We start from the raw sequence: 144,179 nt of genomic DNA, 5'->3' as shown, positions 1-144,179 counted from the left end.
TGGCATGCTCTTCTACACTCCTCATTGAGCCAGGGTTGATTCCCTGGCTTGTTGGTAATGGTAGAGTGAGGAATATGCCTGGCCATGAGGTTACAGATTGTGCTGGAATGCAATTCTGCTGCTGCTGATGGCCCACCGCGCCTCATGGATGCCCAGTTTTGAGCTGCTAGATCTGTTCTGCATCTATCCCATTTAGCACGGTGGTAGTGCCACACAACACGTTGGATGGTGTCCTCAGTGCGAAGACGGGATTTCATCTCCACAAGGACTGTGCGGTGGTCACTCCTACCAATACTTTCATGGACAGACGAATCTGCAACAGGTAGATTGGTGAGGACGAGGTCAAGTCGGTTTTCCCTCGTGTTGGTTCGCTCACCACCTGCCGCAGGCCCAGTCTCGCAGCTATTTCCTTCAGGACTCGGCCAGCTCGGTCAGTAGTGGTGCTACTGAGCCACTCTTGGTGATGGACATTGAAGTCCCCCACCCAGAGTACATTTTGTGCCCTTGCTACACTCAGTGCTTCCTCCAAGTGGTGTTCAACATGGAGGAGGACTGATTCATCAGCTGAGGGAGGAAGGTTGGTGGTAATCAGCAGGAGGTTTCCTTGCCCATGTTTGACCTGATGCCATGAGATTTCATGGGGTCCAGAATCAATGTTGAGGACTCCCAGGGCTACTCCTTCCTGACTGTATATCACTGTACCACCACCTCAGGTGGGTCTGTCCTGCCGGTGGGTCAGGACATACCCAGGGATGGTAATGGAAGAGTCTGGGACGTTGGCTGAAAGGTATGATTCTGTGAGTATGGCTATGTCCAGGCTGTTGCTTGACTAGTCTGTGGGACAGCTTTCCCAATTTTGGCACAAGTCCCCAGATGTTCGTGAGGAGGACTTTGCAGGGTCGACTGGACTTGGCTTGCCGTTGTCGTGTCCGGTGCCTCGTGGTCTATCTGGTTTTATTCTTATTATGACATTTTTTAAGCAAGATTTTACAATTGAGTGGCTTGCTTGGCCATTTCAGACGGCAATTAAGAATCAACCACATTGCTGTGGGTCTGGAGTCACATATAGGCCAGACTGGGTAAGGACGGCAGGTTTCCTTCCCCTAAAGGGCATTAGTGAACCGGATGGGTTTTTACAACAATCCGGTAGTTTCTTGGGCACCATTGCTGATACTAGTATTTTAGTTCCAGATTTTATTTAATTAATTGAATTTAAATTCCCCAGCTGTCATGGCGGGATTTGAACTCATGACTCCGGATTTTTAGTCCAGACCGCTGGATTACTAGTACCAGTAACATAACCACTATGCTACCGTACCCTTCACTCGCATTGACCAGTCGTGTCAAAACATTGAACTTCTTCCTGCACTGCATCCATGTTCTTGGCGCTATGCTCCTGGCATTGACCTCCGTCACTACAGCCTCCCACTGCCTCCTGAGCATGTGCCTGGAGGGCCTCCTGCCCCCCTGCAGATACAGGAAGCCCCTCCATCTGACCACCTCTTCCACCAAGGCCTCTAGAGCATCATGAGAGAACCTTGGTGCACGCTCTCTCGCAGGTTGAGAGAGCTTCACAAAATGTCTTCCAGAGCAATCTACTTCCTGACACCAAGTCCATCAGCCACTGTGCACCTCTCCTTTAAGAGTGCAGGCTGCCTTTAAGTCGCGCTAGCTTTGTCTATTCGAGGTACTTTTGGAGTGGTATGTTCAGAAAGGTCTTGGGGCACAGCTTATTTCCTCCTTCCCCAATCGTACTCATAAATGATCATACATAAAGCGCAAGTTAGCAGATTTGATTTTAAGAACTGTTTTCATTGTGTAGTTCAGCGGTATGTTCATGCATTAAGTGGAGATGTGGACATAGCTCTTGATTCAAACTGCACATCCCTCATTCATAGTGCAATGCAATGTTCAGCAACTGATGGGACAGGTCAGTTTATTCATTGACTAGTTGGTGTTCTTGTGAAAGGCACTATAGTTTTTAGTCATTTACACCGGGAGATATGTCGGGACACCTGCTGATGCGTGCAGGCAACGAACTGCATGGCTGCATCATTTAAATCAGCAGGTAGCACAAATTTTACGTGCTGCCTGCATCGCAATGAACGCGTGCGGGTTAATCGCCACTGCGATCTCAGTGCCCGTTTTCAGGCTTTATCCAATATAACCCCCATCATCTCCTGTTGTTCATTTGGAAACTTAATGAAGGATATTCAACCCCTAACTCCCCAGGAATTTTGAAAACATAAAACAATGATATAAACTGTTATCTTTGTCACAGTCTGTTTGGTCCCGATTTTAGGATGGAGGCAGGATAACAGCGGGGGGGTGAATGGGCACATGGGTAACCCAACTAGTAAAATATGTCCGTTTTGCACGCGATCGCAAGTGAATTGGTGCCATTTAACGGGCTATCAGTTGGAGGAGCTCTATTTAAAGGGCCATTGCTCAAAAGGCTTTTGCTGGAGCAAAAACCCAGAAACCACAATGGAGCAGCAGAGGGGCAAGGCTGCTCCAAGGTTCAGCAATGCCTCACTTCAGGTGCTACTGGAAAAGGTGAGGAGGAGGAGGGAAGTCTACTACCTGGTGGACGAGAGGAAGCGCCTTGTCTCTGCCACCAAGAAGGACTGATTCGTGGTAGCAGATGAGGCCACCAGCAGCAGCAATACCTCCTGCACCAGGGTCCAGGGCAGGAAATGGTTCAATGACCTAACCAGGTCAGCAAAAGTGAGTACACCTACTGATTCTCCTGCATTCCGTGTTCCACATCATTGCCACCACCCCCCCCAACTCATTCTGCACTGCCAGGACTACTCTATCACATCACTCCTCACACCCACTTAAGGCTCATCCTCAATTTACCTACACTTCCTCACCTCCCCATTAGTTACCCCACCACAACCACTCACCCCAATCCTCATCCAATGTGATGGTTCTGTCTGATACTCATCCTCTGATGCACCCCTTTCATGGTCAGCCTCACCCATGGCAATGCATTCATCGGTTGGCCACTTCACCATCACTCACTCACACGTCTGTACTTTCTCCCCTTCTAGGAGAAGAGAGTGCAAAATGCATGGGAGAGGACAAGGACTAGAGGGGGGACACACCAAATAGTGGTCCTCATAGATGCGGAGCAGGAGGCGCTGGAGCTCAGCCATACCCTCGAGTGCCTGTCCGTCGGGGAGGCCGAGACTGGCACCCCACAAACGTCAGGTGACACAACTTTAACATTCAGCACACAATATGAATTGATGTTACCAATGCTTGCCATGTTCAGCACCTCAGTATGCTCATCGCAACATGACACTTCTGTGATCATGCTTAATATTGCCTTCTGTTCCCTTACAGGCCCTTCAACAACTGTAGTGATGGCGGAGGGCGATTCCTCAGAGGACCTGCCAGCCTCTGAGGGTGCACCGAGACACCATAGCGAACCATCTACCAGCGCAGATACTCACACCTCGGTGGGCCCTAGTAGTGAGTTAGTTGGGTTGGCACCTGGTGAGTCACCACACACAAGTGAGCATGAGCAGGCATTGGTGGCAGGGGCAGCTGTGGAGAGTCCGCATTGGTGGGAGCACTCCTCTCCAGGGTCTGCTCAGCTGGACACAGATGCTGAAACCCAGGGGCCATCCTTTAAAAGGAGAATGATCGAGGGACAGCAGCACATTTGTGAGGTACTGAAACAAGTGCCACACGCACTTTTCACCATAGCCCAGAGGATGGAGGAGTCCAACTCCTGCATGAGTGGACTGGTGGCACAGGTATAGGAGGGCATCTCTGAGATACTGTCACAGGGACGTGAGCAAATGTCTGAGATAGTGTCGCAGGTAAGTGCTGGAATGTTTGCGATCGAGAGAAGGCTAGCCTCCATTGAGCTTCAAGCATGGCTCACAAATGAGTCCATTCAGGCCCTAACAACGGTCGTTTGGATTCAGAGTGAACAACATTCTGCTGCCTTAAACAGGCAGACAGATACTTTACAACTGGGCTACCAAGGTCTCACACGTGTCCGCCAAGCTGTTGTCCAGCAGGGTGGTAGGAGTGATGTGTGCTTGGTCCAAGAGAGGGATGATGGCGAAAGGGGACATGGAAGTGGGGACGCTACTCAAAGCACTCCCACCTCTCATCCATTGCCCCCCTCTCAACCAGTACCCGCAATGCTGCCTCCTCTCCGGGTGGCCGAGTCTGCCCCTGCAGAGGTGCAGGTGGAGCAGTCTTTGGATGGGTCCTCGTGGGCTCCAAAACCCAGAGAGCTTAGGCCCAAAGCATCTAAGCAGACAGGGCATGAACATGATGAACCTGCCACTACCTCAGCTGCAGCCACAGGGGATGCACCACATAGAAGCGGTAGGAAGAGGAAGCCTAAGGATTTGTGAGCACAAAGGGTATGCACAAGGGTTTCTGACAGACAGTCATGTTTTTCATTTATATTTGGTTTTGGTTAAAGTCACATTAAATGTTATAATTCTCACCACTACTTCCATGTCTCGCCCATTCTTGACTGGCTTTTGTGATAGGGCCCTTTCATGAGGTTCATCATGAACGGTGACACTTGATGGCACCTGTTGGGTAACTTTACAGTGGGTGTACGTGTAGTTGCAGGACTGTTTTGTGCATGGAGGGGTGGGTGGTGGGGTGCTGGTGTTGGCACTGCTCTTTCCAGGTGGTCTGAGGACTGGACTCTTATCACTTTCTGATGTTAGGAGAACCTTTCACATATCAGTGACTCCCTGACCTAACAAGCCGCTGCTCTGCCCACGGGTTCCTCCTCCTCCTCTTCCTCCATTTGGATGGCAGATGTGGATGGGGCCTCCTCAAGCGGCACCCCTCTCTGTTGTGCCGTGTTGTGCAGGACGCAACACACGACTATAATGTGTCCCACTCTGTCTGGTGTGTATTGAAGTGCTCCCCCAGAATGATCAAGATACCTAATCACATCTTGAGCAGCCCTATAGCATGCTCAATTGTAGACCTGGTGGCAATGTGGCTGTTGTTATATTGACGCTGTTGCTCAGTGATGGGGGTTCCTCAGAGATGTCATGAGCCACATGTGCAGGGGGTATCCTTGTCCACGAGGAGCCAGCCCTTAAGGGTGTTCAGTGCATGGAAGAGGGGCGGGATGTTGGATTCCCTCAGAATGAAGGAATCGTGGCAGCTGCCAGGGAATCTGGCGCACATGTGAAGAAATCTTTTGCGGTGGTGACAAACGAGCTGAGCGTTCATGGAGTGATACCCCTTTCTGTTGATGAACTGTCCTGGCTCGTGTGGAAATGCTCATATTGCTGTATGCTGTACCCGTGGGAAGCCAGCCACAGAGTGGAATCCCACTGCCCTTTCCGTCTGGCTGAGGTCGTCCACAACATTCACCTGAGGAAGGAGGAAGCCTCCGAAAGCTTGTGAAATTTAAAATAAATTTGTTGGACTATAACTTGGTGTTGTAAAATTGTTTACAATTGTCAACCCCAGTCCATCACCGGCATCTCCACATCAATGTGGACAAAATTAAATATTTCAAGTATCTAAATAACTCTCCTAAGTATCATCCCGCTGGCTTTAATTGCTGGTGCAACTTCCGCATTCGGGAGCCGCGCGCACTCAGACACGTCAGTGGGGAACCCAGAAGTCTGTGGGTTGGAGCTGGGTTCCGAACTCACTTGGGATTTCCCCGATTTTCAGTGCCCCCCCCTGACCCCAACTCACCCGCTACTTCATTCTAAAATCGGGGACTTTACGTACGGGTTTGTTGAAAGTCAAAAATTTCCTGCTTAGACCTATGCGTAGCTGGGTTAATAAAACTGGTTTCTTGAAAGTCGCCAGAGTGGATCTGTCCTTTCTGCATAGGCAGAATGTGTTTGTTGTCTTCAGTAGCTATATCCTGTCTGTTACAATCATCCTGATCTACAGGCTGTCTTTATCTTTATCTGCTGAATAACCTCAATGTTTGATTATATTACTCACACAAGCTTATCTGGCCAAATTAGAGCGTGCTTAGGGACTTGAAATGAAAGCTGCTCTCTTCCACTAACAACCATCAATGATGCCAAATAAAATGATTCTTATATTAGTGCTTTTTTATTTTATTAAACACAGGAACTCCCAGCAGTTTATATTAACATAACTCTTCATGTCTGTGTTGTAGATGCGAGAGTGCAACATTGAAATAGAGATATTGGTAAACTGTTAATATTTAAACTGAGGTGTGTTAAGTAGACATTTCTAGTAACTCTTTGTTCAATCAATATTCCAAACTCAGCCAATGAACTTCAGCATATTTATTGTACTTAACAAGCCAAGATAAACTCAAGAAAAATACTGTGCAGAGGGGTTCAGATAATGAATGCTTTATTGTCACCAGTGAAAGTAGGGCAACCCATTGAAATACACCTGGAATGTCGTAACTTTTCTCTTGATTCCACACAGAGTGTTTCTCTTACAACTCGCCCATTCTTAAACTGGTTGAGCCAGCCAGATTATATTGGAAGTGCACATTGAGTTCTCTAACTCACTCTGAATCTTCGACCACCACTGTGCATGCACAGGTATATATGCTGCATCACTCGCATGCCTGTGCATGTGCGGTGATGCTTTGAAATTTGGAAGGCGCTGAAGAACCCAAGTGTGTTGTCCACATATCTTGGCTGCCATGTTATAATTACCTACCGTCCCACTGTTGACCCAAGGAGTCAGACCAAGACTGGTTCGCATTTACAAATAGAAGCATTGACCTACAGCGTGACACAAAATGGATTGTGGGATATTATGTCCGCTCCATATATCACATTGAAGCCAACACAACACGACACGACTATCAGAATACCGCCTTGACTATTTCTCAGTGCAAGAGGCACAAACAAGAGCACTAAAGAATCAATGGCTTTATACTGAGATTTTCATGCTACATTTATGATCTTACAATTTTAAAATCCTAGCGTAACACGTGATAGGATCAGTAACCGATTATGCCACCAGCACTCACTGTTCAAACTATTTAAATTAAAAGAAAGACACTGTTCAAAACGAGAAATCATCACTGGGAATTTCCTTGTGGCTTCTCCCACTGCGCCACTGTAACTTTGGTGAAAGTTCGACAGAAAGCCAGTTTCCGCACGTAAACAAAGCTATGGCTGTAAAGCAGGAGTAGCTCCAAGGAAATTCTGGATGCATGTTAAAATTAGTCAGAATATTATATATTTTAAATCGAGTCAGTTCAGTGTGACAACATACTATATTGATGGTATTTAGTTTTCAATTTCAGTTCTGATCAGTAACTTTTTGCTCACTTAAACACGCGGCCGTTTCTCCCTGCATTACCCTACCTGCTCCTCATCTCAGTAATAATACTTTTTAACTGTTTGATTTTTAAATGAGATCCTTATGGTGAAACTCCTTCATAAGGATGAGACCTAAGGTGAAAAGTCTTGGTTAGGCATCAATGCTAACCGTTATTAATGTGCAAAACGAACAGTAACTTCCGGTGACCACACATACGCATTTAAACGCGGAAATCGGGAAGTTGCTGTTCGAGATGCGATGCTCTTCCAAAAGCTGCGTGAAAACGGCATCTCGCCATCTGACTCACTGTTGTGAAGTTCCTGTACTTACCTCATAGATACGGACCAAATTCACCGCCGAAAGTTAAGTCAAGTCATTTCAAGTCTAAGTACCCTTTTAGTGGCTTGGTAAATCTTAATTACTGGCAAACAACCTCTTTGGCACTGAAAATTAACTTTTACAATTGTGGAGTCTCATTCCTTCAGATTTTAATTATTGTTGGACATTTTAAAAAAATGTAAATACATTTTTTTAAAACTCTTTCTGTCTCTTTTATCTCTGTCACTTAATTCAATCTTTCTAACCCTCTGTTTATTTTGTTTTTCTGTACCCGATTTGACATTGAATTCACTGTTCTGACTTACACTTCCTGGTTCAGACTTTGTGCTGTTATTATCGATTCTTCAATTTGATCGGTTAAGGAGATAGACAGTTGCTTTCCCTGTTCACACAGGTCCTAGATGCCCTGTAGAGGGTGTCACGTTGTTTGGCTGTCCTGTTGACAGTAACTTGCCATGCAGAAGCTCATAGAAAGTCTGTGGGCAGGTACAAGTCTAACGATCATTGCTCACAGCAAAATCCGGCCCACTGTTTTTTTGTGAAACAGTTTTACTGAAAATGCTACACTGCATCATTTTCAACCAGCCAGGGAGTCTCAGGAAGATTGCCAATGCACGCTCACTCAATGGATGAATATATTCAGTAATAATGACAAGCTTTTTGAAATCAGCAAAACCATAAGCCAGATACAATTGAGAGATTGTTTTATATTATTCAGACAATTGGTACAATTTAATATTTTCTCTAGGGTGCTGCACAGAAATTAGATTGCAGTGATAAAGTACAAATTCACAATTGAACAGAGTACTATCTTGCCGCTGAAGGAGTACTTCAGGTGTTGGCCAAACCATTTTGTTTGAGGAGGAAAGAAAGCCATAGACAATTTGTTTTATAATATAATGTTCTGATTTACGCCATTCAGATCAAACCATGTTTCATGCAGAGAGTGCAAGAATGTAAACTGTGTGTTTATATGAATTCCCCAGTAATTATAAACTCTAACTATTTGCGAATATTTGCTTTGCCACAGTAGATTACCACCTCTTGCTTTGTACATAAACAAGAGGAATGACACAAACTTTCATGGTTTCTGGTGCCTGTATAATTACAACATACCATTTTGTGTGGAGTTCTGAATAGTGTGGTGGTGTAGGCAGAATGGGAACAAAGACAGCAGGAGAAAAATAACCTTGAAAAGGATGGTTTAAGAAATTTCAAATAGTGCCGTAGGATCTTTTAGCTCCACCTGAGAGGGCAGGTAGGGTCTTGGTTTAACATTTCATCTGAAAGAGGGCACCTCTGACAGTGCAGCACTCCTTCAGTACTGCACTGAAGTGTAAGCTTATATTATGTGCTCAAGTCTTTGAAGTGGGACTTGAACCCACAGCTATTGGACTTAGAGGGGGGAAGCCCTACAACAGAGCCAAGGTTGACACCTGTTTCAAGGTAGATATCAATGGGGGAGAATTTCTGTGAAGAAGGAGGATGAAATGCCAATTTAAATGCAACTACTTGATTTGATTAAGTTGTAGAATATTTCACCAGAAACTGGTTGTTTACTACAGAACATTCTAGTTTATTGAAGTCCTTAGATCTGTTATTGAAATTCAAAGTGTTCCTGCGCTGAATTCTTGATTTTGACAAAAAAAATTAGGGCTATAATTGGAATACCAGCAATGTTCTCTACAACTAAAGTGAGGAACTAGGACTAAGAGTTTGTTACTAATACAAGTAAATCTTCCACAGGGTTGTTCATAGGCTAAGGAGTGGATGATGTGGAGCAAGCAGGATTGGCAAGGAATATATAGCAGCCACGGTCCAAGACCCATTAGGAAGTAAGAGGTGCAGGAATAGGTGGGACAGTGAGTTGGAAGTAGGATGGGGAGAGAGTGGCAGCCAAGAACTAGCACGGTCAGATTGATGGTCTAGGGAGCAAACGGATGGTGCATAGAGGAAGCAGCAGGCAGAGAATATGCAACTAACCTGTAGTAGTGGCTGTGGGTCAGGAATGTGACAAGAAGAGTTATAAAGATAAGCTATGACTCACCCATTTCTTTTTCTATGTTTGGTGGTGGCTGTGGAGATTTGAGTGACAAGCCGTTATGACAGCGGAACGGAAGCTCAAAAATATTTTCCTAGTGTCAGCCTTGGCTCACTGGTAGCACTTTCGCCTCTGAGTCAGAGGATCGTGGGTTGAAGCTCCACTCCAGAGACTTGAGCACACCATCTAGGTCAACACTTCGGTACAACACTGAGGGAGTGCTGCACTGTCCAAGTGCTATCCTTTAACGAGGCATTAAACTGAGGCCCCATCTGCCCTCTCAAATGGATGTAAAACAATCCCACGTCACTATTTGAAGAGGAGCTGGGAAGTTCTTCTGGTGTCCTGCCCACTATTTATCCCTCAACCAACACCACCAAAAACAGATTATCTGGCCATTTATCTCATTGTTATTTGTGGGACCTTGCTGTGTGCAAATTGGCTGCTGTATTTCCCTATATCACAAATGACTACACTTCAAAAGTACTTCATTGGCCGTGAAGAGCTTTGAGACGTCCTTAAAGTGGTGAAGGCACTATATAAATGCAAGTTATTTCCTGAAAGAAAGAAGGACTAGAAGAGCTTGTAGTATTTTTGTTAGAACTATATCTTATGTAAGTAATGAAGGATATACTTCAATGGGATCATGTGAAATTCCCCTTAAAGGCAATCTGGACTCCTATGCTCATCATAAGATCTTTACTGGGATTCAAACCCATGTCTATAAAAGGCTAAATATTAAATTCCACATTTTATACATTGAAATTGTAATTTTATCTATTTGTAATATCATTAAGGGTACATACCTACAGTTTATAAATCGTAGTGCCTCCTTGACCAATCCAAGGAGCCCATTTCCCACTTCAGAAGACAGTGGAGAATTGCCTGAAACATGTGGTCTTTGCCAGACAGCATTCTGTTCCAAAGTCTATTCTCTGGCATGACTCATTAACATTTTGGATCAATTTATAAAAACACTGCAGTGGGACTGGGAGGCACACATCTTCATACTAAATGTATTTTTATTTACTTCCTTTCCACATGCCAGAACTGTTTGGCTAATATCCCACAGTTGTAGAGTGCAGTTGGGAGTCCCATTCACATGCTCTCAACATGGAAATAAATGCCGTCAACATTATTTACCCTTAATTAGTTACCTTATCATAATAGTTCTATAGTCTCAGCAGCTCAGGAGCCATCATGTTGCACAAAGCATTCAATCTTTTCTATCTCTATCTCCTTATGTTCTAACTTCCATTCCTAACTGTTTTTTTATCCAGCTCTTTTTAAAAAGGTTTTATTGAATACTGCTAGAACATTCCAGATCAATTCCAATATTAAGAGTTTGGCATGTTTTATTTGAACTAAGGCTGAAGAAAATAGCTGCACAATTTATATTCAGCTTTTACTGCAAGTTAACTATAAATTGTTAACAATACAAAAATGTAAATGAATATTTATTTAATCCATTGTTAGACTGCCTGGAAACAAAAGGTGCCATGAATTCTCCATAAAGAGAAACGTCCTGTTATCTTAAGCAAATTCATTTGGACAGTACAGTAGATACTATACAGATATTACAGTCTAATAAGGTTTTATTGCTTAAGCTTTAAAGTCAAACATGATCATACAAGTCGGCTTTTTTGAAAGTCGTCCATGGCAAGAATATTTTCTGTAATCTTCTCACCCAAATGTTTGATATTTGTATTCTGATAACTTTGATTGTTACTTGGCTGTAGCAGTGGGGTTACACAAGAAACCATCTAAAATGATTCATCTGCTTGACTGCTGCTGAAAGCACTAAACAGTGCAGATAAGATTAAATTTACCAAAAACATATGTACCACCATTGTGTAGGTAAAACAGAAAGTGAAAGATGTTAATCTTTTGTATTCCCTTCAACAAACTAACTAATCTCACACAGGTGTTTCTCATGGGTAGTGTGTGATCTGGAGCACAGTTGTGATGTTTAGCAGATAACTAGGCCTCTCCCCTTAAGGCCACTGCTCACATACTCTCTAAAAGGAAGTGGTCAAAATAGGTCCTCAAGTCAGTTACAGGGTAAATGCTACTAGTGAGGGAGGTTTCTAGATTGCCAGGTGCTTGTACGTTTCTCGTTCCAGGTCAATCCACAAACTTCCTTTACCAGCAGAAATGAACCTGAAATTGCTCACAGCATGAAATTACTCTTTCTCTCTTTTGTATTTACTTTTTGTAGGGGGTGGTGGTGTGTGTCAGCTTCACCTCTGACTTCTGAGCGGTTCGAATCGCTCCCACTCCCTGGGTTCTAGACCTTGGACTTATTTGGGGGTTATGACAAAGTGCAGCAGACAATTGGTTTTGGTGCAAGAGACTTCGATCTTTATTCAAGAGAGAAAATACAACACAACAATCTTAACACTCTAATAAAATGGGGAACACTACAGTACACGCGAGGGAAATTACAGTAGAAAGAGACCTCGCCCCTCCCAATCCCACTTTACTAGCTAAGTTGGATTCTAAAGGACCAGAGATAATGCTCACCAAATGAGTCCTTGACAGTAATTCACCCAGAGGAGAGTCAGGAATAGATTGTAGAGTGGAAACTTTGCGGATCTTCGGTTTTCTCCCGAGTTGGTTTTCTTTGGTCGCGGTGGCCCAATATTACCCGGTTGGTTGGTGGCAATATTCGGTTGGTTGTTTCGTAAGGCCCTTGTTGCCGCGAGGTGTCTGATGGTCACTGGGGCTGTTGCTCGGGTCTCTTCTTGTGTGTCGGCCTGCTTCTAGAGCTACTGACCTTCTCTCTGTTGCCCCCTTGCCTTGTTGAACTGTCGCCTCCCGAGCTGTCGAACTCCTGGCTGAACTGAACTGAACAATCCTTTGCACTTGCAGGACTGGCTGACCGGTTCTCTCACGTAGGGTTCGTTGGTTTCACTGGAAGCTGCTCTCCTTCCAGAGACAGGCAGAACAAGAGAAGCAAAACACAAGAGCCAGCAAGAGCCAGAGAGAGAGAGGTTTCGAGTTTCCACTTCTATATCCCTCTCTTACAATGGTCTTCGTCACTTAAAAAAAAACGCACTTCATGTCTGTTTAAACAGTTCTTACAAAGTCCTTAAGAATCTTTGATGGCTTTTGATGGTCCCCCATCATGTTGCAATTGCTTCTCCTGATGGGTCATTGTTTTAATTCCGAATTACTGATCACCTGGTATACAGGTGTTGATCGATTTTGCTTTAAAACAAAGACATGGCCCCACCAAGTCTGGAGCAGTTGCCTCTTTCAATGGCCTACTGCCTTTCGAGTTAGTGCTGAGTGTTGACCACCTGCTGTAGGTTTTGCATTAAAACAGAGACATGTCTGAAGCAGTAATTCTCCAACATTCCACTGTGTGTTGTTGATTCGTCTGGTGACCTCTCACCTATCCTTCCATCTCAGGATTTTAGTCAATGGCCAAAGTTTTCCATACTCAGGGAAAAGGTGAATTCCCAGAATTCTTACATTTGCCCCTACGAGGAAGCGAGTCCCTTAAAGGACGTGGATTCCTCGAAAAGTACTTTTCCCTGGTTGATGCTTCCTGGTGCGGTGTGTGTGTGAGTCGGCCCAATATTTCATCACCCTGAAATGGTTAGAACAGAGTCCAACGTCCTTTTCTTTAGGGTTTTCCTCTGAGTTTTGGGGGATCTGTGAATTTTGAGAATCTTACATTTTTTACATATGAAATGTGAGAGACACAGTCTAAACTTTTACATACTTAGATTGTGCCACATGATTTCTTTGTCTAATATGTAATTATCAAATTATTTTAATTTATATTCAAATATTTGTTTTATAAATAACTAAGTGTACACCAGTAATAAGATCATTGTTTACATAATTATTTTCTTTTATTTATGAACACAGCAAGTAAAAGGTAGTTATCAATGAGAATAGTTTCTACTTGGCAGTGACCGGTGGAATCTTTCAGGGATTTACTTACAAATACTTCCTTTCATAATGTTTATTAATGTCCTTAATTGGGAATGGGAATTAGAATATCCAAGTTTGCTGATTATACTGAAATGGTGATTAAATTAATTTGTATGGTATCACAGGGATTATGGCAACATGGATAGGAAGTTGGTTAAAGGACAGAAATCAGAGAGTTGTGGTTGATGGATGCTTTTCAGAAATCTGGGATGTAAACAATGGTTTCCCCCAGGGTCAATGTGCTTCTCAAGATGTATAAATTATTTGGATTTGAGTATATGAGAACCAATATCAAAATTTGCAGAAAATACAAAAATTGGGAGTGGGGTTAATTGTGAAGAGGTCTATAAGTGACTTCAGAAGATCATGGACAGGTTAGTGTATTAGGCAGACAAATGTTAGATGAAATTTAAAATGGAGAAATGTGAGATAATACATTTTGGGAGGAGAATAAATATAAACTAAATGGTAGAACATTAAAAAGAGTAGAAGAGAATAGAGACTTAGGGGCTCAGATACACAAATCTTTAAAAGTAGGAGGACAGGTTGAGAAGGCTGTTAAAAAAAACATACACAGATCCCAAGTTTTATAAATATGGGTATTGAGTACAAAGGCAAAGAGGTAATGCTAAACCTATCCCAATCGTTCAGTCCAGTTTTGGGCACTTTGTTTTAGGCAGGATGTTAAGGCTATGGAGAGGCACAGAAGAGATTTATGAAGATAATATTAGGGATGAGGGGCTTTAGTTATGAGAACAAACAAAAGAAACTGGGACTCCTTTGACTAGAACAGAGCAGACTAAGAGGTGATCTGATAGAGGGGTTCAAAATTATGAGGGGTTTTGATCAGGTAAATAGGGAAAATTTATTTCCTCTGGGTGGTGAGTCACTAACTAGCAGGCACACAAAAACAACAATTTTCATTTATATAGCGCCTTTAACATAGTAAAATGTCCTAAGGCACTCCACAGGAGCATTATCAAACAAAATTTGACACCGAACCACATAAGGAGATATTAGGACAGGTGACCAAAAACTTAGTCAAAGAGGTAGGTTTTAAGGACCGTCTTGAAGGAGGAAAGATGTAGACCGGCAGAGAGGTTTAGGGAGGGAATTCCAGAGCTTAGGACCTAGGCAGCTGAAGGCATGGCCGCCAAAGGTGAAGTGATGAAAATCAGGGATGCACAAGAGGCCAGAATTGGAGGTGCGCAAAGATCACGGAGGGTTACAGAGATAGAGAGGGGAGGTGCCATGGAGGGATTGGAACATAAGGATGAGAATTTTAAAATTGAGGCGTTGCAAGTCCGGGAGCCAATGTAAGTCAGTGAGCACAGGGTTGCTGGGTGAACGGGACTTGGTGTGAGTTAGCATACGAGCAGCAGAATTTTGGATGAGCTCAAGTTTATGGAAGATGCATGGTGGGAGGCCAGCCAGGAGAGCATTGGAATAGTCGAGTCCAGAGGTAACAAAGGCATGGATGAGGGTTTCAGCGGCAGGTGAGCTGAGGCAGAGGTGGAGATGGGCGATGTTACAGAGGTGGATGTAGGCAGTCTTGGTGAAGATCTTAAATTTATGCTCCATCACTAAAAGAATGAAGGGAGAGTTTAGGAGAATTTTTTTACCCAAACAGTTGTTGGGACATGGGAATGCCCTACCAGTAATAGTGGTGACAATGCAATCCATAATGCTTTTAAAAGGGAAGGGGAATCAATATGTGAAAAAGAACAATTTTAAACTGATATGGGGAAAGTGGAGGCAAATGGGATTAAGTGGATAGTTCTTTCAGAAAGCGTAGGTACAATGGTCCTAATGACCTCTTTTTGTGCTGTAAAATTCTATGGGGGTGCTTTTGACCCTACTCACCCAAGGGAAATGGGGCAGGTAGGCAGTTAAAATTGCCCAGGCTACTTACCCGTCCTGGAGTTGTTGGGAGCTTGATGGTTGCCGATTTTAACTTGCTGTACTGAGCAGGCGGCAAGAACACCCGCCCAAAGCCCATGTCGGGTCCTGATGATCTGCTTACAAGGAGAACATTTTGCACTGGCAGCTCATGGAATCATTTAACTGAGGCTCAACCATGAAAATATCCTGGGCCCCACACTGACTCCATCGGGCAGGTGGAGCACATGCCCCATCCACCGCCAGTCCGATTAATGCTACATAGGAAAACCCCATGCTGTGGCAATGACTGATACAGCCCAGCAAGGTTCCAGGTTCAGTCATTAGTCAGTGCAGAATTGGTTCATCTCAACCAGGGTGACTGTGAGGTTGCTGCAGTTGGTCTCAGTGTCCCCAGGTTACAGAGGAGAAATCTGTCAGATTTCCTGCTCCTGATTACTGTCCAGTGACCTCTGCTTGAAGACAGATGGATGGATGTCAAGTGGAGAGAGGATTGGACTCAGTTGTTTGAATAGGCTCTTAATACTCATTGTTTAGGCTTGTGCCGGAAGAATGACCACTTGGCTGAGGTAGCAGACGGTTGCTACCACACTAACATGAGTCACTGTCTACAGGAGAGGAAGAAAGAAAACTGAAAAAAACAAGGACAGCTGTAGCTGAACAATTAAACCACCCATGCCACTCAGTGATTTATTTGCTGTAAAGTGCTGTGACCTGGTGCATATGTATAAGTGGGTCACCAGCTCATTTCAAATAGTATTGAGCATTTTTAATCATATTTATTGCTTAGAAAGAGCCATTGTTAGAACCTCGTTCAGAACAGAATATGTTAGGGGATCAGATGGAACAGTGGGGTAGTACACTTTCCTCTCACTTCCGAGTCCTGAGTTTGAATCAAGACTGACCAGATGATTTTATTCTCTCTCTGCTGGCTGTAATATGCTCCAGGAATGAGTTTGAGCAGACTTGACCCAATTCCTAGCAGGTGGGGACCATAACAGAAAACTGCTCAAAATAAGTTATCATTCACTTATACACCGTAATGAATGCAGTGGGAAATAGGAAAAAAATATACAGGTGCTGTAGGTAGGGAGAGTTCTCTTTTGAGAATTGGGTTGAGGCACATTGTTGGAAAGGGATAGAAAGAGCTTTACTGTACATCTGACTATCAATATTGGGAAAAGTCTCCTTCTCCTCACTTTGAAGAACATTACAAAAAATCTCAAATCATTTTGAAAAAACGGAAGATTTTAATTTTGTTTGGAACATAGGAATTGATAGACGGAAAAAGACCAAGGTCCATCTAGTTTGCCTTCTACTATCCTGGTAGTCACATGATACAATTGTATCATGTTAATAACAATGGGAAACAACAAATCTGAATAATGTAAATACAGAAACATCTGGTTGTTGAATTGCTCTGAGGTTAGGGATATCAGTTTTTCCCTCCTTTCTGTTCCACTTGTTGAGGAACCACTGCATTCTTCCTCACTCATTCTTCCTTCTTAAAACCCACCACTTTGACCAAGCTTTTGGTCACCCCTCTACTCTTTCCTTCCTTGGCTCAGCGTCCATTTTTATTAAGCCACTGTGGAGCACCAAATTTTTCTATGTTAAGCGTGATATATAAATGCAAGTGGTTGTTCTTCTTCTTCAATCTTCTTGCACCAATAATTTGATGATAATGATTGTTAGACTCACAGTAAACAAGGTTAGATTAATTTTTACAAGAAAATAGAATTATTTGTGATTTATCTTGAATGTATAATTTACTTAACTCTCATCGTTAGGTCCCTCCCCAAAAGCCCATCTTTGACTCCTTCTTCAACCATTGCCCTACCTCCAATTTCCCTTCTCTCTCCAAAATACTTGAATAAGTCATTAACACTCAGCTCCATGCCCACTTTCCCATCACGCCCTGTTCAAATCCCTTCAGTCCAGTTTCCGCCCAGCCCACAGCACCAAAATCACACTGGTCAAAGTCACCTACAACATCTTTTGTGACTGTGACTGTGGTGAATTACCCTCTTCATCTTCCTGGACCCATCTGCAGCATTCAAATCGGTAGGCCAATCCATCCTCCTGTAGTTTTCTCCTCTGTGGTCCATCTTCATGACACCACCCTTGTTTGGTTCCGCTCATGCTTGTCCCAATGCAGCCAGCCCATTTCCTGAAATGCTTCTCCTCTTGCATCTGCACGGTCACGTCAGGAGTGCTCCAAACACCATCTTGGCTCTTTCCTTCTTCTCATCTCATCTACGTGGAATCCCTTGATGATATCACCCATAGACATGGGATCTGCTTCCATATATATGCTGACGACGCTCAGGTACACCTCTCTTCCATCACCTTTAATTCCACAACCAACACTGTGCTGTCCAATTGTTTGTCCGAACCCAAGTGATGGACAGACAACTACTTAACATTGGCATCCTATTTAACTCCTGACAAAAATAAAGCAACCTAATCCCCAATTCCACTGCCCTCTTGGCTGCTTAGGCTAAACCCAATGGTACGAAACCGAGCTGAGCTCCAAACTGTACATACTATCCATCATCAAGACTGTCTATTTTCACTTCTGCAACATCACCAGCCTCCACCCTTATCTCATCCCATACAGCTGAAACACCCCACTCCACGCAGGGGCAACGATAGGTCCGAGCAACCCATACAATTGTATAGGGCCCCAAGCCAATCAGGGGGTCCGGGCGATTCTACTGAAAGGACACCTATGCAATGGTATTAGCTGATCCCTGAACATGCAGCCTCTTTCTCCCTTCACATTTAGATAAGCCTTAAGGGTGAAAAAAGGACTTTTTTATAACTTACGCAAACAATTAGATAATGAGGACATATTGGGGGGAATTTTAACCCCAAGAACGGGTGGGTTGGGGTGGGGGTGGGAAGTTAAAATAATTGATTTTTCCAAAGCAACCGCAACCCTGCTCCAACGTGCCAACTTTCGGGTTTAACAGGGGCGCGTTTGGATGCGTGCGAGTAACCTGGCGAGTCCATAATTACTCCAGGCGGGCGGGTACTTATGGGAGCAATTAACATCATTATGAGACGTTAAGTAGGTGTTTTTAAATTGAATTTAACAGCTCCAGCATGGGTTTCCCAGGGCTCACCTGATTGCCCGATGGGAATAAAAGCTCAGTGATTACAGCTGGTGTCTCAGCTTCCTCTATTAAACGTTTGGCAGAACGTTCTTGTGATCATACAGCTTTCTCAGAACTTTGGAGGCTTTCAAACTGACAAGATTAGGTTGGGGGCGTCATGGACGTATTCGATAGGACATCAGAGGAGGAAGACAATTATCATCCATGGCAGCGACGTCGTGCTGTTTTTGGATCTGCAGGTGCCCAAGAGAGAGGTGCACAACACAGATCTGGAGAACAATAGAGAGAACAGCAGAGAGACTGAGGTCGCAGGAGGTACTACCCACGTGAAAGGGTCTACAGACAGAGGCTGAGCTTCCTTGACCTCTCTGAGGAGCAGTGTCTATGCAGGCTCAGCTTGACACGGCAGGTGGTCGCAGACATCTGCAGCCTCCTTCAAGAAGAGCTGCTCCCTGCTGGACCTGTTGACCACGCATTGCCCTCGCTGTAAAGGTCACCACTGCCCTCAATTTCTTTGCCTTTGGCTCCTTCCAATGCGCCACCGGAGACATCTCCACAGTCTCTCAGTCAGCTGCACATAAACGTATAAGGCAGGTAACGGATGGGTTGTTTGCCAGGGCGTCCACTTATGTGAACTTCCCCCGTGACGACAATAGCCAGAATAAGTGGGCAGACAGTTTCGCCTCTCTGGCTGACTTCCCACAGGAGCAGGGTGCAATTGACTGCACACACGTGGCAATCCGAGGACCACCGCATGAACCAGGAGTTATCAACCACAAGGGATTTCAATCCATCAATGCACAGCTGGTGTGCAACCCCACAAGAAAAGGTTCATGCCGGTGTCCATCAGATTCCCTGGCAGCTGTCATGATGCCTTTATACTGTGGCAGTCCAACATTCCAGACCTCTTCCTGCCAGGAGAAAGACTGACGCGCTGGCTCGTAGGAGACAAGGGATGCCCCCTTCAAACTTGGCTGATGACATCTGTGAGAAATTCTACCAATGAGGAGCAAGAGCGATACAACCAGAGCCACATGACCACCAGGTGTGTCGTCGAGGAAACCATTGGAATGTTGAAGATGCGCTTCAGGTGCCTAGATAGGTCTGACACCTTCAGTACTCGCCAGCGAGGGTGTCCAGAATGATAATGGTGTGCTGCGTCCTGCACAACATTGTGCAGCAGAGAGGATTAGAGGCGTTCGACAACGAAGGTGCTCGTCAATCATCTTCTGATGAGAACATTGAACATGAGAACAGGAGGAGGAGGATGATGAGCAATATGTATATTGGGCACCCATCGCCAGACCAGTTGCACACATTGATGCCGGGGGTGCCCTCATATCTCAAAGGTTCACTTAGTCAGAGTGGGATAAAGAAACATTGAAATACTCCGGCCTGCTCCCACCGCCAACCCCCATCCCACCTTTGCACAAAACAGTCATTTAACAATGCATATACCCATTGCACATCCCCCCAATGGGTCCCGTCATGTATTGACATTCACCATGAAGCAAATGAAAGGGCGAGTTGGCACTTGGGACGCAATAATGGGCAAGACGTGGAAGTGGTGCTAATCAATAAATTTTTTGTGCCGATATAAAAAAAGGATACCTCACAACATAACAGGGCAGAAATTACTCACGTGAATGCCATTCCTCTGTCTCCACCAGCAAATCGAAGGAGCAAGTTCACGCATTTGCACATGCGCACTAAAACCCGGAAATCGTGAACTTGTTGCTATTGGTTCACCAGTGATTTGACAGCTGCGAATTAAAGGGGAAATCGCACAACATAATCATTGAAATCACTGAAAGATCATAAACTTGCCCTGTTGGAACGTAACTACTTACACCACCAAAAGGTACACTGAAAAATACCAGGTCTACATTACTTTTTAAAAACGCAATGACTCTTAATGACTGCCAAACAACTAAAAATTAAATTTTAAAAATGTGGAATCTCACATTATTCCTTATTAAAAAAAAATGTAAAAATTTTTTTAAAAAGCCAAATTTTTTTTTTTACTTTTCACTTCTGTCGCTTTAATTTAATTAAATTACTTCTTGGCTTTTTATAAAATAAAATTAAAATTTTTATTTACAACGTCTTGCAGATTTTAACTTTAAATGAATGAACTTTGCTTGCCTGCTTGTGGGCGTGACTTCTCTTCCTGACAGATTTTGTGGCCTGTCTTCCATTCTCACAGACATTTTCCATGCGAATCAACCCACGCTGTTCAGAGGCTGGGTTGATGTTGTGCATTTTTTGAAAACTTCCAAATCACACAAGTCTACGCTCACGGAGCCCGCAGTAAATAAATTTGTACATTTAATTTGCAGGAGCTGCTGTGAACGTTGCCACGCCACTCTGAGCAAGGTTTGGCTCAACATTTCTTTAAACACCCATGTGCACCTTTGTGAATTACAATTGCATTCCCTTCCGCTTTCTACCGCTTCTACATGCTGCATCTCCTATAGTTTCAGCAGAGGCAGCGGCAGGCTGCTCAGATTCCTGTCCTGACTGCTGAGATGCTTTTGGCCTACGACCTCTGGGTTTGGGAGCCCTCGAGGGCTCCGCCAAAGACTGTTCCACCTGCACCTGTGCAGGGGCAGACTCGGCCATTGGGAGACAAGGCAGCATGTCGGGTACTGGTTGGGGGGTGGGGGGAGGGCAAAGAGTGAGACGTGGGAGTGCTTTGAGTGGAGTTCTCACTTCCAAGTCTCCTTTTGCCATCATCCCTCTCTTGGGCCAGTGCCACATCACTCCCACCACTCTGCTGGAGAGCAGCTTGGTGCAGATCAGTGACACATTATAAGGCCACGGATAAGATATCTGTCATCCTGTTAAAGGTGGTAGGCATCTCCTGCATGGCCGTGGTCATGGCCTGCATAGACTCATTTGAGAGCCATGCTTGAAGCTCCACAGAAGAGGCAGCCACTCTCTCCATAGCAGACATTCTCACAATTACCTGGGACAACATTCCATTTCTGTTGGAGTTGGACTCCTCCATCCTCTCCGCTATTGTGGAGAGCGTGCGTGGCACATTTGCCAATACCTCGCAAAGTTACAGCTGTATCTCAATCATTCTCATTCTCAACAACGGCCCCCAGGGGTCAGCATCAGTGTCCAGCCGAACAGAGCTTGAAGAGGGGGACGCCCTCTGACGCAACTCTCCACAGCTGCCCCTGCCACCAGCGTCTCCTCGTGCTCACTTGTGAGTTGTGAATCACCAGGTGAAAACCCAACTAACTGTCTAACAGGACCCACTGAAGTGTGAGTATTTGCGCTGGTGCATGGCTGTATATCCTGTGACAGTGCACCCTCAGAAGGAATGAGGTCGTCTGAGGAATCATCTTCAGGCACGTCCACACACTGTTGCTCTGTGCGTGAAGCCCTGGATGACAAAAGAAACGGATATAAATTAGTCCTGGCAAAGTAGCAATCACCATTCTCAGGCTTCTCATAGTTCAGTTATTGATGAAATAAGTCAGCTTGTGTGTCAGAGATATTTTTAATTCTGTAACCAGGCATCTGCGAGTTCCCAGTCTCTCCATCTTCGATTGACAGGGATGCAGATGTGTCATTTATCTCCATCGCGTCCTCCTCTGCGTCAGTGAGCTGCACTATTTGGGGAGGCCCACCTCCAGTCCTCTCCCTTGCATTTTGAGCTCTCTTCTCCTATAAGGGCAAAATGTGAATCACATGTGAGTGACTGAAGGTCACGTATCACGTGATGGATGCAGTGCGTTGGGTGAAGGTGACTATCAGGCAGATGCAACACATTGTGTAAGGATTGGGGTGAGTGGCAGCGGTGGATGGATAAATGGGAAGGTGAGGAAGTGCATAGAAAGCGAAGGATGGGTGCTGCTGAAACTTAAGTGGGTGTGAGGAGTGATGTGATGGAGTAGGCTTGGCAAGACAGCATGGGGTGGGGGGGGTATTGTACACCACGGGATGTGGGTGAATCAGCGATTGTACTCACTTTCCCTGACCTGGTTCAGTCATTAGACCGCCTCCTGCACTGTATCCACGATCTGGGCACCATGCTCCTGTTGCTCACCTCCTCAGCCACCTCCTGCCTTCTAGATAACAGAAGCAGGTTTCTTCCTCCCAATGCTGGGATAAATAATGTCCCTCCTGCTCCTCACTGCACCCAGCAGTACTTCAAGGGAAGCATCAATGAATCTGGATGCTGGCCTTGCTCTTTGTGAATCCATGGTTAATTTTCTCCTGGCTCCTCCAAGTTCCATTTTTGCATTGCCCTTTAAATAGTGGACTTCAGATCGTATCAAGCGGGTGCGCGTTACGCCCGCTGCGCAGTTTGGAAATGCGAAACCGGGAAACAAAAATTGAATCGTTCAATCAAGTTGCAATCGCAGAATCCAATCCACTAATTTCACTTCCAGGTTTTGTGTTCAGAAAGCATCCCCCTTCCTGTCCCCTCCCCCAGCTTTCTTCCAGGCTCCAAGTTAATATCGGGGCCATTATTTTACTTACTGAGAGGAGTGAGAGGTGTAAGGAGAGCAGGGGATTTGCAGCTCTCCTATAATAAGAGTTGTAATCCGGGGGACACGCAGCAGCCTGTAGTGGGCTCCATTTTCAGCACTCGACTTCTCACCCTCCTGCAGTCATGGCTGAGGTGAGAGAATGAGAGGATCAAATTCAGTTCTTATGAACTGTAAATACCACTCAACTACTCATATTATACAAGATTTCATTGCAGCAAAAGCACTCAAATGTAACTATAAAAATAATTATCTGCACATTAAATAACCACTGCACCTTTGTCCAATACAAACAATTTTTTTTATACAGAATTGTGAGTTGTCAAATGACTCATACTGAAATGACCTCGATGTTGAGACCTTTATAATCATTTAATGTAATTTACTCTTGTGTTATCTATCACTTAACATTTTTATATTACCGATTGCAAATATAACTTTTCACGATAGTAAATGTGCCGATTTGACACCAGATTAAGTAGGTAGTATTTAGTATCATTGTCCAGTAAAATGTAAGGGCCCCAAACAGAAACCTTTGCATGGGGCACCTGCAAGGCAAATGCCACTCCTGCATCCATACCCTCATCACCCAGGCTCAACTTCTCCAATATTCTCTCCACTGCCCTCCAAGTTCCATCCTATATCAATTATTACTCATCAAAAATTCAGTCATCACATTCTGTACTGCACCTAGTCCTGCTCCTCCATCAATCCTGTCCCCAGCAATCTTCATTGGCTTCTCATCTCCCAAAGCATTGAACAAAAATACTTGTCCTTTTTTTGCAAATCCCTCTGTGGTTCACTTCTTTTGCAGCTTTCTCCTATCCTATGCCCTTCTGACTCTGGCCTCCTTTGCATCCCCCCTTCCTATGTTCCACCTTCATTATCTTGGCTCCATTCTCCGAATGCTCTGCATAAAGCTTGCAACCTGCTACCTTTTTCCCCTCCTTCAAAAGCTTCCTGAAAACCTACCTCTTTGACCATGACCTTGGTCACCTCTCCAACTCTTCTTCCACCACTGCTCAGTATCCATTTTTTTTACCTCTCAAAGTGCTTTGGCATATTTTCCTATGTTATAGTCACTTTATAAATACAAGTTGTTGTTATTCAAACTTTAGTCTCATCATTCCCATTCACCTCACTTATGGAATCATTAGCAAACAGGCTCCAGGCTTTTTCACAATTTCCCATTACAGTGTCACTTAGTAGTGTAGCCAATAGAAAGTATGCCTTACCATTAGGCAAAACCATAAGGCTAGAACATTTTTGGGAAAGGTAAGATAACCAGCACTGGTTACTTTATTGGTTCCAACACTTAATATGAGGTAGGAGTTAAAAGTTTCAATATTAAATCCTGTCGAAGAACTCAACTAAAAGTTCTGTATGGTGGTCCTAGTTCCTGTAAAATGCTGAACTAAGGTATAGTAAAAGAAATTGGGCAGACTATGTGCTGCAATAGGGTATCTTTCATCTGTGGGACCTTGGTTCAGACTGATGAGATGAAAGTCTTCTTCATCTATTGGCTGTACAGATCCTACATGCAAGAATACCCCTAATTGGCACTAAATTGGCAATCTCACTTAGAAAAATCATAGCTGCTGTGGGAAATGGAACAGAATTATACTGGTGCAAAAGAGTTTTCTACTCAGGTTTGGGGCAGAGTAGATGGAGCTTTACTATCCATCCTACAGCTGACCTGGGAATGCTTGAAGCTAACACTGGGTGCACAAAATAGATCTACAGCAGTGACATCCCTCAACACAATGAGTACAAAATTCATACAGTCATAATTTTTACACTCATTTCTTTCAATTAATTACTCTTTATCATTTCTTAAGTTACTTAAATGCTGGGAAATTTTATTTGATTATCCATCGCAGCCTGATTTATATAATAAAACATATTCTTTCAGAAAATAGAATCTCTGCCTCTGGACATTTATGATTCTAAAAGGCAGCACATTTATGAAGTACTCATTTCAGAAGCTGTGTTGAACTTTGGTTAACCCTCTAAAGCATTGGCATTCTTTCATCATACTGAATACTCTTTTGTCAAATCTTAGTTTTTTTTCAAATGATTTTCTACGAAGCTGTAATACTAGCTGATTTTAAATCACAGATCATCACAACAGAGAAAATAACAGGCACCAGATGAGATAGAAAGGCTTTCACTTCTGCACTGCAAAGGTATTTGATAGGAAAAATGGCAGCTGTTAGAGTGCTATGTAACTTGAGTCAAGATATTGGGTACTGCACAGCTCAAAACAAAATTTTAGTGTAAAAGGATAATGGCTTTGTTTATCATTTGAACAATAAATAGAAATAGTGCTGTGATTATAACAAAAGCTCTAACGTAACTGAAGAGATAATATAAAATGACTGAAGAGTGAAAATTATGATCCTCAGCTTAAACCATACCTCCTTGTAACAGAAAGTGAGCTGATTTGGTACCATTCGCAATATGATCTCAGAGTATGAAAAATAATAAAGTAATTGAAATGAAAGGTTCTAACTATTCAGGGGGTAGTTTTCATCTGTTGTTAATTTTGCTGCTGACCTGCCACCGTGCAGAAATTATCGGGGCAATTTTTGATGCAATCATAGCAGTTGCAACACCTGTCCATTTGTTTACACCCACATATTATCTAAGGCCCTAAGTACTCTTCACATGAGACACAGAACATGCACTTGTTCCAAACTAGTATTCTGTATTTGTTGCTCACAGTGCAGTCTCCTCTACATTGGGATGAACAAACGGAGATGGGATGACTGCTTTGCTGAACATCTGTGGTCTGCCTGCAAGTATGATCCTGACCTCTTTCTGGTTTATCATTTCAGCTCTCTCTCTGGGGCCAATTTTCGGTTGATGGAGCGGGTGCGTTGGGGGCGGTGGGGGTGGGGGGGGGCTCCGAAAATCGCTAAAATCCGGAGCGGGTTCGGAGCCCGGCTTCAACCTGCTGACTTCCGGGTTCCCCAGTGATGTGTTCGGATGCGCGCACGCCTCCCAAATGTGGGAGTCCCACCGGCAATTAAAGCTAGCGGGATGATCATTTGCATAGTTTGACAAATAAAGTACTTGAAATACTTGATTGAGTAGACATTTTGACAGGGGTACGATTTTGAAGGATCCTCAGCGTGTTTCCCGTGCTGTGGGAAACACTCCCTGTTGCAACAGATGTGTTTCAGCCAGCAGCCAGTGGGAGATGCAAATGATTATTTGACAGATGGGGAGAAAACATCATTTATTGCAGCAGGGCACTCTGTCACTTCAGACAAAGTTTTGGCTGCAAGACCTTTGTGTTTTCACTCAAAATTCATACTTTCCACCCAAAACTCTGCTGTGCAAACATATTTCACTACTTTGCGGACCCCCTCAAACTCACACCGTCAGGATGGGGGGGGGCACCATGGCTGTATTCACCACTTCATCCGAGGATGAGCAACATCACCAGCATCACCAGGCACGGAGTCCACCTCCACCACATGGAGCTCCACAACACAGTGCTGCACCACGGGCACCTGCACAAGAGCACGGAGGGCAACACAGAGAGAGCGATGTTGCAGGAGGCACTATCCTCGCCAAAGGGTCTACAGACCGAGGCTCAGCTTCCTGAACCTCTCTGAGGAGCAGTCATACGGAGGCTCAGAGTCAGTAGCCAGGTAGTCGCAGACATCTGCAGCCTCCTTCATGCCGAGCTGCTCCCGGCTGGGCCGAGCAGCATCTCCTTACCTGTCATTGTCAAAGTCACCACTGCCCTCAACTTCTTCACCTCCGGATCATTCCAGGGTGCCACCGGGGACATCACTCTCAGTCATCTGCACACAAATGCATAAGGCAGGTCGGCAATGGCTTGTTTCGCAGGGCCTCGCACTACGTTAGCTTCTCCATGGATTACCTCAGCCAGACGGAGAGGACAGTGGGATTCCACACTGTGGCTGGCTTCCCACAGGTGCAGGGTGTAATCGATTGCATCCATACAGCAATACGAGCACCTCCACACGAGCCAGGACTGTTCATCAACAGGAAGGGGTATCACTCCATCAACACTCAGCTCGTTTGTGACCACCGCAAGAGATTCCTCCACGTGTGCGCCAGATATCCAGGCAACTGCCACGAGTCCTTCATTCTCCGGGAGTTCAACATCCCACCCCTTTTCCACGCACCGAACACTCGCAAGGGCTGGCTCCTCGGGGACAAGGGATACCCCCTGCACACGTGGCTCATGACACCTTTGAGGAACCCCACCACCGAGCAACAGCATCGATAGAACGATAGCCACATCGCTACCAGGTCTACAATTGACCACGCTCTCGGGCTGCTCAAGATGCAATTCAGGTGCCTTGATCGTTATGGGGGAGCACTTCAATACACACCAGACAGAGTGTAGTCATCTGTTGTGCCCTGCACAACATGGCAGAGAGGGGTGCCGCTTGAGGAGGCCCCATCCACATCTGCCACCCACATTGAGGAGGAGGAGGAGGAGGAGGAGGCAGAGGAGGAGGAGGAGGAGGCAGAGGAGGAGGAGGAGCAACCCATGGGCAGAATAGCTGGTCACCTGGCTGCTCGTGAGGCCAGGGAGTTACTGATATGTGAACGGTTCTCCTAACATCAGACAGTGTGAAGAGTCTAGGCCTCACCACCAGGACAGAGCAGCGCCCACACCATCCCCCATCCACCCACCCTGCACAAAACAGTCCTGCAACTACAAATACGTCCAATGAAGAGTGACCCAATGGGTGGCATCAAGTGTGGGCGTTCATGGTGAACCTCATGAAAGGGCCTTATTACAGAAGCCAGTCAAGCATGGCCAAGACGTGGCAGTAGTGGTGACAATAATAATATTTAATGTGCGTTTAACAAAAAGCAAATATAAATAAAAAACATGACCAACCGTCATATACTCTTGTGCATCTCCTTTTTGCTTACAAAACCTTCGGCTTTCACTTCCGACTACTCCTACATGGTGCATCCCCTGTGGCTGCATCGGAGGGAGTGGCAGGTTGCTCTTGTTCATGCCCTGACCGATTAGATGCTTTGGACCTACGCCCTTTGGGTTTCAGTGCCCGTGAGGGCCCCTCCAAAGACTGCTCCACCTGCACCTGTGCAGGGACAGGCTTGGTCACCTGGAGAGGAGGCAGCATTGAGGGTACTGGTTGAAAGGGGGACAGCTGGTGAGATGTGGGGGCACTTTGAGTGCCGTCCCCACTTCCATATCCCCTTCAGCCATCATCCCTCCCCTGGGCCAGGCCCACACCACTCCTACTGCTCTGCTGGTCAACAGTTTGGAGGACATGTGTGAAGCCTTGTAAGGCCAGTGCTAGAGCATCTGCCTGCCTGTTTAAGGTGGCAGAATGTTGTTCACCCTGAGTCCGAATGGCCGTTGTCAGGGCCTGAATGGACTCATTTGTGAGCCGTGCTTGAAGCTCCATGGGGGCTAGCCTTCTCTCCATCGCAGACATTCCCGCACTTACCCACGACACTATCTCAGAGATGCCCTCACGTCCCTATGACAGTATCTCAGAGATTCCCTCCCATACCTGTGCCACCATTCCACTTATGCAGTCGTTGGACTCCTCCATCCTTGTGGAGAGTGCGGGTGGCACCTGTTCCAGCACCTCGCAATTGTCCTACTGCCCCTTGATCATTCTCCTTTTAAAGGATGGCCCCCAGGGTTCAACATCTGTGTCCAGCTGAGCAGAGCCTGGAGAGGAGTGCTCCCACCGACGCAGACTCTCCACAGCTGCCCCTGCCACCAGTGTCTGCTCGTGCTCACGTGTATGGTAACTCTCCATATGCGACCCCAACTAACTGAGGACGGGGACCCACCGAGGTGTGTGTATCTGCGCTGGCAGATGGCTCGCTCAGATGTGACGGTGCCCCCTCAGAGGCCGGCCGGTCCTCTGAGGAATCGCCCTCTGCCATCACAGCGGTCGCTGAAGGCAATATTAAGCATGATTACAGATATTGAGGTGCTGAAGATGGCAAGGCTTGTTAACATCATTTCATATTGTGTGTGCTGAATGTTAAAGTTCTGTCACCAGACGTTTGTTGGGTGCCAGTCTCGGCTTCCCCGAGGGTACGGCTCAGTTCCAGTGCCTCCTGCTCCGCGTCTGTGAGGACGACTATTGTTGCGGCCCCCCTCCAGTTTTCGCCCTCTCCCGTGCATTCTGGGCTCTCTTCTCCTATAAGGGGAGAAAGTACAGACATGTGAGTGAATGATGGTGACGTGGCCAATCGATGAATGCATTGGTTTGGGTGCGGCTGACCGTGAAAGAGATGCATCAGAGGGTGAGTATGAGACAGAGCCATGACATTGTATGATGATTGGGTTGAGTGGCAGTGGTGGGGTGATTAATGAGGAGGTGAGGAAGTGGTGAGGAAATGCAGATAAATTGAGGATGAGCTTTCAGTGGGTGTGTGGAGTGATGTGATAGAATAGTGTTGGCAGTGCAGAATGAGTTGGGGGGTGGGGGCGGTGATGTGGAAGATGGAATGTAGGAGAATGAGTTAGTGTACTCACTTTGGCTGACCTAATTAGGTCATTGAAGCGCTTCCTGCACTGGATCCAGGTGTGGGAGATGTTGTTGCTGCTGGTGACCTCCTCTGCCACCTCGAGCCAGGCCTTCTTGGTGGCAGAGGCAGGCCACTTCCTCCCGTCCGCAGGGTAGAAGACATCCCTCCTCCTCACCCCATCCAGTAGCACCTGGAGTGAGGTATCACTAAATCTTGGAGCAGCCTTGCCCCTGTGCTGCTCCACTGTGGTGTGTGGGTTTTTGCTCCAGGAGCAGCCATTGGAGGACTGCCCCTTTAAATAGAGCTCCTCCAGCTGACAGCCTGTGATGCGGGTGTGCAGTCCGCCCGCTGCGCAGCTTTCCGATGGCAAATCCGGAAGCCAGGTTAAGTGGCTCCAATTGACCAGCGATTGCATGGGGAATGGACAGATTTTATTGGGTGGGTTACCCACGCGTCCAATCGCCCCACCGCTGCCATCCCGCCTCCCCGCTAATATCAGGGCCTCTCTCCAAATCTCACGCAAAAACCTTTCTGTCTTTGGCCTCTTACTCGTCTTCAACCAATTCAATGTAAACAGCAGGAACAGTCCTAGACATTCTTTTCTGTACATTGCATTAGCAACTTCATATCTCGGTTATTTTTCCATTTTCCTTCTGATTTTGCTCCTTCACATTCCACTGCATTCCCCTTCATTTTGGAGCTATTTTACTCGCCTTTTCTAAATTTCTTTTCACAGCCTGACCGAGATGACCTTCATACATTATCCAAACATTTTTCACCTCTTTCCAGTTTTTAGAATAAATCTGTTTACAATAATTCTCATTTTTATACTCAACATCTTTACTCTTTGTTCTGTGACAGTCCTATCTTTGCCATTTCATTGCATTTGCTCTTTGCAGACACCGGTGAACCTGGTGAACATTTGCAGCCTTTTGTGTTTCATATTTTATCTTCCTCTATACCTCCAAAACACTGAAAAGGAGAGGAGCTAACTTTTAGTTTAAACAATGGCTCATGATCTATTTTACAAATATCTTCCAAAAAACAAAATCAGTATCGGGGCAAATCATGCATGGTGGTATTTAAGAATTCTGATTTTATGTGGTTGAATGCTTTCTCTCTGCAGTGATAAATAGTTCCAAGGCACCTAATTGTGCTAGCTACTAAACCTAAGTGCAGAGTCATATTCAGATTGCTTTTACAGTACTTAGAAAATTTGTCATGGTTAATTATTTAGCCAACATAAACGGATCCATTGCTTTAGTTTTATTATCCTGATGAAATTAACTGTGGGAATAGAATTTTTGTTTCATTGGTCACTTTGAAGGACATGCAGACACTTGAATCTGATTTGCAACAATGACTGTCATGTTTAAAGTTATAGTAGTAGAGCAGCCAGTGTGATAGCATGAGTAAGTTTATGACACATTATTTCAAGTTTACTGTTTACTCGGGTGTGCTCAGCTTTAGTCATTGTATTTTAGTTTCCATTCAGTCTTTAGCTTTTTTTTCCAATTTTAAAGCTTTTTCCTTTCTGTCACATCACTTATTAAATGTTTCTTTCATTGTTTTTTAAAGAAAGTACTTATTATTTAGTCCCTTCCTTTAGATAACTCGGTGGCACCTTCCATTTCTTGGGTGGGAGGGAGGGCAGGCAGGCTTGATTTTGTCAATGTCACTATCCCAGAACAGACTGGGTGCATTCATCCCATGTTTCCTGAGGAGGAGTACCTCCTTTGCCTGACACCCATCCTGCTGGTCAGTCAAAATCAGGAGCTACTTACATAAGGATATCAGTGAAAGTGACCTGTTCTCCGTTCTCTATTGTACTGCACATCACTAAAGCACCCACAAACTCACTACATTATCAATATCTCCTCTGCAGCCAAAATAAGAAAGTACAATTTCTACTACTACTCTTGGAGGGCAAAGGCAATCCCAAACTCCTCTTTTCCATTATAAACCGACTCCTCCAACCTTCCTTGCCCATCCCTTCCATCCTCATTGCTGACGCCCACAGGGCATTCATGGACTTTGTCATCTCTAAAATTGGGGCTATCTTCTCAGCTATCTCTGTTTCCTCCAGCCTCACCATTTCCCTCTGACATCGCTGTTTGAATCCCTCCACTCTTGTTTCAATCACACCCACAGTACTAAGACAGCCCTAGCCAGGGTCATTGACATCTTGTGTGACTGGAACCACAGCATTCTTATCCCTCTTTGTTCTCCTTGACTTCTCTGCAGCCTTTGAAATGGTTCACCACTTTGTCCACCTTCATGGCACCATCCTCGTGAATCCATTCCTACCTGTACTAATGTAGTGAATACATCTCCTCTAATGGCTCCTACTGCAGTGCTTGCACTGTCACTTCTGGCTCTATCCTTTGCCCCCTCCTATTCTGTATCTATACTGGTAGATTCCCATGATGTTGCTTGTGGCTAGTCTGTGTTGGAGTGTGGTGTGTGATGTCTAGTACGCATCCTGTTACAGTTTAAACATGACAGCAGTTTGTCCATCGCAGTAATACAGCAAATTTACTGAAGCAACGCACAACTGACAACAAGATAAAATACTATACACCTGAAAGATATTGGGCGGCCCGGGTGCCTCTGGGCTGGCATTGAGGTGAGTCTGGGGGTGATGTACCACCATTGTGGAGGGAGGGAGCCTGAGGAGGCAGCAGCACAGATTATTTTTGTGGGCATTCCCGCCCCTCCTGCTCCCACAAAAATAGTTTAAAACCTACGGAATTTCCATCTTAGAAGTGTCCACACCTAACTGTTATGTTTATATGTAACCCTTTTGCTTGTGACACCTGTAACTCTTTAAAAGGATGTTCCATTTTTAATGTAACACTCCGATGCTAAACAGTGGCTTTGTTGGGCCTGCAGTTGTAGGCCCTGGCCACCAGGTTGTTTTTAACTTTCTCCAGTTCCACTCTGTTGGTCATGTAGGTTTTCTGATGTTAGTTAAGAAATTGTACTTTCTTACTCTTATTTTAAAATTGATATACTTTTTTAACTTTGCCCCTTTCCAGGTCATATTCAGCCATGACTGCCTACAGTTCTCCACCTGTACGGGCTGACCATTTCCACCTCTGGTACCCCTCTTATTTTCCAGGTTTCCGGCTTCCCCATTTTGGTCCCCTCAAGCACTCAGCTCCCCCATTTTAGCCTGCTCAGGCTTCTTCTGCTGCTACTTCAGCCCGCTCCAGCCTCACGGTGCCCCTATTTTAGCCCGGTCATCCTTCCTGTGCTGTCATTACAGGTCTCTGGTTCTTTGCCCCCCCTTCCCCCTGCCCCCCCCACCCCACCTTTTGCCCTGTTCAAGCCCCAGAGACATTGGGATGCAGCAAGAGAGGAAGATGTAAGGGAAAGGGCAGAATGGTGGCAGTGAAAGAGGGGGAATAGAGACATGCACAGAGAAGGAACGGGGCACCAAGACAGGTGAACGTGGAGGGCAGTGAGAAAGGGGAATAAGGGAACAGCAAGAGTTGGGGATGGGGGCCAACAAGAGAGGAGGGCAGAGGGAGCAGCAAGAGAGGGGGATTGAGGCATGCACAGAAAATGGAGCATGGGGGGCAATCGTCTGACTTCCTGTGAGTATGAGATCAACTTTTTTTAAAAATGAGCCATACTTCAGATAATAAACTGTTTTCCTTTTAGATTCTTTTACTTTAGAAAATGTCAACATTTAACAGCTTAATTACATTTTTATTGTTAATCATTGCTCTTATCATCTTAAATGACTATTTTTGTTGAAATACTATTTAATTAATAATATTTATTCATGCTTGCCCAAGAAGATTTGGTGGGAGGCCAATTGATCGACTGATATCTGTCCAAACTTCAGACTGCAATGCAGCTTTTTATGAATTAGTGGTGACTAAGGTTTGGCACCATTCATCAAAGGAAGGCCTGTATCATTAGAATCTTCAGATGGAGGACTGCAAAGGATCAGTTTAAGTTATAGAATGAGAATGCAGGAATTTCACAGCAGACAGCATGACATGGAATTATTTTCAAGCTAGCACTGCTAGGCAATAAATTTGGGAGAGCTAAAGGGAAGATCCGGAATGAATGGTGTTCACTGGCAGTTTGCTGTGTGAGCCAGTGGGACAGATGTGCACAGGATGCAGTGATGCAGCTGCCTGGTGTAATGGGTATATGTACAGGTTTAATGTATTTTCTTGCCCTTGATCGAGTCAGATTTTGCAGATTGTTTGGCTGCTGTTGGCCAGACTGAATTCAATGTTCTTGTTTTTTCAAAAAATAAATACATATGCAGATATTTATTGCTGTTAATTACAAACCTGTGAGAGACAATACCAACTAATATTTATTCCCTGTCTGTTAACATCATTACAATGTATATTAGGAAATTATGCTTCTTCTACAGCACCTCCACCACCTAAAAGGACAAAGGCAGCAGGTGCATGGGAACACCATCACCTCCAAGTTCCCCTCCAAGTCAGACACCATCCTGATTTAGACATACATTGCCGTTCCTTCATCGTCAGTGGGTCAAAATACTGGAACTCCCTGCCTAACAGCATTGTGAAACACATGGACTGCAGCGGTTCAAGAAGAAGGCCCACCACCATCTTCTCAAAGGCAACTGGGGGCGGGCAATAAATGTCGGACTTACCAGCCATGCCCACACCCCGAGAAAGAATTTTTAAAAATGAAAGCTTATCAATACCGGGGTGCTACATAAGGAAGATGTAATCTCACCTAGTTTCAATTTATCTATTTGTTTTCACATGTCGTTGGCTTATTTTTTGGATCATTTTTAAGCTGTCAGGTGTATTGAGGTTGTTGGTTAGCTTTTGCTAATTTTGCTAATTTTTATGTTGGCATATATGGAAAATTAAAGCCTAAAACAATATGAAACAATTATTGGAGCAATTTCATTGGCATTGGTTGGTTTTGTGGTACTTGGCAGATCATGAATAGTAACACTGAAAACAAATTGAGGGATTTGATTAGTTATTTTTTACTGACTACTTATTTCTTTTGGACAATTTTTGATTTGTTCCTATTTAGTCAATCAGATGTTTGGTAAGTATCTCAGCAGACAAATTGTTATTTGAGACAATTAGGATTTTTTGCCGTACAGATGTGTGATACTTTGGAAATGTGACAGCCTGTGGTATGGCACTTTGGAGATGTGGTACCTCTCCAGCTATACTTTCAGATACTGCATCTTGAGTTAACTTTTATCGCTCATAGAGATGAGCAGCTTGGATTGCTGGGTAAAATTTCTGAGGGGAAAGATTCAGTAGAAAATCTGTTTTGGCACAATGGACCTGTCAGTCTGTTAAGGATATAAAAAGCTGCTTGGATTTGATGAAGCAAATCTTTTGAAGTCTCCCTTCTCATCTTGTCAGATTCATTCTTACTTCAGATATATTTTCACAACTCTAGTGTGCAAATGACTATTTATTTATCAATGCTGTGCTTGCAAATATGGACATAAACTCCAATGAAAATATCATGAAACAGAATAGAATAATGTTATTTGTGCTGGCGTTTAAAAAGCCTGACAAGAGCATAACTAAAACATCAAAGTGAAAACTTGATTGTAGTTGGTAATACTGACCATCATGTATAATTTAGATAGGCTTTGATCATCCTTTTTAACTTCACCAGGAATTGTTTAGTGAGAATCAGTACTATAGAAACCATAGAAGCAGGAATACAATGATATTGAACTATATATTTAGCTATGGGCTGCTTAATGAGAATTCTCCCAAACATTTCTAAATAAATTTTAATGTTGCACCAATCTTTCTTATCATTTCTCTATCTTCATTTCTTTCCTTCCCTTTACCTTTAACACCAGTTGTGGGCAAGTTACTGGAATCTATTATCAGCGACTAGTGAATGAGCACTTGGACAAGTATGAGCTGATCAAAGAGAGTCAGTGTGGATTCATGAAGGCTGGGTCATATCTAACTAATCTCACTGAATTTTTTGAGCAGGTCACTAACGTGGTGAATAAGGGAATGACTATGGATGTTGTCTATATGGTCTTCCAGAAGGCATTTAGTAATGTTCTACACAAGTGATTATTAGCAAAACTAAAAGTGCATGGAATTGGAGGTAGCCTCATGACATGGGTTGGTAATGGGTTGGGAGGTAGGGGACAGAGATTAGAGATAAAGGAAATGTATTCTGATTGGCAGGATGTGACAAGCTGTGTTCTCAAGGAATTTGTAATGGGTCCCCAGCTTTTCAACACATATATTAATGACTTGGATGAAGGAATAGAGAGTTGTACATCCAAGTTTGCAGATGATACTAAGTTAGGAGGGACAGTAAGTAGTGTAGATGGGAGCAGGAAGTTACAAATGGACATAAATAGATCAAGTATGTGAAAAAAAAATGTGGCAGATGGAGTTCAATGTGGGGAAGTCATCCACTTTGGATCCAAGAAAGACAAATCACAATATTTTCTAAATGGTGAGATACTAAGAGGTGTGGAGGAATAAAGGGATTTGGGTATCCATGTACACAATTCACTAAAAGCTAGTGCACATGTACAAAAAGTAATCAAAAAGGCTAATGGAATATTGGCCTTTATCTAAAGGGGGCTGAAATACACAGGGGAGGAAGTGATGCTTCAGTTGTACAGAGCCTTGGTTAGACCCCATCTGGAGTACTGCATTTAGTTTTGGGCACTGCACCTCAGGAAGGATATATTGGTCTTGGAGGGTGTACATTCACCAGAATCATACAGGGGCTCAACTTGGCTTGTTGCTTAACTTGGCTTGTATTCCCTTGAGTTTAGAAGTTTGAAGGGTAATCTAATTGAGGAGTTCAAAATGATAAAGAGTTTTGATGGGGTAGATACAGAGAAACTATTTCCTCTGGCGGGGGAATCCAGAGCAAGAAGGCATAATCCTAAAACTAGAGCTAGGCCATTCAGGAGTTAAATCAGGAAGCACTTTTTCAAACAAAGAGTAGTGGAAATCTGAAACTCTTTCCCTCAAAGGGCTGTAGTTGCTGGGTCAATTGAAATTTTCAAGGTTGAGATTGCTAGATATGCTTTTTTAAAAATCTTAATTTTCTTATTTTAATAACTTCCTCTCTTTATTGCAGGTTAAAGCCAGAGGTCCACTGATGCATGGGCCTATGGCCAAATAGGGGGCCCCCGTCAGGGGCCCTGTGAACATAGCTCAGCAGTCACTCATCCATAAACTTAAATAGTGCTGCCTGCTGGTTGCATTAATTCCATCGGGAAGTGACTGGAAGTGGAGCGCTGGGGTGGATTTAGTTACCGGACTGTGGTCAGACCGTCGTGCTTGCGTTGTACATGTGGTCCCAGTGGTGGGAAGATGATTGACGAAAAAGTCTGAGGCTGTCAGGAGAGCGGGAACCATGGAAGACGCCAAATACAATCAGGACCATGCTCTTAATGGGAAATACCTGGACAAGCACTGTTACTTTTAGCAGTGATGATGAATGGATCTCAAAATTAAATGATATAGCACAAAATATCACTGGCGGAGAGAAAATAAAAACCGCACCTGCGGCAGCTGCTGTGCTCAAATAACACTGACTGTCCCTCAGAATGATCTCAGTAAAGAATTTAACATGAGCAAGACATTTATATTAATTTTATTGCTTTAAATCTAAGAAACATGCATTTTATTATAGGTTTGTACTTTAATAGATGTGTGTAGCCCCAGTTCTGATGTAAGGTCATCAAACTGAAACGTTGGTCCTGATATTTACGGGGAGGCAGGTAAGGTGCGGGGGAACGGGGAAACGATTTAGCGCACCCAAAACCCAGAAATCCCGGAGATGCGGAGGTCCTGCTGATATTAACGGCAAGTCTCATTATCGTTTTCTTCTTCCATTTCTTACCTGGCAGCCGGCCAGATTGACAGGCTGCCAGCTGCCTGGCGGGAAAACCAGCTGCAGGAGGCTGCAGCTGGGGACCACTGGGGACCGGAGAGATTGGAGCTTTGTGAGGGAGGTGTTCAGAGCCCGGCAATCGGAAAGGAGGGAGGGAGAGATTGGGGCTTGAGTTTGGAGCTTGGTGAGGGGGGGGAGGGGTCGCCAATCGCGGCAGCGAGGAGAGGCCCCGATCGGCAGAAGGGAGGCTGAAAGTTTCCTTGAGGGGTCAGGGGGAGCACTCCTGCTCCTCCTAGCCCACAAGAAGTGCTCTAAAAAGCACTAACCTGCTGGAGCCAGCAGCTCTCACCTCCATTTCGCTGCCGGATTTCCCGAGCCCTGGGAAACCCGTCCGGCAGCTGTTAAATTTAAATCAGGCTCCCAACTGCACCGTGGGAGCCTGATTTAAATATGGTAATGAAGTGTTCTGCCTCTCCAAGATGAGACAGACGCACACCTCACAACCAGCTGCCATAAGAAGGCGGCAGATGCGAATGTGGCGGATTGGGGACACTTTCTCCGATTTTGAATTTTTAACCTCCCCACCCCATTTCTCTCCCGCCCTTCATGGGGAGGTAAATATCGAGGCTGTTAACTCTGTTTCTCTCTCCACAGATGCTGCCTGACCTGCTGAATGTTTTCCGACATTTTCTGTTTTTATTTTACCCAAGAATTCTTAATGTGGTCCTGGTTAAAGTGCGCCAATAATTATTTTGAAAACCAAAGAAAAGTCCCTCAACATTTGGTAGAGCTGGTGCATAGTAGTCCACTGAGGGTTGTAAACCTCAAAATACAATGCTGAATAGTGCCAGACAGAAAATTCATCAGATATTGGAAACGGTTCAAAAATATAGTAATAATAAAAATGATGGCAAATTCCTGGATGTTGGATATTGTTTGTTAGATGTACTTGAATTATCTTTGTGGAGTTTTTACATTGTAAGATATCAAATAGGCATGGATATTATTCAAAATTTCAAACCTAAATTCAACTCTAGAATATAATCATTTTTAGTCTACCAAATTGTATTCCATTTTTCCTTTGTGTGTTCACAAATGCTAGTCTGCGGTCAAAGTCATGCACAACAACCTATACATGTGATTTGGTGACAAACAATTAAAACATGCATTCGAGCTGTATAAAATTGAGTTGTTAATGTAGAAATCTATTCTACAATGTAAACACATTTATAAAGATAAAAGAAAGAACAGGCAACACAAAGACCGTTAAATCCTCAAAGAGAACCTTTGAATCCAAAGATATGTCATTCCTCCCCCATCCCCTGTCATGTCAGGCAAAGCACTGCTAGAAATCAAACTTCAAATCTCAAGTTAGAAGAGACTGGAAGATGTGCAGAAAATATTGCTGTGATATTAAAAGTTGAGCAAAAGATCATTTGGCCAATTCCCAGTGTTCCCTCGAGACCACAAGAAATGACCTTTGCATCAAGGAACAGTTTACATTAACTAAAAGGTTGTCTGTCTAGGTCATGGTGAGGTAGTAATAGTCCTGAATGGAGAGGTGGTTAATGGTAAAGAGCCAGATTCCCATATGATAAATCCTTTCAACGACCAAAAACAAATTCTGATATCTATTATACACAATCCTTATATCTGATATTTTCTCATGCTATTTTGTGGTTGGAAAAACTGGTTGATGGTAAACAGGAGACAGTCTAGACAGTGTCACTACTTACATATTGTTTGTACACTTATTAGGCTACACCCAAGATCTCAAACCATACTTTCTTTGTTTCTGATAGAAGAGTTCATGTGTATAAAACATTATAAACATAGCATCTCAGATGTAAGACAGCAAATCAGTTTACCCACTCAATCTTGGATTTATCTCCTTGGCCAGACCATCAGAATTCTGTAAATATTAATGTGCTTGGCTATTAGCACACCCCATTTAGAATCATATCATAGAATCATAGAAAGTTATGGCACAGAAGGAGGCCATTCGGCCTATGGTGTCCGTGCCGGCTGAAAAAGAGCTATCCAGCTTAATCCCACTTTCTAGCGCTTGGTCCGTAGTCCTGTAGGTTACGGCACTTCAAGTGCACATCCAAATACTTTTTAAATGAGTTGAGGGTTTCTGCCTCTACCACCCTTTCAGGCAGTGAGTTCCAGACCCCCACCACCCTCTGGGTGAAAAAAATTCTCCTCAGCTCCCCTCTAATCCTTCTACCAATTACTTTAAATCTATGACCGCTGGTCACTGACCCCTCTGCTAAGGAAAATAGGTCCCCCCTAACCACTCCATCTAGTCCAGTCATCATTTTATATACCTCAATTATATCTCCCCTCAGCCTCCTCTGTTCCAAAGAAAATAACCCCAACCTATCCAATCTTTCCTCATAGCTAAAATTCTCCAGTCCTGGCAACATTCTTGTAAATCTCCTCTGTACCCTCTTTAGTGCAATCACATCTTTCCTGTAATGTGGTGACCAGAACTGGACGCAGTACTCAAGCTGTGGCCTAACCAATGTTTTATACAGTTCTAGCATAACCTCCCTGCTCTTATATTCTACGCCTTGGCTAATGAAGGAAAGTATCCCATATGCCTTTTTAACCATCTTACCAACCTGTCCTGCTACCTCCAAGGTCCCTTTGTTTCTCTACACCTCTCAGTATCCTCCCATTTATTGTGTTTTCCCTTGCCTTGTTTGCCCTCCCCAGATGCATTACCTCACACTTCTCTGGATTGAATTCCATTTGCCACTTTTCTGCCCATCTAATTATTTTAATAATAATCTTCAATTCTTATGGCTGCTGTGATTTGTTACCAAAAGTAGGTATTAACATCCATGAAGTCCCTTTTTGTATGCTGTCAGAAGAAGGAGGGCCACATATACGTATAGTGGAACCTTCAACATCTGCAGTCCTATTATCTGCCATCCCAATTAACTACCACAATTTTTGCAGGATAATGCTTAATGTGAGATATTGGTCCCGATTTTAGAATGGAAGCGGGATGGCACCGGGGGGGGGGCGAATGGGCGCGTGGGTAACCCGACCAATAAAATATGTCTGTTTCACTTGCGATCGCAATTGAATTGGTGCCACTTAACGTGGCTTCCGGGTTTGCTGTTGGAAAGCTGCACAGTGGGCGGACTGCGCACTCGCATCGCAGGCTGTCAGCTGGAGGAGCTCTATTTAAAGGGTCATTGCTCGAAAGGCTTTTGCTGGAGCAAACACCCAGAAAGCACAATGGAGCAGCACAGGGGCAAGGCTGCTCCAAGGTTCAGTGACGCCTCACTCCAGGTGCTACTGGACGGGGTGAGGAGGAGGAGGGAAGTGTTTTACCCCGAGGACGGGAGGAAGTGGCCTGCCTCTGCCACCATGAAGGCCTGGCTTAAGGTGGCAGAGGAGGTCAACAACAGCAGCAACATCACCCGCACCTGGATCCAGTGCAGGAAGCGCTTCAGTGACCTAACTAGGTCAGCAAAAGTGAGTACACTGACTGATTCTCCTACATTCCGTGCTCCACATCACCACCCCCACCCCCCAACTCATTCTGCACTGCCAACACTACTCCATCACATCACTCCTCGCACCCACTTAAGGGTCATCCTCAACTTACCTGCACTTCCTTAGCACTTCCTCAGCTCCCCATTAATCACCCCACCACTACCACTCACCCCAATCCTGATCCAGTGTGATGGCTCTGTCTCATAGTCACCCTCTGATGCACCTCTTTCATGGTCAGCCTCACCCAAAGCAATGCATTCATCGGTTGGCCACTTCACCATCACTAACTCACACGTCTGTTCTTTTTCCCCTTTTAGGAGAAGAGAGCGCAAAATGCATGTAAGAGGGTGAGGACTGGAGGGGGGGCCACACCAAATAGTGGACCTCACAGACGCGGAGCAGGTTTGTGCTCAAGATCAGCCTCACCCTCGAGTGCCTGTCCGTCGGGGACGCCAAGACTGGCACCCTACAATTGTCTGGTGACACAACTTTAACATTCAACACGCACAATATGAATTGATGTTAACAATGCTTGGCATGTTGAACCCCTCAGTATGCTCATCACAACATGACACATCTGTAATGATGCTTAATATTGTCTTCTGTTCTCTTACAGGCCATTCAGCGGCAGCAGTGACGGCAGAGGGCGATTCCTCAGAGGACCTGCCGGCCTCTTAGGGTGCATTGTTACCTCATAGCAAGCCATCCACCAGCTCAGATACTCACACCTCGGTGGGTCCTAGTAGTCAGCTAGTTGGGTTGGCACCTAGTGAGTCAGCACACACAAGCGAGCACAAGCAGACACTGGTGGCAGGGGCAGTTGTGGAGAGTCTGCGTCAGTGGGAGCACTCCTCTCCAGGCTCTGCTCAGCTGGACGCAGATGATGAACCCCGGGGGCCATCCTTTAAAAGGAGAATGATTGAAGGACAGCAGCACATTTGCGAGGTACTGGAACAGGTGCCATGCCCACTCTCCACAATAGTGCAGAGGATGGAAGAGTCGAACTTCTGCATGAGTGGAATGGAGGCACAGGTATGGGAGGGAATCTTTGAGATAGTGTTGCAGTTAAGTGCAGGAATGTCTACGATGGAGAGAGGGCTAGCCTCCGCAGAGCTTCAAGGATGGCTCACAAATGAGTCCATTCAGGCCCTAAGAACGGTCGTTCAGACTCAGGGTGAACAACATTCTGCCGCCTTAAACAGGCTGACAGATACTTTAGAAGTGACCTTCCAACTCATCACACATGTCCTCCAAACTGTTCTCCAGCAGGGTGGTAGGAGTGCTGTGGGCCTGGCCCAGGGGAGGGATGATGGCGAAAGGGGACGTGGAAGTGGGGATGCCACTCAAAGCGCTCCCACGTCTCACCCGTTGCCCCCCCTCTCAACCAATATCCACAATGCTGCCTTCTCTCCAGGTAGCCGTGTCCGCCCCTGCACAGATACAGGTCAAGCAGTCTTTGGAGGGGCCTCACGGATCTCCAAAACCCAGAGGACGTAGGCCGAAAGCATCTAAGCAGTCAGGGCATGAACATGAGCAATATGCCACTACCTCTGCTGCAGCCACCGGAGATGCACGACGTGGATGTAGTCGGAAGAGAAAGGCTAAGGATTTGTGAGCACGAAGGGTATGCACAAGGGTGTCTGACATACTGTCATGTTTTTCATTTACATTTGTTTTTTGTTAAGGTCACAATAAATGTTACCATTCTCACCACTACTGCCTCGTCTTACCCATTCTTGACTGGCTTTTGTGATAGGGCCCTTTCATGAGCTTCACCATGAATGCCAACGCTTGATGCCACCTATCGGGTCACTTTAGAGTGGGTGTATGTGTAGTTGCAGGACTGTTTTGTGCAGGGAGGGGTGGGTGGGCTGGTGTGGGTGCTGCTCTTTCCAGGTGGTCTGAGAACTGGATTCTTCACACTTTCTGATGTTAGGAGATCCGTTCAGATATCAGTGACTCCCTGGCCTCATGAGCAGCCAGGTGAGCCACTGCTCTGCCCATGGGTTCCTCCTCCTCCACCTCCTCCTCCTCCGCCTCTTCCTCCTCATCAATATGGATGGCAGATGTGAATGGGACCTCCTCAAGCGGCAGCCCTCTCTGTTGTGCCACACATGACTATAATGCGTCCCACTCTGTCTGGTGCATATTGAAGAGCTCCCCCAGAACGATCAAGGCACTTAAATTGCATCTTGAGCAGCCCTATAGCATGCTCAATTATAGACCTGGTGGCGATGTGGCTGTCGTTATATTGACCCTGTTGCTAGAAGGTGGGGTTCCTCAGAGGTGTCATGAGCCACATGTGCAGGGGGTATACCTTGTCTCCTAGGAGCCAGCCCTTAAGGGTATTCGGTGCATGGAAGAGGGGCGGGATGTTGGATTCCCTTAGAGTGAAGGAATCGTGGCAGCTGCCAGGGAATCTGGCGTACACGTGAAGGAATCCTTAGCAGTGGTCGCAAATGAGCTGAGTGTTGATGGACTGATACCCCTTTCTGTTGATGAACAGTCCTGGCTCTTGTTGAGGTGCTCGTATTGCTATATGGGCGCAATCGATTACACCCTGTACCCGTGGGAAGCCAGCCACAGGGTGGAAACCCACTGCCCTCTCCGTCTGGCTGAGGTCGTCCATGGAGAAGTTGACGTAGTGCAAGGCCCTGCGAAACAAGCCGTTGGTGACCTGCCTTATGCACTTGTGTGCAGACAACTGAGAGACCCCGGTGATGTCCCCGGTGGCACCCTGGAATGATCTGGAGGTAAAGAAGTTGAGGGTAGTGGTGACTTTGACACCGACAGGTAAGGAGATGCTGCTCGGCCTAGCCAGGAGCAGCTTGGCATGAAGGAGGCTGCAGATGTCTGCGACTACCTGGCTACTGACTCTGAGCCTCCGTATGCACTGCTCCTCAGAGAGGTCCAGGAAGCTGTGGCGAGGGTAGTGCCTCCTGCGACATATCTCTCTCTGTTGTTGCCCTCTGTGCTCTTGTGCAGGTGCCTGGGGTGCAGCAATGTGCTGTGGAGCTGCAAGTGGCGGTAGTGCACGCTGTGCCTGGTGAGGATGGGGATGTTGCTGGTCCTCGGATGGAGGGGTGAATGCAGCCATTGCGCCCCCCATCCTGACGGTGTGAGTTTGAGGGGGTCCGAAAAGTTGTTAAATATGTGTGAACAGAAGAATTGTGAGTGGAAAGTAAGAAATTTCAGTGAAAACACAAAGATCTCCCAGCCAAGAGTTTGTGTGAAAGAACAGAATGCCCTGCTGCAATAAGTGACCTTTTCTCCACATCTGTCAAACAAGCATTTCAATGTCCAACTGGCTGCTGGCTGAAACACGTCTGGTAGAACATGGAGTGTTCCCACAGTATGGGAAACACACTGAGGATGTTTAAAAATCGGATCCCTGCCTCAATGTGCACAAAATTAAGTACTTCAAGTATTTAAATAAGTCTCTTAACTATCATCCCGCTGGCTTTAATTGCCGGTGGGACTTCCACATTCGGGAGGTGTGCGTGCACCCAAACGCGTCAATGAGGAACCCGGAAGTCGGCGGGTTGGAGCCGGATTCCGAAGCCGCTCAGGATTTCCCCGATTTTCGGAGCCCCCTGCCCCCAACGCACCCGTACTTGGATTCGAAAATCGAGCCATTGCTTCAGTGCACAGTTATGACAAATATGAACTGATCAGAGAAAGCCAGCAAGAAAGATGGATCAGAGTATTTTCTAAATGGTGAGAAGCTAGTAGTCATAGAGGAGCAAGGAGATTTAGGGGTTTATGTACAGAAATCACTAAAAAACAGTGAACAGGTACAAAAAAAAATTTAAAAAGCTAATAGAATGTTATACTTCATCTCAAGGGGGCTGGAATACAATTGGGTGGAAGTTATGCTACGTTTGTATAAAGCTCTGGTTAGACCCCATCTGGAGTACATCCAGTTCTGGGCGCCGCACCTCAGGAAGGATGGATATATTGCCTTGTCACAGTGCAGCGCAGATTCACCAGAACTGTACTGGGGCTAAAAGGGTTAAATTATCAAGATAGGTTGCATAGACTAGGCTTGTATTCTCTTGAGTATAGAAGATTAAGGGGTGATTTAATTAAAGTGTTTAAGATGATTAAAGGAGTTGATATGATAGATAGAGAGAAACTATTTCCTCTGGTGGGGTATTCTAGAACAAGGGGGCATAACCTTAAATTTAGAGCTAGACCATTCAGGGGTGATGTCAGGAAGCACCTCTTTGCACAAAGGGTAGTGGAAATCTGGAAATCTCTCCCCCAAAAAGTTGTTGAGGGTTATATCAATTGAAAATTTCAAATCCTAGATTGATAGATTTTTGTTAAGTAAGGCTATTAAGGGATATGGAACCAAGGCAGGTAAATGGAGTTAAGATACAGATCAGCCATTATCTAATTGAATTGCGGGACAAGCCCGATGGGCTAAATGGCCTACTCGTGTTCCTATTTTCCTATGTATTGGCATTTAAAAAAATAATTTTCAAGCCCTTTATCCATTTATAATAACGCCTTGCTGCTCCCTCCCCAGAGGTTAGTCATCAGCAAGCAGACTCCTCTTGATTCAGTTCCCATGGCAATTTCTGTGGTAAAACAGGAGCAGGGCACTCCCTTTGGATAGCTCAGCTGAATTACCAGTTACAACAGATACTTGTAGGATTAGGACTAGTTACTACAGCTGTGATTGACAGCAGTTCAGGGTTGGGTGAGGCAAACAACAATGTAATGGTGGAAGAGAGCATAAATCAGATGGTGTGATGCTTTAATCTTTCCTTCTAAAGCAGTCTTGACTGATATAGTAAGAACCATGATTCAATCTTTCAGGGTCAAGTGTTTGTCACATACTGAGGCTAATGTGGGTCTCACCCTAAAATTCCAGTACCATGAGTGATTTTATAAATTTCACTGATTTGATATATAAAAATAATGGACATCTTTTAAGGCATTGCACCAAATTTCTGCCAGTTTAAAAGAAAAATAATTGAGTTAATCTGGCTTAAAATACAGTTGCCAGTAGGAATTTGACACTCACACCAAAAGTTCACCTAATGGAAAATTTCCCCTAAGAATGTAAGAATGAGAAAAATCCATTCATTTCCTTCCATTTTCAATTTCTGTTTCAGGGTCTGACATATGATCAGTTTTCAGACTGTTCCAGTAATAAACCCAGGTTCTACCATGCCATGAATCAATAGAATTACTTATTGAATACTTCAGGCGGGTCAATGGCAGAAGCCAATTCCAAAGTCAATAACTATAGCATGAAAAAGTCATTCTTCAAGCTAAATTTTGCACATGAATTCTTCAGCTTATGTCATGCCCTCTGGTTCTCTAACACTTGTGTTGCACAGAATACATTCTGTTCTACATCCAGATTAATGACTTTGTTACAGTGGCACATGGGAATTTTACACAAGCACTTTGACCAGTATGTTAAAAATAGCACTGAGCAGACTTTTAACTTCAAAGTCCCACAATCCTGTTCTTTCGTGGTCATTATTAAATCTAGACCATAAAGCTGTACAACTGCATCAATTCTACAGATTGAAATAATGATTTATTTTAGAACACACTTATTGAAGGTGCAAATACTGTAATAAAATAATAAAAGTTGATCACATTATATTTGAGGTTAATTAATTGTGCCTGTCCCAGCAAGAAAACCTAACTTTATAATAGGTTAGAAATTAGTTATATAGGCAGCTACTCCGAAATCTTATTTTTAAAGAGAAGTGCTTATTCTGATAAAGTAAGGACATTTCTGCATTTTATGTTTTATGATTTTAGGTACATAGGCTAAGTTTCATTTAAAAAATGGCTTCAGTTTTATAAAAATGGCTTCAGCCCGCTGCATCTCTAAGAGAATCTCATTATTTCTGTAGCAGTGATGACTAATAATTGGCCGGATCTGTAATATATTCTTTGAGAAATGTCTGTCCTGGAGGGATTTTTCTTTGTTTACCAATGTCTTTACTCAGGAGTTGATAAAGTCACAAAAAAATGTTGGTGGCCAGAGTAGCTTGATTGAATGTCAACATGTGCACCTTGGTGGACTGGAGGGTGGGAATCCAATTCTCTATCAATGCTAATATTCGAAAAATCCATTACAAATGTGAAACTCCGTCTGAGGGAATTATAGGGTAAATTCAGTGATCTTCAGCTCCCAGCACTGCAGCTTCTGCTTATTTATAGTGTGTATTACCATCACAACAATTTGTATAAGTGATCCAGAGTTTAAGGTAATTTACATGCACAACATCATGAATAATCCAGTGTTCTACCCCATAGTGATATTCGCACTTTGCATACAGGATTACTTGGGGAGGGAATCAGGACTTAGTGTTGCTCCACATATTTTCTGTGCATCTACTGAGGCACAGGTGTTGGGTGCTGCTCACCTCATTCCTGGTCCAAGACCAGACCCTATGCCCAAACACAGATATGCTGCCACTTTCCATCAAGTATATTAATAAATCACTGCTTCTACCCTCCCCCACGTGCATCATCTTCTCACTAAAGAGAAAGGGGACCGCAATTCCTTGGCCGTTCTTTTAGATTCTGACTGTAACTCTGGTGGAAGTTTAGCAAAATCACTTGGAAAAAGGTCAGGGCCCAGTTACTTCAGGTCCCAACCTCAGTTGGGAAATCCCACTAGACATAAATCACAGCCTAATTTGCTCAATTTTAGTGTTGGCTGGATGTGCAAATTTGGCAGGTGGAATAGAAATTCATCTCATCCACATGTCACTTGGCAAAGGCCTACGAAAGTCCATTTTATCCAAACGTCCTGTGGCTTATCAAACCAGGTAAAGAATATATTCTGAAAAAGGTATTTTAACCCTTGTGAACTGATTCTATGTTTTAGTATTGTACGCCCAGTATTTTGCTGTATCTCACTGCTGCTATGTATTATTCAAGCTGTAAATAAATCTAATAGTTTTAGCCTTCACACATTAGTCTAACGAAATGGCACTTTCCACTTTTCAGAAGAATCAGGATGTCACAGGTGTCCCAGGTGATCTCCAGTGCTTGATACCGCAATTAGGAGTATTGTTAAACCTGGGCATGGTATCTCACATGTCACATAAAACAGCACAAGTTTTGGTTCATAGGCGACGTGGTCTTGCTTGTAGCAATCGTCTTTTCACCATGAATACAAGACAGAATTGTTAGGAAAGAACCCAAACAGCAACACTAATTTGTCCTGAAGTCACTGTTCCTGTATCCTAGCCTATGCATAAAAGTTCATTTTTTTCTTTGCGCAGTGCTACTCAAAATAAGCATTTTTATTCTAATTAAATATATATCCTAATGAGTTTGCGTTATGGTTTTATTGAATGAGGCTGTTGGACAAAATCTTATCCAATTTTGACAGTCAGTACCACAATCCCTTGTGAGATTTTATTAGAATTCTGTGCTATTGTGGGAGGACAATACATGCATGGAACAGTATTTTAATATGATTAGTACTTCCAGAACCTTGAAAGATTAGCACTTGCAGCAATATACAGCATTGTTTACAGTTCAGTTAATTACTGTATCAATTCTTTGATGAGAAACTTGAAGCTCTCTCAGCGAGACACCCCGGAGCCAATTTCTTTCTTCATCAGTGGTAGAGAAGGAGATGCACGTGACTGTTCATTGATAAGTATGGCAGCCTCCTCCTCTTTCAATCAATGTTCCAAGCCTCACTGTTCTCTCCTTTTCTGGGATTATGACTCACGGCTCTGACAGCCCCAACAGCATTTGTAACATCAGGAAAGTGGATAATACTTTAAATTGGTCGGCAGGGTCCCTGGATAATACCTTCTATTTAAATCCATCTGCCTGTACTTGGGTAGACAAGTTGTTTTAAAGGAATATATATGCTTATCCGCATTCATTCAAAAAAATCTATAAACCATGTGCTGTTTCTAATTTCTTTGTAGCTGCTCACCCCACCCATATAATCTTTTAGATCTCGCAGTACTTTCTTTTCCTCACTTTTGTAGGCTCAGCCTTGCCAAATGCTTTCATTTAATTTCCTGATCAGACTCATTCGCAAAAGTACAAATCGGTAACACGATCTGTTCTACTCCTTTTTCTCCTTTCTTTTTCTAAGCTTTTCATAAAACTTCGTAATTGCCAATGATATCACAATGAAACTTGACATTTCACATCGTATTACTTGTAATAATACTGTAGTAATTGTGCTATTTTATTATGTCGATAAATTCAACTAGAAATCTGGAAATGGACAATCAACAGCATCTGAAAGAGAAAGATGGATTAAAGCTTCAGATGAGACACTCCAAAGTGCTGATAAAAGCTTCCACCCAAAATGTTAACCTACCTTTCTTTTTCAGATGCTGACACATCTACTGTGCATTTTCAGCATTTTGTTTTTATTTCAGATTTTCAGAAAGAGTCAGCTCTTTACACTTAATCTACAATGAGAAGAAAAGCTGAACATGAAGTAACTAAGCAGCTCTAAACAATTTGTATGGTCACTCTGCATTCAGATTGCACAAGTTCAAAAAAATGTATTAACACTCTGCAAAAGCCTTTCTACATTAAATCAGACAGAAACTTAATACAAAAGATCAAGAAATGAGCTTGAAAATCCTTGGACGCACTCCACTGGCATAAATGTGGCAGAGCAGGCACTGTTGACCTCCACCCAAGTATCCAGGGTCAGGGCAGGGTCACCTCATTAGCATCTTTCTGGCAGATGCCCCCATGAAGATGAAGCTCTGCCTTCACATGAACTGTGTGGTGGCCACTTCTAACAATGCTGTTGTGAACAGACATATGCGACATATGGGTTCATGAGGATGAGGTCAAGTAGTTTACTCCCTAGTCTTAGTTCGCTCATCACCTGATGGAGGCCCAGTCTGCCTATTGTGTCTTTCATGACTTGGCCAACCCGATCAATGGTGGTACTATTGAGTCACTCTTGCTTGCAGACATTCAAGTTCCCCATCTAGAGTACACTTTGTGCTCTTGCTTTACTTCAGTGCTTCCTCCAAGTTGTATTCAACACGATTTGTCAGTTGAGGGGAGGGGTAGGTGGTTTCCTTGGCCTTGTTTAAAAAGAGACTGCGGGGCAACAATTTGTTCATGTACCTCACTTTTCTTTGGCTTCCAAAGACCAAGCGATGAAAGAGGTTGTTGTGTCCCAAATGATTTTTCAGAAAATAAATTGGTGATACTTTATGGGCAGCCAGCAGCCCTTCAATGGTTGATGGTGGTTGACATTCTGGCATCTGACAATCTGAGCCCGACCTGGTAGCACTCCCAGTTGATCAAGCACCAGGGATTCCACACAATTCTTTAAATGAGCTTGCCTTGCATTATTTATGTGAGGTCAGCCCACAGGGGCATGGGCACATGCACGCCTGAAGTGCAGTGATTCTGGCAACACTGCAACAGGAGCACAATTGGATGACAAATCACTAAACATGCCGCAAGAGGATCTATGTGTCACATGTTACCCTGAGATATATTGGAAATGAAGAATGAAAGGAACAAAACTACAAATGCTGAAAATGTTAAATAAAAGCAAAACATTTTGGAAATACTTAGTCGGCCCATTCACATCTCAAGACAAATCATTGGTTATCTTTCCAGGTAAAGGCCCTTCATCAGTTCTAAAAAAGGCCTCTACCCATAATAGTAACCTATCTTTTCAGAAACTGGCAGACCTACTGTGTACTTCCAGCATTTTCTGCTTTTATTTCCAATCCAATTAGGTAATGTCCATCATATTGGGATTTCTGATCAGCTCAGGAATGTATTCATAACATTTGTAAATTTGTTACTATATTTCACTGCAAGCAACAGAAAAGAGACAAAGCATGCAAGTGTTTTTGTCTTTTCATGTCACTTTACAAACCTTCTCATTCTGCAGTTCTGATATCAGCTCCGAACAGGTATTATATATGCCTTTTCCTTTAAGATTCAAGCCGTAGCAATTTAAGGAGAATCCCCTTTCAATTATTTCTTAAAAAGCCCTTAAAAAACAACGTACCACTAATGCAATATACCTGTTTACTCCCATGAGCAATTTTAGAAACATGGGCAAAAGTTAGAGTCTGCTCCATTATTGCAAACACACAAAATTGCTACACCTTGATATATAGTTAATGCATATGCTAGCTTTAATGTACAGAGGAAATTAAACCTTATCTGTTCTTGTGAGTTAAAGAAAAAGATAAGGAAAAGTTTCTCTCAGGGTAAATGCCAGCACTAATATAAATTTTATCTAATGCTCAGCGAAGGCTCAAAAAATTAATACGTAGCCACAACTGGCAATAGGAGATCCATGTGCTGTCTAAGGGATTCCCTCCAGCTCATGCTACCACAACATAGCTGCTCCACGTAGGCTCACTGAAGTGGATTATTGCAGGAAAGAAAGAACATGCCTTTATATAGTGCCTTTTTCAGTCTCATGACATCTCAAAGTGCTTCACAGCAATGAAGTACTTTTTAGGTATCGTGTAGAACTCTGCAGGTAACATTGGAGTAAAGATTTGATAACCAAACCAGCAGAAACTAAACATCATTGAAGACCAAGGAAATACACATCAGTGGCGCACTTATTGTGGAATTACCTAAGCATTTAATACAAGCATCAAATGAAAAATAACAGTGAAAAGCTATGTCTTATGTGAGTAAAATAAATGTCCCAGAAGGACAGTGTTCTTGCTTTTCCCCACTCAAAAATGATGTTGCGGTGTGACCAGTTTGTTTTACTAATAAGCAGCTATGGGTATTACAAATAAGTGCAAGTTGTTGCACATTAATAAATGCCATAGCATAACAACCACACAGCAAAGAATGCTTTTAATCCTGTACATTAGGCAGAAAAGATCATTCAAAGCTGTGTGTGGTTTTGCGATCGATTCTTTCGAGCTGCTCTATAACTCTCACAAATGACAAAGGCTATCAGGCAGCAATCGGCATGAACCTATTCTTTGTTGTGGGGTTTTTTTTTATGACAGGAATTTTCTAAACTACAAATGAACTTCTCAGGTGTTCAATTCCAGCAAAGGTTTCTTATTACAGAGGGGAGTGAAATATAACTATATGTTAGAGCATGCAAAAGATTTGTAAGGAATGTAATAATTATGTACAAATCACTACAAATATAGCCAGGTTATTCTGCAGAAGACAAACACTGACAGTCAGTTTGGTTGCAGTACCAATTAGAATTTGGATTTGTATCAAAATAGAAAATTAGAGCTGCCAAATTTAAATTGCCTTTAATTCTGGTGTTATAACATTGTTGATTTTATACATGAACTCTGAAAGAATTCCCTGCTAAGCTATGTGTCCACAATAGTTTCATAATTAAAAAGGGGAAGAGTAGTCTACTGAATTGCTACATAACTGTAAATGTTATAAAAGAAGATATCATACTTATGTCTTTTTTATCCTTCCTTGTAGAAAAGAAAGAACTTGCATTTATACAGCAGTTTTCATGAACTCGGGACGTCCCAAAGCTCTTTACAGTCAATGAAGTACTTTTGAAGTGTAGTTACTGTTGCAATGTAGGAAACGCAAAGGCCAATTAGCACATAGAAAGATCTCACAAAAAACAATGAGATAAATGACCAGATAATCAGTTTTTTCTTTACTGATATTGCTTGAGGGATAAACATTGGACATGACATCGGGGAGAACTCTGGTTACAGACCCTCCTGCCAGTGGAAGCAGTTTCTCCTTATTTACTCTATCAAAACCCTTCATAATTTTGATGTGGAGATGCCGGTGATGGACTGGGGTTGACAATTGTAAACAATTTTACAACACCAAGTTATAGTCCAACAATTTTTATTTGAAATCTACAAGCTTTCGGAGGCTTCCTCCTTCCTCAGGTAAATGTCATAATTTTGAACACCTCTATCTTATTTCCCCTTAACCTTCTCTGCTCTAAGGAGAACAATCCCAGCTTCTCTGCATGGACTTCAGTTATGTATACACAGCGAGTTGTTGTGATCTGGAATACGCTGCCTGAAAGGGTAGTGGAAGCCGATTCAATAGTAATTTTCGAAAGCGAATTGGATATATACTTGAAAAGGAAAAATTTGCAGGGCTGTGGGTAAAGAGCAGAGGAGTGGGACTAATTGGATAGCTTTTTTAAAGAGGCACAATGGGCTCAATGTCTGTATGATTCTATGATTCTAAAGTGGAGGAAGGACATGTAGAAAGTACAAAAGCATCTTAAATTGGTTAATGAGCTCTTGATAGCTCAATGAGTTTACTCAATGAGTAGCTCAGGCCAGAAAGACCTTACTTTTGAGCCCCAGCCTGTGCTAAATATCAGATCTCAGATAGGATGATAGAAGGGGTGTTACATTTGGGGGTAAATTTTAACCCCCAAGAACGGGTGGGTTGGGGGCAGGTGGGTAGTGAAAATACTCTGTTTTCTGAGCGGGCCTGCATCCCGGCTCCATCGCACCTTCTTCTGGGTTTGACCCAGACACGTTTGGATGCCTGCGCGCTTCTGACACCTGGAAGTCCTGCCGGCACTTGAAGCTGACGGACCATTATTTAAAGGGCCAATTGAGGTATTTAAAGTACTTAATGCTGTTAACGTTTTATATATTGACTTACACAAACCATTTTAACTTCTCCTGAACATGTCTCCCTTGGCCTCTGAAACACGCTTGGAAATGGAAGTGAGTTGCAGCCAACCATCATCTGGACTTTAAACCAATTATTGGCACATGAATAAAAGGTGAGTTTTTGCAGCAGGGCAATCAGTTCTCTCTGACAAACCTTTGGCTGGGAGTTCTTTGTGTTTAGACTGAGATTTCTTGGTTCACACTCAGAATTCTTGTGTTCAGACATATTTACCTACATTTTGGGCCCCCTCAAACTAACAACATCAGGATGGGGGGGGGGGTGCGCAATGGATTTATTCAACAGTATATCTGAGGAGGAGGCACATCACCATCTGCGGCAGGCACAGCATGCAGTTCTAGGAGTTGTAGCTCCACAAGACTGAGGTGCATCACAAGGACCTGCAGGAGAGCAGAGAGGGGACCAACCGAGGGGCCAAGGTCGCAAGAGGCACTACCCACATGAGAGGGTGTACAGGCAGAGGCCGAGCTTCCTGCATCTCTCTGAGGAGCAGTGTCTATGCAGGCTCAGATTGAGTTGCCAGGTGGTTGCAGACATCTGCATGCTCCTTCATATAGAGCTGCTCCCGGCTGGGCCTAGTGGCCACGCGTTGCCCGTTGCCGTTAAAGTCACCACTGCCCTCAATTTCTGCGCCTCCGGATCCTTCCAGTGACATCACCAGGATCTCTCAGTTGTCTGCACATAAGTGTATACGACAGTTGATGTATGGCTTGTTTTCCAGGGCATCCGACTACGTCAACTTCCCCTGCAACGATATCAGCCTATCAGCCAGACAGAGAGGGCAGTGGGTTTCCACTCCCTGGCTGGCTTCCCATGGGTACAGGATGCAATTGATTGCACACATGTAGCAATCTGAGGATCTGCACATGAACCAGGACTGTTAATCAATCGAAAGGGATATCACTCCATCAATGCGCAGCTGGATTCCGACCACTGGAGGAGGTTTCTGCAGGTGTGTGCCAAATTCCCTGGCAGCTACCATGATTCCTTCATTTGTTTTTATTATTTATTCATGGGGTGTGGGCGTCGCTGGCAAGGCCAGCATTTATTGCCCATCCCTAACTGCCCTTGAGAAGGTGGTGGTGAGCCGCCTTCTTGAACCGCTGCAGTCCGTGTGGTGAAGGTTCTCCCACAGTGCTATTAGGTAGGGAGTTCCAGGATTTTGACCCAGTGACGATGAAGGAACGGCGACATATTTCCAAGTCGGGATGGTGTGTGACTTGGAGGGGAAGGTGCAGGTGGTGGTATTCCTATGCGCCTACTGCTCTTGTCCTTCTAGGTGGTAGAGGTCGCGGGTTTGGGAGGTGCTGTCGAAGAAGCCTTGGCGAGTTGTTGCAGTGTATCTTGTAGATAGTACACACTGCAGCCATGGTGTTGCCGGTGGCGAATGGAATGAATGTTTAAGAAGGTGGATGGGGTGTCAATCAATTTTGCGTGAGTCCAACATACAAGCCCTCTTCCACATACAAGACAGACTTGAGGGCTGGCTCCTTGGAGACAAGGGATACCTCCTGCAGACATGGCTCATGACACCTGTGAGAAACCCCACCAACGAGGCACAGCAGCAGTACAACAACAGTCACATCACCACCAGGTCTGTCATTGAACAAGCCATAGGAATACTGAAGATGTGCTTCCGGTGCCTGGATCTATCTGGGGGAGCCCTTCAGTTCTCACTGGTGAGGGTGTGCAGAATAATAGTCATGTGTTGCGTCCTGCACAACATCGCTCAGCAGAAAGGTTTACAGGTGGAGGAGCTCGAAAGTGCTCATGAAGCATCCTCATCTGCCTGCAACATTGAAAAAGATGAAGAGGAGGAGGAGGATGAAGAGAGGGAGGAGGAAGAGGATGGGTAACCCATCACCAGAGCACGTGGCTGCTGGTGATGCCGGGGATTCATTCAGATCGAACAGGTCCTCATAATGAGATCTGCAAATGAGATAGTGAACTACTCAGGCTGCCTGGAACAACCACCACCACCACAATCAACACCAGCCCCCTCCGCTCCCCCCCGCCCCCGCTTGCACAAAACAGTCCTTCACCCACACATACACCCATTGTACATACACCCAATGGGTGGCATCAAGTCTCGCCGTTCATGATGAAGCACATGAAAGGGCACTTTTACAAAAGGGACTCAAGAATGGACAAGATGTGGTAGTGGTGGTAACAATTATAATATTTAACAAAAAACATATAAATGAAAAACATGACATTCCGTCAGACACCCTTGTGCTCACCCTCAGTGATTACAAAACCTTGGCTTTCCTCTTTCTACTACTTCTACATGGTGCATCCCCTGTGGCTACAGCAGAGGTAGTGGCAGGTTGCTCAGATTCATGCCCTGACTGCTTAGATACTTTCAGCCTATGACCTCTGGGTTTTGGAGACCGTGAGGGCCCCGCCAATGACTGCTCCACCTGCACCTATGCAGGGGCAGGCTGGGACATAATTTGATGACATTATATCTTTGACTAAATGTCAAGACTCAGACATAAATAATGACCACTTGAGTAAGATACCAGAGGGTGCCTGAAACCCGTGGAACCATATCCCAGCAAGGAGTCAAGATCAGGATGAAAATTGGTAAGAAAGAAAGATAATGAACTTTCCATAGTAGTGCATCCTTTGTTTGGTCCATAAGTTGAACAATTGGATCCAACAATTGTATTCACTGTACAAGCTGGAGTAAGATGATGTGGGGTGCGCACCTGGAGTAGAATAACGACAATTAAAAAGGGGAAAAACAAAAAGCATTAACTTTATGTTATCTTTGTTCATTCTGTCACATGACATAACATGACCAGTGTTTTGTGAACAACACACTCATCTTTGTGTATCTGATTTTTACATGCCCTGTGGCATCAGCAGGTCTTGTCAGGATCCTTTTCGAAGGCCCCATCTAATTCTTGCACCATTAACTTACTATAAGACGAGCTTTCATTTTCTTTTTCTTTTGAATGTTGCTAAAGCAAATCCTAATTCCTAAAAGTGTCTTACTCAAATAACACTGATGTTGAATGGTTACTGTCAAAACAAATTAAGTACAACTCACCTGGAATTTCTGCAGAGGGTGAATTCTTTTTCATTCAGCTACAAAAACAGCATTGACGTATATTAAAAAAAAATCTACATCCTTTATCTTAAAACTTAGCCTCCATAAATAAAGATGATTTTTAAATGAAATATGTGTTTTACATTGACTTGTAGACTTTTGTTTTCTAATTAACAATAACTGTAAGCCACAGGTACAAGGCCCTCTTACTTTAACTGTTGACATGACCAAAATCTACCGCTTTTGCAGAATTGGTGTGCATCTTTGGCATAACAGGAATTCCACCCACCATACAGATGCACCCCTGAACCCGGCTGATCTTCCAAGCTCGAGGTAATTTAAATTACATAGAATGTGCAGCAAAGAAACAGGCCGTTCAGCCCAACAGGCCTATGCCAGTGTATATCCTCACACAAGCCTCCTTCCACCCTACTCATCTCACCCTATCAGCCTATCCTTCTAAATATTTTTGATGGGCTCCCCAGCATCAACCAAAGAGTCTGCCAGTAGTGGGGAAGAGATTAAATGCCATTTGTGGTTTATCTGCCTAGTTGCTGTCTCTTCCTGAATGTTACCTCTTTCCTTTCAACATCATGCCATCCCACAGTCCAACTGGCAAGTGAGCTGTAATTTAAAACAAGAATATATGCCTTTCAGGGGATCTATCTGAATTAATTTTATGTTTCTTGATTTAATCCTTGAATGGCCTGGAACGTTAAAACATTGGGGTAATTTTAGCCTGAAGCAGGGAAGGTGGGGGAGGGAGCCGGAAGTATGGGTTTCCCGGACGTCCTTACGATTTTGACGTAAGGACGTCTTTTATTTATTTTTTTAACGGTTTCCCGCCCGATAGGGTGGCCTGATTGACAGGCTGGTCCCAGTCAGACAGGAGAAGAGCAAGAGGGCATCTTCAGGTAAGTGTTCAGGTAAGTCTTAGATTGGATGGATGGGGGGGGGCAGTCATTGGGGGGAGAAATCGGAGGTCAGTCATCGGGGGGGGAATCAGGAGGAGGGGGGTTGGGATCGGGGGTCACCGTGGGTTCGCGAGCATTTGGGGGGGAGGGCGTCGTGATCGTTGGGGAGGGGGGTTGGAGATTGTGGGGGTGGTCGCTGCAGGTAGGCTTGTTGGGCCTAGGGGAAGCACTCCTGCTTCCTCTGGGCCCACGAGCTGTGATAGAAAGACATTTACCTGCAGTTTTGGGCCTTCTCGCCTCCTCTCACGTGGCATGAAGGAGAAGGCCCGGGAATCCCGGCCCCCAAAGCTAAAATCTCAAAACCTGAAAAAAAAATGGAGGCCCGTAGCGTCCTTGAAAGGTTTTAGTGACCTACCTGCCTCCTGGGAACAGGTCAGTTGCCCACCCCTCGTCCCGTCCCCGTGAAAACCGGAAATGGGTGGGTTGGAGGCGGGTTTGAAATTGTAGCAATTTTTAATGCCCCTCCCGCCCCCAACCCACCCGTTCTTCCAAGCTGAAATGGCACCGTTTTGCATTTTGAAGTGGTTGTTACATTCAAGTTAAACATTTAAAGAATCTACAAAGTAGATTTGCAGAAAGATGAATGGTGTTGAAATATTTTTGGATTGTTTGGAATTTCTACCTATGTAAGCTATTACAAATGGGTTCTTTCTCTCGGACAGTTTATTGGAGAAACTGTCTTCAATATATTTATATTTTAAATCTAAATTTTTAAAAATTCCAATGTAGGCACCCTTGGAATGGTTTGCAATATTGATGCTGCAATTCATGCAGATATACCTAGTTTATACTACATTATAATGTGAAGTGGCTTGGGACGTTTTACCACATTAAAGGTGTTATATAAATGTGAGTTGTTGTTGTACATTAGGGTTGAACCAGTTGGATGTGAGGTTGCACAGGAAGGTAAATAAGAAAACTGCTCATTGATAAATTTATGTACAGCTGTTTTGCACAGTCACTTTAAAGTGAGAAACATTTTGAATAAATGCTTTATTGTTCCGAAAGATTATAATACTGACTGAAATATATTTGTAATAAAATCTACATAAGCTGAGTGAAAGGATCCAATTGTAACTTCGGTGTCCCCATCAGAGTATTTCTTAATTCCTCACACAGCATTCTCATATAAGACCTAAAAGTGCAGCTCAATGGGATTTTACAACAACATCTCACTTTCACTGTTGCCAGTTTACAATAATGAGAAGCAAGAACATTGGTTACTAATGCAAGGCCCATATATCAGTAACATGAAGACAAGGTTTGACTATTTAGATAACAGGTTTCCTATGTGCAGAACGGGTCTTATATCATCGTACAACTGTGTGGCTTTAATCAATGGGGCAGAAATCGTTACGGAAATAACGGAGAGCTCAACAGCATTGTTAATGGCAAAATGGAGGAGCAAGTTCTGGGATTCGCACATGCACAGTGAAATGTGGAAATCCAGAACTTGCTCCTCGTGGTTCGCCAGTGATATAACAGCTTCGAATTAAAGGGACATCTCTCAGAGACATCATTGAAAAAATGCAACCTTGCTTCTCTGCCCAGCTGGAAAGTAACTGATTACTCCACTAAACAGGTATGCTTAAAAATACCTGGTCTAAACTAAGTTTTAACAGAGCAGTAAGTCTTAATGACTGCCAAACAACTAAAAGTTAACTTTTAAAAATTTGGAGCCTCATTACTCTGTATTTTAATAGTTTCTGATCATTCTGATCACTTTTCCTTTCTATCTTTTTTATTTAATTCAATTATTTCTTACCTTCTCTTTTTTCGCTGTCTTTAGCTGTTTTTACATTGATTTTAATGTTGTACCTTTCACTTCCTGATTTAACATACCAAGCCTGCAGAGGCAGTGGACGCAGCTTGTCAAAAATGCTGCGGTCTGATTGGCCGAGGGGAGGGTGCGATCCTCTTGCTTCTCCCAGGGTCCTAGCTTCACTTGAACTGACATCCGGCTCATCTCCGCTTCCCATTCGAGGAGGTGGCCGACGAAAAGGTAAGTTAGTGGGACAGTATAAATCAATGGAGCAGCGAGGAGTGTTGGTTCGCTACTCCGAGCAATTTCTGCCCCAATGTATTCTTACATTAGTTAAACATTTCTCAGTTGAACTCACAGTGAATGGGATATTGTTCATACTTTCAGCAATGACATCAGCCTAGCAGATGACGGTGCCCACCTTACTTCAGTTTTGAACTTTGCTCACCATTGAGTTATGAAACAGTACAATTATGTACACCTTTATGAATAATAAGTTTGTTACTGAAGGCACCCAATGACGGATGCCATGAATTATCTTCTGAGTTTGGGTGCTCCAATTCCATAGCAGGAAATAAATCAGCCTCCAGCAAAACAAAAGCTCTCCTTTCCACTGTAACAGTTTTGGTCATTAATGTAGTCTGATGAAATCAAAGGGATAAGTACTTTCAGCTACAAATCACACATGATAAATATGTGGTTGCTAGAGTTTATTTGCTGGATGCACTGCGATAACGAGCAGAACACACCTCTAATCATACTTGTGGTGATTATAGTGTTGCAAGAAAATATGATTGCATTAAAGACAATTGCCCCGATTTTAACTCGGGGCAAAAGTCATGTGGGTGGGGGCCAAAGCAGGCAGCAAACCGTTCCGACCTCAGCTGCGAGAGGCCCGGGAGGTTTTAACTCCTAGGCCTCATCTGTATAGGCCCAGTCAGGTTCCCGCCCAAAACCAGTGGGAAGTAGCAGCTGTCCAGCTGGTGGGAGTGGAATGTTGGGTGGTAGGAGGCCTCTGTCATTGACCGAAGGAATGGTCCCCGACACAGAGGTAATTTGCTGGGAGAAGTGCGGGAGTGCATTGCATTCCAGTTCCTCCTGGCCCACGAGGAAAGTCAAAAACGTTTAAAAAACTAACCCTTTTTGGGTCTCTTTTGGCTCCGCCTCCTCTAACTACTTAGGTTGGCCTGAGGGAAAAGCTTCTGCATATTCAAAGAAGGACCCTGATGGTTTCCGGTGCGTGTCCCTCCCGTCTGCTCAGAAGATCAGACTAATCTCTGCATCTGCCATACGACAGCCACCTGCTTTCAGGGTGGTGAAAGGACCTACACAGAGCAGGTGGGGTTGTGCCAGCCATCTTGATGTTGTAAACACCCAATTCCAATGTCATGTATCATGCTTACTCATCATCATCTCCTTAATCCAGGTCCTCATGTGAGAGGCTTTAGCAAAGAGGTATGATTGCTGTGAGATTGACTCCCCCTCCAGATTACTCAATGACATGACAGTATAGGCCGGAGCCATCCCTCACTGCAGCCCCTCTCCTTTTTTTGCCACAAATCCACCTCAAACCATTGTGCTTTATCTTGACACGAGCTAGAGGAAGCCCTTCGGTTTCATGCCTATGAGTTCTGAACTGTGAAGGAGAATTGTTTCCATGTCTTATGTGCCACAAGCTTGTGTTGGGATTTTGTTGTCATTGAAGAAAGATGCGAAAGGCCAAAATGAACTTTGCTCCTTCTCAGCGTGATCCCAGAGTACTGTGTCCTGCCTGAAGATGGCATCAATCTGGGCCCATAGCTACTGATACGAATCAAAAATTAGAACAGTTGCATGTTTTATTTTCCAATCAATACCTCTGGGTCCCCTCTTGAACCATATAAACAGCACTTAGGGGAACCTAACACCATATCCCACTGGTTAGCCCATTGTTCAAAATGGTGAGTAGAGCACAGTAGATCCTTAGGTAAGTCCTCCAACAATACAATATCATCTGCAAAAAGAGGTGTTGTAATTTCAGGCTCACTAGGATCTCTCTTCTTGTCGATAGAGATGAATCTGAAATACTAGGGGTATGCATATCTAAAATAGAAACCTACTCGCCAGCATCAAGACAAGTCAGTGATTTCTGGCAGTATTTTCCAAGTATTGCCATTTCCTTCACTCTCATCTAGAGTAACTTGTAGGATTTCACTATGAGTCCCATCCACACCAGCTGCCCTACCATTAATTAGATGCTGTAGTGCAAGGTCACTTCCTCCCATCAAACTGGTCCTTTAAAGCCTTCAATGTATGTAGCATACCCCATTAGCTAATCCAACCTCCATGCAAATGAATACTACAACAGCCTGTTGGGTCAGATGGCAGCTCACTGTAATGGCCTGAAGTTTCCACTAGGGGCACAATCAGGAGAATGTGCTCAAAATGCGCTGGAAATTGCACCGGTTTTGCCCAAGTTTCCGCAAAAACTCATTTGCATGAGCCCGAGTGTTAAATGCTTCATGTATCAGCATGATCAAGCAGCGTTATCGATCGTAATCGATTATTGACTGGATCATGGCCACTGGGGCCTCAAGATTACTGAATTAAACTAATTTAAACTGAAAATTTCTACAAATTTATACAAATAATTGCTGCAGCTGAAGAAACAGACCAATCAGTGGTTTCAACTGACTGCTGGTCACTGGTCTTATGTACCAAGAGCAGATCATTGACTGAATTTGAACTAATTTAAACTGGATTTAAAGCAATTTAATGCTAAATGCTAATGCTAAAGGGATCAAGGGATATGGGGAAAAAGCAGGAACAGGGTACTGGGTTAGATGATCAGCCATGATCATTTTGAATGGCGGAGCAGGTCCGAAGGGCTGAATGGCCTACTCTTGCTCCTATTTTCTATGATTCTATGATTCTATGAAAGTAATTGTAGCATCAATATGAGAAACAGACCTGAGTGAGGCTTCAATTGACTGCTGGTCACTGCAGCTGTAGGTTATTAAAGATGGATTAATGTGACCTGAATGTCAGCGTGCCCGAAATTCTGGGCGCAATGTGATGAACCCCACCGTGGGTGCAATCGGCAGAAACTCGCCATTCTGACCTGGAGGCGTGGCCAGTTTTGTGAGTGGGGACTGCTTCCAACGAATTGACTTTTGAACCAGTGTGAAAGATCGCGGAATCTCGAAGCGTAAATGATTATGGCCGTAACTCACTTATGTTTAATTCCGCTATCTTTTGTGCTATTTCAGTCGATTCCACCCAGATTACGCTGATATCTGGGCAGAAACCAAGCCGAAACTCCAGACCAGTATTCTCTTCAGGCCCCAACAAACCCCTCAAGGCTCTATTGGAGAGCCCCTACAAACAGGTGTGGTCATTTGGGGAAATAATGTTGTAGGTGTCTTTAGATCTGTTTGCATGTCTGTAGGACAGCAATTGTACTACTAAAATTAGCCACTCTACTTTATAGTGTAGTGTAGAAATTTGATATATTTTAGAAATTGCTGATGCATTGAACTGTTGAAGGCTGAAAACGTATATGTTTCAAAGGCTGTATTCATGTTATTAACTGCAGATTAGGCATGTTAACAAAAACAAAGTTTATTTCACTGTTAGGGAATTACTTCCTTTTAGAGACACAGACTGAGAGGTAAATAGCATTACATCATTGTTCTTTGACCTCTGGTATATGGTTTACTCAACACATGGGAATGACCATGCTATACTAATACATGTAGAGCCATCATAACTCAATGAAGAGGAGGGAAAACAAATCACGGAATACTGCTGCATATGCTACAAAGCCACTTTACATTGCATTAAAGTGGAGCATTTTTCTGCATAGTTACTGAATGGATACATATGCAAAATGTACATGGGGAACATAATTGCGCTTTCACAATTGGCATCAGGCAGAGTGAGATGCTGCTATAAGATCCCACTTCAGTGCACTTTTAGGTCCTGTGCAAGAATGTATCAATTTTGTGAGTGATCCATGCAGGATGGAAAGAAAAAAATGTTGATCTTCCAGTGAAATGACTGATCCCATGACTTCATGGAGAGAGAGGATGCAAGTCTCTTGAGAACGACTGCTGGGTACTGATGAAAAACTGCCAAAATGGGACAGTTGGAACAAAAGGAGTAGGGCAGATCTATCAGATTACTGCTTTTCATTATGAGGTTGAAAAGATTGATGAGCTGTGTAAGAGAATTATCTATAGAAGCTTACATGGCATCTGCTCCTGACTGCTCTGGTGCAGAGGGATTTCCTTGTGTTCTGTAATACTTTACATAGTACAGTCAAGAGTATGCAGCAAAAATAGAAAAATGTTCCTCAGCATTTTAAAATGAATATCTGATTTGATAAGGTCATACATTATTGTATGTTGCCCATTTTATATAACAATTTTATCTATAAATCTGACTATAATTTCCTTGTCAACAGTTTACTTAAAAATTAAAAGGAACTATCACCAATCACTTGTATGAGAAGTTTTCTACGATTTTCATTCGAGCAATTTGTTTAAGAATTATCACACACTGACAAATTGGGAGCCTATAAATCACTCATACAAATCACCATTATTCATCAGCAAGTTTATACACCTTACTGAAAATTGCAGCTACGAGGAGAGATTGGATAGGCTGGGGTTGTTTTCCTTGGAGCAGAGGAGGCTGAGCGGTAACTTGATTGAGGTGTACAAAATTATGAGGGGCCCAGATAGAGTAGACAGGAAGTACCTGTTTCCCCTCGCGGAGAGTTCAAGAACTAGAGGACATAGATTGAAGCTGATTGGCGGAAGGATTAGAGGGGCCATGAGGAAAAACTTTCTTACCCAGAGGGTGTTGGATGTATGGAATTCGCTGCCCAAATTGGTGGTAGAGGCAGGGACCCTCAACTCTTTTAAAAAGTACCTGGACCTGCACCTAAAGTGCTGTAAGCTGCAAGGCTACGGACTGGGTGCTGGAAGATGGGATTAGAATGGGCACCTGGTTGTTCTTCGAGCCGGCATGGACACAATTGGCCAAATGGCCCCCTTCTGTGCTGTATCTTTTCTATGGTTCTATGGTTCTACTGTTTTGAGTTCCTGCAATTTAATGAGCAAATTCCACAAAACTGTAATCAATTTTTCTAAAAATTAAGTAATAGTAGAGATAAAAAGTGTGATGTGATGCATTTTGGAAGAATGAGGAGAGGCAATATAAATTAAATGGTACAATTTTAAAGTGGATGCATGAACAGAGAGACCTGGGGTTCACATACACAAATCTTTGAAGGTGGCAGGACAAGTTGTTGAGGCTGTTAATAAAAGTGTACAAGATACATGGCCTTATAAATAGAAGGATAGATACAAAAGCAAGGAAGTAATGCTTTACAAATCACAGGTTTGGCCTCAGCTGGAGTTTCCAATTCTGGGCACCACACTTTAAGAAGGATGTCAAGGTCTTGGAGAGGGTGCAGAGGGAATTTACTAGAATAGTACCAGGAATGGGGAACTTCAGTTATGTGAAGAGTCTAGAGAAGCTGGGATTGTTCTCCTTAGAGCAGAGGAGGTTAAGGGGATATTTAATAGAGGTGTTCAAAAGGAGAAACTGTTTCCACTGGCAGGAGGGTCGATATCCAGATGGCACAGATTTAAGGTAATTGGCAAAAGAACTAGAGGGGAGATGAGGAGAATTTTTTTATGCGGTGAGTTGTTATGATCAGGAATGCACTTCCTGAAAAGGCAGTGGAAACAGATTCAATAGTAACTTTCAAAAGGGAACTGAATATATACTTGAAAAGGAAAAATTTGCAGGGCTATGGGGAAAGAGCAGGGGAATTAAACTAATTGCATAGCTCTTTCAAAGAGCTGGCATAGGCACAATGAGCCAAAAGGCCCCTTTCTGTGCTGTATGATTCTATGAAATAGAAAAACTGGGATTGTTGGAAATCTAAAATAAAAAGAGAATCATAAAATTTCCAGCACAAGAGGTGGCCAGTCAGCCCATGGTGCTGGTGCTAACTCTTTTTACTGGATCTGTCTATTCTAATCCCATTTCCCTGTTCTTTCCCTGTATTTTTCTCTTCAAATATTTATCCATTTCCATTCCAAATGATGTTTTAACCCCTGCCTCAATAGCCTCTTGTGGGAATGGATTCCACGTTCTAATAATCCTCTGTGTATCTCATTGTTATTTATTTAGGAAGACTCACCCACTGGAACTCATACCACATGTCGCAAAGGAACTGTATCATCATTGCGTAGCCTTTGATAACACACCACCTGCAACCTTATTTCCAGAGTAGAGCAACAGCAATAGCTGCCCCAGGGAGAGCCTTCTACTCAGGCAAGACCTTACCATTAACCTCTGAGAATCACTCTATGACAATCATCCGCTGACGACCTCTTACTTCATTTTCCACCCCAAGAGCCTCACACAATCCTCATTCCAGCGACTGACCAGACTTGGTAGAGAGAGGAAGCCGAACCAAAAAAAAATCAGCAATGCTCCTGTAATTAGTGTTAAGAATGAAGTTTTCCTCTCCAGCTTGTGGCCCTGTGCCACAAAAGAATATAACTAAAGGGATGGGAAGGAGGGTTAGACTTTACACATTAGCATGCTAACTTAGAAGAGTAAAAAATGTACTTGCGTTCATATGCACACCCCAGCAGAGCAATTAGAAACCCAACCCGACACTCAAAATATCTGGGAAAAGAAAGGTCAGACAAACCCTCTGATACATGCCAGGAGACCCAGGCTAAGCACCCAGCCCCCAGCGCATTGATAGCTCTGCAGGGGGTGGTCACACTAACTTGTACATAGTTAGCTAAGTTAACCCTCAACATAGTATCCCTGAACAGCAGGCTGCCTAACCATGCAATGAAAAGGAAAAAATTCTGACATGACCAGAAGTGGCCTTCCTCCGAGGAAAATTCAGCTCTCTTCAAAAAAAACCCTGGATAAACCAGGAAATTATATGCCAGCTAGTCTTACTTCAGTTGCCTTACTGCATTCCATACTCTAGTATGGAGACTACTGGGGTCTCCATACAAGTCTCCATACAGATGAAATCACTAGGAACTTGGAGAAACATGAGCAAATCAGGGCCAATCAGCATTGCTTTCTTAAAGGTAGGTCATGGTTGACTAACCTTACAGAACTCTCTGAAGAAAGTGACTAGATAGAGGAAATGAAGTGGTTGTGTTTTATGTGGAACAAATGGGAAGGGGTGTGCCAGCATTAAGTGGGAGGTCCAGTTAAAAAAAACAGGGGGGGAGGGGGGGAAGAGGAGAAGAAGCAGTACCAATTTGAACTGTCTTTTAGAGGGAGATTAGTGCCAGGTTGAATTGGGAGAGGAAGAGTGCAGAGTGCCACAATGGACTACGAGGGTTGGGGGGCAAGACCGTGTCTCAGTGAAACAGTGGGGAGTTGTATGCTTTTTCTTACAAAACCCATAAGGAGGCACTGGGTTGCCCCAGTGTCATCAAACAAAAAACCTAACAAAAGTAACCCCTTTTTAGAGAGGCACAACTTATAGAAAATGAAATGATAAAAAACAAAGGAAACTTATCAAATTGAATAATATTGCCAACCGTGTTCAATATGCCCTCGAGTCCCTGTGGTGCCCACAGTCACGGAAGGCCTCAAGTATTCCGGAGGATGGGGAGTTGTATGTGGTTGACTATTGAGGTAACTTTTAGAGAAGGGATGGTCTGGTTGGTCAATTGAAAAACCAGTCTCAGATTTTGAATCATAAAAAAAGGGAACAAACAATGGTGAAATATAAAAGTGCTTAAAATTAACCAGAATGCATCATTTTTCAATGCAGAAATTCACTATTTTCCAGGAGCATATCCCCAGAACCACCCCCCACCCCCCAAAACAAGTGCACCAATTTTGTGCCTTCAATATTTCAATCCCCCCCACTCCCTTTTCAAGCTTTCAGGTTTTCCCTCCAAGTCAAGGAACATCGGATACACTTATATCTTAAGTTACAAAATCGGTAACTAGTTGCTTTCACATCATAGGCTTAAAGTCAGAGCCATTCTTGAGTTTTATGTGGGCTGTGTTAGCTTTTCCTCGTTTTCAAGATTGGCATGTATGATGCACAGTGTAGAACTATTGACCCAATGTGCAAAACGGACAGCAAAACCACCATGATCCAACTTAAAACAAAGAATTTTTTAGCTATTATGTCCTCCTTTCCATTTCAGGAGGTACAGGCCAAATAAGGGGGAGGTGGGAGGGCGGGAGATTCTTAGCAGACCTCCCAGTACAAAAACTTTCAAGCACTCAATGTTCCAGTCTCAGCCAGTGAGATCTAAAATCTATCCAGGACTTACACTCCTGCAAAGCCACTGAGCTGGTCAAAATACTACAAAGCTCTACTCCCCTAACTGATTCAGCTCTTCTGCCACACACCAGTAGATTCCTTCCTTGCTCCCTTCAATTATCCATAATTGTTATCCCATTAAAAAAGGCACGACCCAAATGCTTGTGCAGCCTATCATTACATATCCCTTCTCAACTGCAATTATAAATCATTGGCCAAAAATGCTGGCCTCTAGATTGGACCAAATCTCTCAAGCTGGTCGACTCAGATCAAACCTGGATCTTTTGAGGCAACTTTTTGGGTGAACATATTGGGCCTGATTTTAGCACCCGCTACCGGGTGCATTCTCGGCGGGGGGGCCCCGAAAATCCCGAAATCCAGGTGCGGAACCGGATCGCGCCTCGATCCCGCCCACTTCCGGGTTCCCCGATGACGCACCGGCAGCTGCAAAGGTCCATTTGACAGGTCGGGGGTGGGGGGAGACCCTCAGCCATTGCAGGAGGCCGCTCTGTCACTTGGGACAAAGTTTGGCCTCCACCACCCTCCTCCTGACGGTCAAAGTCACCAACCTGCACACTTACCCCGGGGTCCAGAGACATGTACCTACCTTGCGCACCCCCTCAGATGGACATCTTGCGGATGGGGGCCGCCATAGCTGCAGTCATGACCTCCTCGGAGGGCGAACAGCATCACCAGCCTCACCAGCCTCGCCATCCACGCCGTCCACCTCTGACACGTGGAGCTCCACAACAGAGTGCTGTGACACATCCACCTGTACAGCAGGAGGGAGGGCTACCGCAGAGAGAGATGCGTCGCAGAGGGCACTACCCTCGCCACACGTTCCACAGACCGAGGCTCAGCCTCCTGGACCTCTCTGAGCAGCAGTGCACATGGAGGCTCAGAGTCACTCGACATGTAGCCGTGGACATCTGCAGCCTCTTTCATGCCGAGCTGCTCCTGGCTGGCCCGTGCACCATCTTCCTACCTGTCGCTGTCAAAGTCACCACTGCCCTCCCGAACTTCTGCTCCACAGCCTTCCAGGCTGCAACCGGGGACATACCCGATGTCTCTCAGTCGTCTGCGCAGAAGAGCCCTGCAAATACACCTACACCCACTCTGCAGTGACACACTGGGTGGCATCAGTGGTGGGTCCTCATAGGGATACCCAGGAGCGGGCATTATTGTACAAACCGGACAGGATTCGCGAAGACATGGCAGTAGTGGTGCCAATATAATGTGTGATGTGAGTTGTTCTGAAATTCAATAGAAGTAACAACCATGACAAACCCTCAAACACCCTTGTGCATCCCCTTCATGCTCACGACACGTTTGCCTTAAGCTGCCTACTGCACATATGTAATGCATGCCCTGTGGCTGCAGCACAGGTGGTGGCAGGTTGAGTGAGGCTGGCCGTGAGAGAGATGCATGAGAGGGTGAGTATGGGATAGAGCCATGAGATTGTATGAGGATTGGGTTGAGTGGTAGTGGCGGGATGAGTACTGGCGAGGTGAGTAGGTGCAGGTAAGATGAGGATGGGGTTTGAGTGGGTATGAGGGGTGATGTGATAGAGTTGTGTTGGCAGTGCCGAAGGAGATGTAGGGTGGGGGCAGTGATGTGGCAGACGGAGTGTAGGGGAACGACTACGTGTACTCACTTTGGATGACCCACTGAGGTCATTGGACCGCCTCCTGCACTGTGTGCAGGTTGGCGATATGTTGGTGGTGCAGGTGACCCCCTCTGCCACCTCGAGCCAGGCCTTCCTGGTGGCAGAGGCGGGCCGCTTCCTCCCGCCCGCCGGGTGGAAGATCTCTGTCCTCGCACTCCTCCTCACCCCATGTATTGATACCTGGGGTGAGGCATCATTAGACTGGGAGCAGCCTTCCCCCTGGGCTGCTCCATGCAGTCATCTTTACTATTGGTTGCAGCATCTGTCAGTGGAGGACTGCCCCTTTAAATAGAGCGCCTCCAGCTGACAGATCGTACTGCGCATGCGCAGCCCGCCCGACGCGCAGATCAACAGCGGGGAACCCGGAGGAGCAGGTAAGTGAATCCAATTAGTGGGTTGCCTGCTACGATCGCGCGGGAAACCCACTAATTTCACCGGGCGCGTGACCACCCGCCGAGAACCCGCAGCCCTGGTAAAATCGGGCCCATTTCCTTTGTTAGTTACCAAATGGATGAAAATCCTCTCGTCTCACTCTTCCTTTTTAGCAAACTCTACTGGTTACACATCACCCGGATTCACCCGATACTAAAGGATACGTAGGGATTTTCTTTGTGCCCTTGTGGATCATGGTATCATTTACTGCAATCATGAAAATAAATCCAGGCAGAATGGTGCACAGAATATCCCTCTAAGTAGATGACATTTTGCTTTATGTCACCATTTTCACCACCACCCCTCCTAGCATTTACCAAATCCATCAAAAGATCTGAATGGCTTTTGTGCTAAAAGTTCAACTGTTCCAAAATGAAGGACATGACCATTGCCCAGTGCATTCCAAAATAAATAATACATGAACTTATCTCTTTGCATTAGACCAAAACAAGCTTTAAATGCTTAGGCATAATGGCACTAAATCCCGACATCAAAAGCCCTCACTTCCCCTTCCTCAATTCTTCAACAGATGAAATAGCCCACTCATTTTATAAAGCCCACCACCATAAAGAGGAATGTGCTCCCCGACTTCCTCTAGATGTTGCCCATTCACATCAGTTGAGATTTTGATAAACCTATGACAAACAGGGAGATGTCTTTTTGTGCTAGGATAAATCTAAGGTCTAGCTTCAACCAAGTGTCTCTGGGAGTTCTGTAAAAGGATCCCACTCTTCCATGGTAGAGTTGGTATGTAGTAACCAAAATATACAACTCACTACATGCAGCTTGACCTGATTATCGTATTCAGTTGGAAACATCTGTCTTAAAATTGAGTTTTTGTTGTTTTAATGGCTTTGTTGAGAAACTAAAGTCAAAAGTTGCTTGGGAATTGGAACAATTTATTTGAAATGTTTATATGGATCCACAAAAAAAAAGTGTAATAGATTATTCTAATCTCTCAATCTGAGCCATTAGGGGAAATATATGGTGGAAGCAACAATGTCTACGATATTAACGCTTCACTACATATCTAAAGTTTGTTTACTGAAAAGAAAGAGCAAGGGCATGAAAAATGGTCCATGGTATAAATCACAGATCTATTGGCTAAGAATTAGTTCTGAGGGTGAATTGGAATTTGTTTTCCCAGTGTTCTGCATTATATCATGAAGGTCTTCAAAAAGAGACAAATCCAAAAGTTCTATTGCTTCATTTAAAAGTTCTGTTGCTCATCAGATTATGAGAAACAAATTGTACAAGAGGCATATGAACTCCTTGTTGAATGGTTCTGTTTTTGTTTTAAGTATCTTGCTGTGTCTTAATTCTATGTAATTATCCAGTAAATAAATCTGGCCAAGTAATGTTAACCCACATGTATTGGTCTGATGTGTTATTTTCCACCTTTTGGAAGAGACAGTAGAATGTGATGACCATCTAACATATTGTCCAGTGATTGATACACCATGATTAGAGATCACTTAGTAAGCCTGGGAATCAATGTCTAGAACAAGGCTTCCCTACTACTTCTAACTAGGCATGTAACAAGCTGCACCCTCCCAGCCCCTCTATACACGTATCTCTTCACAAAATACCAGAGATCATTGGGGAACTGGAAACACTCCATGGCGTTGCTAACAATAGCAGTTTGGAGGGAGGCCTGCTTCAAGCTGAAAGTGAAATTGTTCAGTCAGCCCTCTCCCCGTTATGGTACAAGGGTAGCCTCCACTTGCTATATGTATGTTCAGAGCCTCTCACAAGCAAGGCATTACAACAAAAATAACTTGCATTTATATAGCACCTTTAATGTAGCAAAACATCCCAAGGCACTACCAAGATGGGCAAGTTGCTCCTCAGAGACCAGATCCTATCCTTCCAGCAATTGATGTACATATTCCATATCATATAACACAATTTATTTCACTACCTAGATCAGATATTACTTCCAGATACTAGCCATGCTGTTAATTGGAAAAAATCCAATTAACTGCCTCCATTGGAGCTATCCTTAAAAATGTGAAGCTCCTCTAAAGACATCTCCTCCCTCAATTCTTCATAAAATACAGAAAGCCTATGCAATTAATGGGAGTAAATCCTGGGCCACGTTAACAGGGAAAGTCTACAGAGAGACACTGTAGCAAACATGAATGACCTGCACCTGTAGCAGAATTGAGGGGGGTAATTCAAAATCCTGCAATCTAAGTACTTAACCCCACACAAGCTCCCAAATATTTGAATTTCAGAGCTCGTTAAATGGATTCTACCACATTTGTAAAGTATGGACAATGATTAGTGTGCCAGTGTTCTTTTATTGCTTGATGTATATAGAAATAGCACAGATAATAAATAGAAAGCATTAATGAAAGCTCAGGACAAAGTTTAACATTCACGTAAATAGTCACCAAGTCACAAACACCCTGTTTAACCAAATCTTTTGATACGTAGACTTTTTGCTAGTCATAAATGGTTCTATACACAAATTAACGACTAGTTCTATCATACAAAAATAATTATATTTGTTTTAATCTTTGTTAACCTTAGAAAATATGTTGAATGCAGATCTTAACCAGCAGAGACGTTAAGCTGTGATTACAACTCAACTTTAAAGACTTCTATTCAATCAACATTTGAAAATGGCACTAATTCAAAGACAGCAAGTGGCACACACAATTGTTTACTTTATATAGCTATTTGTTTACAAATCCATAACAGCTTCAAAACGTTCTGAGATTTAAAAAATTACAAATCAAGAATGCAGTATGCTTATGAAAGTTTTTAGGAACAGTGCGGACAGTTGAAAAATAAATCACACCAACAAATGCTGGATCATGTCTAAATTCAGATTTTACACAATGCATTTATACAGAAAGGTGCAAGACTTTTTACTTGGACTACACAGGTCACATTCAATAAATTACTCCATTTCATTTGTGGAGCTTTCAAAGTCTCAATACAAACATTTCAGATAGTGGCTATGATGTTAGATTGAGAAATTATGATATAGTTGCAGTAAGCAAACAGAGGTATATCTGAAAAAGATCAATTTTATTTGGTTAAGTTAGATCACCAACATAACTGAAGGTCAAGAAAAACAAAAACATTTGTCTGTGCAAAAAAAGGGTGGGTGAGGGGGGGGGGAACAATGAACTTTATTTAATCTTATACAAACTCAGAGGTCCAGCTCCCTAAAGGAATAGATCAGGTGGTTCAATGATTGGTTACAGTACGAAGGCATAGTAACTACAGGAAAGAGGCTGAAAGCCCAAGGACCAAAAATATATTTAACTCATGAAACAGCATGCAACTACTGCTGCCGTCCCACTTCGATCAATAAAACTATTTAGCTAGGACATAATTTTACCAAATAATCCTTCAATTGCCGTAAAACTGAAGGAATGATTAAACTTAGTAAATCTGCTTTTTAAAAAAATTGGAATGTATTTTTTTCAATGTTCTCCATAGTTCAACTCAAAAATAAAAATAGTGTAGCCAAGCACAAAGGGAATCTCTAATGTAAACCTATATTAATAGGTACACATCAACTTTCATACAATTTTAAATCACAATAGTACAAAGTATCCAACTCTCCTTTTATCCCTTCCATTTGGTTAATATTTTTACAATATAGAAATTTATAGATGTAGGCAGTTTGTGGCTTTACGATATTGTATTGTGCTTTCCCATCTGGGTTTTTTGGTTTTAAAGAAGAGCCTAACTATTTTACCCCACCATTTCAGAAGGCAGTTATCCTCTAGAATATAAAAATTGAAGTGAAAATTTAACCAGGTCTCCTCACCCATGAAGCCAAATGGCAGATATCCCATTACACAAACAAGTTACCTCTGCCTGTCTCAGAACTGTCAAAAATACAATTATCATGGAGATAGAGGTTAGACTGGCATTTTTCTGACTCACTCTCTAACCCAGGCAAGAAAAAGAAAAAAAAACTTGTTCACTTTGCAGATACAGATCTTTTTAAAACACATTTACGCGTAGAACTCCTCTTGTTTTTGTGGTTTTTGGTAGCCTCCATTTGGCTGCTTAGATTCATCCAATGTATAGCTTCCTTCATCCTTCTTCTTCATTCGATACACCAGCACCACGACTAGCAGAACAGCAAGCACGAGACCCACAAATCCTCCAGCAACAGTAGCTAAAACATAGAACAAAATCAAATGTCTTAAAGAACATTAATAATCATATCCTAGTGGTTTCTGTAAGGATGAAAAATGTTCCAAATTTTAATCTCCTCAGAACATGTAAAGTCACATTTTTTTCCCCCAAAAAAGAAACACAATGAGACTAAGTTTCAACCATAATACATATATTTCAGTGCATGCAAAGTATCTATCAGATCTATCAGTCGTAATCCCCAGTGTTTGCTGTTCTACTGGTTCTCAGAATTTGGTTTTTGAGGAAGAAAGCAGAAAAGCAATGATCACACAAACAATTTATCGTTTGGAGCTAGGATTAGAGAGTTTGGAAGGGTTTGCAAACAGGACTGTTGCTCTCAGTGTAATTGGACAGCCCATTTGGAATAGCAAAGAAAGATAAAAAGGAGCATATGTCAAATCATTTTTCCCCCTTAAATATTTCCATATTTACATCTCTTTTAGGGTCTCAATTTTCTACGAAGGACAAGAGGCATCAGTTTTGTTTCCTAGGAATTACACAAGGGCTTTCTCAGATTCTCTCCCTACTTGATCTTCCAGCCTGCACCTCTCCCTATTTGACCTACCACTTAAAAGGGCCACCTAAACCATTAGCATTTGAGGCTGTAAAATATAGTGCACTGGTTGAACGTTTTTGCAGATATTTATGACCCATGAACCTAGGGGAGTAATTTTCTTCTCTGTCATATCTGAAACGTTTATGCAAACAGTTCTCACAAATTATGCACAGACTGGTGGAAATGAAAATGGGGAAATTTTGAAGTGTGACATCAGTTGTCGCATTTTACTCATTTATTTACCTATTCATTTGTCAATTCAAGTGAATTAGAATTCTGTTCAATTGTCCTGTTGTGATAATCACACAAAACATCATACAATTTGTCATTTATATGTACAATAGCAGAACAGCAAATATTCAATTGATGAGGGAAAGCAAGATGTAGATTAAATCTAAACAGCTTTCTTATTCAGTTGAATCCGTATTCAACTGTAAAATTAAGCCTACAAGACCTTCCAATGACCTTGTCATGGGCCAGTTCATATCTTGCAAAAGCTAAAACCAGCACTAAATTCTAGAGGAAAATTCCAAATTATGCTTTTTACTAGACCTTTCATTTTGCCAAAATGCTACTTCAATTGCAATTAATTAAATCAAGTTGCCTTAATATATATTGATGCCAGTTGTTCAAATCTAAAATAATGATACATACCAGAACTTCAGTATTACCACTCCTTTCCAGATGGACTGGATAATGACTTATTTACTTTAATCTTTATAAGAAACTCTTTAGTGCAAATCATTGATAAATTAATATTTGTATTATTTAGAAATGTTAGGCATGCTAAGTGTCGTTCAGGTGTATTTTTAAAGCAAGAGATTTAAAAAAAACACACAAATGCCAGAAATACACAGTAGTCATGTCAGCATCTGTAAGGAGAATAGGTTAATGTTTGGAGTGTAGACCCTTCAACAGAACTGTCCTGATCAAGGGTTTACACCTGAAAATGCAAAACCATCTTTTCTCTCTACATATGTTAATGGTTCTGATGTGTATTTGCAGCAGTTTCTGCATTTGTGCAGCATAAAATGAAAAATAGTGGCTGTACAAAACGTAGTATGCATACCTGCCAATAATTCACGTCTTTCCAGAAAACTCCCAGATGAACTGAAGTCATGAGAGTAGCTATCCTTTGGTGGTTGAACTGAACCTCTTGAATCTGCAATGTGATTTTGAATCTGAACAGTTCTGCTTTCTAATACATCACTGAAGAAAAGATCATCTATATTGGCTGCAGTGTCCGTTTGCATCACACCTATAGTCACCATCTCGGTATCCTAAATGAACCAGTCAACATTACTTAGGAACCTGGTTATGATCAAAGTTTTGTTCAACTCAAGTCATTGTACACAGTGCAAAAATACTTCAACATAAATGTCCCACAATGGCCTTTTAGTATTTACAAACATTTATTCATATTTACTCAAAAAATGTTTATCTTAGGAAGGCTGGCTTCTTGATCTGAGCTGCCATTTTTGAAGCTGGACAGTGCCATGTTTCAGTGTATGAGCTTGGAGTCCCAACACTCCTGCATCATTAAAAAAAAGTATCCCTTTTGCCCAAATATTAAAGCTAATATATTTAAAATGAGTGTTTGTAGACCAAAATTGGATTTCACTCTACAACTCTCAACTTAAAAAGATGACACTGTGGATAAATGTACTGCCCATTGTGACACTGAGCTATGCAGACCTGGAAGATGTCAGGAATGATACCTGGCCTGATCTCAGTGGGTAGGGGAGGAAAGAGGTGGGGGAAAAAAAAAACAGGATTTATGCTCTTGATTGACACCCGCTTGAGAATACATTTGTGGCCAGGATCAGTCATAGTGCTGATACCCTGAACTACCTGCTAAGACTTGCTATCTAGGCTCACACATGAAGATTGATCGAGGAATGATCGAGGAATGATCAAGATGAAAGAGGTCTGCTAGCACTCGATTCAGCATCTTGTGGGGAGAGGGGAAATTGTAAAGTAAAATCATTTCACATTTTACCTTTCAAGTCAAAAAGTTGTTAGGACCCTTTACCTAGAAGTTTCATCCTTCTGATACAACTATGTTTGATTCATCAATGACTCTAAAAGTACACTGTGAAGATTAGCAGATGTACATTAATGTTTTCATGTTAAAAATTCAATCATTGTCTGCTATTTTAAAGGAATTTAAGACAAATCGATTAAAGCCTCTGAGAGGCCAAGGTTTAATTTTTAACATTATTGGCCTTGAAATTCCATTGTGTGAAGATTAACATGTGAATGTTCATGTTAATTTTTTTTATCTGCTACTTTAACAAAGTTAAGCCTGAACATTATGCTTGATTTGAGCAAACATCTCCACAGTAAAAATGTTATACTTCAATTTTTTTTTAAACTCACCTGTTCAGTTGGATCAACTTTTTGAACCACCATGGCTGTCATTTCACTTGCTGCAGCCACCCTTGGTACAGCTAAGGATGCATTATTGATAACAGCAACTGCATGATCAGGGATTGTGGTACGCACATTACGGCTAGCATCGATGACTTGAGTAACTGCAACAGCTGAAGAATTACGTTTGGGTCCAACGGCACGGGCCAGAAAATTATCAGTCTTGGTTTCAGAATCAAGGACAACACCAATGTCTTTTGAAACGCTAGTGGAAGACATGGAGCTGGTCACTATGGTTTCAACAGTGGTATTTACAACTGCCAAATTAGGTTGCACTGATACTGCATTCACATCTGTTTCTGCGATCACTTCACTTGCAATCTCAGTCATGGTTACTTGGCTTGATGAATACAGATTACTTGAAGCTGTTGAAGGAAGCGTACTATACACTGTTGTATGCTCTGTATTGGAATAGCTATTCTTCAGCCAAAAGCCGTCTAAAGCAAATAAAAAACAAATACAGTTAGACTAATATCTACTTGCGATGCAACATTCTAAAACTGATTAGTGCAATATTAGATTACAGTCTTCATTATTCTTTGAAAGCACTTCAGCTTCTACAGATAAGATATTGCCATCATCCTATAGGGGAAAACCAACTGGGACAATGAGAACTTGGTGCCCTGACCAAGTCAGGAAATCTTGCCAACTATGATGTAGATAAACTTTTGTTCTACCAGCAGCGCAAATTCCAAGAATCAGCCCTTTACAGTAACCCTATCACATAGTGACTGTAGAAGTTGTCATGGCTGAGTAGAATGAACACTAACTTTCTATGATGGATTCTGCCACCACAAGACTCCACCATAGTCAGAACCTGAGTTGCAGCCAGATCAATTTGGGTGGATCATTCATGAACAAACTTCAGCCAGGGTGCCTGGTAAGAAGTCCTATGCTTCCAGGTGTTTAGACTCCTCTTTGGGTTTAGTACTTGTATTTTTATCTGCACCTAGAACGATATCTAGTGAGACTTTGCGAACAGGAACCTTTCAGATGCCTAGAGCACTAATCAGCATCTATTTGGCATAAATGTTATGCAAGTATGTGATTTTTTTTTACATATAATCTTGGTTATAATCCACAGAAGATGACAATAGAAACTCTACACACATCTGACAACATATATCCATTAGACCAATGATGGTATCCTTGCTCCAGGGTGTACCTGTCAAGTAGAAAAATCAAAGCTTAGGCCTAGGCCTGAAAAAAACATGCAGGCTAAGCTTCACCTCTGGTACTGAATGTTGTTCCTCAGTTGGGCATAAAAACTCCTTCTCTATACATTTTAATTGAGAGAGGGTGGAAGGGGGAGAGAAGGGAGAGAAAGAGGGACATGTTCTGTCATAGAAAGTATTAGTTAAGGTCACAGAATGAAAAATTGCCACAACAAGCTAGAAAATCTTTTTTGTAAATCATTTGTTTTCTGCTTTTTCCCTTTCCTGCCCCTTAGAGAAAGTCTCAATACAACCCAGTTTTCTTGGCTTACACAATATGCTGGTGACCCACTCATAATACACCAACAATGTAATGCAGCCAGTCAGACAGCACTCAATTTTCCCTCCTTCCTTGCGGCAGCATCTACGCCCCAACAGCACAGAAACTTTTGTTTTAGGGGGAGGGGGGAAAGAAATGTGAGGGGGCTATAAATGTGAGCTTTTAACATATTACGCCACCTTTGACTGTGGTTGAATTTTATTTGCATCTGAATTTAGAATTTAAATTCAAATATCTAGAATCAATATTGGACACTAAAGAAAGATCAGACACTCACCACCAGAACCGGAACCAGAATAAAAGTCATCGTCTTCAGAATCTATGCCAGACCCATCCAGTTCATCGGAAATCAAGCCAGGTGCCTTTGATGGAGTAATGGCCTATTTCAAACAAGAGAAAATTAGTATTCTGGCTAGAAAAGGAATGTAATGTTTCATTTCTCGTTTGAACACTAGTTTTACAGTTTGCCTCATGTTACTGAATACACTCAGGCTTGGATTTTGGGCTACCATCTCAGAGTAAAGTAGATGAAGAATGCAACAAAGGAGCATTTGGCCAAACAATCTGGTTTTGCATCATTTTTCACACTATTAAAGCATTATACATCAATGGGAAAACAAGTTTTATGAATTTTTGAACTACAAAAAAAATCACAAAGATTGGTTTGCTACAGAAAATACCAATATCCTCTCCATTCTCGTGAGATAAGGGACTTGAAATGATTAAATCCCCTTTGAGGTTTTGCATGAGAACAATCCTAAATGAAGTACAATAGGCTAATCTGTTCCACAGTACTTACCACAGTTCAGCTGCAGACATTAAATAAACCATTTCAGACGATGTACTGCTAATTAAAATCATACTGACTGGGCATGCAATATATGTGGTTTCACTTCAAAACTAGATTCTTCCTGTTTACTGAATGATTTTCCCTTCCGCCTCCGAAATTCACAAGCAGTTACATTGGCCGATCACTCTCAGCCCTGCAGTATTCCTTTGCGCTAATCTGAATCAAATTGCTTTGTTAAAAGAATATTGACAGCCTTGATACTGTACTGGAACTAAAAGACTATGACTTATGGCCATTGTTCCCTATGTGGAGAATTCCCAAAGCTTTCTTGGGGGTGTTAGGGGGAGAAAAGAAGGGGGAGGCTGGAAGAAAGTGAGCCAAAGAGACAATGAAAGGCATTCCCATAAAGGACATACGAAAACTCTCATTATAACAGCACATTGACACAATGCACAAGATACTTTTCTGTTACAGCATGTAGCAGAAATCAAAAACATTTTAATTACATAGAATGTACAGCACAGAAACAGGCCATTCGGCCCAACAGGTCCACGCCGATGCTAATGTTCCACACGAGCCTTTTTTATTTTAATATTACTTCAGTATTCCTCTATATAGAAAAGTGTTTTGTAAGACACTATCTTATGAAATAACAGAAGGTACTGGATATACAGACTATCACGACAGTCAATATTTGAAAAAGGTTAATATAGGCAAGGCACTTATTCAGACATGAAGTCGTTACGGAGGACAGCCCATGTATATGACAAGAGGTCAAGGCAGAACTATTGCTGGAAAAAGGTATGCAAATTTACTTTCACATAAAGACAACAAGTGATTTAATAGGTTTTAAATAGATTTAAAATGCGTGGGGTGGCGGGGGTTGGGGGGGGGGGGTGGTGCAGAGAGATGGGAATGGACACATTTTGAAACCGTTTAGAGTAATTAGAAAGTGCCTTGGGAGCAGCAGCCAAAAGGCAATAGAAGAGTTAACAAGAGTATTAAGTAGAAGTAAAATTCCCTCCGGAAGACAAGGGGGGGGGGGGGGGGAGGTGGGAGTCAAGAGAGAAAAGATGACATTTGGTGCAAGGATAATATTATGGATAGAAAAAGATGATCTGGTAGATGTGGTAGCTAGTGAGGTGGAAGCCAAGAGCCAGAGAGATCCTGATCTCAGAGGAAGGAGGTTGACTCAGCTTTTTGACATGTCCTGTCTTGGGTACTTCCATGCATGGGGTGGCGGGGAAAAGAAATGAGTCTTTTGTTGAGGAATTGATTTTACCCCTCAATGAGGTAGAGATCATCATACCTTTCTACACCTGTGCACTGGGGCAGCTGGGATACTTCTTGATGCATTGTTGAAGTGCTGTAATTTTTGCTATTGGCTGCAACTAGTAACCTGATCATATCCTGCAGGATTCCCACTTAATGGCGGCTGTATATAGTGACACCACTATTCCCAGCCAGAATGGAGATGATTGGGTAATTCCCCTGTCAATCATGCTTGGAGACCGCACTGCTGTAACTAACTGGGATTGATATTATGCACATAATTTATATGTAACTATCCTCCACTCACTGCAGGTTTGCTGCAAGTCCTGCCATAAGTCCCGTCCCGCCTCCAACTCATTGGCTGTCACAGTGCAATTCACTGGCTGACACAATGGTGCCAATAGACACTCTGTCACTGGCTGCATATAGTTCAATAAACACTCTGTCACTTAATAGCAGGGATAGGGAATTGACTGTCCTCTTCTCACCTAGACCATATCCAAAACTGTGTCAGGATATCATGCAGCAAAACTGCAAATTCACTTTTTGCACTCTTATTTAAAATTAAGTACATTTCTTGGGTGTCTTACAGAGGATAAGAATATAAGAAATAGGAGCAGGAGTAGGCAATACGGCCCCTCGAACCTGCTCTGCCATTCAATCAGATCATGGCTGATCTTCGACCTCAACTCCACTTTCCCGCCCGATCCCCATATCCATTGATTCCCCTAGAGTCCAAAAATCTATCTTACTCAGCCTTGAATATGCTCAATGGCTCAGCATCCACAACTCTCTGGAGGATGATACCATTATATTTAAAAAAAGGATTGAATTTGGGCAATTCATCATTGTGCAATGAAATGTTTTATGAAGGTACTCACTGAAAAATGTTGAAATCCTCAAACTGCATTACTCCTGCCCAATCTTTCTGTTAAATTAAATGCCAAGCATCTGTGGTGCACCATTGTCTAGAGGTACCGCAATCATCCCAGCACAGCCCAGGGAGTGAACCGGGCAGCTTTCTAGTCTGCAAAGCCCCGTTCTATAACAGATTGTACATATCTCCATTAAGTCAATCCATGAGCAGCAGATATAATTCCTGAAACACCAACTAATTTACTTTCATCTGAAGTCATGAAAACAGCAGATGTGAAGATACAGAGCAGAACAGATTTTTTTTTAAACCAAGTGATCAAATGTTTGGATTTTATCATTGCTAAGTATTAACCAAAATGGCTTTAAAAGCATTGTTATCTCGTAAATGCAAATCAAGTTACACACACGTTAACATGGACTTTGAAGCATTTTAATATCACCTCATGGCCACATCTGTGTTTTGCACTGCACTTGCCAATGAATGCACAGAACAGGTGTTGCACCCAACATACAGTTATTGAGAGAAACAGTCTTTTCCACTTATGGACATCAGGTAAACTGTAGAATTGTAAAGCACCATTAGTAACTTGGGAGCACCAAAAGTTAAGGACTTCTTGCGTATAGATATTGAATTTGGAAGACAAAACATTACAGATCAACACCAGGCAAGGTTTAGTCAGTGGCAATGCTGAACTTAAAGTGCCTAAATGCTTTGAAACTGATTTTGTGTTTTGGTGCAGGAGTTAAAACTACCAATGAGTGCAGTAGAAAAAAAACCACCTCAGTTTTTTTTTATTCATTCATGGGATGTGGGCATCGCTGGCAAGGCCAGCATTTATTGCCCATCCCTAATTGCCCTTGAGAAGGTGGTGATGAGCCGCCTTCTTGAACCGCTGCAGTCCGTGTGGTGAAGGTTCTCCCACTGTGTTGTTAGGAAGGGAGTTCCAGGATTTTGACCCTGCGACGATGAAGGAACGGCGATATATTTCCAAGTCGGGATGGTGTCTGACTTGGAGGGGAACGTGCAGATGGTGTTGTTCCCATGTGCCTGCTGCTCTTGTCCTTCTAGGTAGTAGAGGTCGCGGGTTTGGGAGGTGCTGTCGAGGAAGCCTTGGCGAGTTGCTGCAGTGCATCCTGTGGATGGTACACACTGCAGCCACAGTGCACCGGTGGTGAAGGGAGTGCCAATCAAGCAGACTGCTTTGTCCTGGATGGTATCGAGCTTCTTGAGTGTTGTTGGAGCTGCACTCATCCAGGCAAGTGGAGAGTATTCCATCACACTCCTGACTTGTGCCTTGTAGATGGTGGAAAGGCTTTGGGGAGTCAGGAGGTGAGTCACTCGCCACAGTAATACCCAACCTCTGACCTGCTTTTGTAGCCACAGTATTTATATGGCTGGTCCAGTTAAGTTTCTGGTCAATGGTGACCCCGAAGATGTTGATGGTGGGGGATTCGGCAATGGTAATGCTGTTGAATGTCAAGGGGAGGTGGTTAGACTCTCTCTTGTTGGAGATGGTCATTGCCTGGCACTTGTCTGGTACAAATGTTACTTGTCACTTATCAGCCCAAGCCTGGATGTTGTCCAGATCTTGCTACATGTGGGCACGGACTGCTTCATTATCTGAGGGGTTGCGAATGGAACTGAACACTGTGCAATCATCAGCAAACATCCCCATTTCTGACCTTATGATGGAGGGAAGGTCATTGATGAAGCAGCTGAAGAAGATTGGGCCTAGGTCTGCCCTGAGGAACTCCTGCAGCAATGTCCTGGTGCTGAGATGATTGGCCTCCAACAACCACTACCATCTTCCTTTGTGCTAGGTATGACTCCAGTCACTGGAGAGTTTTCTCCCCGATTCCCATTGACTTCAATTTTACTGGGGCTCCTTGGTGCCACACTCGGTCAAATGCTGCCTTGATGTCAAGGGCAGTCACTCTCACCTCACCTCTAGAATTCAGCTCTTTTTGCCCATGTTTGGACCAAGGCTGTAATGAGGTCTGGAGCCGAGTGGTCCTGGCGGAACCCAAACTGGGCAGATTATTGGTGAGTAAGCGCCGCTTGAAAAGGTGACGACACCTTCCATCACTTTGCTGATGAGGTGGTAATTGGCCGGATTGGTCCTGCTTTTTGTAGACAGGACTTACCTGGGCAATTTTCCATATTGTCGGGTAGATGCCAGTGTTGTAGCTGTACTGGAACAGCTTGGCTAGAGGCGCGGCTAGTTCTGGAGCACAAGTCTTCAGCACTACAGCCGGGATGTTGTCAGGGCCCATAGCCTTTGCTGTATCCAGCGCACTCAGCTGCTTCTTGTGGAGTGAATGGAATTGGCTGAAGACTGGCTTCTGTGATGGTGGGGATATCGGCTGAAAGGTATGATTCTGTGAATATGGCTATGTCAGGCTGTTGCTTGACTAGTCTGTGGGACAGCTCTCCCACTTTTGGCACAAATCCCCAGATACTAGTGAAGAGGACTTTGCAGTGTCGACTGGGCTTGGTTTGCCGTTGTTGTGTCCAGTGCCTAGTGGTTTGGCTGGTTTTATTCTTATTATGACTTTTTACAACTAAAGTGGCTTGCCAGGCCATTTCAGAGGGCAATTAAGAATCAACCACATTGCTGTGGGTCTGGAGTCACATATAGGCCAGACCAGGTAAGGATAGCAGGTTTCCTTACAACAATCCGGTAGTTTTATGGCCACCATTACTAATGCAAGCTTTTTTTAATTCCTGATTTTATTTAATTAATTGAATTTAAATTCCCCAGCTACCATGGTAGGATTTGAACTCATAACTCCAGATTACTAGTCCAGTAACATAACCACTATGCTACCATACCCGTGTTTCTAAATGCATTCAGGTTATTAAAACACAAGCTCAGTAAACTCAGCAAGTCAGAACTCTGACAAAAGGTCATTGACCTGAAACGTTAACTTTGTTTCTTTCTCCACAGATGCTGCCTAACTTGCTGAGTATTTCCAGCATTTTCTCTTTTTATTTCAGATTTCCAGCATCAGCAGTATTTTGCTTCTGAGCTCAGTGAACTACCCATCTCAGATTATAGAAGGAAAGAACTTGCATTTATATAGCACTGTTCATGATCTCAGGACATCCCAAAGTGTTTCACAGCCAATGAAATACTTTTGAAGTGTAGTCACTGTTGCAATGTAGGAAACCAGCAGCCAATTTGAGCACAGCAAGATCCCACAAACAGCAATGAATTAAATGACCAGATGATCTTTTTTTTAGTGGTGTTGTTTCTTCAGAGACTCAACATAGACCCCCAGAATTCAAAATTGTGAAACAAAAAGCAGTCTTGAAATCTGAAATTGTATGGCCCTAGTAAGAACGCAATCCTCTACAAATAAGAGACTGTTTGGGTTAATGTATTTTATACAATATAACAATAAATAAACTTTGTACTCCAAACATTCTATCCTTCTGCAAACACTAACAATACATTTGAATGGTAAATTAATTGTGCCAAGCAAGGAGTGGCAATGGACTTCAGACTAAAGATTAAATCATACCTTGATCGAGGTTAGGAAAAATGGAGTTGGGGAGGCAGGAAATACATTTGAAAAAGGTGAAGTGAAGTAAGTAGAAGGTCGAGCTTGAAAGTTAGTAAAATGAGGTACTCCATTCAGAAATACATACCCCATTTTCGACCTCTCCCTTTTGAAGGAAAGATTTTACTCCTGTAAAATCATTTCACCTCTCAATTTAAAATCCAAAAGAGTGGTTCCACAATCCCATGCTTCCAACAGGTAACTACGTTCGTAGGACGTAAAAGTTCAGAAAATTAAGGCCACAATGTTGTAGCACTATCTCAAAGTCACAATCCCTGCGACTGTGAAATCTCTACTGGGAGCGCGGAATCATCCCTTTAAATCCCAGAATGAGCTCCACTGTAAAACTAATGTTTTGGCCTCGGGGGTGAACTGACATAGAAATTTGACATTCTCAAAAGGTAAGACTCAACACCTTTAATTGAATGTCAAAATATGCACACTAATTGGCTATAGGATTTGCTAATCTAATGGTGACTGATGGATTTGGAAACCAAAATGTTGGTTTGGCTCTTAACAAGATACACAGTGCCAAAGTTCAAAAACCCACTTGTTGATCCTGAAACAATTCCAAATTATTCATTTCAATATTGCAAGGCAAGGAATTTATTTTCTTACAAAGTAATTCCTAGCACAGAACTTTGGTAAACTTAAGTTAATACAATCCCTTCAATCCCTTTTCTTTAAAAAGAAAGCAAACTTAATGTATTCTATCTGTAGAAACAATCTGTCTAACCATCTCCCCTTGATATTCAACGGCATTACCATCGCCGAATCCCCCACCATCAACAGCCTGGGGGTCACCACTGACCAGAAACTTAACTGGATCAGCCACATAAATACAGTGGCTACAAGAGCAGGTCAGAGGCTGGGTATTCTGCGGTGAGTGACACACCTCCTGACTCTGCAAAGCCTTTCCACCATCTACAAGGCACAAGTCAGGAGTGTGATGGAATACTCTCCACTTGCCTGGATGAATGCAGCTCTAACAACATTCAAGAAGCTCGACACCATCCAGGACAAAGCAGCCCAATTGACTGGCACCCCATCCACCACCCTAAACATTCACTCTCTTCATCACCAGCGCACCGTGGCTGCAGTGTGTACCACCTACAGGATGCACTGCAGCAATTCACCAAGGCTTCTTCGACAGCACCTCCCAAACCCGCAACCTTTACCACCTAGAAGGACAAGGGCAGCAGGCACATAGGAACAACACCACCTGCACGTTCCCCTCCAAGTCAGACACCATCCCGACTTGGAAATATATCGCCATTCCTTCATCGTTGCTGGGTCAAAATCCTGGAACTCCCTACCCAACAGCACTGTGGGAGAACTTTCACCACACGGACTGCAGCAGTTCAAGAAGGCGGCTCACCACTACCTTCTCAAGGGCAATTAGGGATGAGCAATAAATGTTGGCCCTGCCAGTGACGCCCACATCCCATGAACGAATAAAAAAAAAGGACACTCAGTATGAACTTGGGATACAAAACCTCTCACTTCAAAAAAATCTTGCCTAGTTGGCGGTGAGTACAAAATGTAAGCAAGCAGAATCTGGGTGGTTCATACTTGGGTTCTGGACTTGAATGAACAATGTTCTAGCAGTAGTCATTGATCTAATATACATACAGTTGTCAATTTATTCGAGGACTAATTTGTTTCACTTTGAAGTATTTCTGGAAATGTTGCAACCCTTATTCCTGACAATGTATATCACCTGCAAACTTTGACAGCTGACACTACTCATGCATATCATCATGGTAGGGATTCACTTGCGTGATATTAGGAAGAAGGTTAAGAGCATTTAACATCAGACCAAGTTAATTGCATTTCTAACAAGGAAGACCAAAAAAGGATCAAGTGAAATTGGTAAGGAGGTGGCACAATGCAATCTCAAATAGAATCTTGTGCTCTAAAACCAAAGTACAGCAATAGAGAATGCAGGAAAATACCATAAAATGTATTTGTACAGGCATCATGTTGAAGTATTCTTTTAACATAATTTTTAAAAAATCCTTCCGGAGCCTTCATTACAACAATACTAAAATTATTCATAATTTATTTGTACAAGATGTGAAAAGCAATTCAAATGTTAAAATTAGACTGTAACTACAGCAAGGCAGCAACAACATCCTTTCTACATAAACTCCAAATCAGTCCAAAGCTCGCATCTGATCTCATACAAAAACCACTCATCCCGATCCTTACCATCCCTCAGTGCATTAACTACAAAATCCTTGTCCTCATCTTCGAAACCTTCACATTCTCACCCTCCTTACCCTTGCAATCTCCTCCAGCTCTACATCCATGCTCACACTCTTGGCTGTTCCAGGGCTGGCCTATTGCACAGTTCCCCTTTCCCCTGCTCTACATTGGTGGCAGAATTTTCAGCTACCTTGCCACACAAAAACTCCCATCCTAAGATCATTTATGTCATCTTTCCACTTTCAAAATCCTCCAACTTTAACAATGTCACCTCCCCAGATCCATTGCCTACTCCTGCATAGGTACAATCCCAAACTGTGAAGCATCTTGGGCCATTTTGCTACATTAAAAATGTAATGGATGTGCTTGCTGTTGTAGGCCCAAACATTTTCAGTGGCCCATGGGAAAGGAGAGAGAAAAAGAATAAAAGATGGAGGACGAGCAATTGCTCACTTATTTTTGATATTCAGTACTTATTGGGTTATTGTTCTGTCCAGTTATCAACTTTTTTGTCTCATTCTGGAACCAGCCTGTGATTACGGATAAAAACAAAAGCCGCTGAGAAAGTTTAATTCAGAATTACACATGCCACGAACTTTATGTCTTGCTACCTTCCATTAAAAAGACAATTTATTTCAAAGGTGATTTCCAGTCAAATGGATATATACACAAGGAGTCGCAGCACAAAATCCCATACCATCAGATTTTTTTCTTCACTTCACCAGAAATCACAGTCAACAGACATGCACCCAAAAATGGACAGTATCTCAAGTATAGCTTTATTATTAGAGGCAGGAATCAATCTCGAAATACTCAGGTTAAGCTCTACAAAGCTCTACAACATTTCTCATTGGAACGTCTTTCAACTGCCTTTAGGTAGATACAGATAGGATAAATATTTTATTTCTGCACACTGATGCTATCCCCATTTGGCAGCCAGCTTTCAATAGCCCAAGTGCATGCATGGTTGGGATACAAACTAAATATCCTTCCCCTGGTCATGCCCCCTTCCCCCCCCACCCCCCTCACCATCCCAAGAACAAAACTGTGTTCAACTATACCGTATTTCCAGTGGAGATCATAGGTCAGCCAAGTTGATTACTCCTGGGACCATTTGGTTCCAAGGAAACAGAGAGGGTGACGAAGTGCCCATATTTTAAATTGGCAAACAAAATGTTGGGCAGCAAATAGAGCAAAGTTAGTTTACTTTTGAGGAATAGTGGTTTTCAAACTGGAATTCAAGAGTTCATCCGATTTCTGTTACTAAAACATTTTTCACAAGATAGCACGGTTTTCCTTCTGGTATCTTTCTCAGCAGTTAGGACAGGGGATCCTGATGAGTGCATTGATATTTGCAGGATGTCTTTGTACAGTAAAACCTTTAAAAGGGCTAACACAAGTGTTTTGTACCACTTCCTAAACATTTATGCTGAGATTATACTACACTACCAATCTGAAACAGGAATTCAGGACCAACGGTCCTACTCAATGTACCAGCCAATGCTGAGGCAGTCAAGCCAGAGCAGAGCAGTGACTTATGTGGTTATAACAAATAGCAACCTTAAAATACTGGACAGGTAAGTGGAATTTCAAAAGATATTTTTGTTAGCAATTAAATTTACATTGCAGGAAATGCAAGATGGAATCTACAAAGAGCTAAACAAAGACTATTACAAAGGAAAAAGGTTGGAATTACCCCCACCTTTTGGATACCATTTCTCATCAACCTACCCAAAGCTGCTTCAATTCTGCTAATGCGGAGTTCAATATTAAAAACAAATGCTCTGGACGCATGGGAAATGTTGGTTAAAATTTAAACAAAAGCAGTAATACGACTTCACCTTCACAGATTAGTCACAGTTATTTGCAGGTCAACATGCTTGCTGAACCACAATTTATGTGAAAGAAATACTGCAGAAAAGGGGTTCCGCAACACCATGACAAAATTACTGAGTAGCCCAATAAGTACTGAGCTCAGATTAAAGCAGAAGTAAATCAAGCTATAAAAGATAAAAAGAAAATCATAACCGCCTTAAATATAAATTCTGGCTCTAAAATAGAAAATATACAATGGGTTAGTCAGTGCCCGAGAGATGGGCAGGTAATTTCCCGTAGACAAATCAGAACTGATGAAATGTTGTACCCACAACATCAACATGTCTCTTTCATGCACTGACTGACCAACTGAGTATTATAAGCACTTTGCTTTTATTTCATGGGTAATCAAATTATTCCATCATAGAAACCTTGGCGGTGTTCAGGAATCTAAAAGATACTGAATACCTTCACCTGCAAGTACAAGAGCAAGAGTAGGCAACATTTTAATTTGTCTAAAGTTAATGTTATAAAAGTTTTGAATGAAAAAAATATAAAATCTAGACTGACATGCTTATGAACCAAATTCACAGTTTAGCAAAATCCCAGAATCGTAAGCCAATATAGAATTGCTAACTGCAATATCTGACTAGCTATCCAGGAATCATTATTAAAGAATGCCGTATTAAATCCCAATTCAAATCCTGGTAAACATGTGTTAAGCGAGGATTTAGAACCATCACCTATTCCCTCCCCAACTCTGCCCCCTCCCACCCCACCACACAAAAAAGTACAATATTCCAAACTCTCTTGACAATTCAGTTGTCCATAGAGACCAGAAGGCTTCAGGTTTGATTCACAGGCTGTGCTGAGTTAGCTGATCTTAACCAGGACATCAGTGAGGATACTACAATTAGCCTCAGTATCCTTGGGTTAGGAAGGGGATGAAAAAGAGTCAGCTAGTGTTTCCACCTGTGATTGTTGTCCAGTGACCCCTGCTGGAAAGTGCACAGTGGCCATTAAAGTGAGGGCAGGATCAGGCTTGGCTGTGAGGCGGCCCGACCCCCAACCCCCAACACCCCCCCCCCCACCCCACTCCCAGTTAATTTACCGCAAGTGGATAAAAGAGAAATGGTCACTTCAGTGAGGTACAGGACTGGACAGTGACCAACACTTGCAAAACTCTAGGAGAGGTTGAAAAGGAGGAAAAAATTTGGCTGGAAAATCACATGATCCAATCCAAAACAAATTTATATCTTGGTCCCCAATTTTTACTGCACCATTGCTGAACCCAGAGTTCCGGTTTAAGAGATTATATTCAACTGGTCACATTAGAAAAGAACCTTGTGTTTGGTATGTAAAGAAACATGAACTGGAAACTTGTCTTTCCAGTAAACAATATAGGTTCAAGGTGACATTAGTGAGGTAAAAATGTTCAATGTTTTATAGTACATTTGATTGATTTAAAGTGTTTTGCAAGGTATTTAAATGTAACTGCAGCTCCTTTAAGGCTGCAGCATTACCAAAACTAAAGCAATGAATAATAAAATTGTAACATGCCCAGTTACCATCCAAGTCATTAGAATACTTGCTTTAAAAATGTCAGGTTGACCAACTATATTCAGATTTAGTTCCATTAAAAAGTTGCCAACTCTACTGCTCATACACCATAATATGTATGTTTAACCCAATGAATTTCAACCTAATGCTCCTTCAATTTTATTGGTCATGTATTAAAATGTGGAAGGAAACTTCCTCGGAAACAACTTAACGTCATTCTGTACATTGAACTTCAGGTTCATAAAATCATAGAAAATTTACGGCACACAAGGCTATTTGGCCCATCGTGCCAGCCAAAAATGAGCCACCCAGCCTAATCCCACTTTCAAGTACTTGGTCCGTAGCCTTGTACGTTACGGCACTTCAAGTGCATAGCCAGGTATTTTTAAAATGAGTTGAGGGTTTCTGCTTCTACCACCCTTTCAGGTAGTGAGTTCCAGACCCCCACCACCCTCTGGGTGAAAACATTTTTCCTCAGCTCCCCTCTAATCCTTCTACCAATTGCTTTAAATATCAGGATTGGCCAACCCGACGCTAGAAATTTTCAAGTGCAGAATTCAGGCCACGGATGAGGCTCCCACAAAAGGCAGGCGGGGGCCTAATTACCATACCAAAGTTGCAGCCCGATGTCATCATTGGTGCCGCGACTTAAATTTAACAGAAGATGAGGGAAGCCTTAGCTTCGGGATTCCCGGCAGCTGAACCTAGGTGGGAGCTGCTGGCTCCCGAAGGTAAGCAGCTCTTTTAACATTCCTTATGGGCCAGGAGGAGCAGGAGTGCTCCCTCCAGGCCCCTGAAAGAAGCACTTCGGCCTACCATAGCCACGATCTCCAGCTTCCCTCCCTCAGCCCTCCCAATCGGCGGCCTCCCCCGCCCCCGTGATCATGCATCTCCCCGTCCCCGCTCCCACCAGCCCACCTGTTGGTAGGCCTCGCCCACTCCACCATCCCTCCCAATCGCAGGCCTCCCCCATTCTCCCCCAGCCCTCCCGATTGTAGGCCTCGCCCACTTCCCCAGCCCTCCCGATCGTGGCCCCCCCCCCCCCCCCCCCCCAGCCCTCCCGCTCGCTGGCCAGACTGTCAACTAGGCCGGCTCCTGGGTGGGAGGCTGACCTACAAGATGCAAATGAGGCTCTGCCATTACGATCAGCAGAGCCTCCATGTCCCCGGCCTTGTCGGGTTCTTCGGCCGATTTCGGCCTCACCTGCGCCCTCCCCACCTCCACGCAAATATCTGGGCCTGTATGTCTAGGTGTGGGCAATTCAGACCAGCCATGTCTTAGCAAGATTCAAGGAAGGTTAATACAGCATCAATACTCTGACTGCAAGGTCAGTATCATTGAAGGAGAGTACACCACCAAAAAATCCTCTCTCTCCACAACGGTTGTGGCTGACGTGTGAAAATGATGACACAAGAAATGATCACACATTGGTATTGGTATTTGTAGTGTCAACTAGTAACCCATTTATATTCATACATATTGAATACTATCCTGTTCAACCCTGAGCTGAGTTAAGTTGTGAACAGACGGATGCAGCCTGAGACGGTGGCTGAGGAAGGGGAATGGAGTCAGTGGAAGGGGCCAAAGTCAGCTACTTCGATTGTCTCAATGTTTATCTGGAGGAAGTTAAGACTCATCCAATAGTGGATGTCAGACAAACAGCCTGATGGTACAGAAATGCTGTAGGGGTTGAGAGACAGAGTTCAGGGCCATCAGTGTAGATATGGAAGCTGACTCCTGAAGATGTTGTAGCCAAGCGACAGCATGTAGGGGTGAGACAGATACATCCTCGAGTGACTTCAGAGGTAAGAGGTGATTCAAGGCTGGTTTAAGGTTGTCCTGTATGGCATGAGGTTTCAAACAGGCCTTAACAATGTCTTCTTAATGGTTTTATTATCATGTCGTTTCTTGTATTTTACGGGGTATAATGACAAAAGTACAACTGTTACAACATGATTACTTCAATCATTTACGCTAAATAAAATAATTTGCAACATTCAGCTGTTAGAATCATTCATATACACCAAATAGCCTTTGTTAGCATGGTTACTTCATTAGTAAGCCAGCTCCACTTTAGTCACATCGATGAAATCTCCTCGACAAGACAATCTGAATGAACTTTAATACTACAATTTTATACCAGTGTAGGTGTAAATTCAGTTGTAGACTTATGACAGATCATGAAATCCAATATCAGTATATCTAAACTGTCACCAGTGAGAGCTCCATAAATAAGTGGTACCAGAGATGAGAGACTTCAGTTATGTGGAGAGGCGAGAAAAACTGGGATTGTTCCCCTTAGAGCAGAGAAGGATAACAGATAGGAAGTAACTGTTTCCACCGGTAGGAGGGTCAGTAGCCAGAGGAAACAGATTTAAGATAATTGGCATAAAAAGCTGGGGGTGGGGGGGGGAGATGAGGAGAATAATTTTTTTTAACACAGTGTTGTTATGATCTGGAATGCATCGTCTGAAAGGGTGGTGGAAGCCTATTCAATAGTAACTTTCAAAAGGGTATTGGATATATACTTAAAAAAAGAAATATTTCCAGGGCTATGGGGAAAGAGCAAGGGAGTGGGACTAATTGGATCGCTCTTTCAAAGAGTCGGCACAAGCACGATGGGTCGAATGGCCTCCTTCTGTGCTGTATGAAGTGATCTGATATGGAGTAGCCAGCAGAGCAAAGAAGCTGATTGATATCACATCATGACATACGTTTAAACTGATGCACTAAAACCAATTCACTTACAAGTGCTAGTCCTATTCTGACCTCTGAAATTGGTTAAATTAGTTAATAAATAGATCCCCCCATGGCCTCACCTCTCCCTATCTCTAACCTCCTCCACCACTACAAAACCTCATCCGCATACTCTCCATTCCTCTTAAGATTCCTTGTGCATCTCTCCCTGCCCCCTTTCACTCAACCCTTGGCACATGTGGAATCAGCCACCCAAGTCCCACTCTTGAATTTCTTCCCTAAACCCTTTCCCTCTTCCCCTCCAAGACCCTCCTTAAAAGCCACTGGGAAAGCAGCTGGGGAGAGATCGGTGTCTTCTGAGCTTGTATGGGGGAGGTCAGGGGGGAGATCAGAGTCTTCAGGATTGGTATGGGGAAGGTTGGGGAGAGATCGGAGTCTCCGAGGCTTGTATTGTGGGGGGGCGATCGCAGGGTGGGGGACGGGGGAAGTTGAACATCGTGGGGGGAGGGGTTGGCCGATCGTGGGGTGTTTAAAATGTAAGCTTGGTGAGCCTCGGGGAAGAATTCCTGCTCCTCCTGGCCCACAAGCAGTGCAATAAAGGCACTTACCTCATGGATCTGGCCCTTCTCGCCTCCATTTCACTGGTGAGATTCATAAGCCTCGGGAAACTTGTGCTGGAGGCGTTAAATTCGAAGGTCTCTTAAAATCAATTTAAAAGACCTAATTAACGTCGCATAATGACATTAATTGCTCCGATAACTACCAGCTCACCTGCACTAATTAGGGACCTGCCTCTGGCGAGTAGGTTACACGCAGGCATTCAAACGCGCCTCTGTTAAACCCGGAGGTGGGCGCGGTGAAGCGTGGTTGTGCTGGAAAATCCATTGATTTTAACTTCCCACCCACCCCCAACCCACCCATTCTTGGGGGTTAAAATTCCCCCCCGTGTGTCAAAATGTAAATTTCTAAAAAAAAAATTCAGTAATTGCAAAGAAACTGACATCTACTAAAGCTTGCAATGAAACATAAAAACAAAGGTCTTCATAAATGCATCTATTTCTGTTCACTAATTCGGGAGCTTGAATAAGCTATTTTTAAAAGATATACTGGAAATCCTAATTGGTAGAAGTATAGGAACCTTAACTAATTCTCTGTATGAATGGAAATGTGTTGTATTAATATACAACTAAAATTAGCTGAAATTATGAATCTCTCCATCCCCCTGGCAATAAATATGCAAAGCAGTGACAGCTTTATTACAGAACACAGTGCTTTAACTGCATCATCTCACTTTTGGGACCTGGGTTCAAATCAATTTCATATCCAGTTCCTCATGGGCGTAAGCTCAGAGAATAAAACTTCCATCCCATTGGTAAAAATCTTTACTTCACAGCACTTGGTTATCAGGTTATAGTCCAAGCCAAAGACAATTATAAGCATAGCAGATCTCCTAGGCCTTGGCTCAGAGTAAGTCAGATGGCAGGTTTTATAACTTATATTTTTATCCTTCTTTTTAAACCCTTTATCCTAGATTATTTTGGGTCTCATATCTTAGATCACTTTCATGCACGAGTTCTAACTTTACCTTATGAATGTCTGTCCCTACCTTGAGATCAAGGTAAACTTTTGGTACCAAAGTTGCGTAAATGAACAGCAACCCCCTTTCAAAATTGCTTTCAGGTACTGCATTAATCTATGCCTCCTTAAGATGCCACTCAGACTTTAAAATGAGATCTACTGTGATATTCTACTGCTTTCAAAGTTAAAAATATGATACGAATGTTACACAAACAAACAACATACATATGCACAGTTGGAAAAGCCTTGTTCTCTGAATAAAATGACAAGAGTAACTAAATTGCAGATTTCAATATAGATTCTCAAAAATTGTGGAAATACAAAAGTACATAACTACCCAGTTGCATGCTGCTCATTCTGCAAGCCTAGTGTAATGGTTGACAGGATTGAGGATGCATTATTCATATCGTAATTGCAATATTTTACTTTTAATCTTCAGTTTTTAATGGATGTAACAAATGCTAGTTTGATAATTAGCTGTTCTAACTTGTATACTTAACAGATAAGCTTAAGAAGTTCAAAAACCGTAATGATGGTTCCTTGAGGTTATCACTCCCAGCACTGATTTGACTTTGTTTATTAAAAAGAAATTGCAGAGTTGGATATTCAGAAAACAGATTAGATTTGCAATACCCCAGATAGGTGTGCTCACTACCAACGTAGCTGAATATATTGATGTGGCTCCACCAGGGTGGAAAGCAACTTATGGGGTGTGAAGGAAGACAGACGTACAATAGTCATGTGATAATTCAGTCCTTTTACAACTTTTTCCAAACTCAAGTATAGTGGCTTAAACCATATTTCAGAATTTTAACCAGAAATTAAAATATGCTGCTCCTACTGAAAATAATTTAATGCAGCCTTCATTGTCGTTTTTGCTTTCTACCCTATATAGAATTGGGCTTGGAAGGAGAGAAATGCGTTACTTCCATCTTATTTTTCAATGTAATGTTCAGGAAATGTATTCATCCATTCCATGTGGAATCTCGGTTTCTTGCCATAAAGTAAGAGTTACCAATTAGTGGTCCAAAACTCCTTCTCTTTGTTTAATTTCATAGAATCACAGAATGGTTACAGCACAGAAATAGGCCATTCGGGCCATCGAGCCCATGCCGGTTCTTTGTAAGAGCAATCCAGTTAATCCAATTTCTAAGCAGGGTAACCACTTTCCAGGTTATGATATTGCAATCCATCCACTAAAAAACTACCCATATCCAAAACGTTATTCGCAGTAAAGCTAATGCCATAGAATCACATTCCTATAGTTCAACAGGAATGGAAGTCTTGAGGAATTTCCTTCCTCTTCAGAGAAAAGTTTTTTCTTCTCTCCTTTAATCATTGGGTCGGGGGGTTGGGAAAGAGAGAAACAGAAGGTGTCCTCTGTTCATCATGTGTAACAAAATCGTAAACCCATTTAAGAATAGGGTGGACAATTCTCCTCCCCCTTTTCCTCCAGCCCCCAAACAGTGATTCTATGACACTTCAAATGCTTAACACCAGCTTTTAAGTACATTGAAACAATGCTTTCCAGTTTAAGATTTTTCCTTAGAAATTCAGTATTGAGGCACCACAGGTACTCAGGTAGCACAACTCAATATCTCATCATTTTACAGACATTTTCAAAAGTCAGATAAATAACATTACTGCTGTTGCCTAAAATTTTAAAGTTCCCTCCTTGATCATTCAGGTTGGTTAGATACATATTATCAATAAACCCATCAAACTTTATGTTGAAAACCAGACCAAGAAATTCTAAAATCTTCCACCACATACACGCAAAGTGTTCCATGTGGTTTCAGAAATGGTCCCATTAAAGTTATATTTTAGCACTACAACAACTTGCAATTATGTAGTGCCTTTAACGTACTAAAATGTCCCAAGGTGCTTCACAGAACCGATATCACTAATTCAGCAATTGCCAAGTTAAGGCATTACAATCATACTGGGATTACAGGCAACATGTTAAAAGTAGGACAAACTACACTAACTGGTTAGTGTGGAGGACAGTGATTACGTTGTTATTCAATATTAAAAAGATATTCAGTGAGCTCCCATGTCAAACCAATGGCAAAAGAAGACTGTAGACCTTAGAGTACAAACATTGCTGCCTTTAGTCAAATGACCTCAGATGTAGCTTTCTCTTCCTCTAGGTAAAGGTGAGGCTGTATAATAAATAGTGGACTTATTCCCACAAGATAAAGAATTATTTTGCCCCACACTCTGCTTAGATATGACAAAATATTGGTAATTTTATTACAAAGGTCACCAAAATGTATATTTTGGATCCTTGCAGTGCTAACAGCAGCTTTGAAGCCAAATGCTTTATTAAAATTGTAAGCAGAGCCAAGGAGAAAGATAGTTGGCGTAACATCCGTATAACAAACAACTCCATTAGGAATCCAACACCCCCGCCCCCCACCCCCAACACACATATTCATCTGTTCAGGACTGCAATCAGTTTGATACTGATTAAAATAAACAGATACTGTCAGACAAGAAAAAAAAGTCTCAAAATCAAATTTAAATTTTACTGATAGTTTACAGAGGTGAGGGTTTTAAAGAAACACAAACATTTGCACTGCAAGTCTTTAAAACCTGCAAAAGTCTGAAAAAAAGTATTGTTGCTTTAATGTACCAAGTTACACAGTATACTCGAACATCAAACTTTAGCTCCTGGGAAGGACCAGGCTCATCAGAGGTTGACAACTCTGGCAACCCTCCCGGATTGCCCTGGAATCTCCAGGAATTAACGATCAATCTCCAGGACACTGCTGCGAGCTACTCAGGAGAAAAATCATAGGGGCATCGAAAAAATTGTGTGAACTTTTCATTTTCACTTATTAGTTATAAAAATATTGGGGAAGCATAAAAAAGACTGTTCAACGGGACGGGACAGTTGGAGGCGGGAGGTCATGTGATGAAACCTCCAGGAATACATCCAACCAGAGTTGGCAACCCTATAGTAATCTCCTATATAGATTCATACTGCCAAACGAACAGACAGCTCATGACTGATGGACCTTCATACAGTTGCATAATCTTCAGCTGTGAATGAAATATAAATGCCCATAATAAGCAGAACTAAGGCACCATGTTGACAGCATGACAGGAAGTGTTCAGCCTTACTGAGAGACAAGTGTATATCAGTTCTGTAATGGGTGCACATCTCTCATATCAATTTCATTTTGTTCTCACGATACTAGAATTTCATTAACACTACTAGTCCAAATTCCAGTGGCATGCAACTATTGGATCAGAACTATCCACCTACACTACTGCAGAGACAAATGTGATGATTTGGTTATGTGGTAACACTGTCAGCTGGTACACTGGTAATACAAAGAGCTGAAAGAGTACTTCAGATTCCAATACATAGCGATTACTTGTATAAATACCACTTTTTATGCCTACTAGTGCAAGTCTGACTTCACTGAGACTTGGAGTGGCCTAGACTTTGATCCCTCGGGTATTCATTCCTTGAATCCTCACCTTCCCCTTTCCTGGAGGATGTGCCTGGCAACATAAAATTTACTCACTACTTTGTGGGCAGGCAATGCAAAACATTGAAATGAGGGAAACACAGCCTATGCCATATTTCTCGCCACTCATCTGGAAACATCAACCTTCTAATGGCCCACTCCCCTACACTTACTATCACTATAGTTATGTTGGCAAATATCAGTGCCTCAGCATTTGAAGAGAGTGTTAGCAGAAAAATCAGAGACAGGCTCAGAACCTTTTCATGTGCTTGTCCTTCAGGTGTCATTTCCTTTTCTAAGAACTCCATTATCAACAGTTTGAGAGTGAGAATGAATAGTCAGCAACATTGTTGACAGAATACAGTGCGTGACCAAGAATTCAGAAATCTGTGATCCACAGAAGACACCATACTCACCATGGTATCAAAACATTTCTTTAAAGCAAATATATAAGTATAACTGTTCATATTTTCATCCAAATGTCTGCATAATTTGCCACAACTAAAAATAAATGTTCGCAATTGAAAAATACAAGTGCTTAGTGTAATGTTAATTTTTCACCCTTCCACATTATTCAGGATAGGGGTTTCACAAGAACATTTCAAATAAATTCACAGAATTGTTTTCTTTACTGCATAAAACCTGAACACATTTATTCATACAACTAAAGACTGGGCATACTTAGCACTTACAGCACTTCTAAAAGCATTTCCAAATGCAAAAAAAAGTCAAAGCTTGCAGTACTTGGCACTCTCCCAAAAATCTTAGCTTGCTCTAGATTCTTAAGTTTTACTTGAAAGGGGCTTTTGCTTTCATTTAAGCACAAGTCACACTTGGGAACAATTTAAAACAATCCTATTGCAGAAACTGCACTAGTTCCACATCTCCAACTAATTCTTCAAAGCAATATTGTGTAAATGACCTTTCAACATACAGGCAAATCACACATCCTTGAGTACAAGTCAGCCATGTCAAGTACCTGCAGATTCTTCGAGACCTGCAAATTTTATGGCTCATTTACAAAAGGAAGCAGACTTGTGTAACTTATTCTACAATATAACAGCACTCACATAAGTTGCATTGAGAAGTAGCTGAAAGTGTAAAGAGAAGTCTGTACACGTCAGGGATCAAAATATGGTTTAAAACACATCCCCTCATTACCATCATAGTTTCTTTTCATCCAGGAGGACAGGATGGTATATGGATCACGCAATTCCACACAATCACCATTAAACCAATGGCACTCAATGGTTAGTTTTTGTTTGGAAAGATGATAAACATTGCAAAGGTTGTGTGGAGCAGGACTGGTCATGTTAGCATTCTTCTTTCTCAGCAGTCTGCTTGAAAGCTAGGGAAACTTGCTCAAAAGGATCAAATGTTGGAATCAAACATAAGCCCTTTCGGGACGAAAACAAGAAACTATAAAGTATAAAGGCCAGGGTTTTGACCTGGAGCCGAGAAGTGGATGGGAGAGGGTTTGAATCGCAGACTGGAAACCCAGAAGTACAGGTTTCCTGGACATCCTTACGATTTTGCCGTAAGGACGACTTTTATTTTTTTTTCGGTTTGCCGTCCAACTGGGATCGGTGGTCATTGCGGTGGTCCATGATTGTTGGGGGAGGGTCCACAATTGTTGTGGTGGGGGAATCAGAGATTGGGGTAGGGTCGCTGCAGGTAGGCTTGTTGGGCCTGGGGGAAGCACTCCTGCTCCTCCGGTACCACAAGCTGTGCCAGAAAGACACTTACCTGAAGTTTCGGGCCTTCTCACCTCCTCTTGCGTGATGTGAAGGAGAAGGCCTGGGAATCCCAGCCCCCAGGGGTTGCAATGGCAAAACCTTTCAAAATGGAGGCCCGCAGCCTCCTTGAAAGGTTTTAGTGAGCAACCTGCCTCCTGAGAGCTGGTTGGTTGCCTGCCCCGGTGAAGACCGGAAATGGGCAGGTTGGAGGCGGGTCTGAAATTGTTGCAATTTTCAATGCCCATCCCCCCTCGTCCCCAACCCACCCATTTTTCACAGTTAAAATTCTGCCCAATGTGTGAGTAAAAAAGCAAGCTTGCTGTTCAAATTAACCGTTAGTTTACAAATTACTTATTTTATACATCTGAACAATGGAAAAGCTTCAATCAAATGAATTTAAAGTAAGTTGAACATAATCATAAGGCATTTTCAATAGAATTGTTCCATTTAATATCTAAATCGATACTTTCATGGCTTTGCCCATCCCAATTTCTAACCTCCCCTGTCCCCTAAATGCTCAGTTCGTCTGCCTCAGGCCTCTTTTGTATTTCCATTTTGCCCTACCATTGGGGTCTCTGCCTTCAGCCATTAGGTTCCAATCTCTGGAATTCCCTTCCCTAATCTCTCCGCCTCTCCACTTTAAAACCCACCTTTTGTCTCCTTATCTCTCTTTGGCTCAGTATCTATTTTTGCTCACACCTCTGTGCAAAGCCCTGGGACATCTCACTATTTTATTGGCACAATATAATTGCAGGCAGTTGTTGCTGAACATCACATCCTAATTAAAATATTAGTTTACTCCTCTTAATTCAAAGTATAATTTGAATTACCTAGAATTTACAGCACAGAAACAAGCCATTCGGATCAACCATTCCATACCGGTATTTATGCTCCACATGAGCCGCCTCCCACTCTGTTTAATTCATCTAACCCTATCTACATATCCTTCTATTCCTTTCTCCCTCATGTACTTATCTAGCTTCCCATTAATTATCAAATTATCAAACAGCAAGTCAGAGGCTAGACCTGTTTCTGGCTGGGATGGAGATCACCTCGTACAAAAGGTAAGTACTGCATAGTATTATCAGAGCGTGATCTCCTGGACTAGTTTCGATTGCCTACGACAGGTGGAGAGGAATTGTCCAGTTTATTTTCCCCCATATTTCCTGGATTTTTATCTTTTTTGTTGCCTCTCTCAGGAGATCACATGGTTTTGGGTAGGGTGGGAGTGTATCTACTGTGATGCACAAAGTATCTCAATTGTGTGGGACAAGCTAGATGGATAGATGGACCAGAGGATCTTTTGCTGTCCGTCATTCTTTGTATATTCGTATTCTGCGCCGAATGGCTCACCTCCCAACTCCCCAAAGCTTCTCTACCACCTACAAGGCAGAAATCAGGACAGTGTTGGAATACTCTCACATGCCTGGATGGATGCAGCTCCAACAATACTCAAGAAGCTCGACACTATCCAGAACAAATCAATCTGTTTGATCGGCACCCCGTCCACTGGCTTAAACATCTACTCCCTCCACCATCGCTGTATAGTGGCCGCAGTGTGTACTATCTACAGGATGCACTGCAGCACCTCACCAAGGCATATTCGGCAGCACTTCCCAAACCCTACCACCTGGAAGGACAAGGACAGCATGGGAACACCAGTCACACACCATCCTGACTTGGACATATATCGCTGTTCCTTCATTGTTGCTTGGTCAAACTCCTGGAACTCCCTACCTAACAGCATTGTGAGAGTATCTTCACATCATGGATTGCAGCAGTTCAAGAAGTAGGTCCACCACCACCTTCTCAAGGGCAACTGGGGATATACATATTTGTACATATATAAACTAATCGTCATTACTTGATCATTTTAAATCAAAAATAGTTCTCTCCATTGTTGCATCACATCATAGTCGGTGGGCTGGGGTTCCAATTAGGATTTGTGATTAATTAAAAACACACACACACACACACACACATACAAACAATACATGGAAGCTCATGTCACTGACTGTTGTAAAAACATTATATTTTTAAGAGAGACAAACCAGAACTTCAGCGAGCACCATTATGCTAGCCCAATTATTGAGCAGACATCAAGGCCATGAAGTTTCCAGAGGTACATTAGGATGATTTATGAATATACCAAGCCCAGTAGCTTCATGGTCATATAACCTGGTTACTTCTCATGTTGCAAAGATTCAAAAAACAATCACACTTCATATATGCATGATCACAGTTTACCACAGAAATTCAGGGCATGCTGCTGCAAGAGGGTCAGGCCCTACAAACGGTTACTTGATGCTCTTGCTAATGCACCATGATTGTACCCTAAATGCACCTGCCCTTGGATCAAAAATACACCTACATTCACAAGCCAGGGCCTGTTACAATATCCTCTGTTGTTCAGGTTGCTTGGTAACATTAGTAATATGGAAATCTTACTGCTGACTAACATTCTGATACTCAAGTGATTGGGATGGGTGGGTTATTGTTACAGCACTTTCTAGCCTACAAAGACTCATTTCTGTTTCACAATAACACTTTAGCTGTCACCACCCAGTAGTTAGAAAACCCATGTTCTGACTTGCAAAAGCTTAAATACTCTTGTGTCACTTCCTTCCCTCATACCTTCACCATAGGGAGCGGTATTCTTAACTCTATAAAAGGTCAGCATCTTTAAAACCAGAGTGCTACCTTTTTTTCCCCTGAGCTACCATTAAAAGGGGAGGGGTGTTAAAATAATTCATTACACAGAGGGTGGTTGGAATGGTTTATGGCAAAGAATTGTACATTGTGGAAGCAGGGTCCAAAAATTATTTTAAAAGGGAACTGGATAGTTGCTTGAAAAAGAGGTACATTAACAGACAGGGGGAGCAAGAAGGAGAGTGGAATTAGATTAGGGGGCCCATGTGGAGAAAACCACTTGCACAGACTTGATGGGCTAAACGGCTCGTTTCTGTGCAGTGACAGTCCATGATTCTATTAAAATAACCTTCTCCATTACAAAATACAACCAAAAAAATTACATCAAAAGTGTTACTTTGCCAAGGTGCTGACATTTTAAAGGATTAGTGTCCTTGGATGAAAATTAATTTCCATAAATATACATCGCCCCTTAAAGCCATAACTTTCCATGACATTTGTCTGCACAGCATTCCAATACCAAAGAACAAAATATAAAATCTATGCAGTGATGAAACAAATTCTCCTTTAATTTAAATTGAGGCAAAAATGGACTTATATATTAGAATGTCACGATTCCACTTATTTTTTCTGGATGAACCAAGAAGTTGTTTGAAACGAGATATCATTTCTAGAAGGGCAATTCACTGCTGTGTGTAGTTTTAATATTTCTCAAGTACTAAGATTCACTCCTGGAATAACAGTGGAGATAATGTATGATACAGAACCTACATATAATAAACTCTTGACATTTTCATTGTGCGGTTCACTTACTTTCCTTTTTGGTCAACTGGGTGACACGTGGAAACACATTAGCTAGACTCTCTGTGAACATGCTGAAAAGAAACCTACATTGCGGCCTAGAATTTCCTAAAACCGCAAAACCAGCAAGTCGCGCCAAAATTTCATGAGAATCACATTAGTATAAACTGAAACATAAAAAATGGCATAAATCAGCGTTACACAATTGATGCCTGAAGAAAGTGCCAAGTTTATGCCATATTCTTTCTTCAAGCCCCTCCTTATGCATGAAAATTAAAGTCTGAAGCCATCAAACCATCACAAATGCACATTATGCAGAGAAATGTAATAGTAGAAGTTTTTCAATTTTTAATGCAAATTATTCTGATGCCATAAAAATACATTCAAAATACAGAAAATATATTTTAGGTCTCTGAGGAGAAATAAAAATGTTTTTAAAAAGCACCGTAAAACACCAGAAATATGACTATGGATCCTTCAGCTCCTTCAGAACTGGCATAAATTCAGGAAATTCTCATGAGCTGCACTTTTGTAAGGAGCAGGGGGTGGGGGCAAAGCTATGTTAACTGAGCGGCAAGAGGTTTTGGTGGCGGTTCCACAGAATTGGAGTAAAACATCAAGAAAATTTGGGCATAGCGTAATAACGGCATAAGTGACTTGCACCCGAATTTCCCCAACCTCTGCACCAGAAAGTGGCATTACGCCATCTTTTGGGAGCTAATTTACAGGAAATTCCAGGCACCACGACATGCAGAGTTTCTGTTGGCCCAATATCGAGTGCAGATCCTCTTCTCACTGACATAACTCAGTTTCCCCAAGTCCACAGAGCTCAAGTGCCGATCGGCAGAGCAGACTTGAATATCCCCAAGAAGGCACAAGGGTACTGCTGGATGTTAGCCAGTTAAAACTGCAGAGCTTGTTAGAGCAGATCATGTTGAACCATCCTGCTTATTGAGCCTTTGGCTTGGAACCAAGAGGATGCAACCCAGATCCCAGTGACAGCCCTACCTCTCTAGGTTCCACCTGACTGGAAGACCAATGATCAACAATATCTTGGAACACTGTAAACCTGCATGACTTGGTTGCTAACTTCCATCATCATCAGGCAGGTCATCTTGGAGTCACTTCAACCCAAACAGGTGCCAGCTGACTGCCATGGAGGATAATCATTTGTTGTTTGCTAAACTGACAAGTGTAGGTGTGAACTCCTGTGTGGGCAGCAGGTACTAGAGCTCATTAAGTGGCACAGGTGAGCAGCACAACTTACCATAAAATGGGAGTACACGGTCACCATCCAAATCACTAAGTAACCAAATGGATTAGCTGAAATTCCTACTAATTACAAGAAATTTAAGAATAGTAGGACGAATCTCCTAGATTAATGAAATTGGTTGCGTCCTGTCAGAGCACTTCATCGACACACTCACTGTTAAAAACAAAAGAGGTGTCATTTTCAACTTCGGAAGAATGAATAACTGGTAATAGTGGAATGGCCACCTGCCCAATTAGCTACCACCAGTTTTCCGCTCTCAAAGTTGAAATATTCACCTTACCTCAGCTGGAGGAAACTGGCCCATCTCAGGATCACATTCTTTAGTCCCTAAAGAATATACTCCATTTCCAGTAAGGCTCAAAATCAAATCATTGGCTGTAGTCTGTTTTCTTTCAAAACATCAATTCAGTTCAGCTGAACTGACTTTAGTCTAACTTGTTGCTTTCCCATTTCAAGAAACCGCATGATACTCAGCTGACACCATCACATTTTGGGTAGAGCAAGATTTCTTTAAAAGAGTTCCATAGTCTGCTCTTTGGAGATTAAAGTTTGGAGATTAAAGTTTCCAAAAATCACTACAGGAGTAGTGTAGTGGTACAGTAATACGATCAAACTCCCATTGATAGGCTGAAGACTGAGGACATTTGCCTGAGGAAGGAGGAAGTCTCCGAAAGCTTGTGAATTTAAAATAAAATTGCTGGACTATAACTTGGTGTTGTAAAATTGTTTACAATTGTCAACCCCAGTCCATCACCGGCATCTCCACATCATGACTATCCATAAGTTGTTACACTTCATGCTGGCTAAGGGGATACATCAGAGTTAAGGTCAAGAACTGCACTGGCAGCTCATGTGACAATGACAGCCTTGGTTCTTCACATACCTATGGGGTGTACAGCATACACATTAAAAAATGATTGTGATTTTGGAATGCAAGGGTAACCAAAGATGGAACAGAGCAGAAAGCTGTATTAAGTATGCATTTACTATTGATTTTCAAATATGAAAATCTTGTCTTTCTAGATGCTGCTGTGCCAGCCACCATTTCAAGGGCCTCTCCAAGCCTCTGCCAACGGACTCAAGCCAATCTCCATGCTTATTCATCATCTGTCCTCTGAATTTCCTTTTTGTGAAGAGTTGACTGGCCTAATAATCAATAATGGAACATTTTCTCTCTATATACACATTGACATTTGTTTGAAAATTTGCTTTTTGCAGCAACTTGTCCCTGGAGATTGGAGGAGTGCTAACAAGCAGTGTAGACAGATTTCCATAAGTTACTTCAATTAAGTCATTATCTGCCCTGCCAGAAATGACCTCTTTCGAGTCATTTAATCACCCAGGGAAAGATTCAGCTCTCATTGCTGAGCCACCAGTTATGGAACCTGGACATAAGACATTAATAGCCAACAGTGCAGAATAAGTGAAAGTATCAATTCGTAACTATGCCATTTTAAATCATCTTTTCTGCAAGTTTCCTCCATAACTAGACTGAAATATTTTTCGTAAATGTTGAAAAAGTGTATGACACATATACAATACTGGCGACGAGGGGAAAAACTTTTTACGCAGTGAATATTTATGATCTGGAATACACTGTCTGAAACCGTGGAGGATGCAGATTCAATCATGGCTTTCAAAAAGGAATTGGATAAATATTTGAAAGGAAAAAATTTGCAGGGCTACGGGGAAAGAGCAGGGGAATGGGACTAACTGGATTGCTCTTACAAAGAGCAAGCACAGGCTCAATGGACCAAATGGCCTCCTTCTGTGCTGTAATGATTCTATGATTCTACAAGTATATATCACACAGCACAGGAGGGAATAAATAGCTGAATTCTGAATCTGAAAAGATTCTATTTACTCTGTGTTCAGGGAAGCCTGGAGATATGGCTTCCAACATACTATTTTTGGTTTGTATTTGGTTTAATTATAAGTAAAAAATAGCTATAAAAATAAAAAGCTTGAGGAATGACAGATTTTTAGAAATGTTAAAGACCAGTATAATGTACATGTAATATTATGGTTCAGATTTTTGTGCATTTGAGCACTTTGGTATTTTTTTAAATTTTTTTTATTCGTTCACGGGATGTGGGCGTCGCTGGCAAGGCCGGCATTTATTGCCCATCCCTAATTGCCCTTGAGAAGGTGGTGGTGAGCCGCCTTCTTGAACCGCTGCAGTCCGTGTGGTGACGGTTCTCCCACAGTGCTGTTAGGAAGGGAGTTCCAGGATTTTGACCCAGCGACAATGAAGGAACGGCGATATATTTCCAAGTCGGGATGGTGTGTGACTTGGAGGGGAACGTGCAGGTGGTGTTGTTCCCATGCGCCTGCTGCCCTTGTCCTTCTAGGTGGTAGAGGTCGTGGGTTTGGGAGGTGCTGTCAAAGAAGCCTTGGCGAGTTGCTGCAGTGCATCCTGTGGATGGTGCACACTGCAGCCACAGTGCGCCGGTGGTGAAGGGAGTGAATGTTTAGGGTGGTGGATGGGGTGCCAATCAAGCGGGCTGCTTTATCTTGGATGGTGTCGAGCTTCTTGAGTGTTGTTGGAGCTGCACTCATCCAGGCAAGTGGAGAGTATTCCATCACACTCCTGACTTGTGCCTTGTAGATGGTGGAAAGGCTTTGGGGAGTCAGGAGGTGAGTCACTCGCCGCAGAATACCCAGCCTCTGACCTGCTCTCGTAGCCACAGTATTTATATGGCTGGTCCAGTTAAGTTTCTGGTCAATGGTGACCCCCAGGATGTTGATGGTGGGGGATTCGGCGATGGTAATGCCGTTGAATGTCAAGGGGAGGTGGTTAGACTCTCTCTTGTTGGAGATGGTCATTGCCTGGCACTTATCTGGCGCGAATGTTACTTGCCACTTATCAGCCCAAGCCTGGATGTTGTCCAGGTCTTGCTGCATGCGGGCTCGGACTGCTTCATTATCTGAGGGGTTGGGAATGGAACTGAACACTGTGCAGTCATCAGCGAACATCCCCATTTCTGACCTTATGATGGAGGGAAGGTCATTGATGAAGCAGCTGAAGATGGTTGGGCCTAGGACACTGCCCTGAGGAACTCCTGCAGCAATGCCCTGGGGCTGAGATGCTTGGCCTCCAACAACCACTACCATCTTCCTTTGTGCTAGGTATGACTCCAGCCACTGGAGAGTTTTCCCCCTGATTCCCATTGACTTCAATTTTACTAGGGCTCCTTGGTGCCACACTCGGTCAAATGCTGCCTTGATGTCAAGGGCAGTCACTCTCACCTCACCTCTGGAATTCAGCTCTTTTGTCCATGTTTGGACCTAGGCTGTAATGAGGTCTGGAGCCGAGTGGTCCTGGCGGAACCCAAACTGAGCATCGGTGAGCAGGTTATTGGTGAGTAAGTGCCGCTTGATAGCACTGTCGGCGACACCTTCCACACTTTGCTGATGATTGAGAGTAGACTGATGGGACGGTAATTGGCCGGATTGGATTTGTCCTGCTTTTTGTGGACAGGACATACCTGGGCAATTTTCCACATTGTTGGGTAGATGCCAGTGTTGTAGCTGTACTGGAACAGCTTGGCTAGAGGCGCGGCTAGTTCTGGAGCACAAGTCTTCAGCACTACAGCTGGGATGTTGTCGGGGCCCATAGCCTTTGCTGTATCCAGTGCACTCAGCCGTTTCTTGATATCACGTGGAGTGAATCGAATTGGCCGAAGACTGACTTCCGTGATGGTGGGGATATCGGGAGGAGGCTGAGATGGATTATCCACTCGGCACTTCTGGCTGAAGATGGTTGCAAACGCTTCAGCCTTGTCTTTTGCACTCACATGCTGGACTCCGCCATCATTGAGAATGGGGATGTTTGCAGAGCCTCCTCCTCCTGTTAGTTGTTTAATTGTCCACCACCATTCACGACTGGATGTGGCAGGACTGCAGAGCTTTGATCTGATCCGTTGGTTGTGGAATCGCTTAGCTCTGTCTATAGCATGTTGCTTCCGCTGTTTAGCATGCATGTAGTCCTGAGTTGCAGCTTCACCAGGTTGGCACCTCATTTTTCGGTACGCCTGGTGCTGCTCCTGGCATGCTCTTCTACACTCCTCATTGAACCAGGGTTGATCCCCTGGCTTGTTGGTAATGGTAGAGTGAGGAATATGCCAGGCCATGAGGTTACAGATTGTGCTGGAATACAATTCTGCTGCTGCTGATGGCCCACAGCGCCTCATGGATGCCCAGTTTTGAGCTGCTAGATCTGTTCTGAATCTATCCCATTTAGCACGGTGGTAGTGCCACACAACACGTTGGATGGTGTCCTCAGTGCGAAGACGGGATTTCATCTCCAATACTGTCATGGACAGATGCATTTGCGACAGGTAGATTAGTGAAGACGAGGTCAAGTAAGTTTTTCCCTCCGTGTTGGTTCGCTCACCACCTGCCGCAGGCCCAGTCTCGCAGCTATGTCCTTCAGGACTCGGCCAGCTCGGTCAGTAGTGGTGCTACCGAGCCACTCTTGGTGATGGACATTGAAGTCCCCCACCCAGAGTACATTTTGTGCCCTTGCTCCCCTCAGTGCTTCTTCCAAGTGGTGTTCAACATGGAGGAGGACTGATTCATCAGCTGAGGGAGGACGGTAGGTGGTAATCAGCAGGAGGTTTCCTTGCCCATGTTTGACCTGATGCCATGAGATTTCATGGGGTCCAGAGTCAATGTTGAGGACTCCCAGGGCCACTCCCTCCTGACTGTATATCACTGTACCGCCACCTCTGGTGGGTCTGTCCTGCCGGTGGGACAGGACATACCCAGGGATGGTGATGGAAGAGTCTGGGACGTTGGCTGAAAGATATGATTCTGTGAGTATGGCTATGTCAGGCTGTTGCTTGACTAGTCTGTGGGACAGCTCTCCCAATTTTGGCACAAGTCCCCAGATGTTAGTAAGGAGGACCTTGCAGGGTCGACTGGGCTTGGTGTTTTGCCGTTGTCGTGTCCGGTGCCTTGTGGTCCGATGCCGGGTGGTCCGTCCGGTTTTATTCTTATTATGACTTTTCGTAGCGAGATTTTACAACTGAGTGGCTTGCTGGGCCATTTCAGAGGGCAATTAAGAATCAACCACATTGCTGTGGGTCTGGAGTCACATTTTGGCCAGACCGGGTAAGGGCGGCAGGCTTCCTTCCCTAAAGGACATTAGTGAACCAGATGGGTTTTTACGACAATCCGGTAGTTTCATGGCCATCATTACTGATACTAGTATTTTAATTCCAGATTTTTTAAAATTTAATTAATTGAATTTAATTAATTAATTGAATTTAAATTCACCAGCTGCCGTGGCGGGATTTGAACTCATGACTCTGGATTTTAGTCCAGGCCTCTGGATTACTAGCCCAGTAACATAACCACTATGCTACCGTACCCGTATAATATGGTTAAAGTATTTAAAGGTTCATGATTCAAATGTGCACCAATGAGCATGCATTTTAGATAAATATGAACATTATACACCATAAATACTTTATTGAAGCTTTTATTTGCTGCTGTTGGGGTAAAAGGAGAAAGCCCAATAGTCATGAATAAGTTGGCTGATAACAGCTCTGGTTCTAATGAGCTCCAGCCATCTCGGTCTCGGAAATGAAATGCAAGATCAGGGTTTCACTTCAGGCCTATAGAACTGCTGATGCAGCACATTAATATAAATCATGTCATGCAACAGGTGAAGGCATTTGAGGTGACAATGCATCTGCTCTGTGAATCTGTGGTACAAATCACAATGCAATAGCACTTACGACAAGCACACCAAACACACATTATACAAATTGTGGTCCTCAGAAGACTTCTGAATATAAGAAAAGTTTAATTAAATTTTTTTAAACTATTAATATTAAAATCTGACTGAAGGATGATGGTTGTCTCACTTACTGGGACTGTTTTTACATTTTAAGTTTAAATACCTGCCGACACACACACACACACACACACACACACACACAGCCTGCCCCATTTAAATTCTAAACTGACATGCTTAGGTCACTTAAGATCAAGCCTTATGGTTCAAATGACTGGTGACTCCTTAGTATGATTGAAAAACATTTTTTTAAATCAGTTCCATTTTTTTTGCTTTTTCTGGATAGAAACTTATAGACTGAACTATCAAAGGACAGCCACCATAAACAACTGAACTGCAATATTTCCAGAATTGCATGACCTATACTGATCTGTAATGCCCAAAAATGCAAAGATTCAAAATATTCATTTTACCCTGCTGAATGACCATACAGGCAACAGAAATATTGGAATTGGTTGCTTTTAAGAGTTAACTTGTATTCTCTAAACTGCTTTTCTATGCAGCCACTGTAGTTATTCTGAAGACTTCAATTATTTGTTGTTCAATTATCAGTTGCCAGACATGTTACATAAGAACATAAGAACATAATAAACAGAGGACACCCTTGAATTACAGTCGTCCAACACCATTTAGGTACATTGAACTGTTACTTTTGAGAGTTATAAATTGCCAACTAAAACTAGCTTACATGCCTATGTACCACAATTTCAGTAATGGGTGGAAATGTATTATGGAGAATAATATAAACAATCTGGACAAACACTTCTGGAACTCCTCCTTCCTAACCCTCTCATCCCCACACTCTCCAAACACAAGTTGCCACAATTTATCCTCTTTCATGTAAAGCAGGGGGGCTGGGCTACAGACTGCTCCTTGCCTGTCCAAAAACACCAGCGTCCTTAAGGAGAGAAGGAACGTTGACTAGAGAGGGATCTGTTCCCAATAATTTTTTTTTGGTGTTTGGGCAGGGGGATGGGGGAGAAGAAAAAGACTATTTTGTAAAATCAATGTCATCACTTGTACATTCAGAAGTTTTGAATATAGGTTTAGCTAGTATTGTGTCACCATACCCCTGTACACAGTAAGCACTTCTATTCCTCCTCAAAGATAATTTAACCACCTACAGCTCAGCGCTGTATCTTTTTGGAACAAAGGAATATGAATTCTAATTTTAAGCACTATTAGCTTTAGTATTAAAGGTTGTTTTGTTTTTTTGCAGTGGAGTGGAGATTAATTTAGAAACTTGTGGTTTGTGTATTTACACTGCTATTTCATGCTCTTTGGTCTGACTGGTAGAAATCCATGGATAAGAAGAGTGATTAATGGCTTAATTGCCCAAACAGTGCATTGCTGACTTTAAAGAGAACATGGTTCGGGTACAGTCTAGGCACATTCCCACGAGGCAGAAAGCTAGGGCAACTAAAGACAGAGCTCCATAGATGACAAAAGAGATAGTGAGTAAGATGAAACAGAAAAAAGGGGCGTATATCAGATGTCAGGTTGATAACACAAGTGAGAACCAGGCAGAATATAGAAAGTTCAGAGGGGAAGTGAAAAAGGAAATAGGGGGGGCAAAGAGAGAATATGAGAATAGACAGGCGGCCAACATAAAAGGGAATCCAAAAGTCTTCTACAGGCATGAAAACAGTAAACGGGTAGTAAGAGGAGGGGTGGGGCCTCTAGGGACCATAAAGGAGATCTACTCATGGAGGCAGAGGGGATGGCCGAGGTGCTAAATGAGTACTTTGCATGTGTCTTTACCAGGAAGAAGGTGTTGCCAGAGTCTCAGTAAAGGAAGATATAGTTGAAATACTGGATGGGCTAAAAATTGATAAAGAAGAGGTACTTGAAAGGCTGGCTGTACTTAAAGTAGATAAGTCACTCGGTCTGGATGGGATGCATCCTAGCTTGCTGAGGGAAGTAAGGGTGGAAATTGTGGAGGTACTGGCCAAAATCTTCCAATCAACCTTAGATATTGGGGTGGTGCCAGACGACTGGAGAATTGCAAATGTTACACCCTTGTTCAAAAAAGGATGTAAGGATAAACCCAGCAACTATAAACCAGTCAGTTTAACCTCAGTGGTGGGGAAATTTTTAGAAACGATAATCCAGGACAGAATTAACAGTCACTTGGATGAGTGTGGATTGATTAGGGAAAGCCAGCACGGATTTGTTAAAGGCACATCATCTTTAACTAACCTGATAGAGTTTATTGATGAGGTATCAGAGAGGGTAGATGAGGGCAATGCAGTTGATGTGGTGTATATGAACTTTCAAAAGGCATTTGATAAAGTGCTGCATGGTAGGCTTATCATCAAGATTGCAACCCATGGAAAAAAGGGGGCAGTAGCAACATGGATACAGAATTGGCTAAAGGACAGGAAACAGAGAGTAGTGGTGAACGGTTCTTTTTCATACTGGAGGAAGGTGTACAGTGGTGTTCCCCAGGGATCAGTGCTGGGACCACTGCTTTTCTTGATATATATTAATGACTTGAACTTGGGTATACAGGGCACAAAATTTGTAGATGACACAAAACTTGGAAGGATAGTGAACAATGAGGAGGGTAGTGATAGACTTCAAGAGGATATAGACAGGCTGTTGGCATGGGGGGACACGTCGCAGATGAAATTTAACGCAGAAAAATGCGAATTGATACATTTCGATAGGAAGAATGAGGAGAGGCAATATAAACCATAGGGCACAATTCTAAAAGGGGTACAGGAACAGAGACACCTGGGGGTATATGTACACAAATCATTGAAGGTGGCAGGGCAGATTGAGAAAGCAGTTAAAAAAGCATACAGGATCCTGGGCTTTATAAACAGAGGCATAGAGTACAAGTATGGAAGTCATGATGAACCTTTATAAACCACTGGTTCGGCCACAACTGGAGTATTGTGTCCAGTTCTGGGCACTGCACTGTAGGAAAAATGTGAAGGCCTTAGAGAGAGAGCAGAAGAGATTTACTAGAATGATTCCAAGAATGAGGGGCTTTAGTTACGTGGATAGACTGGAGAAGCTGGGGTTGTTCTCCTTGGAGCAGAGACGGTTGCGAGGAGATTTGATAGAAGTATTCAAAACTGTTTCCATTGGTGGAAGGGTCAAGAACTAGAGGACATGGATTTAAGGTGATTGGCAAAAGAACCAAAGGTGACATGAGGAAAAACTTTTTTACACAGTAAGTGGTTAGGATCTGGAATGCACTGCCTGAGGGGGTGGTGGAGGCAGATTGAATCATGGCTTTCAAAAGTGAACTGGATAAGTAGCTGAAAGGAAAAATATTCAGGGCGAGGGGGATAGGGTGGGGGAGTGGGATTAGCTGGATTGCTCTTGCATAGAGCTGGCACGGACTCGATGGGTCGAATGGCCTCCTTCCATGCTGTAACCTTTCTATGATTCTACGATTCGAATGTGAAACCTTCAGTATCTTTAGAAGTGCTAATAATGTCAAGAAAAAAAATGTAAGGGGCAAACTGCTAAATAGATGCTGGAACAGGGATCTTGCATCTACACTCATGAGGATGAAATAGGGGAGGGGGTGGACTGAACCAGGGTTGATGCATCTAGTTTAGAACAAAAAGCAGCTCTAGGCTTAGCTGTTGGGATCATAGAACAAGTCTTAGAATCATAGAATCATAGAAAGGTTACTGCACGGAAGGAGGCCAGTCAGTGCATCGAGTCCGCGCCAGCTCTATGCAAGAGCAATCCAGTTAGTCCCACTCTCCCCGCCTTTTCCTCATAGCCCTGCAATTTTTTTCCATTCAAGTACTTATCCAGTTCCCTTTTGAGGGCCATGATTGAATCTGCCTCCACCACCCCCTCAGGCAGTGCTTTCCAGATCCTAACCGCTCGCAGTGTAGAAAAGTTTTTCCTCATGTCACCTTTGGTTCTTTTGCCAATCACCTTAAACCTATGTCCTCTGGTTCTTGACCCTTCCTTACTTCCTTTTTGTGCACTCAGCAACCACCAAATCAGTTTTAGGAGACATGTGTCCAGTTATTTGCATCCAGATGTAGCCCATTGTGCCACTTGAGGGAGAAGAACATTCTGATGAATTAGCCAATAACCTTGTAACATTGGGCATTGACACAAACAAGCCAATGGCCCTCTGTGCTGTATGTTCGGAGAGTATTTGCTCTACAAGAGTATCTATTACTAGTATCTCAATTGTTTTTGTTAATCAGAACATTGTATCCTTCGGAATCATTAGTTAGAGGCAGACATCCAAACAAGGAAAATTGGTTAAAAGCAACAATCCCCATTCAAGATCTTTCTGATATAGAGGGAAAGAGAAACGGTGGGAGGGGGAAAGAGAACAGGAGAGGAGGAGGGAAAGAGTCCTTTACAAAATGCCCACTCTCACACTGCTTCCAACTAGTTTTGATGCTGAAAGAAGAGATGCCTCAAAGTGTACTTTTTATAATATTAAGGGACAATTTAGTACAATATGCTTCCCTTTGACAGTACAAAAATACACATCATGAATGAATTGCCTTATTTGGGACTGAAGGTCCCATGTTTGACTCCTGGTTTGTGCAGAGTTAGTTAATTATGAGCCAGGACCTCATTTTGGGATATTATTGGCCTCAGTTTCCTGGGTTTGGAAGGAGAAAAAAGAAAAAGAAAAAAAAAGAGGGCCAGGGCTCGCACTCCTGATCACGATAAAGCGAGGGCTCGCGCTCCTGATCACGATAAAGCGAGGGCTCGCGCTCCTGATCACGATAAAGCGAGGGCTCGCGCTCCTGATCACGATAAAGCGAGGGCTCGCGCTCCTGATCACGATAAAGCGAGGGCTCGCGCTCCTGATCACGATAAAGCGAGGGCTCGCGCTCCTGATCACGATAAAGCGAGGGCTCGCGCTCCTGATCACGATAAAGCGAGGGCTCGCGCTCCTGATCACGATAAAGCGAGGGCTCGTGCTCCTGATCACGATAAAGTAATCCCCACTGAAAAATGCATGTGCATGTATACATTTGGAGAGATCATGTTTGTGCTGAGTTGTGATGCCCTCCATTTTTGAATAGCTTGCCAACACTAACCAAGATTTACACCTGAGAAATGAGTACCAGGGAGCAGTGTTGGTAGAATTATACCGCAGAGTCAGAAAACAAAAAGGGGAGAAAATTGAAAAAAGGACACGATGCATTTGGCGGAACAAAAGAAAAATATTTCTAACTTCTGTGAGTATAGGTTGGTCCTAAATAGTTTCTTATAATGATTAATATAAAGTTAAGAAGGACTGCTGTATGGATTACTATATACGTGCAGGTGTAAAATTTATCCTTCAACAGGAAGTGGTTGCTGATTCAAACCTAGTACCTGAATCTAAGTCATGCACTGTAAATAATGGTTAGGAAAGACATCCTTTGATCCAGTTTTAATGAAATGTTACAAGGAACTGAAGGCCTAATATTTTTCCCCTGCATTATGTACTGGTGTAAATCACCCTCAGTTTTAAGAGTTGGCTAGCACAAAATAAGATAAAGTTTTAGAAAAAACCTTCAAAAGTTGCTAATTGTAAAGAAAAATACAATGGCTCACCTGTGAAGTAGCTTTGGATTATACTGAACATTGGTTTTACATTAGTTAAAACAACCAGGGCACTCGATGTTTAAATGGCAGTATTTTTGAATATGATTTCTTGTTTTCCCCCCTCCCCATTATAATTTTATCCCTTTCCCATCTATAGCCAAGAGGATAGGCTGGAACCAATGCCCCTTCTGGCCATCTCTCGGGAGGCACCAGAAACCAGCCACAACTCTCCCCTCTGATTCCCCCCACCCATATTGTAATACCAAAGCTTGGTGAAACATGGTTCAGATCAGGAACTGACTAAAGCAATACATAAACCTGCATTTGTCTGTGCTCTGCGATATCTATGCTGCCCCTATAAGGTTTCTTTAAAAAAAAACACTACATTTATTGGAGCAATTAAGTTTGTAAAATTGCTCCCAATTGTACTGTAGTCTCACTATAGCACTCTCCTGAATTGGTAATGATAAGCAATTAAGATAATCTTAGAGGCATGAGTGAGATGATGCCGCTTTTAGTTCAGTTGGTTTTATTACTCAGTATCCATGAAAAACTAAATACACTAAATGTAAAAGAAGTTTCTAAAAATAAAATCCACGTTAGACATAAAACCATAAAACTTCCATAACTGCACATGTACCAAGGTGCTATACAAGGAGCTCAGTAAGCAGACCAGTGTGATGAGATAATATAACTGAAAAAGAGGCATTACATTAAACACCTGTGCACTTCCATGCAAATAAAGAGCAAAGACCCAGCAGCAGCTCATTAGACAGACTCCACCAAGTTGGAATGGATAGAAACTAATGGGAGTTGAATTCTCCACTTGCCTGGATGAGTGCAGCTCCAACAACACTCAAGAAGCTCGACACCATCCAGGACAAAGCAGCCCGCTTGATTGGCACTCCTTCCACCACCCTAAACATTCACTCCCTTCACCACGGCGCACCGTGGCTGCAGTGTGTACCATCTACAGGATGCACTGCAGCAACTCGCCAAGGCTTCTTTGACAGCTCCTCCCAAACCCGCGACCTCTACCACCTAGAAGGACAAGGGCAGCAGGCACATGGGAACAACACCACCTGCACGTTCCCCTCCAAGTCACACACCATCCCGACTTGGAAATATATCGCCGTTCCTTCACCGTCGCTGGGTCAAAATCCTGGAACTCCCTTCCTAACAGCACTGTGGGAGAACCTTCACCACACGGACTGCAGCAATTCAAGAAGGCAGCTCACCACCACCTTCTCAAGGGCAGTTAGGGATGGGCAAAAATGCTGGCCTTGCCAGCGACGCCCACATCCCATGAATGAATAAAAAAAATTGGATAACCCCTGAAAACGGGCACTGGGATTACGAAATGTAATGAATCCGCGCCCGTTTGTTGCGATGCAGACAACACGTAACATTCGTGACACATAACAAGTAACATAGTTTTAAATGATTGCTGCGTGCAGCCAGTGCTACCTGCACTGTTGATTGGCTGCTCGCATCAGCAGGGGCCCTGATATCGCGGGTTGCTTCTGCTTCTTAAAGGCAGCCTGCACCTCTTAAAGGGGAGGTGCATGGTGGCTGCAAGAAGTGGTGGGAGGTGTTTCAAAACTGAATCTGATACTTTGAGGAATGGCTGAACATGCGAGAGAGCGTGCACCAAGGTTTTCTGATAATGCACTGGAGGCCTAGGTGCAAGAGGTGGTGAGAAGGAGGGCATCCTGTATCCGCAGGGGGGGGCAAGAGGCCCTCCAGACATATGCTCAAGAGGCAGTAGCGGAGGAGATAATTGCCAGGAGTATAGCGCCAAGAACATGGTTGCAGTGCAGGAAGAAGTTCAGTGATTTAACACGAGTTGTCAAGGTGAGTGAGTTCAACTTTCAAGTGGCATATCCTATCAACTACCCACTAGCCTCATCCACTGCTCAATGCAACACACCCCCATCACCCACCTACCAACAATCTCTTTCAATTAGTGCTCAGCCGTTCAAATCATGTGCTTTATCTCACTCTCACACATTACCACTGTTGCAAGCCACACACCCACAACTCACACTTTACACACAGTGATAGCTATTCAACCATGACAGCCACATCACCGAAACAACTTGCAGGACACACACCAACAAACTTCTCTCTTTCCTGCAGAAGAAGGTGGCGCATAACAGGAGGCAGCAAGAAAGAACTGGAGGAGGACAAGCGCACCTAAACGTCCTAACCCCCATGGAGGAGACAGTGCTGGCGATCATGGAAAGGGCCATCGCTGAAGACTTGGCCACTGGCAGTGCTGGAGGGATCGATGATGAGGGTCTCTGCATACCTAATCCTCCTTCTTCTTCCCACTTCTCCCTCATCCCACAATCTTTTCTGACTCACGTGCTGCAGATGGTGTAAGCACGCACTTCTTACCTTCTCCTCCCCCCTCACCATGTTCCTTTGTCATGTCAGATACCCAAGAAGTAGAACCTGCCCAGTCAGAGGAAGAAGACACTGATGATGAAGAGTCACCGTTACTCGATCTTACACTCGCAGCCACCAGCTCAGACACTGATACTGCGCGTACTTTAGAGGCTAGGATAGAAGAGGGATCTGCACGTGGTGAGACACCGAGCACAAGTGCGCAGGAGCCAGGGCGGGGAGAAAGGATACCGCAGGTGCCAACTTGCCGGTGGGTGAGGTCACACACCAGTTCTGCTGCAGAGAATTCAGATGATGACTTCGATGGGCCAGGCTACGGAAAAGGGCTGATGTGCCTACACAACCAAATGCTTGGTGCACTGGAAAGCCTGCCAGAAAGCCTGCGCACAATGACAAGGAGCTTGGATGAGTCCAGCTCCATCTTGGCACAGGGCTTTGCGCAGAGCTTGGAGCCCATCATTTCTCACATGGAACGGATGGTCACCTCCATCAGCAAACCTGTGGAACCCACCATGATGCAACGTCTAATGAACGATATCACAACTTCCATTGCAGCACAAACATCTACCATCAAAGGTCTGACTGGTGCATTGGGAGCACAGACGGCTGCTGTCGTGGCTCTGGGTACACTGTTGAAAGGGGCTTCCAGGGCATCACAGCAGTCCAGCAGATCACCAGGAATGCTTAGACGCCGCCCCGGGAGAGTGGCAGTGGCACCCCGAAAAACGAACCTGCTGTCCTCTCTCAGGATGACAGAATTCCTGCTCCCATCCCAGCCTCTCCACCAATGCCCTTGCCATTGCCTGTCAATCAGCCAGCCAGACTGCTGCAGCCCAGGCCGAGATGGTGCAGTCTGAAGCCGGGCCCTCTTGGCCCAGAGCTGCTCGAGGTCATCCTCCAAGGCCATCTTTTTTTAAATTCGTTCATGGGATGTGGGCATCGCTGGTGAGGCCGGCATTTATTGCCCATCCCTAATTGCCCTTGAGAAGGTGGTGGTGAGCCGCCTTCTTAAACCACTGCAGTCCGTGTGGTGATGGTTCTCCAACAGTGCTGTTAGGAAGGGAGTTCCAGGATTTTGACCCAGCGGCGATGAAGGAACGGCAGCGATATATTTCCAAGTCGGGATGGTGTGTGACTTGGAGGGGAACGTGCAGGTGGTGTTGTTCCCTCTCCTCAATTGAAGGTCAGCAGTCTTCCACCACCCGTTCTCCAGCCACTGGGGATGCACCTCGTCAGAGCACTAGGAACGGTAAAGGCACAAGAATGACAGGCGCTGAGGGAATGTACAAGGGTGAATAGTCTCATTTTGTTTGTATAATATCATGTATTAATTTATAAATGCGCATTTGAATTTGCATTTGGTGGTGGTTTTTATTTCTGCGGTGAGCTGAGTGAGAAAGCAATATGTAATCATAAGGAGGATGATTTGATGGTCATGTGAGAGTGGAAAGGTAAGGAGTGTGGGACTGTTGTTGAATGGGGAGGTGTCATTGAAGTTACTGGTATCGCTCATTAATAATCTGATCATGCTGAGCCCTGGCTAACAGGGCCTGTCTACCTTGTTGCCTCCCTGCCTCTTCCTCCAGTTCCTGCTGCATTTCCTCCTCCTCCTCCACTTCCTCCTCCTCCTCTGCCTTTTCCTCCTCCTCCTCCTCCTCTTCCTGATGCACTTCCTCCTCCTCCGCTTCCTCCTCCTCCTCCGCCTCTTCCTCTTGCCTGATGGGCGGTGGCAAGGGTTGTTCCCTCATAATAGCAAGGTTGTGCAGCATGCAACAACAAATTTTGATGCCCGGTCAGCTGAGTACTGCAGGGGTCCTCCAGAGTGGTCCAGGCAGTGAAAGCGTTGTTTGAGGACGCCTATGCTGCACAGTATAATGTTCCTTATGGAAGCATAGCTCTTGTTGTAGGCCTGCTGTGCATGTGTGCGTGGGTTCTTGACCTGAGTCATGAGCCATTTCATGTGGCGATAACCCTTGTCGCCCAGTAGCCAGCCTTTGACTTGCCGAGCTGGTTGAAATACTGGTGGAAGAGAGGGCTGCTGCAGAATGAAGGAATCACGACTGCTGCCAGGTTAGCGGACATTCACCTGAATGATGCGCTGCATGTGATCACATACCAGCTGCACATAGAGGGAGTGGAATCCCTTTCTGTTCATGAATATGGCTGAGTTCAGATGTGGAGCTTGCAGTCAATAGCACCGTGCACCATGGGGAAGCCTGCAATGCAAGCAAACTCTCGAGCTCGCTCCTCCTGCTTGTCTCCGGCAAGAGGGAATGAGATTGAATCTGTTTCTCATTGCATTGAGAGCCTCAGTGACCTCCCTCATACTGCAGTGCACTGCAAACTGCGAGATGTTGCATATATCGCCAGCAGCAGCCTGAAAGGAGCCAGAGCCGTAAAAATTAAGAGCCACGGTCACTTTGACAGCCACAGGCAATGCTGTCCTTGCTCTGCTTTGAGGTTGCAGTTGTGGCTACAGCAGTGACAAATTTCAGTCACGACCCCTTTAGTGAACCACAGACATTTGATGCACTGGTCGTCGCTGAAGTTGAGGTAAGAGAATTGGTCCCTGAAGACTCTCCTTGGACATGGCCTCCTGCTGAGTGCCCTGCTCCTCCTCCTCCCCCCCCCCCCCCACTTTTCTAACTGCTTGTCCTGCTCTGTGTGGCCTCTCTTCATTCTCCCAGTCATGTTTAATTACCAGAGGAAGCCTTACCTGGCCATCCATGTCTGGAAGCAACTTTTTTTAGCACTTATTTTAAATGCCACTAAAAGTACTGCAAGACCAGCCAGTCCTCTCTATAGAATATTGAAACTTTACCCAAGTAAAGGAAACTTCCAAAAACACATACAATTACACCAGCAGCCAGAAGAAATAATCCAGCAACTAACCTGTAAGTACTTCATGATCCCTTTAAATAGCGTTGGTAGGGGGTCCTTCATGCCGTTTAAGTCCTGTTCAGCTGTGCGAGGTTAAGGCAGGGTGTTGGCTGGAGCGGGGAGTTCCAAAATTTCACCGGCTGCTTCAAATCAGCAATGCGCACTGATTCGCGTCATCATCTTCCTACTCTGCATGCTGCCGGCGGTCGTTAGGTGCGCGTACATAAACCCCTTTACCAAGATGGCGTCCTGTATACATCTCAGATGCCATTTTCGGGACTTAGGTGTCCACATAGCACCTACAAAACGTGCGCCCAATATCCTTTTTTTGTCCAAAAGATCAGTGAATACAAGGGAAATGCTGCGTTTCCTCTCTGGCTCAATTATACACATACTTAAGACACTAATCCAGATATCTATCAATAAAAATCTGCACTTCAAGATTAGTATTTGGACCAGTTGCTTGTTGCACACATTAGCCCAAAACCAATTGCTCAAAGTCTACTCGATTCCTGGAAAAAATGAATAAAGTTGATTTAAAAGTTGGTGTATGAAAATTAAACTGAATACTGCCCAAATATTTAAGATTGTTGAATGGGTTTTAAATACAAACAGCCCTTTGAAACAAAACTGATAAAGATCCAACCTAGCCATTAAGCTCAAAGTTGCCACATAGTCTATGGTAATTTATGGTTCCTGCTCTACTAGGAATCTCATCTGGTCAAGTTTGAATAATTTAGATTAGAATTTCACGTTAATGATATGCTGGAATTTTGCTTGATTTTTTTTGGAAGAGTGGCATAGTGAGGAAGTAGTTCTACTGAATTTCAGTGGAACTACCTCCTCCCTAATTCTGCAATTATTCACTTCCCTCAAATAAATTGGATAGACTCCACAATAACTGTGGATTATACTCAGGCTGTGGAAGGAACAAGATTACTTAAATAGGCTTTACTCTTATGCTTTGATAGGAATATGACTGATAACATTACTCAAACTTAGCAGGTTTTGTGCAACATGCTCAAGAATTTGCTAAAAGATGTTTTGTTGTTCTATCTTGCTGAAGATTCCAATGGACTGGTCAGGTGGGCAGAAAAGTGGCAAATGGAATTCAATCCAGAGAAGTGTGAGGTAATGCATTTGGGGAGGACAAATAAGGCAAGGGAAAACACAATAAATCGGAGGATACTGAGAAGTGTAGAGGAACAAAGGGACCTTGGAGTGCATGTCCACAGATCCCTGAAGGTGGCAGGACAGGTAGATAAGATGGTTAAAAAGGCATACGGGATACTTTCCTTTATTAGCCGAGGCATAGAATATAAGAGCAGAGAGGTTATGCTAGAACTGTATAAAACACTAGTTAGGTCACAGCTTGAGTACTGCGTACAGTTCTGGTCACCATATTACAGGAAAGATGTGATTGCACTACAAATGGTACAGAGGAGATTTATGAGGATGTTGCCAGGACTGGAGAATTTTTGCTATGGGGAACGATTGGATAGGCTGGGGTTATTTTCTTTGGAACACAGGAGGCTGAGGGGAGATTTAAAAGAGGTATATAAAATAATGAGAGGCCTAGATAGAGTGGATAGAAAGGACCTATTTCCCCTAGCAGAGAGATCAATAACCAGGGGGTATAGATTTAAAGTAATTGGTAGAAGAATTAGAGGGGAGCTGAGGTGAATTTTTTTCACCCAGAGGGTGGTAGGGGTCTGGAACTCACTGCCTGAAAGGGTGGTAGAGGCAGAAACCCTCATCACATTTAAAAAGTACTTGGATATGCACTTGAAATGCCGGCACCTACAAGGCTACGACCAAGAGCTGGAAAGTGGGATTAGGCATGATAGCTCTTTTTTGGTCGGCACAGACACGATGGGCCAAATGGCCTCCTTCTGTGCCATAAATTTCTATGATTCTATGATCTGGAACTGCATTGTTAAACAATCTCACATTCTTTCTACATGAAGAGCCATCATCCAGGATGTGCAATTTAGCATGTAATGACGAACTTGAGGGAAGGGGAAATTAAAGAGAAGCAAGGTTTCTTAGGGCAATTGAGTTAAATCTAGGGTGATATACTGCTCAATGGAAAATTAAGATGGAGCAACCCAGTGTAGCAGACTCAGTGATCAAATCCCTGACACAGCCAAGTCTACAGAACTCCAGGACAGTTGATTGTTGACCAGCTAGCCTGGCTCATTGATAAGATCTGGAAGGAGTAGACCTGACCCAGACAGTTCAGGATCAGGATCTTCCCACAGTGTTCTAGATAATCTTACAAATTAATGTCATAACCAGTAGAATAGTCCTGAACAAGTAGTGGGAAGCTGGCAAACTGCAAGTTTTCTTTAACTGGGTAAATTCCAGCAGTACCCCTGCACATACTTGGGGGTTCCCAAGCCTTGGCACTTGCCAACTTGCACTTAAACTCATGGGGCTCATCCCAAAATGGAGAGGCTGCACATTCCATATTGAGGCAAACAGAAAATCTGCTTGTGTGAACTTCTCAGTAGCATGATTTGGAGGCCCTTAGGCATAGCTATTGTCAAAAATCTGATTAACCAAAAGGAAAACTTGTGTTACTGAGTGAATTATTTTTTGTAACCTTAACAAAAAGTAGCAAGCACCCAATATTAGAATCAAGTATGGGGAAATTGGGAAGAGCCGAGAATCTGAAGCACTGAATGTTAAGCCAAATTGTCCTCCTTTCAAGCGAGGTTCTGTGCCAGGGTGTTAACTTGGAAAATTTATTTTGTGGTATCTTTAAGACACTTCATCCTTAAATAGTTTTTATTAACAGTTGTAGAAAACTATGAAAAAACATGGAACACATGTATGGAGGCCAGGGGGAAAGAGAGGGATTCAGTGCTGCATGGAGAACCATGGTAAATACCTCTACACCTTCCAGTTCATGGCTATTATATCCCTTTTCTAAAACTTGTATTAAAACAGACAATTGTGTACACAAAACAGGGGTGACCATACCAAACATTGCTGACGCATTCAAATGGAGCTTGCTGAAAATTAATGTTTCTTAGACAAGCTTAGATTAACCTCAATTTGGTCTCCCTTTGATCCTATTTACTTTCTCGGTTCATCATTCTGGTATTTTGTTCTAATCGGGACTTGTATGTTGCACGTAGCAATGAAATAAATACTTATTTGATCAGAGACGAGTTTTAACACTACATTAGCCACCACACCCTTAAAAAGAATTGAAGTATGAAAGGGTAGAAGTCGCCTCCAGCAATCATAAAAGCAAGAAACAGTTTGAAACATTAGCAGATGTTAATAAATATTCAGTTACCTTAAATTGTTTCACTTTTCAACGATGCTGAATAAATTAGCAGATTCAGCGATTTTAAACCTTCATCTAAGGTCTTTTTTTCCACCAGGAGAGGGTTTATACAAACTGATTTTTACATTGTGAACATGATTTGATGTAACAGCTTACTATAACTACTAATCTACAATGCATTTAGTTTTCTAATTCACAAGCCTTCTTTGATAGGAGCCAAATTTCATTGAAAATAATAAGCAGCAGGAAGTACTGAGGCCAAAACTATGTGACAAAGGTGTCTCTTCCCTACCGCCCCCCCAAACCACCATTCCCTCAACACACACATCTGGCTTCAAAAATATTGCATGTTAGCCCTGATCAAAAGGCTTGCCACCTAGTGGTAGGTTTACAAATTTGTCTTTTTCTCACAGGTACTCAAAGATGAGACCATATAAGGGTCTCTTTTGAGATTATTCCTTCACTTCTAATTGAACTCTAGAAAATGTCAAACCAATTCAAAGCTGCTACACATGCCAATTCTCCATCACGTCAGTGACATCAAGCTTTATAAACTGGTTTTAATTATGTGGCTGAAAGGTGATCAGGCAATAACAAAGGTCAATTGGCTAATAACAATCAACTATAAGGAAGGGTAACTCCACAATAGCAAAATATTGCAAGAGTGGTAATGGCATCCTAAAAGCAAAGGATGAAAAGAAGCAACAAAATAACAAACATTGACCAGAGCACGGTGTAAACTTATGGACTGAGAAGCAGCGGTTATTAGGTACTGAATTTCTTACAGCTTTAGACTTTAAAAGGGATAAAATGCCCCATATTGACACATTTCATTTCATATACATACAGCTTTTTGGTTCACATCCCCCCGTTTATGAAGCACCGGGTGTTGTATGCCAAGGTCGCTTTTATACTACAAATCAACAGTTGGTGCAACACATTTTCCGGAGCTGAGTCCAGACCTAGGTGGAATTTACACTATAACGTTAGTGATGGTTTTGCTTTGCATTGATACTACCATTGTAAGTGCACCTTGAATCACTCATTATTTGCAAAGTTATTTCTTTAAAAAAGTTAACCATTTCTGACATGTTTGGGGAACTAAATCATATTGTATCTTTGGATAGCAAAGTCAAAATTTACTTGGAAAAAAGCAATTTTAATATATTCTCAATACTACTGATGCTATATTTGGGACTGGACAGATGGAATGCAGTGACTTTTACCAGCCTGTATTTTCTTATGTCCCTAAGTAGAATTCAATTCTTCAAACCAGATAGTCTCATTTTCTTCCACCCAAGCTGCAAGGTACAATATTGTTGCTGCAATATGTGCTGTCCAACAGGTTCCAGGCGAGTATGAACAAGCAGGCGCAGGTTCGTTCAACCCACCCACAATTTAAACAAAATGGTCACCAAGATATGGCACATCTAAATTAGAAACAGAAAATTCTCTACATTCGGTAACTGATGTCAGGTTTAAGAACACTCTGCAGCCAGACAAAAGGTAAAACGCCATCTGTCCCTTCTAGCAACAGTCCTTAACACTAACCACAGAACAGCATCCCCTACTGCATCATTTACCTTTCCCTCATGCCTCATGCAGTATTTCAGATATTGTCAATTTAGTACCAACTCACAGTAAGCTATGGCTAGCTCGTACAGCCTATCAACTGGTTTGAGACTGCTCAGTCTGCGTCATGATCCTTACACATAGCAGCAAATAAGAAAATAAAGAGATTTTGATGGATAAGTCAGAGGTAGGAGGACAATGTTTTAAACCACTGGACCTTCCAATCCTCTAATATAAAAACATTTTAGTTTATATGATAGTTACTGCCCAAATCATATCCAACAATGCCATTTTAAAAGAGGCATAGCTCCTTTAATAGAATAGTTGGAAATAATAATCTGAGGATAAAATATTTGGCAGATCCTTAAGACAAAGTAAAACATTCTGTAGATTAAGACATGTCTGAACTTTGTATATTTTTGAGAGGTTAGGACATGTACGCTCTCATTACACTTACATGGTTTCACAAAACAATACTTTTGCTTCTTCTAGAACTTGCAGTACTCCTGTGCATGTGCAGACAAGGATGGGCAGTGTGTGCTACAAACACATAGCTATAGACAGTGGCGGAGCCAGAGGGGAGCAGGCGACCCCCCCTCCCCCCATCACCAATCATTTTGAAGCCAGCCAATGCGGCTTTAGAGGACCACCTCTATTTTGCTCCCAGGAACCTCTCTGTCACCCGTCTATGGCCCCAGGGTTTGGCCTGCAAGTCTGTGCAGTCCCTGGCTCAGCCTTCGGACCAGCTATGTTAGCATTCCCCAGTTCCCAGCTTGGTCCCTTTCCTGTCAAGTCAACAAATCACGAGTTCGACCCCCACCCCCAAGCCTGCCTCCTCCCCAGTCAGCCGAACTGAGCTCCGCCACTGCCTATACGTGCACATCAATATCCACAATACTGAAGAAAATCAGGACTAATGTGCATAGCCCACATCACACCCTGCACACGCAGTATCTACTCATCAGTGCATGTCTATTGGCCCACAGGCTAGACTCATGTTGGTATGTAGCTGGTGTGGTTATAATGATGGTTTGGACTTTCTTGGGTGCTGTATCAGCTGTAACTGTTACACTGGAGCTAGCATTACTCTAGTGCTAAGCCACTGAATTGTGTGGGTCTTTGTGGAGGCAGAGAAACTGAAACCATGCAATTGACTTGTGAAGTTATCATATTTGCACCACCGCAACACAACTCAGTGTGAAACTCACAGAGCAATGCAAGCATTAATTAAACTGATGCTTCCCCCCACCCAACTTGAATAATATTTATTCCACCAAAGAACATGAATGCCTTGAGGTTGCTGTTCTGACTACTTTGAGAATTATTTACCTAAAACACTCAAACTATCCAGTCTGGATATACTTAAGAGATCTTCAGCAGTTTTTAGCAGTCTTACTGTTGTACATCAAAAAAGCCATTTAAGACACTTGGGATAGAGGTAGGCAGAAATAGGTAGAGATGTGGAATAATTTTGTCTATTATTTCAAGGATCATCAAGGTCATGAAAGGAAACCACCCTTGAATTTACAAGGAGATACACACACAAATCGTCATTGCACTTGATGCCCTCAAGCGTGACAACTGTTTTAAGTACCATGATTTGACAACCTAGAGTAGGAAAAAGGGGGAAATTCATCATCAAAATTTGGAAATCAAAAAATACTTTAATAATGTTACTTGGACTAAGAGATCCCTAACCTATTTAAGGATTGCAAGTAGTGTCAATTTCCATTATTATTTGGGCTCACTGACCCAAATTTTGGTTTTCTTATTAAATTTGGTTTAGGAAATGATGATCTGGCCAAAGCTGAGTACACTCAATAATAGTTTATAGTATAATTTAATATAGTGTATATTTCTGTAATACAACCTCTCCCTCATTTCAAATGGAGACGTCCGATGCTATTGGAACATTCTGGAGTTTTAAAATGTTAATAAATTAAAATAATACTTGATACTTTGACTTATCCTACTTATGTGACTTTCCTTTATAAATTCTCTTTATGGCAACTGGTCAACTGACGTTACCGGAGGGTCCCATTCAAAATAATAATTGGGTCACATTCATTAATCCAGGTGAGATATCCAATTGTACCTCACCCAGGTTACATGGTTTAATATAGAGTCTACGGTCACGCACGATGATGTGTAACAGTTGGCGTTACTCAGTGCATATCGCAGCAATAAAACAAAATTAGAAGTATCAAAGCAAAGTGTATTCTTCTTCACTTATAGACTGAACATTATGAGTTGCACAATATCGTAACAAAAGGAGGCCGAATCTAGGAATAAGAAAGTTACAACACAGCATTTTAACAACCGCAATTCCTGTCCGACTTTAATTCCAATGTGTGTGTCTGGTGTGTGTCTCTCTGTCTGTGTGTGTCTCTTTCTCTGTCTGTGTCTATCTGTGTGTGTGTGTCTGTGTGTCCCTCTCTGTATATGTGTGTGTCTCTCTCTGTAGCTCTGCATGTGTCTGTGAAGTAAACTTCTAATGTACTTTTCAGACCCGTATCGCAATATCCAGGTAACTACTGACCACAAAACCCAGGCAGCGGGTCAGCCCGACAGGTTCAGGAAATATCCTTTCGGCGAATTAGAACCGCACCGAACCCAGCACCAAACCCAATCCTTTTAATTTCGGATCTTCTGCAAGGAAACTTCATACTAAAGGCCACGAAACGAGATTTTTTTTAATTGAATTTTATTTCTCTCGTTTACACTCGATCCAGTGACAAAATTACTCAAGTGGAGACCCGACTTTCTTATCCCATTAGAGTTTAACCACGTCCGATTAAAGAGCACATTTTATACAATCATCTCGACAAAAGACAACACTTACCAACAAGACGAAAGGAAATCCCATGGCCAAAAGAAACTTAAGACTGAAATCTGATGTCTTCATTTTTTTCCTCCTTTTTTGTTCCCCCGGCAAAAAACCCGTTTCAACAATTTGTGAAACTGCCTCCACGGAGCCGAACTCCCGGCTAATGTAGTCCCCGGCTCCCAGCGTCACCGCCAAAATCTCAGCCACCCGCCCACACCACTTCTTAAAGCGGTAGGAACTATCCCGGTGAAAAGTGCATTAGTCATCTGGGTAGGAAATGAAATTTGTTCACTTTTTATTTTTGTTTTAAAAGTTCAACTGTATTTAAAAAATGTTTAAAGGAGAATAACCAATCACAGGAACTGGAGTGTATACTGGATATTAGCAACCACGTATTATTTAAGTTTATATGTTTCCTTTGTTTTTTCATGGTTCAGAACTTTATTAGTTGTGTCCCTCTAACAAGGGGGCACTTTTGTTTGGTTTTTGTTTGATGACTCTGGAGCAACCCAATGACTCCTTATTGGTTTATTTAGAAAAGGCATTCGCTTAACTCTGTTAATGCCTAGACAGAAATGATAGGGTGCAACAAGTAACTTTATCCGAAGCCAAGTTCAATGGCAATTTATCACTGTTGCTCAAAGGATGAAAGATATGGATTATAGCAGCATCTTATGTCCTATAGCTGTAGATACATGAGCCATATCACTAAACTGTTCTGCCATGCTACAGAGGAGACCCATCGGGGAGCAATAGTTCACTAAAGTGACTGCTTTGTAGCTACCATAAGAACAAGGATATGGCATTAGAGCAAATAGCTCTGGGGTGGAGGTAGCACCAGCACAGACACAATGGGTCAAATGGTCTCTTTTTGTGCTAAAGTTTTTATTTTATCTAACATATGTTAAAAATGTGCTGTATGGGGTGAGCCCTAAAGGTAGCACTTCTGCATGGTAAACAACAGCACCCAGAAGGATGGTTTTGCTAGCAGTTGGTCCCGACGACTCAAACAGCTCTCATTAGTGGCTGCAAGTGTCACACCCCGGGAACTTGTCTCGGTTCACATGCTAAACCTAGTGAGAGTAGCCAAGGAATAACAGTCGAAAATCTGGCGAATTCCAGACCTCTGAAGCCAAATCAGCTCCATCGCGTTACTGAGCTGACGAACGGGAATTTAACAGTAGTAGCAGTCTCAGGATTCGAGAAGCCCTGCACCAGTAGGCGGCACTGTCAATATAATGCTAGGTGACAAATACACTGTCACTGTCACTGTCAATATAATGTTACATGACAAATACACTGTCACTGTCACTGTCAATATAATGTTACATGACAAATACACTGTCACTGTCACTGTCAATATAATGTTACATGACAAATACACTGTCACTGACACTGTCAATATAATGTTACATGATAAATACACTGTCACTGACACTGTCAATATAATGTTACATGACAAATACACTGTCACTGACACTGTCAATATAATGTTATGTGACAAATACACGTCACTGACACTGTCAATATAATGTTACATGATAAATACACTGTCACTGACACTGTCAATATAATGTTATGTGACAAATACACGTCACTGACACTGTCAATAAAATGTTACATGACAAATATACTGTCACTGACACTGTCAATATAATGTTACATGACAAATACACGTCACTGACACTGTCAATATAATGTTATGTGACAAATACACGTCACTGACACTGTCAATATAATGTTACATGACAAATACACTGTCACTGACACTGTCAATATAATGTGACATGACAAATACACGTCACTGACACTGTAAATATAATGTTACATGACAAATAAACTGTCACTGACACTGTCAATATAATGTTACATGACAAATACACGTCACTGATACTGTCAATATAATGTTACATGACAAATACACGTCACTGACACTGTCAATATAATGTTACATGACAAATACACGTCACTGACACTGTCAATATAATGTTACATGACAAATACACATCACTGACACTGTCAATATAATGTTACATGACAAATACACTGTCACTGACACTGTCAATATAATGTTACATGACAAATATACTGTCACTGACACTGTCAATATAATGTTACATGACAAATACACGTCACTGACACTGTCAATATAATGTTACATGACAAATACACATCACTGACACTGTCAATATAATGCTACGTGACAAATACACGTCACTGATACTGTCAATATAATGTTACATGACAAATACACATCACTGACACTGTCAATGTAATGTTACGTGACAAATACACGTCACTGACACTGTCAATGTAATGTTACATGACAAATACACATCACTGACACTGTCAATATAATGTTACATTGCAAATACACGTCACTGACACTGTCAATATAATGTTACATGACAAATACACATCACTGACACTGTCAATATAATGTTACATGACAAATACACTGTCACTGACACTGTCAATATAATGTTACATTGCAAATACACGTCACTGACACTGTCAATATAATGTTACATGACAAATACACTGTCACTGACACTGTCAATATAATGTTACATGACAAATACACATCACTGACACTGTCAATGTAATGTTATGTGACAAATAAACATCACTGACACTGTCAATGTAATGTTACATGAAAAATACACTGTCACTGACACTGTCAATATAATGTTACATGACAAATACACATCACTGACACTGTCAATATAATGTTACATGACAAATACACTGTCACTGACACTGTCAATATAATGTTACATTGCAAATACACGTCACTGACACTGTCAGTATAATGTTACATGACAAATACACATCACTGACACTGTCAATATAATGTTACATGGCAAATACACGTCACTGACACTGTCAATATAATGTTACATGACAAATACACATCACTGACACTGTCAATGTAATGTTACATGACAAATACACTGTCACTGACACTGTCAATATAATGTTACATTGCAAATACACGTCACTGACACTGTCAATATAAAGTTATGTGACAAATACACTGTCACTGACACTGTCAATATAATGTTATGTGACAAATACACATCACTGACACTGTCAATGTAATGTTACATGACAAATACACTGTCACTGACACTGTCAATATAATGTTACATGACAAATACACTGTCACTGACACTGTCAATATAATGTTACATTGCAAATACACGTCACTGACACTGTCAGTATAATGTTACATGACAAATACACATCACTGACACTGTCAATATAATGTTACATGGCAAATACACGTCACTGACACTGTCAATATAATGTTACATGACAAATACACATCACTGACACTGTCAATATAATGTTACATGACAAATACACTGTCACTGACACTGTCAATATAATGTTACATTGCAAATACACGTCACTGACACTGTCAATATAATGTTATGTGACAAATACACTGTCACTGACACTGTCAATATAATGTTATGTGACAAATACACTGTCACTGACACTGTCAATATAATGTTATGTGACAAATACACATCACTGACACTGTCAATGTAATGTTACATGACAAATACACTGTCACTGACACTGTCAATATAATGTTACATGACAAATACACTGTCACTGACACTGTCAATATAATGTAACATGACAAATACACATCACTGACACTGTCAATATAATGTTACATGAAAAATACACGTCACTGACACTGTCAATATAATGTTACATGACAAATACACATCACTGACACTGTCAATATAATGCTACATGACAAATACACGTCACTGACACTGTCAATATAATGCTATGTGACAAATACATGTCACTGACACTGTCAATATAATGTTAGATGACAAATATACTGTCACTGACACTGTCAATATAATGTTACATGACAAATACACGTCACTGATACTGTCAATATAATGTTACATGACAAATACACGTCACTGACACTGTCAATATAATGTTACATGACAAATACACGTCACTGACACTGTCAATATAATGTTACATGACAAATACACGTCACTGACACTGTCAATATAATGTTACATGACAAATATACTGTCACTGACACTGTCAATATAATGTTACATGACAAATATACTGTCACTGACACTGTCAATATAATGTTACATGACAAATACACGTCACTGATACTGTCAATATAATGTTACATGACAAATACACGTCACTGACACTGTCAATATAATGTTACATGACAAATACACGTCACTGACACTGTCAATATAATGTTACATGACAAATACACGTCACTGACACTGTCAATATAATGTTACATGACAAATACACTGTCACTGACACTGTCAATATAATGTTACATGACAAATACACGTCACTGACACTGTCAATATAATGTTACATGACAAATACACATCACTGACACTGTCAATATAATGCTACGTGACAAATACACGTCACTGATACTGTCAATATAATGTTACATGACAAATACACATCACTGACACTGTCAATGTAATGTTACGTGACAAATACACGTCACTGACACTGTCAATGTAATGTTACATGACAAATACACATCACTGACACTGTCAATATAATGTTACATTGCAAATACACGTCACTGACACTGTCAATATAATGTTACATGACAAATACACATCACTGACACTGTCAATATAATGTTACATGACAAATACACTGTCACTGACACTGTCAATATAATGTTACATGACAAATACACATCACTGACACTGTCAATATAATGTTACATGACAAATACACATCACTGACACTGTCAATATAATGTTACATGACAAATACACTGTCACTGACACTGTCAATATAATGTTACATGACAAATACACATCACTGACACTGTCAATATAATGTTATGTGACAAATACACATCACTGACACTGTCAATGTAATGTTACATGACAAATACACTGTCACTGACACTGTCAATATAATGTTACATGACAAATACACATCACTGACACTGTCAATATAATGTTACATGACAAATACACATCACTGACACTGTCAATATAATGTTACATGACAAATACACTGTCACTGACACTGTCAATATAATGTTACATTGCAAATACACGTCACTGACACTGTCAGTATAATGTTACATGACAAATACACATCACTGACACTGTCAATATAATGTTACATGGCAAATACACGTCACTGACACTGTCAATATAATGTTACATGACAAATACACATCACTGACACTGTCAATATAATGTTACATGACAAATACACTGTCACTGACACTGTCAATATAATGTTACATTGCAAATACACGTCACTGACACTGTCAATATAATGTTATGTGACAAATACACTGTCACTGACACTGTCAATATAATGTTACATGACAAATACACTGTCACTGACACTGTCAATATAATGTTATGTGACAAATACACGTCACTGACACTGTCAATATAATGTTACATGACAAATACACTGTCACTGACACTGTCAATATAATGTTATGTGACAAATACACGTCACTGACACTGTCAATATAATGTTACATGACAAATATACTGTCACTGACACTGTCAATATAATGTTACATGACAAATACACGTCACTGACACTGTCAATATAATGTTATGTGACAAATACACGTCACTGACACTGTCAATATAATGTTACATGACAAATACACTGTCACTGACACTGTCAATATAATGTGACATGACAAATACACGTCACTGACACTGTAAATATAGTGTTACATGACAAATAAACTGTCACTGACACTGTCAATATAATGTTACATGACAAATACACGTCACTGATACTGTCAATATAATGTTACATGACAAATACACGTCACTGACACTGTCAATATAATGTTACATGACAAATACACGTCACTGACACTGTCAATATAATGTTACATGACAAATACACATCACTGACACTGTCAATATAATGTTACATGACAAATACACTGTCACTGACACTGTCAATATAATGTTACATGACAAATATACTGTCACTGACACTGTCAATATAATGTTACATGACAAATACACGTCACTGACACTGTCAATGTAATGTTACATGACAAATACACATCACTGACACTGTCAATATAATGTTACATTGCAAATACACGTCACTGACACTGTCAATATAATGTTACATGACAAATACACATCACTGACACTGTCAATATAATGTTACATGACAAATACACTGTCACTGACACTGTCAATATAATGTTACATTGCAAATACACGTCACTGACACTGTCAATATAATGTTACATGACAAATACACTGTCACTGACACTGTCAATATAATGTTACATGACAAATACACATCACTGACACTGTCAATGTAATGTTATGTGACAAATAAACATCACTGACACTGTCAATGTAATGTTACATGAAAAATACACTGTCACTGACACTGTCAATATAATGTTACATGACAAATACACATCACTGACACTGTCAATATAATGTTACATGACAAATACACTGTCACTGACACTGTCAATATAATGTTACATTGCAAATACACGTCACTGACACTGTCAGTATAATGTTACATGACAAATACACATCACTGACACTGTCAATATAATGTTACATGGCAAATACACGTCACTGACACTGTCAATATAATGTTACATGACAAATACACATCACTGACACTGTCAATATAATGTTACATGACAAATACACTGTCACTGACACTGTCAATATAATGTTACATTGCAAATACACGTCACTGACACTGTCAATATAAAGTTATGTGACAAATACACTGTCACTGACACTGTCAATATAATGTTATGTGACAAATACACATCACTGACACTGTCAATGTAATGTTACATGACAAATACACTGTCACTGACACTGTCAATATAATGTTACATGACAAATACACTGTCACTGACACTGTCAATATAATGTTACATTGCAAATACACGTCACTGACACTGTCAGTATAATGTTACATGACAAATACACATCACTGACACTGTCAATATAATGTTACATGGCAAATACACGTCACTGACACTGTCAATATAATGTTACATGACAAATACACTGTCACTGACACTGTCAATATAATGTTACATTGCAAATACACGTCACTGACACTGTCAATATAATGTTATGTGACAAATACACTGTCACTGACACTGTCAATATAATGTTATGTGACAAATACACATCACTGACACTGTCAATGTAATGTTACATGACAAATACACTGTCACTGACACTGTCAATATAATGTTACATGACAAATACACTGTCACTGACACTGTCAATATAATGTAACATGACAAATACACATCACTGACACTGTCAATATAATGTTACATGAAAAATACACGTCACTGACACTGTCAATATAATGTTACATGACAAATACACATCACTGACACTGTCAATATAATGCTACATGACAAATACACGTCACTGACACTGTCAATATAATGCTACGTGACAAATACATGTCACTGACACTGTCAATATAATGTTAGATGACAAATATACTGTCACTGACACTGTCAATATAATGTTACATGACAAATACACGTCACTGATACTGTCAATATAATGTTACATGACAAATACACGTCACTGACACTGTCAATATAATGTTACATGACAAATACACGTCACTGACACTGTCAATATAATGTTACATGACAAATACACGTCACTGACACTGTCAATATAATGTTACATGACAAATATACTGTCACTGACACTGTCAATATAATGTTACATGACAAATATACTGTCACTGACACTGTCAATATAATGTTACATGACAAATACACGTCACTGATACTGTCAATATAATGTTACATGACAAATACACGTCACTGACACTGTCAATATAATGTTACATGACAAATACACGTCACTGACACTGTCAATATAATGTTACATGACAAATACACGTCACTGACACTGTCAATATAATGTTACATGACAAATACACTGTCACTGACACTGTCAATATAATGTTACATGACAAATATACTGTCACTGACACTGTCAATATAATGTTACATGACAAATACACGTCACTGACACTGTCAATATAATGTTACATGACAAATACACATCACTGACACTGTCAATATAATGCTACGTGACAAATACACGTCACTGATACTGTCAATATAATGTTACATGACAAATACACATCACTGACACTGTCAATGTAATGTTACGTGACAAATACACGTCACTGACACTGTCAATGTAATGTTACATGACAAATACACATCACTGACACTGTCAATATAATGTTACATTGCAAATACACGTCACTGACACTGTCAATATAATGTTACATGACAAATACACATCACTGACACTGTCAATATAATGTTACATGACAAATACACTGTCACTGACACTGTCAATATAATGTTACATGACAAATACACATCACTGACACTGTCAATATAATGTTACATGACAAATACACATCACTGACACTGTCAATATAATGTTACATGACAAATACACTGTCACTGACACTGTCAATATAATGTTACATGACAAATACACATCACTGACACTGTCAATATAATGTTATGTGACAAATACACATCACTGACACTGTCAATGTAATGTTACATGACAAATACACTGTCACTGACACTGTCAATATAATGTTACATGACAAATACACATCACTGACACTGTCAATATAATGTTACATGACAAATACACATCACTGACACTGTCAATATAATGTTACATGACAAATACACTGTCACTGACACTGTCAATATAATGTTACATTGCAAATACACGTCACTGACACTGTCAGTATAATGTTACATGACAAATACACATCACTGACACTGTCAATATAATGTTACATGGCAAATACACGTCACTGACACTGTCAATATAATGTTACATGACAAATACACATCACTGACACTGTCAATATAATGTTACATGACAAATACACTGTCACTGACACTGTCAATATAATGTTACATTGCAAATACACGTCACTGACACTGTCAATATAATGTTATGTGACAAATACACTGTCACTGACACTGTCAATATAATGTTATGTGTCAAATACACATCACTGACACTGTCAATGTAATGTTACATGACAAATACACATCACTGACACAGTCAATATAATGTTACATGACAAATACACATCACTGACACTGTCAATATAATGTTACATGACAAATACACATCACTGACACTGTCAATATAATGTTACATGACAAATACACTGTCACTGACACTGTCAATATAATGTTACATGACAAATACACATCACTGACACTGTCAATATAATGTTATGTGACAAATACACATCACTGACACTGTCAATGTAATGTTACATGACAAATACACTGTCACTGACACTGTCAATATAATGTTACATGACAAATACACATCACTGACACTGTCAATATAATGTTACATGACAAATACACATCACTGACACTGTCAATATAATGTTACATGACAAGTACACTGTCACTGACACTGTCAATATAATGTTACATTGCAAATACACGTCACTGACACTGTCAGTATAATGCTATGTGACAAATACACGTCACTGATACTGTCAATATAATGTTACATGACGAATACACATCACTGACACTGTCAATATAATGTTACATGACAAATACACGTCACTGACACTGTCAATATAATGTTACATGACAAATACACATCACTGACACTGTCAATGTAATGTTACATGACAAATACACTGTCACTGACACTGTCAATATAATGTTACATTGCAAATACACGTCACTGACACTGTCAATATAATGTTACATGACAAATACACTGTCACTGACACTGTCAATATAATGTTATGTGACAAATACACTGTCACTGACACTGTCAATATAATGTTACATGACAAATACACTGTCACTGACACTGTCAATATAATGTTATGTGACAAATACACGTCACTGACACTGTCAATATAATGTTACATGACAAATACACGTCACTGACACTGTCAATATAATGCTACATGACAAATACACTGTCACTGACACTGTCAATATAATGTTACATGACAAATACACATCACTGACACTGTCAATATAATGTTACATGACAAATACACTGTCACTGACACTGTCAATATAATGTTATGTGACAAATACACGTCACTGACACTGTCAATATAATGTTACATGACAAATACACATCACTGACACTGTCAATATAATGTTATGTGACAAATACACTGTCACTGACACTGTCAATATAATGTTACATTGCAAATGCACTGTCACTGACACTGTCAATATAATGTTACATGACAAATACACTGTCACTGACACTGTCAATATAATGTTATGTGACAAATACACGTCATTGACACTGTCAATATAATGTTACGTGACAAATACACATCACTGACACTGTCAATATAATGTTATGTGACAAATACACGTCACTGACACTGTCAATATAATGTTACATAACAAATACACGTCACTGACACTGTCAATATAATGTTACATGACAAATACACGTCACTGACACTGTTAATATAATGTTACATGAGAAATACACTGTCACTGACACTGTCAATATAATGTTACATTGCAAATACACGTCACTGACACTGTCAATATAATGTTACGTGACAAATATACTGTCACTGACACTGTCAATATAATGTTACATGACAAATACATGTCACTGATACTGTTAATATAATGTTACATGACAAATGCACATCACTGACACTGTCAATATAATGTTACATGACAAATACATGTCACTGATACTGTCAATATAATGTTACATGACAAATACACGTCATTGATTCTGTCAATATAATGTTACATGACAAATACATGTCACTGATACTGTCAATATAATGTTACATGACAAATGCACATCACTGATACTGTCAATATAATGTTACATGACAAATACACGTCACTGATTCTGTCAATATAATGTTACATGACAAATACACATCACTGATACTGTCAATATAATGTTACATGACAAATACACGTCACTGATACTGTCAATATAATGTTACATGACAAATATACTGTCACTGACACTGTCAATATAATGCTATGTGACAAATATACTGTCACTGACACTGTCAATATAATGTTACATGACAAATACACATCACTGACACTGTTAATATAATGTTACATAACAAATACACGTCACTGACACTGTCAATATAATGTTACATGACAAATACACATCACTGACACTGTTAATACAATGTTACATAACAAATACACGTCACTGACACTGTTAATATAATGTTACATGAGAAATACACTGTCACTGACACTGTCAATATAATGTTACATGACAAATACACATCACTGACACTGTTAATATAATGTTACATAACAAATACACGTCACTGATACTGTCAATATAATGTTACATGACAAATACACTGTCACTGACACTGTCAATATAATGTTACATGACAAATACATGTCACTGATACTGTCAATATAATGTTACATGACAAATGCACATCACTGATACTGTCGATATAATGTTACATGACAAATACATGTCACTGATACTGTCAATATAATGTTACATGACAAATGCACATCACTGACACTGTCAATATAATGTTACATGACAAATACATGTCACTGACACTGTCAATATAATGTTACATGACAAATGCACATCACTGATACTGTCAATATAATGTTACATGACAAATACACGTCACTGATTCTGTCAATATAATGTTACATGACAAGTACACGTCACTGATACTGTCAATATAATGTTACATGACAAATACACGTCACTGATACTGTCAATATAATGTTACATGACAAATGCACATCACTGATACTGTCAATATAATGTTACATGACAAATACACGTCACTGATTCTGTCAATATAATGTTACACGACAAATACACGTCACTGATACTGTCAATATAATGTTACATGACAAATACACGTCACTGATACTGTCAATATAATGTTACATGACAAATACAATGTCACTGACACTGTCAATATAATGTTACATGACAAATACACGTCACTGACACTGTCAATATAATGTTACATGACAAATACACATCACTGATACTGTCAATTTAATGTTACATGACAAATACAGATTACTGACACTGTCAATATAATGCTACATGACAAATACACGTCACTGACACTGTCAATATAATGTTACATGACAAATATACTGTCACTGACACTGTCAATATAATGCTACATAACAATTTGAAAACAATGAGGCGCCACCTAACATTATGTGACAGCCCAACTGCCGCCCTAATTAGATGTCAGTTAATTTTCTCTTGAACTAATCAGCATTCGTGGCCTTAAAAGAACCATCAGAAAAAGTCTGCAGCACCTATAAGTCAGCTTTAGTGATTGCAATGCTTTGACACAATTTTAAAGAAATAACAAAAGCAGAAATGTTTTTGCATTAACAACAGGAGCAAAGCGCCTGAAGAAGGTCGAACACAGTGAAAAGGTAGACAGGAACCAGATGCCAAATGACGCATACATACAAGTCGTAAAATCATAAAAAATATGCCAGTAACATAGAACTCGGAAAATCAAAAGCCACTCCTTTCCCCCAAGAGCATGATAGTGAAATTCCCAAGAAAGTGCAAACCCGAATGGAAAAATACCGAAATGTTTTCATGGCCATCAATAATGCAGCTCAAGGCAGTCGGTTGAGCAGAAGTGAAAAGCATGATGCCATCAAGTTGAGCAAGTGCCAAGCACATCACCATTCAACCGGATAGAAAAACCAGGAAAAAACAGAAAGTTCAATGGTGGCCGTGTAATGAACATTTGAGGCCAGGTAGCAGCAGACAGGCCATTGAGAAAACCAGCGTTAATGATCTTAAACATTAAGCCTCAGTTATTCCCCCCTCACCAGTTTTCAGTGTCTCCACCTATGGTGGGAAAGTTCTCCCACACTAAGCAAGTTCACCCTCCCCTAACGAGTAGGTTTGCTGCCCACCTCCTGCTTCGCAAGTTCTCCAACCCGCCCACCACTGAGCAAGTGTTCCAATTTTCCCACTCCATGCTGAGCTAGTTCTTCTGCTCTTGTTGCTGAACAGCTTTTCGATATCCCCCCTCCCCCCTGCTGAGCAAGTACCTCCCCCCCCCAACACTGACTAAAAATTGGGGATTCCCTCAACAAAATGAAGGAGAAATTGAAATGGAGTAACCTCAAAACTTTATGATGGACGATAGCACGCAAGATAGCAAGTCGAAGTAGCTGGCGAGTATCTTAGGTGAAGAATTCATGAAACAAATGTGGAAGTACCATTATCTGAGCATAATGAGCAGTAATATGGAAACAAAACCAAAATCTTCCCCCACCTGTTAAGTAAAAACCCCCAACTCCTCCTCCGAGCTAGAATCGCGAACCCCCACCCATTGAGCAGGAATTGCTGATCCTTCCAGCCTCATTGACCAAGATTTGCAGATCGCCCGCCCCCACCCCACTGAGCAGTAAATCATGGATTGCACAACAAAATCATCAGAGTGGCTGTTCCTTCAATACATCCCCTGTGAAGTGAAAAACAGAAGAGCTTGTTTAGCTGTGCACAGGTGACATTTGCCCTTAAAGAAATAACGGGTGTGTGTAAGAGCATTGAAATACTTTAAGAAAGCACATGAAACTGAAACTAAATTTGAGGAGTCTCATCCGACCATTACCAACATTATTCATTCATGGGATGTGGGCGTCGCTGGCAAGACCAGCATTTATTGTCCATTTCTAATTGTCCTTGAGAAGGTGATGGTGAGCTGCCATCTTGAACCGCTATAGTCCATGGTTATTATGTCTGTGGAGGATGTTCATTGGCATCAGGATCTTGACTTATCATGGGTACCCTTGTGAGGTCAATGAAGCCCTTTCTGCACTGTGTGGTAGTTTTTGGGTTGGCAGAAGTTTCACTGACTGCCTCTGCCAACTCCCTCCAGTCAGCCCTCACCACTCTATTATGGGCTCTCCTGCCTTCAGTACCCATCAGACATTCACTCCTGGCCCTCACATTTGGCCAACAGTACCTCCATGGCCACACCGGAAAATCTAAGGGCACTTCGGGGCGCTGACATCCCCCAGGCTGTTATTCCTTCTGCCAACTTGTTGAAAAGCGATGTTGCAGTTTTGTGGCCTCCAAACCAGCCTGTATGGCTAATGATGGCTCTGGGAGGGAAATGTAGTGGGTTAGTGGAGGTTTCATATTGATGGGTGTTAGGACCACTCTGCCATAAACCCGCCAATGGAGGGAAACTCTAGGCCCATGTCTCTGAATATAATAATCTGCGTGATGAAGCAGTGCCTGGGCTGGCTCTATAAAAAATGGAATCCTATCTTGATTGTGACTGCACACGTTTACCTGCAGGTCAGTTTATGACTAGCCAGCTTAGATATCCTGTAGATTTTTTAACATTTAAAACCTATCCGTGATTAGCATCTGGCAAGAGGCCCATTAGTGTCAAGATGATAGTGAGAGACCTGCTGGGGATGAGAAACTAATGCGATCCCCTCTGACCTACAAAATACATTAATTAAGTAACATCATCTGAGCTCTTAATAAGGCTGGTAGACTGAAAAGATAAATGCACGGCAGACAGTTATTCATTATCATATGCATTCTTCACTGATTTTGTTGAAGAGTGCCATCCATCACAGTATTTATAAATAGTACTCTGACAGCTAAAAGTTATTATTTCCATTTTTGCTTTGCTCAGGAGTGTTTCTCACCAAAATTAGGCAATAAAAATTAAATGTGCCCTGTTTTTGCTACGTGAAGGGATTTTTTCAGCAGTAAATGTTATGGCCAACATCAACAATACAGCAGATTCCCGCAGTGGAAGTGTCCTCCCGCCTGGTGATCCTGAGCAATCTTACCTAATTTTTTCTCTAAAGAAAATTATTTTACTAAGCTGGAGAGGATGACAGTTCAGTAACATAATTTTAACCGAACCTGCCTGTCAGGAAACTGACCAGATTGGGTGGACTTCAATGG

The 144,179-nt window shown here is 42.4% G+C and overlaps 1 protein-coding gene across 1 annotated transcript; it reads right to left on the bottom strand.

The window, feature by feature from the left end:
* Positions 1–72,349: 72,349 nt before the first annotated feature.
* Positions 72,350–129,348, bottom strand: LOC137321367 (syndecan-3-like). Its single transcript, XM_067983752.1, has 5 exons — positions 129,133–129,348; positions 78,773–78,875; positions 76,951–77,438; positions 75,641–75,851; positions 72,350–73,995 (listed from the first exon to the last, which is right to left on the bottom strand). The coding sequence occupies exons 1-5, from the start codon at positions 129,193–129,195 to the stop codon at positions 73,829–73,831; spliced, it is 1,032 nt and encodes a 343-aa protein (XP_067839853.1). The 5' UTR covers positions 129,196–129,348; the 3' UTR covers positions 72,350–73,828.
* Positions 129,349–144,179: the final 14,831 nt, after the last annotated feature.

Source organism: Heptranchias perlo, chromosome 5 (assembly GCF_035084215.1).
Source record: "Heptranchias perlo isolate sHepPer1 chromosome 5, sHepPer1.hap1, whole genome shotgun sequence".
NCBI classification, from domain to species: domain Eukaryota; kingdom Metazoa; phylum Chordata; class Chondrichthyes; order Hexanchiformes; family Hexanchidae; genus Heptranchias; species Heptranchias perlo.
The sequence above is the reverse complement of the archived record's forward strand: the minus strand, read 5'-3'. Positions and strand labels throughout refer to the sequence as shown.

Bases quoted from the DNA above. Each gene is read 5' to 3' on its own strand.
- LOC137321367 (XM_067983752.1), bottom strand. From the start codon at position 129,195: ATGAAGACATCAGATTTCAGTCTTAAGTTTCTTTTGGCCATGGGATTT. The intron at 78,876-129,132 runs GTAAGTGTTGTC...TGTTTGAAATAG, and splicing joins GATTTCCTTTCGTCTTGTTG to GCCATTACTCCATCAAAGGC. The intron at 77,439-78,772 runs GTGAGTGTCTGA...TATTTGCTTTAG, and splicing joins TTCTGGTTCCGGTTCTGGTG to ACGGCTTTTGGCTGAAGAAT.